Here is a 135,799-nt window from a genome sequence, read left to right on the forward strand (position 1 = left end):
CCTCAATCCAGAGTCAGATACTAAACTGACTGAGCCACCCCGGTACCCCTCTCTACAGTTAAGGTTGAGGTACATGTTTGGGATCAGACACCCTCTATTTTTTTTCGCTTAATCCAGAACCCCTCACCTCCTCAGGAAGCTTCTCTTGTAACCTTGAAAATCCTCCAGAGCTGGATCACATTCTAGAACATAGTTTTCAAATGTGGTTGTACAGTTCCCCTATCCATGGAGTGGAGGAAAAACAGGGGAGACCGAGAACACCGAGCACCGTGAATGAACACTGCTGAGCTCCTCTAGGTCCCCGGCTTGAATGCAGACGGCCTTGGGGGGCCAGAGTCTACTCGCAGCCCCCGACGTAGCGGCTGAAGACTGGTTCACCATCACATTGCCAAGGGAATGACAGCTTTCAGGGACCTCTCCCCACCTGACATTCACCTTGGACTCTATTTGCAAACAGAGTCCACCTTTCCCCTCAAAGCCAACGTAGTCACACTGCTGCTCCTGACAAGATGAGGTGACAGAGAGTAAGTGTGGGTAGAGGGGACTGTGAACCTGTGCTGGACATCCAGTGTCCTCTGGCCTTGGGGTCAGGAGCCACCCATGATGACAACCAGGAGGCAGGCCTAGGGGAAGTGACCTCGGTCTCGGTCAGGATTCTGAGATCACCCCTGGGATGGAGCAGGGAAGGGGATGGGAGCTCCTATTTCAACCACACCTTGGTATCCTAAGGCCCTGGCTATGGTGAAGAAAAGTGAGTGGGGAGGAAGGTGGTCTGGAAAAGGAGGCTGGAAAATCACTCTTGCAAAGGCTTGTCTCCAACTGCCTCCCAGCTCAGAGTAGAGGTTCATATACACCAGTGTGGGCGAAACAAATGCAGGCTTGAGGTGAAGAAAAGATCCTCAAAGCAGATTCTTTTAGACAAACTGTTTATTGAATTTTACATCACTATGGGGTATCTCTTACTGTAGCTTAGGATTCCAGGAATCAGGGAGGTGGCAAAGTGGCGATGGTGAATTTGGGAATCTGGTCTCCCAAAAGTACCTGCCGTTCTACCCCTGATTCTGCAATGGCTGCCAGGCGGATTACTCCTCCGCTGGAGCCATCCCGTTCCATGGCCAAAGCGAGCGCTGTGAACAAAAGAAGAAATCTACGGTCAGACTCAGACGCTGGCATCGCTATAAGGAATGAGGAATATTGGCCTGGTTTGGACATGAGGGTTGGAGTTCACAGGCCCAAAACCCCAAGTTCTCACCATTAGCAGTGAACTGCAGACACTCCTCCTTGGTCATGCCTTCCCGGTAGGTAGCATCGACATAGCCATATATGTAGGAGCTCCCAGAGCCCCCAATGGCAAAGGACTGCCTTACCATCATACCCCCCATGGGCACCGAGTACACCTGCCGGATGGAAGGAGGACAGAGTCACCAGTTATACCCTCTGCAACACATGTACATACAGCGGTCCATGTGGGATTGGTCTGGGGGGGGCAGTTTTTTAAAAAAAATTATTTATTTGTTTTTTATTTATTTATGATAGTCACACACACACACACAGAGAAAGAGAGAGGCAGAGACATAGGCAAAGGAAGAAGCAGGCTCCATGCACCGGGAGTCCGACGTGGGATTCGATCCCGGGTCTCCAGGATTGCACCCTGGGCCAAAGGCAGGCGCCAAACCGCTGCACCACCCAGGGATCCCTGGGGGGCAGTTAAGAGTAAATGAGGTAGAGACTGGGAAGAAAACCTAAATGGGGCAGCCCGGGTGGCTCAGTGGTTTAGCGCTGCCTTCAGGGCATGATCCTGGGGACTGTGGATCGCATCCCGCATTGGGGGACGCATGGAGCCTGCTTCTCCCTCTGCCTGTGTCTCTGCTTCTCCCTCTCTGTGTCTTTCATGAATAAATAAATAAAGTCTTTTTTTTTTTTAATAAAGTCTTATTAAAAAAAAAGAAAGAAAGAAAAAATAAAACGGAAATGACTGGAGTGGGGAAAGGATCAAAGGCATGGGTCCAGTGCTCTGGTGGGGGTAGGGTTTCTTACCTGCCCTCCCTCTTGGGGGTCCCAGCCCGCAATGATGATTCCTGCCATCAGGTCCTCCCGGTATCGGTAACACATCTCCTTAAAGAGGCTGGCTGCCGTGTGTACCAGTGGAGGCTCATTTAGCTCAATGCTAGGGGGTGAGGAGAGTGACACCAAAGGCAGCATCAGGACCTGGGAGTCAGACCATTCAGCCCCTCAGGTCCCCACTATCGGCACATACTGGCTCCTCCCCTGCCCACAAGTACCTGTGGAAACCAAGCTGATAAGTGACCGCATCGGCTACGGCCTGGGTGTCAGCTGCTGAGCCTGAGCGGCAGCAGAAAATCCGGTCATGAATAGGGGTCAGCTTGTCTGTCACTCGATTGGCAATGTAGGACCTGCAGGATGGCAGGACAGTGAGGGAGCGATCCCCCTTGTCTCCCATCCAGCTTCTACCTACTCCAGGGGCTCTGGAGTCGAAATTCCAGCATTTGCCATTAGCTTCCAGCCAAATTGAAGCTAGATGGATGGCAGACGGCAAACTTTTACAAAAGTTTCACCAGAGGGTGAGTGGGGGCCTGAAAAGTAGTAGGAGCTGGAACACATCCGCAAGTCCAAGGAGGGGAGAACCCTCCCTTCCCACAGGGGGCTGTGCAGGGTAAGGATGGACTGCTAGGCGAAGAAGGAAGGGAAAGACGGGGTGACCTGCCGATTTGCGTCCAGAGCTCACCCAGTGGTTGTTCTGGAGTCGGCTCCCAGAACCACGCCCCCTTCAAATTGCACGGCCATGATGGTGGTCTGGGAGAAAGGAGAAAGGGGTGACGGTGGGCCCCTTCCCATTTTCCAGCACACACCCCTCCAATGACCCCTTAATGCAGCCCCCGGCGCACGCTATCCAATCTCCTGGGGGACCCCCAACACCCCAAGAATACCACAACGCCCATCCTCAAATCCCCAGGGGCCCCTCCCGGCCTTAAACCCTCGTCCCGCAAGGCCCAGGATTCCGCGCTCCCGCCTCCCTCCCACCTCCCGCCCCTAAGGTACCACACTCGTCTCCAGCATCCTCAGGATACGTCGTCGCTGCTCCCGCACATCAGACCTTCTCCCCCGCCCCCGTCCTCCAGCTCTCCAACCCTCTCAGACCTCCGCCTTCCCTCGCCTCACGCCTTGCGCGCATCTCCTGGACCCCGAGTGCCTCCTCACCCCTGTGGAGACTTCCCGGCTCTCCCAGTCCGGGGTGATGGCCTCGGCACCCCAGGCTGGCGCGGACCCCGCTCCTCGAGCGGTTAGCAAGGTGGCCGCCATCTTCCTCTCCCGGCAGTGCCACAAAGCAACTGTCGTAAAGCGCCCTGTCACTCTCTTCAGTCCCGCGGGGAAGCAGTCTGTGGACGCAGCTAAGTCACGCTTGACGGCGGGAGGAAAAAGTATCGTACAGGTGAGGTTCTTTTGCGACAATGAGCGCTTGATGGCATTGTGGACAGCCTACAAACCGAAAAGTTCCCGGGACCGTGTGCGCGGCCTACGCTTCCAATAGAGCATCGCGGGGCTGACGTAACCTGATGGGAGTTGTAGTTCAGAGTCTGGGGACGCCCTGAGCGTCTCTGAATGCCAATGACTGCGCACCTCTGCTTTCTCTTAGGTGTATACCTAGCTCTGTATGCGAGGCGTACAACTGCTGGGTCGTGTAGGGACTCTATACTTTGCATCTGTACTTTGTATTTTGAGGAAATGATAGTTTTGCATAGCAACTGCCTCGTGGGATGGCCCGCCAACCCGGTGTGCGTGCATGAGCATTCCCATTTCTCCACATCTCACTCATGGTCACTGTGAATTAATTTTAGCCATCCTTGTGGGCGTGAAATGCCATCTTGGATAGCTTCCCCACTCGTTTCCTTAATGATTAGTGAGGTTGAGCATATTTTCATATGCTAATTGACTATTCGTATGTCTTCTTTGGAGAAATATCTATTCAAATCCTTAGCCTATTTTATTTTATTTATTTTAGATTTTATTTATTCATGAGAGACACACAGAGACAGGCAGAGACATAGGCAGGCGGAGAAGCAGGCTCCCTGCAGGGAGCCCGATGCGGGATTCATCCCAGGACCCCAAGATCATGACCTAAGTCAAAGACACTCAACCACTGAGCCACCCAGGTGCCCTATATTATTTTATTTTAAAGTAATCTCTACACTCAAGGCGGGGCTCTGACTCTCGACCTGGAGATCAAGCATCGCATGCTCCAGCGACTGAGCCAGCCAGGCGCCCCAAAATTGGGTTATCTTTTTATTGTTCAATCATAAGTGTTCTTTTTTATATTGTAGATACTAAGCCTTTATCAGACAGGATCTGCAAATATTTTCTCCCATCTATAGATTGTCTTTTCACTTCCTCATACCCCTGGACAACCAGTGGGTCAAAGGAGAAATCACAAGGCAAATATTTTAAGATGAGTGATCATGAAAATAAAACATATCAAGACTTAGAGATGCAGCATAAGCAGTACTCGGATGGAAACTTGTCGCTCTGAAGGCCTATTTTAAAATCCTTAAGATACTATAAAAAGAACAAACTAAAACTTTAAAGAAAAGCAGGAGGAAAGAAATAATAAAGATCAGAGTGGAAATAGATGAAATAGAAGGCGGACAGACAATGGAACCAATTAAAACAGAAGTTGGGGGCGGCCCCAGTGGCTCAGTGGTTTAGTGCAGCCTTCAGCCTAGGGTGTGATCCTGGAGACCTGCCGTCGAGTCCCACGTCATGCTCCATGCACGAAGCCTGCTTCTCCCTCTGCCGGTGTCTCTGCCTCTCTTTCTGTCTCTGTGTCCCTCATGAATAAGTAAATAAAAAAACTTTTTTAAATAAAATAAAACAGAAGTTGGTTCTTTGAAAAGATCAGGAGTATGTTGTTTCTTTTCCACATTATATGTGAATTTCTCAAATCCCTTCCTGTTACTGATTTCTACTTTCGTTTCATTTCAGTTATTGTGACTTCAATCTTTTAAAATTCATTTTTAAAAAAGATTTATTTTTTTGAGGGTGCCTGGGTGAGGTGTCTGCCTTCCGCTCAGGTCATAATCTCAGGGTCCTAGGATTGAGCCCTGCATCGGGCTCCCTGCTCAGTGTGGAGCCTGCTTCTTCCTCTGCCTATGCCCCTTCCCTCTGGATGTGCTCTCTCTCTGTGTCAAAAAAATAAAATCTTTATTAAAAATTGTGAAAAGAGAGAGAGAGAGAGGATCTCAAATAAACTCCCCACTGAGTGCAGAGGCAAACACACAGCTTGATCTCAGGACCCTGAACTGAAATCGAGTCGGATGCTTAACCGAGTGAACCACTGAGGCCTCCCTAATCTTTTAAAATTGAGACTTTCTTGAGGCCTGACCTATGGTCACTCTTGGAGGATATCATGTGCACTTGAGATGAATGTGTATTTTGCTGTTCTTGTGTTAAGCGGTCTTCCTATGAATCTACAATAGTCTTCTAAATACCACATAACACCCTCGTTGAAATGGCTCCTGACCAACTGTCCAGAATCACATTTCCTCTTTACTTTTAAATTTTTTATTGTAGTAAAATATAAATAACATATACCACTTTGCATTTTAACCATTTCTGAAGTCTGATTCAGCAGCATTAAGTACATTTGCATCATTGTGCAATCTCCTTTTTTCTTTTTGACTCTTGGCTCCAGCCATTAGAACCATTTTGAATGTTCATAGATTCATTTAACAAAAAGCTAATGAACGTCTACTAGGTGGCAGGCACTGTTTGAAGCAATGGAGGAACAAAATGGACATAAGTTCTCAGCTCCATGCAGCTTACATTTCTTAATGGAGACAAAACAAAACAAAGAAGTACAATATACAGCATGTTATTACATAGTGACTCATATTAATAAAAAAAAAGTAGAGAAGGGAAACAGGAAGTGTGTGTTTGTGTGTGTGTGTGTGTGTGTGTGTGTGTGTGTGTGTGGAAATTTTAGAAAGAATAACAAGGGAAGGTGTCCCTGAGGAGTCACTTGAGTAAAATCCAGAAGGATATAAGGAGAGAAGTAATTTCTCTATTTGGGGGAAAGCATTCTAGACAGAGGGAAGAGCAAGTACAAAGATCTTGAGGCAGGATAGTGCCTGAGATATTGAATGAAATTCGTAAGAGTTCAACTCAGCTCGTACAGAGTCAGATCATGCAGGACTTTTATGAAGCTTTTCATCATTCTCAGTTGAAAATATGAGCCAGAAAATTTCCTGCTTAAATTAAAAAAAAATTTTTTTTCATCTGAGTGCAATAGGAAGCCACTGGAAGGTTTTGAGCTGGGAAGTGATGTGATAGGATCTATATTTTAAGAGATTACTTTGGCTGTTATTTTGAAAATACGCAATAGGGGAATCAAGTGTGGGGCAGAGAGTCCATTAGGAGACTACTGTAATAATCCAGGCAATAAAGTTGGCTTGGCAAGGGTGATGGCAGCGGAGATCGTGGAAAATGGTGAGATTCTGACAGATTAGATGAGGGTGTGATGCAAGAAAAACAAGTCAGAATGACTACAAAGTTTTTGGCTTAAGGACCTCGAAGAATGGAATGAATGGTCATTTACTGAGTTGGCAAAGACTCCGCGAAGGAAGTATTTGGGGGTGGGGGCGGGAAGGAAAGGGTATGCGCAGCTCAGTCTTGGACATGTTAGGCTTGTTATGTCTAGCAGAAATCCAGGCGAAGGTATCTAATCAGGAGGTGCATGTATAGGATTCTGGGGTGCAGGGGAAAGTGGGCTGGACTCCCAATTTGAGAGCTCTCATCGTGTGACACGGCCATCTGCTTTCATGCTCACTCTCGTGGGCGTGCCCAAGGACGTGTTTTCGTGAACACACGTTATGAGCTGAGCATCTGCTCTGCCTGCTCCGGTGTGAGGCCTGACGCACAGGTGTTAGGCTTGGGTAGCAGACAGGGGAGGGTGCTAGTGATGGGCAGGGACGGGGGACACACGCAGAGGTGCAGGGCTTGGACGTGCCGCACCGGCGGCGTCTATGGAGGCGTCCAGGAAGGAGCCGGCTGGACGCGGCCGGGGGCTCAGGGCGCAGGTCTGGGCGGGAGACTTGGCACGCAGTGGGCAACGGCAGCCTTGGGAGTGGCTGGGAGCGGCCCCGGGGCGGGGGGGGGGGGGATGGCGTGAGTCGCTCGGCTGCCGGGAACAGGGATGACACATCTTCCCACATTCATTGTTTTCTATTTCCCTTAAGCGCCTGCTGTCATCACACAAGACGCCCTAAATCCACCACCGCTCGCTAGGAATGCTCTTTATTCCGCGCGGCACCGCCCCGGGCCCCGCGCCTGCGCAGAGCGGGAGGGGCGGGCCCTCCAGGCGGTGGCGTCACAGGGAGGCGTGGCTTCGGCGGCCCCGCCCCTGGCCCGCCTCCGGGGCAGTGGCGGGCTGGACGCGCGGCACTTGGGGCTCCGGGGGCCTCAGGCCAGCTGCAGCAGGTCGAGTTTGGCCAGCAAGCCTTGCGTGCGGTTGTAGACGTCCCCCAGGGTGCCCGCCGCCCGGGCCAGCGCGGCCCGCGCCTCCCCCTCCCCGGCGCCCGGGCACGCCAGCTCTAGCCAGTGGCCGCGGCCCGGGAAGGCGAGGAAGGCGAGGCGGACGGCCTGACGGGTCAGCCAGGGGTGGTGCGGGGCCAGCGCCGTGCGGTACGCGTCGCTGCACTGCGCGCCGGCGTCCGGCCCGCCCCGCGTCCCGGTGGCCACCCGGTGGAGGCAGAGTTGGGACCAGCGCAGCGCTCGGTGCAGCAGGAGCAGTGTGCGCGAGCCCGAGGAGCCGGCGGGGCCTCGAGGGGCGACCCCGTGCCGCTCCAGCAGGCCAGCCCGCCGCTCCCACGCCGCCATGGCCGCCAGCGACGAGTAGTGCGCCGCCTCCGGGCCGTGCACCCGCGCCTCGAGGGCCATCACTTTGGCAGAGGCCTCGCTCGTGGCGAAGGCGAAGATGGAGCCGAGGGGAGTTAGGAACCTGTGTGTTCGGGGGCAGGCAGAGCGTGGAGAGCGGGCGGGGGAGGCCCCGGGAGGCGGGCCCCGGGGTGGAGGACCCAAGGCCACTCACCTGACTAGCGCCCTCCATCCCGCGAGGTACTGCGGCAACGCCACATCGCCTTCGGGGTGCAGGCTGGCTCGGAACGGCCCTACCACGCGGCCCAGCGCTCCCTCGGGGCCCGCGCACTGAGGCTCTTCCCACTCGGGGGCCTCCGGGGGGCCCGATTGCCGCGGGACCTTGGGGGCAGACACGGGTGGGAGGGGGCGGGAGCAGAACCCCTGGCCTGCGGGGCCTCCTGCGCGGAGCAGCCCGGGCGCGCCCTGTAGACGTGACTCCTAAAGTCGGCCTGGCGTCTCTCCTGCTGCTGACGGGAAAGGGGACACCGGGAGCAGGACCGCCCCCCTCCCCGGATCCTAGACCTGGCCGGGCTCCCCGCGATCCGGGTCCCACCCCCGTCCCCAGCATACCTGGGCCGGCGGTGGGCCCTGGGGGATACACGACTGTGCCCCGGATCTGCAGCCCGGGAGGACCTCTGGGGAGGGGCGAGGCCGAGCAGTGAGGAGGGGGCTCGGGGCGCCCGCGCGGAGCTTCCCGGTTCCTCCCAGGGCAGCCGAGAGCAGGGGACACTCACGCAGGCTCCAGGCACAGACGTAGAGCAGCAGCAGCAGGAGGACCGCGAGGGGAATCGCGTGGCGGAACCAGCACCGGGAGACAAGCGGCAGCAGCGCGACCCCAGTGCCTGCTGCTGACGCCATCGCCCCTCACCGGCCCCCAGCCAGCCCTTGTCCCTCCGTCTCCTCGGGAGAAGCCCGAGGTACGCTGAGGTGCTAAGGGTTAATTAATAATTAACCTACCAAGTCCCCTTCCCCGGCGCCCTTTGCCCCAGAGGGCAGCATCCCAGCGATGAAGGACCGGATGGAGAGGATTTGGGGGGATTCACGGAATGGAGAGGATTGGGGGGGGGGATTCAGCACCAACCACACATCTCTGCGTTTGCCTTCCGTGTAGGGCCAGGTTGTAGGAAGAAGGAAGAGAGGCCCCGAGAACCAGTTTCCCCACTGAGCAATGGTGGGGGCCTGACATTAATTCTGGGCTTGAATTCTGGCCACTGTAAACTGAGGACAATAATAGGTACTTTGTCGATCTCATCTGAGGATTAAATGATAACGTATGTGCCAACACTGTAAATGCAAAAGTTTACCACAATTGCTCCATAAATCTTAACGTGTTAGGTTCAAACATAGGGCACCTGGGATTCCAGGAAGCGCCCACTTCTAAATTCACCCTTCTGTGTTCAAGGGACCTATCTCCATCTGGATGCTTTAGACTTTAGGCTTTATTTATTTGTTTTTATTCACGAGAGAGGCAGAGACATAGGCAGAGGGAGAAGCAGGACTCCATCCGGGTACTCCAGGATCATGCCCTGAGCCGAAAGCAGATGTGCCCAACCCCCGAGTCACCCAGGCATCCCTACTTTAGGCTTTGAATGTTTATATTTTTTGTGGCTTCATTTTTTTTTTTAACTCCAGATTGCTTCTGGTTCTTCAGTTATTCATCTCGTGTGTGTGTGTGTGTGTGTGTGTGTTTTAAAGAATCTCTTTGCCTGATGTGGGGCTTGAACTCATGACCCCCAGATCAAGAGTTGCATATTCTGGGCAAGCATGCCACCCACATTATTCTTCAAACCAAACCTTATGAACTATTTTTGCATCCATGCCCTGTACTAGTTCTCAAGAAGACAAAAGAGCCCTCACAGCTCAAGGTCCATTGGAAAATGTATCATCTGTTTCCCCCACGTTGATGTGGGCTCCCATGAAGACAGGAGAGTGTGAAGAGTAGGCAAATCGGTTCGCCCCTTGACAAATTCAGGTCTTTTTTTTCCCTTCCCAAATTAGGATTCCACCTGGTGGTCATAGCTAGGAAAACATTCAGGGAAAGGACATGGAAGTGATGGAAGAAACAGCATCTTTTGCTCTTAGGCGTTCTCCATCCCCTCCCTGTAAACTTCCTAGAATTGTTTCTGTGTATATTTTCTTTTCCGGGGAAGGGGTACCCCAGATTCTCTGGGAGTCAGGGCCCCAATTACTAAGAAGATGCTTTCTACCTCCCCCAGTTCCTGGATTCTTGTCCCATCTCTCCCTCTAACGCTCTTTCAAATTCTGGAGTCCTTGAGGTTGCTTCTGACCAATCCTGTCCATCACTTCTCTCCCTGGACTTTAGCTCCCGCTTCCTAGTGTGGGAGCGGTTCCAGGCTTGTTGACCTCAACCATAGGCAAGTCGCTTGCCATTTCTAAACCCCAGTCCCATCATCTGTGGAATAGAAAGCGGAGTCTGCAGGGTTCCTGGAATGGATTAGTTTCGGGTGTCACTTAATCCAGGAGGCCCTTCCGTAATCAGAGTCTTCCGACGCAGTGGTGCTATAAATGCACACAAGGAGCTCAGCTCACCGAGACCACAGGATGGAGAGGGGGGCCGCAGCCAAGCTGCTGTTGCTGGTGCTGCTGTGGGGCACCTGCTGCGGACCTGCACAAGCTGACCACCTGAGCGAGTACACGTCGGTCATCGAGGTGACCAATGGGGGACCTTGGGGTGACTGGGCCTGGCCGGAGATGTGTCCTGATGGATTCTTCGCCAGCGGGTTCTCGCTCAAGGTAGGGGCTCAGGCATAGGTCTTGGAGTGGGGAGGAGACGCAGGACCCTGTGCACGCGTGCACAGGAACAGAGGATGGCAGTCTTTTCACGGGTCCTTACCCCTCCGTTCCCCCCGCCCCGCCCTGCCAGGAAGAGCCCCCCCAAGGCATTTCCAGAGATGACACTGCTTTGAACGGGATCCGACTGCACTGCTCACGGGGGAACGCGGAGCGCAACACGCAGGTGGTGGAGTCCCAGTCTGGAAGGTGTGGGGCCAGGGCCAAGGACCCCAGAGGATGTGGATAAGCCCCTTCCTCTCTGTTACACACACACCCTCCTAGCTAACAGGCTAAAAGGTCAGGGCTGCGGGGCAGTTGAGACCTCCGAGGAGTGGGTGGGAGTCCTCTCCCCTGCACCTTGCTGGAGGTCAGGTGAGGAAACCCACCCCCCTACCCCCGTGGTGCAGCCTCCCGCTGAGAAGCCCCCAGGGCGAGTCGGGATGGAGGTGCTGATGGAGGGGCGGGGTAGGGGACTTCAGACGCTGTGCTTCTCCCCTTGCCCTGTAGGTGGGGCTCATGGAGTGAGCCCCTGTGGTGCCCTGGCGGTGGCTTTCTGGTGGCTTTCTCGCTGAGCGTGGAGGCGCGCCAGACCCTCGGGGACAACACGGCTGCCAACAACGTACGCTTCCGCTGCTCCGACAGCACGGAGCTGGAGAGGCCCGGCCTGGCCTGGGGAGACTTTGGGAAATGGAGTAAGCCCTGCCCCAAAGGCGTGTGCGGTCTGCAGACCAAGGTGGAGCCGCCGATGGGCCTCCAGGATGACACCGCCCTCAACGACGTGCGCTTCTTTTGCTGCCGCAGTTAAGGAGGTCGCCCGCCCCCGCCAGTCCCACCGCGCTCGCTCGCTATTATAGCTTCTCTGTCTCTGCTGTGGTCTCGCTTGTTTTAGGGGTAGGAAGCTGCTGCGTCTCCTTGTCTTCCTCTTAGCCCGACATTGGGTCAGGCCTAAATTCGGGTTTGGGCTCAGGAGGCCAGGCAGGCCCCTGAAAGTCACCGACTCTTCACCCAGAAAAGTGCCCTTGAGGGCAGCCTAGGTGGCTCAGCAGTTTGGCGCCTGCCTTCTGCCCAGGGCGTGATCCTGGAGACACAGGATTGAGTCCTGCCTAGGGCTCCCTGCATGGAGCCTACTTCTCCCTCTGCCTGTGTCTCTGCCTCTGTCGGTCTCTCATTAATAAATAAAAATCTTAAAAAAAAAAAAAGTGCCCTTGAACACAATTTTGTGTCTGACGGTGGTGTCTGCAGACATATTGTCCTCGTTAAGAGCTCAGGGTCTTTCCTTTCTGAACCACCAGTGACCTCAGGTTGAGAAATGTCTACCAAATTAGGAGCCAGCAACATTAGAACACCCTAAGCTTTCATTTTCTAGAGTTTAGGCTAATTTGTCTTTTTCACCGTTTCCTTTTCTTTCCTACAAAAGTTAAAGAATGGCTCTTCTGGGGCAGCTGGGGGGCTCCCATGGTTACACATCTGCCTTCAGCTCAGGTTACATCTCTGGGTCCTGGGATCAAGCCCCACAACAGGCTCCTGGCTTAGTGAAGAGCCTGCTTCTCCCTCTCTCCCTGCTCCTGCTCTTTCTCTCTATCTGTTTCAAATTAATAAATAAAAAGTATTTTTTTAAAAAATGAAAGTGGCTTTTTCACGTACGGATTTCTGCCTGGGACCTTTGTCCTTGCTGGTCTCCACCTGTAACCCCCCAGCTACCTGGATGGCTTGTCCATTCACCAGACTTTGGCTCTGATTTCACTTTCTTGTACTTTATTTTATTTTAAAGTCCCTCCATCAGCCAATACCTATCCCATCACCAGCGTGTTTTTTTAAAAAGTGAAGTAATCTATTGGCTGTCAAAAAAATGTGTACCCATCTTACATTGTTAAATTCTTTGGGCGTATGGAACTTGCCTGTCTTGTTTAGCACTGTATGTGAGCGCATTTTAACAGGCCAATAACTACTTGTTAAGGACACTTGCGGTGGGGGGGGGTGTCCCAAACAGGAGCACCCGGAGGCCCTATGTGGCTAGAGGCCTTGGGGCCCTCCATGCACAGAGGGCATCATCTGAGACCCGAACAGAGAGTTCAAAAGTTTATTCCAGGTTCAGGTGGGCCAGTCGGGCATCCAGGAGGGAGCACAACGTCAGTGGAACTTCATTGAGGGGTGCCCTGCGGAAAAGAGAAAGTGAGGACGCAGCCAGGGAGCAAGGGGGTTTTGCTCCAGCTCCACCCCCACCGTGCCCCACCTCTTTCTTCCTGCAATCGCCGCAGAAGACACCGAGGGTGGCGTTCACCAGCTGTATCCCGCACAGCACGACCTCCAGACACGAGGCGGCCACCAGCAGCGAGAAGAGAGTCACATTCCAAGAGACCACGCCCGGTGGCTCCACGCACAAGTCCCACAAAGTACGGTTGAGAAGGTAAGAGCCTCTGCGGGGTGGGGGTAAGGGGGGCAGGGTCACGTGAGAGGGTGTGCCCTCCCTGCAGCCCCGTGCAGGTGTTCAGGGAGGTTTGCTTATGTGGCCCACGTGGTGGAGGCCCTGGCGCAGGTGCATCCCCCCCACCGCAGGTTGGGCATCCAGGTGGGAAAGGTGGGGAGGAGAGGGGCAAGCGAAGCCTTACTCGGTGTCTTTGAAGTGATATTCCCAGTGGCCGTTCATTAAGCAATTGGGTCCGATTCGGAGCCCAGCTCCCGACACTGCCAGGCAGTAGATGGCACCCAGCACCCCGAAGGCCGAGGAGAAGATGGAGCGCAGCATCTGGATGTGCCATGGAAGGAGAAGTGAGCAGGCCGCCCTTCCCGCGCATGCACCTTACCTCGAGGGCCTCCCGGCGCATGCAAAATACATCTCCCTGAGCATCTGGGGAGCTCAGTCCGTTAAGCATCTGCTTTCGACTGGGGTCATGGTCGTGGGGTCCTGGGGTCGAGCTCCCAGTGGTGCTTCCTGCTCAGCGAGGAGCCCACTTCTCCCTCTCCATCTGCCCCCTTTCGTGCTCCCGTGCTCTCTCTCTCTCTCTCTCAAATAAATGAATAAAATCTTAAAACAAAACAAAACAAAACACCCTCCCTGCAAACCCGGGGGCTGGGCTTTAGCTGCTCCTGGAGCCAGAGGCTGCGGAGGTCAGAGGTTGTAGCGCCCCTCTGTACGCCCAGTGAGGCCAAGTGCAGGGGCGCAGCTGGGACTCTGAGGAGGAGGAGCTCCCACAGCTGGCGGGGGACCGTGGCCACAGGTGTGGCTCTGCGAAGATCCATGCGGAGGGTCTTCCCAATCCCGCCCTCGTGTGAATCTTACCCTGCAGCGATTTCCGCAGCAGCCCACACCGCAGCAGCCCTTGCCCCCTGCGCGAACCGCCGAGATGCCGGGACATAGCACCTGTAGAGGAGGATCAGTATGACAGCCAGCGCCCGCCCCCCCACCGCCGCTCCCCACATCCTCCACACCTTACTGCAGGGGCGTCGGGGGGCCGCTAGTCTCCCCCTGGAGCTGCCTGGGATGCCATCAGCCCTTTGGACTGTAGGAAGGCCTTATCTCCCTGACTCCTGGAGCACGCTTCCCTCCCGCCTTTACTTATATCATCATTTACGTGCCTACTTATCTGCAGCCTCCAAGAGGGTAGGGCCCAATGTCACGATATCCTCCATAGATCTTGGCGCCTGGTAGGTGCCCAGCTGAACCGTAGTCAGAGGGCCTGGGGTCAATTAATGCCAACCCTGTGCTCACTTCACACTCTAGGGATGGCCTCATCTCTCTGGGTCTTCAAGACCCACCTCACAGGGCTGTTCTCAGGATTTAATGAAATGCCAGATCAACCTCAGGTCAAGACTGGCTCAGTACATGCTCAATAACAATAAATTTCCGTGGCAGAAAGGAATAGTGGTGTTGGAGTGTCTGGTGAGCTGGGATTATGTGGAGCGGATGGGGAGAATGTTGGTGAATGCCCTGATGGGCAGTGCAGGGACCCCCAACCTATAATCTTGGTCCTTTTTTTAAAAAAAAATTATTTATTTATTCATGAGAGACACAGAGAAGCAGAGACACAGGCTGGCTCCATGTGGGGAGCCCACAATGGGGCTCGATGCCAGGACCCTGGGATCACGCCTTGAGCCTAAAGCATATGCTCAACCACTGAGTCCCCCAGGTGCCCCTCAAGTTTTCCTTTAATGATTCTTGAACCTGTCTGGACGATCAATCCCCCACCACCTCCCAGAAGGATGACATTCTCCCCACCTTTCTGCGAAATGTCTGAATCTCTTGCTCCCGTGCTGCTGCACACTCCATCCTACGTTGCTACCACCAGAGTGAACTTAGCTTTCAACTGGTCTCTTCTCTGCCCAAATCCTTCAGGATCTCCTCAGGGAGTAGCCCATCAAGTCTGAATTCTAGGAGGGGGCACCTGGGGGGCTGAGTTGGTTGAGACTCGATTCTTGGTTTCGGCTCAAGTCATGATCCCAGCCAGGGTCATGGGATCGAGCCCCACGTCCAGTTCCTTCCTCAGCGCTGAGTCTGCTTGAGATTCTCCCTCTACTTCTCCTGTGTCCCTCCCCCCACTCTTGCACACGCTGTCTCTCTTTCTAAAATAATAAATAAATAAAATATTTAAAAGAGAAAAAGAAGGACGCCTGGGTGGCTCAATGGTTGCCTTCGGCTCAGGTCGTCCTGGGATTGAGTCCCCCATCGGGCTCCCCGCAGGTGGCCTGATATCTCCCTCTGCCTGTCTCCCTGAGTCTCTCAGGAATAAATAAATAAAATCTTAAAAAGAGAAAGAGAGAGATTGAGCTTGGGGAAGGCGTTCGAGGCTGCTTACTTTGGCTCTGGCCTTATCTTGTTGCACCACACCAGGCTCTTTGCCTATTGCCCATCTCTGGAATTCCACAGCTGTCTTGATCTTTGCCTCTCTGTGCCTTGTGTGGCACACGGTGTACCAGGCATCATTTCGTTCCTCTCTACGGGTGGGGCCGAGGGTTTAATTCTGTCATCTCATTCCTCGTGACATCATAGAAACACCTGCCAAAGTGAGTAGAGTTCTTCCAGATACTCCCTGTCTGCTCTTCCATGTCTCCCAGCAGAACCAGTGGTGGACCTCTGGGTGGGATGCCTAACTGGGAAGCCCACAGATCCAAAGACACCTAGAATTGCTTTTGGGGTTTACCAATTTCCATTGACCTACCTCTTTGAGATTTCTATTTTCTTAGCCAAAGTGTTTAGTTCCTTTTTTAAAAAAAGATTTTTATTTATTTATTCATGAGAGACACAGGCAGAGGGAGAAGCAGGCTCCCTGCGAGGATCCAAGGCAGCCACTCAACCGCTGAGCCACCCAGGCATCCCAAGTGTTCGATTCCTATTGTTCTCCAAGCTCCTCTGACTCACTCTGTGCCAAGAGAAGGGTCACTGTAAGCGCAGAAGGAGACACTGAGTTTGTAGCTCGAGTCTGCTTCCTTGGCCCCTGGCCCACGCTCAGCCACTCAGCTCTCCTGGCCAACCACAGTTGTCTCCCATCACCTGCTCACCTCTACCCTTACTCTGCACACCAGCTGGTGGGACCCAAACCCAGAAGTGTCTGGAGCAACTAAAATGTTCCTGTTTTGCTGATGTGCGAAGGAAACCGGTATAAGAACTTCAGAAAACTCGGGGATCCCTGGGTGGCTCAGTGGTTGAGCGTCTGCCTTCGTCTGCCTTTGGCCCAGGGCGTGATCCTGGAGTCCCGGGATTGAGTTCTACATCGAGCTTCCCGCATGGAGCCGCTTCTCCCTCTGCCTGTGTCTCTGCCTCTCTCTCTGAATGAATAAATAAATAAATCTTTAAAAAAAAGAAAAAAAAGATTTTATTTATTTATTCATGCGAGACACACACACACACAGAGAGAGAGAGAGAGAGAGAGAGAGAGAGAGAGGCAGAGACGCAAGCAGAGGGAGGAGCAGGCTCCATTCAGGGAGCCCGATGTGGGACTCCCATCTTGGGTCTCCAGGATCACACCCTGGGCTGCAGGCGGTGCTAAACCGCTGCGTCACCGGAGCTGCCCAATAAATAAAATCTTTAAAGAAAAAGAAAGAACTTCAGAAAACCCTTTGGCAATATCCACGAGCACTGAATGCCTTGCATGCACCTTAAGAATCAGCCATTTCGGGAATCCCTGGGTGGCTCAGGGTTTTAGCACCTGCCTTTGGCCCAGGGTGTGATCCTGGGGTCCTGGGATTGAGTCCCGCATTGGGCTCCCTGCATGGAGCCTGCTTCTCTCTCTGCCTGTGTGTCTGCCTCTCTCTCCTCTGTGTCTTTCATGAATAAATAAATAAAATCTTAAAAAAAAAAAAGAAAGGAATCAGCCATTTCACTCCTAAGTATCCATCCAACAGTCATGCAAACAGAAGTTCACCTAAAAACATCTGTGGGAACGTCCATAGCACCATTATTTGCAATAAACCCAAGTTGGGGCCTATGCAAACACCCATCAATGGTAGGATGTTTAAATTAATTGCAGTGTATGCACACCCTGGAATGCACAAGAAATAACAGACTACACCTCTGCATAATGACATGGATGAACCTCACACACATATGTTGAACTGGAGAAGCCAGACACAAAATTGCTACCCTGCAGGATTCCATTCATATAAAGCGCTGAACGGGCAAGACTAGCCCATGGGGTTAGAAATCAGGGTGGTGGGGACTCTGGTGGGGGTCGTGCCTGGCATGGGAGGCACGTCTGGGATTCTGGTAATGAGCTCTGTCTTGGTCTGAGTGCTGGGTGCATGGGGGGGTCCGCTTTGTAAAAATCTGCTAGGCTGTCTGCTAAGGATCTGGGCGCTCGTCCGTATGATTTTAAAAAAAGTTCAGGGGATCCCTGGGTAGCTCAGCGATTTAGCGTCTGCCTTTGGCCCAGGGCGCGATCCTGGAACCCCGGGATTGGGTCCCACGTCGGGCTACCGGCGTGGAGCCTGCTTCTCCTTCTTTTTTTTTTTTTTTTAATTTTTATCTATTTATGATAGTCACACAGAGAGAGAGACAGAGACATAGGCAGAGGGAGAAGCAAGCTCCATGCACCGGGAGCCCGATGTGGGATTCGATTCCGGGTCTCCAGGATCGCACCCTGGGCCAAAGGCAGGCGCCAAACCGCTGCGCCACCCAGGGATCCCCCTGCTTCTCCTTCTGCCTGTGTCTCTGCCTCTCTCTCTCTCTCTGTCTATCATAAATAAATAAATAAATCTTAAACAAACAAACAAACAAACAAAGTTCAAAAGCTGGCAGCCTGATTGGCTCAGCGGTTTAGCACCGTCTTCAGCCCAGGGCGTGATCCTGGAGACTTGGGTTCGAGTCCTACATTGGGCTCCTTGCATGGTGCCTGGTTCTCCCTCTGCCTGTGTCTCTGCCTCTCTCTCTCTCTCTCTCTCTCTCTCTCTCTGTGTGTCTCTCATGAATAAAGAAATAAAATCTTTTTTAAAAAAGTTCAAAAGCTCAAAACAAGGGAAAAGGTCCTTCTATAGTTTCTTGTTGTGCTTTTTTTATTTTTTTTATTTTTTTTTTATTTATTTGAGACACAGAGAGAGGGAGCACCAACAGGGGGAGAAGCATACTCCCCGTGGAGCAGGGAGCCCGATGCAGAACTCAATCCCAGGACACTGGGATCATGACCTGAGCAGAAGGCAGATGCTTCCCTGACTGAGTCCCCCGCCCCGGGGGGCACCTTTCCTGTTGCAGTTATAATAAATCCCCATTCTTCACAAGGGTCTACATGCTCTGGCCTGTGCCTGCCTCAGGGCTCATCTCATTAAACCCCCACTGCCCCGGCTGCCCACACGATCCTCAGATGTGCCAGCTTAGGCTGTGTACTTGCCAGCCACCCGCCCACCCTCGGCTGTGGTGTAGCTTCCTTCGTTTTGTCTTGTGGGGTCCAGTTCAGATGTCACCTCACTGAGGCCTTCCTTGAAGATGCTGTAAACAGGGGCGCCTGGCCAGCTCGGTGGGTACAGCACTCCACTTTTGGTCCTGGGGTTATGACTTTGAGCTCCATGTGTGGCATAGAGTTCACTTAAAAAAAAAATTAAAAGTATATTCTTGGGGTGCCTGGGTGGCTCAGTCGGTTAAGCGTGTGCCTCTTGATTTGGGCTCAGGTCGTGATCTCAGGGTTATGGGACTGAGCCCCACGTTGGGGTGGGAGTGGGGGTGGTGTGCTTAGGATTCTCCCTCTCCATCTCCCCCTGTCCCTCCCCTGGCCCCTCCCCTCCTCTCTTTGGGAAAAAGTTTTAAAATTTTCAAAAATGTATACTCTTGGGGTGCCTGGGTGACTCAGTGGTTGAGCATCTCCCTTCCACTCAGGGCGTGATCCCAGGGTCCTGGGATTGAGTCCCATGTCTGGCAACCTGAAGGGATCTGCTTCTCCCTCTGCCTGTGTCTCTGCCTCTCACTCTGTGTGTCTCTCAGGAATAAAAAATAAAATCTGAAAAAAAAAAATTCTCTTGCCTAAAAATGAAATTCAAAGGGATAGAAAGTGATGTTTAAGAAAAAGAAAGAAAGAAAATGCTATGAACACTGCCCCCCCTCACCCCACGCCCACCCCCCTTGCCCTAGGAAGGAGCTCTTTGCCATCGCACCTGCTTGGTCTCCTGGGGGAGGGGAGGGCCTGTCTTGCCTGAAATCATCTTACTCCTTTGTGTTCTGCTCACAGGTTATTAACCGAGTGCCTGTCAAGTATAGGACTGGGCAGCCACGGGGCTTGCATTCACACTCTCTGGATGCTGTATGTGTCCTAGGGGGAGTGCCAGCTCCAGGGAGAGCAGGGCCATGGCCCTAGTCCCCGCGGTGCCTAAGGGACTCTGCGAACACAGGCGAGAAAGTCTCCTTAAGAGCAGCTGGGGCGTGGAGGTGGGAAGAGAGGGGCCAGGAATGTCCTGGGTAGGGATGCCGGCAGGGCAGCGTTGGGGGGTATCCCCTGAGGCAGGCCGGTTAGACCGTTAGACCGTGAGGAGGTATGGGTGGCCAGGGCTGGAGAAGGGGCACAGTGTGGCGCTGAGTGAGGGTGCAGGGAGGACAGTCACTGTGTCCAAAGAGGCCCAGGGGAGCCCTGCCTGGGAAGTTTCACCCGTGAGCCCTCTGAGGAGTGAGGAGCCAAGCTGGGGACATCCCATGGCCGTGTTAACCTACCCTGAAGTTCCCCCAAATGTCAGGGTGGGGATGAAGAGGTCTCTGAGGTGTGTGTCCCCCCCACCAACCCCACTCCTGACAGATCTGAGTCTCCAGGAAGTGGGGGGCAAGGGGCACCCTCCCCACCATGCACACCTGAGCTCTGAGTCGAGGCAGCCCCAGGATGGAGGGGGGCATCCAGAAGTGTGAACAGAGAGTGGAGGGACGACGGGGAGGCGGAACAGGCAGGATGAACAGAGCTGTGATCCTGTTCCTGGCTCCAGGTGCTCACACCCAGCCTCCATGCCCGTTATCATCCAGCCCTGATCACCACCCACAGGGCCAGCTGTTCCCTCTGGCCTTCGAGGGAGAGGGAGGGATGCGCTATAGCATCTGCTGCCCACCGCACCCGCCCCTGCCCCCACAGGGCAGGGAGGGACAGGGAGTGGGGGCCCCTTCCTTCCTTCCTTCCTTCCTTCCTTCCTTCCTTCCTTCCTTCCTTCCTTCCTCCCCTTTACCCTTGGATGTTTGGATGTTCAGCTCAGGCCTCCCCCAGGACTGGGCCTCCCCCAGGACTCACAGGCCCTCGGTGTCTGAGGGCGGTGGGAGGACCCAGGTCCCTCCAGACTGCCATCCCCACCCCCCACCCCACCCCACTCGAGCTCAGGACCCCGCAGTGGGGCGCCCACCCGCTCACCATCAGGCCCCCGCCAACGAAGCCAGCCATGAGCCACACTTGCAAACTGAGGTTGCTGACGTTAGTCCAGTTGGTCTTGCCCTGAGGCACCAGCAGGAGGGCATTGGCCACCATGCAGACCAGGGACAGGGGGATGAGGGAGAGCCCCACGAAGCGGGAGCACTTCCCAGTGCACATGGTGAGGCAGCCACCCCTACGAGTCCTGAGTGAAAGTGAGCCCGGATCTGGGTCCAGAAGAAAAACAAGCCTGGAGCAAGGTACAAAGGTTGGAGAGGAGTGGCAGCATCAGGCAGGGAGAGATAAGGGAGAGACAGGCAGGAACACCGCAAAGAGGAGGTGGAGGGGCCGCTGCCCTCGAGCTGGGGGGGTGGGGGGTAGAGGCGAGGAGCTTGACACGCAGGAAGTGGCCTGAGGTTGGGGTGCTCTTTCTCCCTTCCTGCTGCACCTGCACCTGCCCCTGCGGCCATCCCCCAAGGGCCGCTCGCCTGCTTTGTGCCTCAGCCGAGCCTGACGCCTGTAAGTCCCCGTTGCCTCGCGGGCACCAGAGCTGTAGTGACTCCCCTTCCCTGGTGGCAGGTGGTGGGGACAACCTGGGCCTGTGTGAGGAGCAGTTAGTGAGCTGGGGTGCCCTGTCCTTCCCAGGGGTCCCAGGCCGAGGGGCTCTTCTGGAAGGAAACTAAAAGGATGGTGGCAAACCCTCATTGTGCTCTCATTTCTTCTGTCATTACTGGTTTAAAGATCCCTCCTCCTGGGGCGCCCAGGGTGAGGTTCAGTGGGTGAAGCATCTGCCTTCGGCTCAGGTCGTGATCCCAGGGTCCTGGGATCAAGTTGTGTGTCAAGCTCCCTGCTCAGTGGGGAGCCGGCTTCTCCCCTACTTAATGCTCTCTCTCTTTCTCTCAAATAAATAAATACAATCTTAAACAATAATCAATAAATAAAAACAAAAAGCCCTCCTCTGCTGAGGCCACTGCCTGTCTCTCAGCAAGGAGGCCTGACTGATGAGAACATGCTGCCCCTGCGGCTTCAGTGTGTGATTCGGTGACGGCCACAGGACCTGGGTCAGTCCTGTGAGAATCAATTCCTGGCTTGGGTCATGGTCAGCCTGCGGTCAAAGAAGCTCTGGTTCCGTTGGGGATGGCTGAAGTTCCTGGTGGCAGAGCCTTGCCATGAGGGAGTGCCTGCAGGAGAGCCAAGCCCCCAAGAGGAAGAGCAAAGACCGGGAGGGGTCTAGACGGTGTGGCTGGCACCATCGGAGCTGACAGATCCAGCCACGCCTGAAGCCTGATCAATCCTCCAAGGTTCTGTCTTCCAGCAAACCAGTTGGAGGGGCGCTTCTGTTGATGGCGGCGTGGAGAGTCCTTTCCGATACAGAGAGGGATTCACGAAGTCCTCACTGTGCACAGGGCCCAGGGTTGGAGACGGTGGGGCCCCCCTCTGAGTCAGAGGTGGGCCTAGGTGCCAGGATGAAGGTGAAGGCCCTTGTAGGGTGCAGAGGCCAGGGGGTGGTGTGCAGCCAGGGACACCAGCAGCCCCCTGAAACCATGGTGGAAATGCTGACAGTGGAGAAGTCCTTTCACTCAAGAATGAAGAATCGGGGAGGCCTCCCCCCATTGACAACACAGCTGGATTCAGCACCGCCTACAAGGGCTTTGCCACTGGAACCAGAGGATGCCTGGAACAGGACATTTCTCTGAACCTCCCGGAACTCTGTGGTGCAGGACCTGTGGACGATAATTGTGATTATTGTGACAACTGGTATTCAGTTTTGCCGAACGCTTTAAAAACACTCCCATGTTGTTTCTGATGTGTCTTTTCATTGATTTTTCTGTCTCTTTTCGTTAATTTATTTTTTAAATTTTTATTTTATTTATTTATTTTTTTACACTCTCGTTTTATTTTTTTTAAGATTATTTATTTATTTATTCATGAGAGCCACAGAGAGAGAGAGAGAGAGAGAGAGACAGACAGACACAGACACAGGTAGAGGGAGAAGCAGGCTCCAATGCAGGGAGCCCAACGTGGGACTAGATCCTAGGTCTTCAGGATCTGGCCCTGGGCTAAAGGCAGTGTTAAACTGCTAAGCCACCCGGGCGGCCCCTTCTCTCGTGTTTTATTTTATTTTTATTTAAAAAAATTTTTTTTTTTATTTATCTACAATAGTCACACAGAGAGAGGGGCAGAGACATAGGCAGAGGGAGAAGCAGGCTCCATGCATTGGGAACCTGATGTGGGTGGGATTCGATCCCGGGTCTCTAGGATCGCACCCTGGGCCAAAGGCAGGTGCCAAACTGCTGCGCCACCCAGGGATTCCTTCTCTCGTGTTTTAGAAGGTGGATCCTAAATCCTGTGAGCTTTGCAGGAGTGTGCTTTCACTTGTCACCTGTCTCCTTCTGAGAAGCCTTGGGCTGCCTTCCATCCCTGCAAGGCCCTCCGAGGGGGTTCGGTGCAGACAGTTTCCCATGCTGGGCTTTATAGCTCACAGAAGAAGTGATGGTCACTGTCAGAGCGACGTCAGGTCCCACTGATGGCCCCGAGAGGAGACTCAACCCCATCCCGGTGGGCAGAGCGGGATGCAGAGTCTGAGTGGTGCTGTTGCGTTTTAGGCGAGTAAAGAGACAAAGAAGTATGTGTGGGGTGGCCACAGGTGTTCCTTATGTTGCATTTATACAATTGGATGTGCCTGAAATAATGAGGGGGTACCTGGCTGAGGCAGCCTGGGGAGCACACAACTCTTGGTCTCAGGGTTGTGAGTTTAAGCTCCATGCTGGCTCAGAGGTTACTAAAAAATAATAATAATAAACTTTAGGGGTGCCCAGGTGGCTCAGTCAGTTGAGTGTCTGACTCTTGTGTTTCAGCTCAGGTTGTGATCTCACAGGTCATGAGATCGAGCCCCGCATTGTGTTCCATACTCAGTAGGGAATCTGCTTGAGATCCTCTCCTTCTGCCCCTCGGCCTACTTGGGCTCTTTCTCTCTCTCAAATAAATAAATAAAATCTTTACAAAATAATAAACTAAAAAATAATCAACTAAAAAAATAAACATTAAAATTTTTAATTATAAACTTAAAAGCACAATTATTTAAAAAATAATACACTTTAGAAAAAAACAGGGCAGCCTGGGTGGCTCAGCAGTTAGCACTGCCTTCAGCCCAAGGCCTGATCCTGGGGACCCGGGATCAAGTCCTACGTCAGGCTCCTTGCATGGAGCCTGCTTCTCCCTCTGCCTTTGTCTCTGCCTCTCTCTCTGTGCATCTCTCATGAATAAATAAATAAAATATTTTTTAAAAAAATAATTAATTAAAAAAAACAAAAAAAAATCATAGGGATTTGGAAAGTTTTCTGCAAACCGAGAGAAAGGGCTCATCATCCTGAAGATGGAGAGAAGGAAACGCATGCTGGAGAAATAGGGACAGTAGGATTTGGGTGGGATCTTCAGGAAGATTTTCACTAGAATCTCCTGGAAGTAGGAGCAGAGGATTGTAAGAAAGGAAGAAAGGGCCATCATGTGTTTGGGGGAGAAAAAGGAAGAATTGCACAGAACCTCAAAATGCACAGAGGGGAATCGGGGAGAATGGGGCTGCCAGAGAGCCGAGGGTGAGAGAAGAGTGTAGGGGGATGAGCCCCAGAAATCCCTCATAGGCAGGAAAGGTCTAAAGGTTGGGAGAAAGGAGCAGCCATGGGGAAGAGGGTGGAACTGTGATGCCACATAACGAGTCAGGTGGCCGAGATGCCATGGTTCATAGTCTGCGGTGGGCGCTCCTGCCTCTGCTGGTTGAAAGGCACACCATATCCCAGGTAAAATGTCAAAAGCAAACTGAACTTAGATTCCTCCTGAAGAGCCGTATCATTGCAAGATACGTCTATGCAGAAGTAAAGGTCACATAGAGAGGAACAAAAGTCGGTCCAGCTCTGAGATTTCTCTGTGGCATTCAGAGCAGCGTCTATGGTTCTGACAGCCAAACAAACAAACAAACAAACAAAAAAACAAAAAACCCAACCCTCCCCAAAAAACCCCACCCCAAAACCAAAAAACCAAAAACAAGCACCATATCCTGATTATTATTATTTTTTAAGATTTTATTTATTTATTCATAGAGACATAGAGAGAGGCAGAGAGAGAAGCAGGCCCCATGCAGGGAACCCGATGCGGGACCCAATCCCGGGTCTAAACCGCTGCGCCACCGGGGCTGCCCTATATCCCGATTATTGTATGAGTATCTGAGGTGTTTTTTCGCATGTGTAAAGGGCAAAAGAATCACATTTCTGAGAATGCTTGGGTTTGAAATACCACGGTGTCTCTCTTCTTCTCCTTTTAAAAATCTTTCTAAAAATATTTTATGTCACCAAGAGATGTAGTGAAGGAAAAAGCCCCAAATGGGGAAGTCTAGACATAACTCTAATTTTTGTAAATTTAGTCATGAAATTGAACGTCAGTTTCAAAATCAAAAGCCTTGTTTTTTTTTTTTTTTAAAGAGTCTATTCATTTATTTGAGAGAGAGAGAGAGAGAGCATGAGCAGGGCTGACAAGCAGAGGGAGAGGGAGACACAGACTCCTCCGCTGAACAGGGAGCCCAATGTGGGGCTGGATCCTGGGACCCTGAGATCATGACCTGAGCCAAAGGCAGGCGCTTAATGGTCTGAACACTCAGGCGCCCAAAAAAGCCTTTTAAAGAGAAATTCTAAAAATTACTCTGACAGTAGTAAAAACGTCCATTGTTTATTGTCTACTCTGTCCAGAGTTCTATTTTGAGGAAATAAATATGAAGTAACAGAAAACCCAACTCTACTGAAGTCAGAAGGGAATTTATTAGTTCAGGTAATCAAAACGTCCAAAGGTGGAACTAATTTTCAAGCATGATTCATAGAGAAGTAATTGATAGGCTGGACTTCATTAATGTGAGAATCTTGTGGTCTGCAGGAGACACCGCCAGGAGAATGAGAAGATAAAGCCATGGATTGGGAGAAAATATTTGTAGAAGACACATCTGAGGGGCACCTGGGTGGCTCAATGGTTGAGCATCTGCCTTCAGCTCAGGGTGTGACCCCGGGGTCCTGGGATCGAGTTCCGCATCGGGCTCCCCATGGGGAGCCTGCTTCTCCCATTGCCTGTGTCTTTGCCTCTCTCTCTGTGTTTCTCATGAACAAATAAATAAAATCTTTAAAAAATAAAAAATGAAAACCAGACTTCTTTTCTGGACCAGTTTTAGGGTCACTAAATTGAGTGGAAAGTATAGAGTGTTGCCATACACCTCCAGGGCCTCCCCCACTGTTTATACTATCCACAGCAGAGTGATACACGTGTTACAATCAGCGAACCCACAAAACCTGTCATTATCACCCCAGGTTGTAGTTCACTGCGGGGTTTACTCTAGAGTTTTGACATATGTGAATTGTGACATGGATCCGCCGTGAGAGCGTCACACAAGATAATTTCGCTGCCCCAAATACCCATTCTTCTCAGTCCATCCATCCCTCTCCCCTCCCCTGACCCCCCAGCACACATGGCCCTTTTTACAGCCCCAGGGTCTTACCTTTTCCAATCCATCCTAGGGCTGGAGTCACGGAGCGCGTGGCCTTTTCAGTTTGGCTTCTTTCGCATAGCATCACGCAGATCAGTCTCACGTGCATATTTTTTGTGGGTTGAAAGCTCATTTCTTTTTAGTCCTAAACAATTGTCTGGATGGACCATGGCTTATTTATCCACGCACTTGCTACGGGGCATCCTGGGTGCCACCGAATTTTGGCCACCCATGAACCTCCACGTGCTTGGACCTATGTTTTCTTTCTTTCTTTTTCTTTCTATTTTTTTTAAAGATTTTATTTATTTATTCATAGAGAAACACACACACACACACAGAGGCAGAGACACAGGCAGAGGGAGAAGCAGGCTCCCTATGGGGAGCCTGATGTGGGACTCGATCCCGGGACTCCAGGATCGCACCCTGGGCCAAAGGCAGGCACTAAACTACGCTGAGCCACCCAGGGTCTCAATTCTATTTATTTTTAAGGAGACCATTTCAGTGGTGTCCTGAGCACAGATTGTCGAGGGGAAGATGCATGCAGCGAGACCAGGTGTCAGGAGGCTGTCACAGTCCAGGTAAGAAATGACACAGTGCATGAGTACATATTTTCTGTATTCTACACTGTATTCTTACAAGAAAGTAAGAGAACACATGATTAAGAAAACCGTAAGAAAAATACGCTCTGTACTGTATTTATTGAAAAAAAAAAACGCGTATAAATGGGGCTGTGTAGATGTTTGTATCTTCATTTCGGGGTCACTCCTGGCTCAGTGCCGTCTGAGGGGGGTTGGATCCCATCCCAATTGGGGGCCACCGAGCAGTGGGAAGAGCTGCCAGCAGGTGGCAGCCCAGCTGGGAAGGCAGGACACTCAGGACCCTCCTGGGGGTCCCCTCTGGCTGGTTGTTCGGGGCCACATACTCATCCACAGGGGCCACCCTAACAAAATACCCCGGATTTGAGGGCTTCAACAGCAGAAATTTACTCTCACTGCTCTGGAGGTCCGAAGGCCGGCGTCGAGAGGGGTCAGCAGGGCTGGTTTCCTCTGAGTCTTCTTCTTCTGGGGTCCTTCTCCCGTGTCTTCGAGTGATCTTTCCTCTGTACGTGTCTGTGTCCAAATTCCCTCTTTTTACAAGTACATCAGTCACTGTGGATGAGTGACCTCTATCTTGGGTAAAAACCCCACCTCTGGATACGGCCACGTTTTGAGGTCCTGGGGGCTGGGACTTTCACATGCGACTTTTCAGGAGTCGCAGTTGGGCCCTCACAGGTGTGAAAACCTTCCTGCCAACTGTGAGGCTGCATTCGAAATAATAATGGCCACATGCATCTGAATTTTATCAACATTATCTGGGGAGGGCAGGAAGACAATATGTTTAATTTCTTGATTTTGTAATTGGGGAGACTCATGGAGCATTATTTTATTCTTAACTTCGCACCAAGAGATATAAGTTAAAAATGCTCTTAAGGGGACACCTGGGGGGCTCAGTGGGTTGAGTGTCTGTCTTTGGCTCAGGTCATGATCTCAGGGTCCTAGGATCGAGCCCCATTGTGGGCTCCCTGTTCAGCAGGGAACCTGCTTCTCCCTCTCCCTCTGCCCCTCTCCTTGCTCATGCTCTCTCTCTCTCTCTCTATCTCTCTCAAATAAATAAATAAAATCTTTAAAAAACGCTTTTAAAATTTTAAAGGAAAACATTAGAGAAACACGAAATGGGGTGTGCGCCTTCCAGAGCACCGGAAGAGATGGAAGCAAAGCAAACTCAATTCACGGAAAAGATAAAGCACAGGGGAAAAACAGAAAGCATAAAACAAGGTCACTCGTTATGTGAAACACATAGGTCAAAACAATCCCTGTAAGTATTCTTTTTTTAAAGATTTTATTTACTCATTCATGAGAGACAGAGAGAGAGAGAGACAGAGACACAGGCAGAGGGAAAAGCAGGATCCATGCAGGGAGCTCGATGTGGGACTTTATCCCAGGACCTCAGGACCACACACTGGGTGGGCTGAAGGCAGGCGCTAAACCACTGAGCCACCCAGGGATCTCCTCCCTGTAAGTATTTTAAACTCCTCCATAAAAAAGAAAATTAATATTTTCATATGGAACTAATTGGCCAAATTGTGTTAGTGGCGTTGGCCTGGGGGAGGGGCAGGGTGATGGGACACGAGAGGGGAAGGGGACTCACTCTTTGCCTTCCATGAAAAGGCTCTTTTTCTACCTTTTGGATTTTTATTACTGTGTTGTTACTTCAAAATAACAAATGCATAACAGAATGGCTTTTTTTTTTTTTAAGATTTTGTTTATTTATTCATGAGAGACACAGAAAGGCAGAGAGACACAGGCAGAAGGAGAAGGAGGCTCCCTGGGAAGCCTGATGTGGGACTCGATCCCAGGACCCCGGGGTCATGCCCTGACCCTGAGCCGAAGGCAGACACTCAACCACTGAGCTCCCCAAGCGTCCCTGTGTAACAAAATTAAACCATATTGTACAGATAGTGTTTTATCAAAGGGTCTCTTTAAGTCGGGATGGGGCATATTCACAATTATTATGTCATAGCCCTAAGGCTTCAGGCACAGGTCATATTATAGGAAACATATAAAGACATATACAGCCAAAATAGTTAGAGATGACCTGGGAAGCTGTCAGAAATATAATAGGATGGGGAATTGTGGGTGTAACTCAGCAGCCTTTAGTGGAGAAAGTAGGAAAAAGATACGCAAAGGTACAAAGGTATTGAGGATCTAAGTGATAATAGGGTTGATTTATTAATTAGCCACTCATTCGACAAATATTTATTGAATGTGTATGATGTGCCCCAGGCCTGCTGCCGGATCCTGAGAAGATAGCAGCAAACCTCGAGGCTTCATCCCGGAGCTTGTATGCAGCTGATATTTATTGACCTTTGTATCTCATAAATGGAGACCACACCCTCTTCAATGGCAATGAATCAGTAACAAATATGGATCAAATATTAGGCTCTGAAAGAAATACCAAGTTCCTCAAACCTGAAATCGTACTGGCCACATTCTCCTATCCACAGTGCAAGAAACCTGAAACTCCCAAATGTTTAAGTAACAAAACCCAGGCCTTTAAGAACCCCAAAACAGGGGCCTGGGGGCTCAGTGGGTGAAGCATCTGCCTTCGGCTCAGGTCATGATCCTGGGGTCCTGGGATTGAGCTCCCACATTGGGCTCCCTGCTTAGTGGGAAGCCTGCTTCTCCCTCTCCCTCTGCCCCTGCTCATCTGCTCTCTCCTCTCTATCATTCACTCTATCTTATATAAATAAATAAACTCTTAAAAATAAGAACCCCCAAACGGTCCTAAATACTTTTAAAAAGTTGTTTACTATTATTGTTATTATTATTATTATTATTATTATTATTATTTTAGTAATCTCTACATACAACACAGTGCTCAAACAACGACTCCGAGATCAAGAGTCGCTCACTCTTCTGACTGAGCCAGCCAGGTGCCCCCTTACCGAGTCCTAAATAATTTTTTGTTCAATGAGGAAATCCCAATTGTAAACTCAGATGATTATAAACAGACAGTGAGCATAGGTCATGGCAAAACATGAAGCACAAATACCACCCTATTGAGCACTTAGGGTTGGTCAGGGTTGGGGCCACAGACGTGTCATAGTTTGTCTTGTACAACCCTCATGGGGGGCACGGCAGGGCACCCCCATTGTAAGGCAGGCACTCTGCAAGGGTTGGCGGAATGAGTGTGAATGGCTCAGAGAGACCAAGTAACTTGCTTGAGACCCCACAGCTGGGACTGGTACTTAGTTAGGCCTGGCACACTCTAGTTCTCATACTTGCCACTGTCGAGTGGTCTCGCCACCAGCACTGGTGAAGCTTGTGGAGGGGAAGAGCCAAGGGGCGAGCTGGCTTCATCCAAGGCCAGCTTTTTTTTTTTTAAAAGATTTTATTTATTTATTCCTGAGAGAGACACACACACACAGAGGCAGAGACACAGGCAGAGGGAGAAGCAGGCTTCCTGCGGGGAGCCTGATGTGGGACTCGATCCCAGGACCCCGGGATCACACTCTGAGCCAAAGGCAGACACCCAACCACTGAGCCACCCAGGCATCCTAGAATCTGCAACTTTTCAGCATCACATAAACTGTGGAACTAATTGGACTAGAACCTTCCAGTGACTTCTCCATGTCTTCCTGGCCTCCCTCCAAGCCTGTGACTTTCAGATGTTTTGACCGTGGTCTACGGTAAGGGATACTATAGATGCAGCGCGCGCGCACACACACACGTTTACAAACATATATGGTAGATATAAGTGAACCAATTGTCTCACAAAATAGTACTGACTGTTATGACATGTGATATCCCTAATATTTTTAATCTATTCTATTTCACTGAAAAAAGAATGTTTAGGGCCATCTGGGTGGCTCAGTAGTTGAGCATCTGCCTTCGGCTCAGGGCGTGACCCTGGGGTCCTGGGATGGAGTCCTGATTCAGGCTCCCTGCTCAACAGGGGGTCTGCTTCTCTCTCTGGTCCCCCCCCCACACTCGTGATCTCTCTCTCTCAAATAAATAAGATAAAATCTTAAAAAAAAAAAGAGAGAGAGAGAAATAAACTCTTGCCCTAACCAGAGGTCAGAGTACTTACTTTCTACCAAGAGCCTGTTAGCGGATATATTTCAGGCTTTGCAGGGCCGTATGGTTTGTGTTATGAGCACACTATTCAGAACCCTGCTGTTTGTATCATGAAAGTAGCTACAGACAATACATAAATAAACAGCTGTGGGCCAATTTCAGTGTAAATTTATGGACACCACCATTTGAATTTCATGTCATTCTTGCATCACAACATCTTCTCCTTTTGGTCTTGGCTTGCTGTGCTGGGCAAAACAGAAAACAGGTGGTGGGCTGGTTTTGGCTGGAGGCCACAGTGTATTGACCCCTCCTCGGGGCAGACTGTAAGTCTGTTTTCCCCCCATCACATCTTGAAAGTACTACCCAGAGCCTCACTGGCATCCAAGCAATAGTTCGTAAGTGAATTATTAGAGATAGCAGTTTGTAAATTAAACATTCTTCTTACACAAGTGCTGCATCCTCATAGCAGCCAAACGAGCAACCCCACTAGACCAAGTGAGCACGCGAATCCTCAAGTGTGCCTGCGGCTCACAGATAACCATATCCTTTCCTACTTTGAATGAGGCAGATGCCAGGAATTCAGGGAAACGTTATTTTCTGGCTAAGGGAGTGGTAAAAAGTGCTATTTCCCCTTAATTCGCGGGGGACCTGGGCTTCCCTTTTATGGCCTTGGGGTCTTAGGAGGCTCCTCCGGTGGGGGTGGGGGCCAGTCCCTCCTTATCAAGGAGTCAAGGAGCTTCTCCTTTCCTAAGGAAGTGATGTGTAGGCTGAAGAGGCGTCATTGGTGGTTGAGCAAGAAAATGGGGAAGTTTCATGATGAGAGAGAACAGCGTCTGTTTGGAGGCATCTGGCTGGAGGGTAGAAAGGAGGTGGAAAGTAGCATGAGACCAGCCCCCGTGGCCGAGGCCAGCACAGGCCACCGCAGAAGGGCCTGCCCAGCGATAGGTAACCACCGGCTTACAGGAACCAAGGAAGATAAACGAGGACATTCGGGGAAAAAACATCCCCAGGAAGCCTTGGCCAGATCCAGAATGAGGAAGATGCTACAAGAGGAAGATGCCATTTGTCATCCAATCAGGGGCATGACAACAAAAAAAGAAAGAAAAGGGAGGAAATTCTATCACAGAATAAAAAACAAAAAAACCCTGAAGGGACACAGTGGCCAAAGCCAAGTTAGGACCTTGTTTATTCCTTGAAATAAATCAGCTGTAAAAGCCGTCATTGAGATTATCAAAGAAATTGGACTGTGAACTGGGTATTTTATTTATTTACTTCCTAATTTTGTTGGACACGATATTAGCATGGTGGTTACCTTTTTTACGAGCCCTTAATAGTCATAGACGCACAGGAGGGAGACGCCCAACATTCCGCTATGTACTCTTTCTTTCTTTTCTTAATTTTATTTATGATAGTCACACAGAGAGAGAGAGAGAAGCAGAGACACAGGCAGAGGGAGAAGCAGGCTCCATGCACCGGGAGCCCGACGTGGGATTCGATCCCGGGTCTCCAGGATCGCACCCTGGGCCAAAGGCAGGCGCCAAACCGCTGCGCCACCCAGGGATCCCCTGCTATGTGCTCTTGAACCCTCCGGAAAAAAGCTGTGGGTGTGATCTTGTGACACAATAATATGTATTTGCTCTTTGTCCCCGTTCTGGGCAGTGCTTCTCAACATTTTGGAATTTCCCGCGTGATATGGGAGAGAAGAAGGTCTTAGGTTATTCACATCAGGCTTTTTCCACTGAGTGTGTGCTAATGAGGTGACTCTTGGTGGCCTCTGGATGGCTTCAGGGTTATTCCCTAAGAATAACATCCTGGGGATCCCTGGGTGGTGCAGCGGTTTGGCGCCTGCCTTTGGCCCAGGGCGCGATCCTGGAGACCCGGGATCGAATCCCACGTCAGGCTCCCGGTGCATGGAGCCTGCTTCTCCCTCTGCCTGTGTCTCTGCCTCTCTCTCTCTCTCTCTCTCTCTGTATGACTATCATAAATAAATAATAAAAAATAAATAAATAAAATAAAACAGGGATGAGTCTTTTAAAAAAAAAAAAAAAAAAAAAAGAATAACATCCTGTGTGGCTGGATTGTTGTTGTTTAAGAGGGAGCTGTGGGTCCTTCCTCAACTCAGACACGCTCTCCGACCCTGCAGCGTTTAACGCCAAGGATGTTGCCCTTAAATTAGTCGCTCTTACCGTCTTTTTTTTTCTTTAAGATTTTATTTATTTATTCATGAGAGACACAGACAGAGAGGCAGAGACACAGGCAGAGGGAGAAGCAGGCTCCCCGTGGGGAGACCGATGTGGGACTCGATTCTGGAACCCCAAGATCACACCCTGAGCCCAAGGCATACGCTCAACCGCTAAGCCTCTAGGCGTCCCCAGAATTCCTTTTAAATTTTACGTTTCGGGCAGCCCCCGTGGCGCAGCGGTTTAGCGCCGCCTGCAGCCCGGGGTGTGATCCTGGAGACCTGGGATCGACTCCCACGTCGGGCTCCCTGCATGGAGCCTGCTTCTCCCTCTGCCTCTCTCTCTCTGTATCTCTCATGAATAAATAAATAAAATCTCTAAAAAAAATAAATTTTAAATTTCATTTTAGCTATTAGGGACCATAACCAAGGGATGGGATGTTTTCCCCTTTTTTCTTATTAGTTTGCATTTCCTTGCACAGCCAGGGGACCAGCTCCCTGGGAGTTGGGTCCGGTTCTGAATTCCATGGGTGACTTTAGCTTTGGTAAGTGGGTTAAGTGCGAGGTACCTCTGCTGTTCACACCAGGAGTGACCATGGGCCGCCCAGAAAGGAAAGGTCCCTCATTCTCTACCCTTCCTCCTGTCTCTTCCCAAACCACATCTTTGTGTGAGCCAAGGTCAGCATAGACACTTCTGACCCATACTTTATCTGTTATTATTCTGAGCACTTCTGACACCAAAGGTGTGTGTATGTGTGTATGTGTGTGTGTGTGTGTGTGTGTGTGTGTATTTCCCCACACCAACAGGTGCTCCAACTGGCCAGATACTTGGGTGGAGTGGTGGGAGGATGGGGGGATGGGCTGGGAAATTGGTTTGCCAGTGGAGCTTTTCACTCTGTGTCCTACTCTCTACAACTCTGGCACCGAGTCCCTGGAGGGAGCTTAATCCCCCCAGGGCCACCCCCACTTCAGAAGCCAGTCATGAGCCCCGGGGCCTCCCGTACTTCTGACCAACTGACTATAAATTGAGGCTTCCCACAATCCCCTCCTCAGGTTCAATAATTTGCCAGAACAGCTCATGGGACTCGGGAAAACAGTTTCCTATTACTGATTGATTACAAGCGGTGCAACTCAGGGACAGGCAGATGGAAGAGATGCACGTGGCAAAGGCATGAGGGGTAGTTAGGGGGAGTCCTCATACCATCTGGCCGTACCCCCCAAGCACTACCTCAGTAGGCTCCCCAGCACAGCATGCTCTGAACCCCATTGGTTAGGGGTTTTTGTGGAGGTTCTGTTATGTATGAGTGATTGATTAAATCCTGGTGATTAACTTGGTCACCAGCTCCCCTGGCCCCTCTCCAGGGGCTGCTGGGTGGGGTGAGGGTTCCAGCATTCTACTCATACCATTACTAGCCAACAGCCCCTATCATCAAGTTAAATAGGGATCCACCTAGGGTGACCTCACTGGCATCAACTCAGATAAGGTTGGAAGGGCTTATGATTAATAACCCAAGACACTCTCCCATCATCCTTTTCACTAAGGAGATTCTTCTATTTGAGAAAGAGAGAGAGAGAAAGAGAAAGAGCATGAACAAGAAGATGGGCAGAGCGAGAGGGAGAAACAGACTCCCCTTGATGTGGGACTTGATGCCAGGACCCTGGGATCACACCCTGAGCCAAAGGCAGATACTCAACCAGGGAGCCACCCAGGTGCCCCGAAATAGTTTTAGATTCGTAGTCAAGTTACACAGTATGCCCATATACCCTTCCCCCAACTTCTTCTAACGCTGCATCTTTATCAAAACGAAGACATTAACATCAACACAATACCGTCAGCTAAACTCTGTAGATTTTATTTGGATTCCTCCAAGTTTTTCCACGAATGTCCTTTTCCTGCCCCAGGATCCAATCCAGGAGACCACCTCATAGGTGTCCTGTCTCCAGAGCCCTTCTAGTCTGTCACAATTTCTTGGTCTTTTTTTGCCTTCTGTGACTTTGACACTTCAGAAGAAGCACCGTAGACTGTCCCACAGTAGGGACTTATCGGATGTGTCCTCACGATCACACCAAGGTTATGGATTTGGGGGAAGAATACAAGGGTGACGGCTTTCTCATCACCACGCATCAGAGAGTGCATCATGTCAACGTGACTTAATCTCATTAACCTTGATCCTTTGGGTAAGGTGGTGTCTGCCAAGTTTCTCCACTGCTTTTCCGTTTCTAGACTTAGCTGAGTCACTTATGCCCAACCCATACTCGGGATTTTAAGAGTGGAACAAAGTAACCCGAGGGATTTAGGCAGGACGGCAATGTGGTAGAAGGAATTCTCTGCCTGAAATGGAGAGTGGGCAGTGAGAGTGGACATGAACTGGCGGATCCAAGGGACTTGAGCAGCATGACTCAGCAGAAGTATGAGAAAGGAGAGGTGTAAGGTGGAGACAAGGATGGCCCACGGTTGGGTGGCTTGGGGCCTTCCGTGGCCCCCTAAATCATGGTTTGTGCATCCCTAGGAGCTTGTGTGCATCCTCTGCCCCGGAAGGAGAAGCCTCTCTCTGCCTCTGGGTCTTGCTTTGCCTTGGCGTGGGTCTATGAGGGTTACTGGGGCCTCCAGTTCTTATTTTTAAAGTTTTTATTTACTTATTTGACAGAGAGAGAGAGAGAGAGAGAGCGCGCGCGCGCGCGCGCTCACAAGCAGGCTGAGCCAGGAGCCGGAGGCGGGGCTCCATCCCAGGACCCCTGGTTTCATGACCTGAGCCACCCAGGCTGCCCTACTGAGGCCTAGGATGACTTACACACATGCACCAGGAGTTTAGGGTCATCAGAGAGGGTCATAGCTGCACGGAAGACAGGGGACAGCCGGGGAGGGGCTGACAGGAGCTGGAGGAAAATGAGTCAGCCCCAAATCCTCCTCTCCGCTCCACATTTATTTATTTATTTTTAAATTTATTTTTATTTATTTATGATAGTCACAGAGAGAGAGAGAGAGAGAGAGGCAGAGACACAGGCGGAGGGAGAAGCAGGCTCCATGCACCGGGAGCCCAACGTGGGATTCGATCCCAGGTCTCCAGGATCGCGCCCTGGGCCAAAGGCAGGCGCCAAACCGCTGCGCCACCCAGGGATCCCTCCGCTCCACATTTAATGACCCGGGTACGGGCGTATAACCAGAGGGCTCGTGACTCAGTGGTTTCAAACAAGTACTTTTATTTACCTCTGCGAGTTCCGCCAACCCGCCTCCCCCTGGCCCTGCGCGTTTCAGTTCTTCCTCCGAGGGCGTGCTGGGGAGGGCTGGGCGGCCACCCTGGGCCCTCACCTGCGCCGGCGGGACCCCCGCCCGGGTTTCTTTTCCCCGCGGCGCCGGCGGGCGGGGGCGGGGGGCGCGGCGGGGGTCGGGGCCGGGGGCGCGGGGCCGGGCGCTGGGCGGGCTCCGCTGCCCTGCGAGGGCTTGTACACCAGGTGGAAGATGAAGGCGTTGCAGTACCTGAGGAGGCGGGGCGTCGTCAGGGGCGGGGCCTGGGGCGGGGTCTGGGGGCGGGGCTCGGCGGGGGCCGGCCGGCCGGCCCGGGCCCGGGAGCTGGATCCCGTCGGCTGTGGTCCGCGCGTTCGAGGCCCACGGAGGGGGGTAAGGGGTCGCCGGAGTGAGGGGGCTACCCGGAGGGCGGAGGACCCCGCGCGGGCCCCGGGCCTTACCAGGGCATGCGGTTGTCGGCCGCTCGGAGGCGAAAAGGGGAGCGGAAGGGGTTGGGCCGCGGGGGGCTGGTGCCCCCGCCCGTGGCCACCGCCATGGTCTGGTCGTCCATCACACAGCCGTACTCGCTGCTCTCGGTGAAGAAGGCCGGCACTCGGAGGGACTGCAGCGGGCGGGGCCTCTGACTCTCCGCCCAGCCCCTCCCCAGGCGCCAGGGGCGCAGACAGACACACCGGGTCTGGGGGGCCCCGGGGCACGCCCCGGGTCTGGAGCAGAGGATAGGATGAAGGGGGCAAAGCAGGTGGTTCAGGGCAGGAGGGGGGAACGGGTCCCTTTTGGGCCATCCCCCACCTGCAGCCGGGGAAGCGAGCTCAGCCAAGTGTCCTTGAGACCGAAGCCGGAGTTAAATCCTGCAGACAGAGGGGGAGTGGACAGAAGGTCGCCGGTGGCCTTGTCCCAGTCCCCACACTCCTACCCCCAACTCTTACCGATGACTAGGTCAGGCTTGGGCCCCTGGAGCAGGTGGTAGGGTCTTGCAGACACCTTGATCTGCAGGTCCCTGCGGCCCGCCTTCTCCTTAGTCCCGGAGCTGAGCCGCGCAGACACTCCGGAACCAGGACGGACAGAAACCTCTGGGCCATCCTGGGAAGCCAGGAGCAGAGCGGAGAGATGGCTGGAAGTTAGGGGACTGGGCCATGCCGAAGGCAAGACAGGTGAGAGCAGGAGGTAGAAGGGCAGCCCCCAGCCCTCACCCTTTGCAGGGTAAAATGCTGCTGGTCACTGTCAAGGGGCAGGCCGTCACCCACAAACTGCAGCTCCAGGGCCATGTGCGGGAGCAAGACCAGGAGCTCCTGAAGGACAGAGAGGACAGCTCAGGTCCCCCCTCCACATGTCCATCTCCACACCCAAGTGCCACTTCTGTCCTGGAGGGACTTACCCAAAACACCATGACTAGATCAAACTCCTTCCCGGCCTCCACCACGTGGATTTTTAGTGACTGCTTGTTCTGGATGTTGAGCTCAGGGACTGGGTGAGAAGCTGGCCACTTAAGAAGAGGGCCTCCCCTCCTTCCTCTTATCCCTCTGTGGCCCCCCGCCCATCTCCCGCCACTATGTCCCCAGCACATCTCCCCCTGCTCTGCTCTCCTTACAGGACTGGGGCACCAGGTGGGTGATGACGTAGTACACGGTCAATGGGTAGGTGAGAAGCACAGCCATGGGGGAGTCCAAGCTGAGGCCTCTCCACGTGTAGTAATCCTGCCACGAGCCTGGGGAGAGTGGGTTACTAGGGGACTGAGCGGGTCTGGATCTCAGCCCTGTCCTGTCTAATAGCATCCCTTCTTCACAGCCATTCAGACTGCTGGCCCTCCAGCCCTGTCTGCTAGCTCCTGAAGGGCCCCTCCAGCTTACCAAAGAGGCCCCTGGGTGGATCTGGGGGCACAGGAGGCATGAGGGCAGGCCCATCCCCCTGGAGAAGCTGATAGGGATCTCCTGAAAGGATGAAAGAAGAGGATCATGGTATCAGGGAGGCCCCTACCCGGCCCAACCCCCTCTTCCTCCCAAAGGAGCTGTATTCCCTGGAGCTACAGCAAGAGGAATGGGAGGTTCCCTGTGGATGGGGCTTTTGGACGGGGTGGGCAGGGGTGACTTCTTTGAGAACTGGGGCAAGGCCTGAAATGGCTCTGGTGGTGGTGGTGGTAGAGTTGGGTGTATAGGGTGGAGGTGTGACCTAGGACCCAGACAACTGTTTTCTCCCTCATCCTTCTCTCTAGGCTGAGGGGCCCATGCCTGAAGAGAGGCCCCACAAACCACTGAGAAGAAGGCTGAGGGCTGGCGTGCTGGCCTGGGGGTGCCTGGGGGTGCCAGGGCCTGGAATCAGCATGCTGAGCTGGGTCCAGTAGCCACGAGTGAGGCCCCGTGAGGCCAGAAAGGCCTCCTTGTTGAAGCTTTCACTGGTCACCTCTGGGGAAGGAGGAAGGGAGGGTTTGAGGAGGGTCTGGGGGCTAGGACCCCAGATACAGATCATCTCAGTTTCTCTCATGGCCCCTGGGTCTGAACCTGATTCTAGGCCTGGAGAGAATGAATATTTCTGAGTGTCTACAGTGTATCGGGCACTGAGCCCACAGAATCTTTGTAACAATTCACGATTTGTTTCTGGTCACCAGTTCCTGGTGCAGCTGGGCAGCAAGTGCCTGCATCCCTGCTCCCGCACCCCCTGGGCTCTTTCAGGGGCGCAGACATGCACTTCTCAGCTCCAGATCCGGTGTGCAGCCCCAGGACTTGGGCCCCCAGCCCTAAATCCCCAGCATCCAGGCATTACACCTGGGATCCAGCCCCAGACATGTCTCCTGCAGGCCCAGAACCTGGCCTGCAGCCCCCAACACCTGGTTTCACTTTCTCCCCCATTCCCATCTCCTGTGGTACCTGCAGTGTAGGTAAAAGGCAGGGTTGCCAGTTCTCCAGCCCGCTCCATGAAGGCTGCAAGCCTTGGACACCAAAATTGATGGCTCACATCATCTGGGCATCGCCGCCAGTCGGCCCGGAGACAGGCCTCTCCACAGTACAAGACGGCACTACACTGGGGGCTGGGGTCACAGGGATGGTGGGCACCCAGGATTAATCTCTGTAGGTCTTCTGTCTGTTATTTGTCTGCCCCGCCACTGCCCATGTATCGTTCAGTCTGTTTTTCTCTATACTCTGCTCCTAACAGCTTGCTTTCTTCCTCCTTTGACTCCTAGGTCTCTAACACCTGTCTGGTAGCCCCACCCCACCCCACCCACCTTCGCTGGCCAGTTTTCTCAGCTTGCCCTGACTGTTGGGGTCTCCTTCCTTCTCCCCCCACCACCTCTCAGGCAGCTCACCAAGGTGTCAGCTTCACTTCAAAGCTGTGCCTGTGACAAACATGGCAGGTTTGAGCCCGGAGGGAGGCAAATGTGAAGCCCGGCCGGGGACCCCACGTCCGCATAGGTGTCTTGGCTAACTTCACTCCCAGCCTTGGGACCAGACTCTCCAACTCTCTGAATGGGGGTGGAGGCAGTGTCGGTCTGGTGGGCTCTGGAATTCAGACCCCTAGGTGTCCCCAACCTCAGATACCAGATTTTCTGTACCGATGCAGTTGGGCGTCTCCCACAGTAAGCTGTCGGGGCTTTCGAGGGTCTCCGGAGCCCATGGGGCAGGCCATGCTGTGGCAGAGGAGGGCATAGGCACGAGGGGCCAGGTTCTCTGTCCCTGAGCCCTTGCCTGCACTCCCCTGGGTTCCATCCATTAGCAGGTCAATGCCCAAGATGGTGCCATGTTCATCCGTCACCAATAAGAGGCAGGAAAGGTGCAGGGGGGCAGCCTCTGGGGAAGGAAAGTCAGAGGTGGGGAGTGGCAAAGATTGGCAGAGTCAAAGGTATGATAATCATGCCTACAGGAGTTAAGCGGGTCAACTAAATGAACAGAGGGGACCGGGTAGAGAGGGGATGCCTCATGGAAAGAGGACACTTGCTACACTGTGCTGCCACCTGCGGCCACACAGAAGTGTTGGCCTGCTGCTGGAACTTGAAAGTTTTCCTTTGACTTCTGGAATCTTTTTTTTCTTTCATTGTATAAATGTTGGCTCAAAGTTTGAAAAACAAAAACCACTGTGAGTCAATGAAAACACCTTTTTGGAACAGCTTGGCCAGCAGGCCATCCACTGGGGACTCCTGGCCGGGCTGCATGGTAGAGGAGGTCTTCCAAAGGGGAGAATGTCTAGGCAGGGGTCAGACAGGGCAGCCCCAGGATCTTACCGCTTCTCCGCCCCTTCCTCCTGTCAGGGCCCGCTTCTTCCTCAGCCTTGTCCTCTCGGCAGCCTTCCTCACCGCCTCTGCCTCCTGCCTCCTGCTCAGCCTCCTCGGTCTCCCCTGGAGGGTTTGCTTCCTGGGGGGACTCCCTGCTGGTGGGGCCTGGCTCCCCATCCTCCTCCGGATCTACCTTCTCCACACTTGTACCTTCCTCCTCTCTATTCTCTTCCTCTTCCTCCTCCTCCTCTGCTTCCTCCCCTTCCTCCAGGCTGACAAAGCTGACATAGGGGCTTAGGTCTCGCAGGTGCAGTGGGGGCTCGTCTCCCAGGAAGCAGGCAGCCCCCAGGCCTGGTGCAGGGCCCGGCTCTGCCCCTTGCCCCAGGCTGATGCCCACACTACGGTTGGGCAATACATGGAGCACCCAAAGGGCAGGGTCCTGGGGCAGTCTTCTGATCTGAGCCTCCAGCTGGCGCCAGCGGCTCTCAAGGCTGGCCCCCACAGCCCCGCGCTCTGCAGCGAACTTTCGGAACCAGCCAAACAGGAGGGCAGCGAAATCAAGGAACTCATCTCTGTATCCAGACACAAACTCCATGTCTTCAGGGGCACGGGGTCTGGGCCCAGACTAAGCAGAGGAAGGGGTGTATGGTAAGGCAGAGGGTAATGGGGGGGTTCGGGGCTGGGTCACCAAATGGGGAGGGTGTGGGTTTGAGGTTCACTAACGTGGGGCCTCTGGATGAGTGTGAGGAGCTGAGACTACTTTTCAGGGCTCAGGGTGGGAGTTCAGGGTGAGAACTGGGGCCAGGCATGGAAGTGGGCGAGCAGGGTTTCAGATGAGTAGTCAGGAGTGAGATGGTATTTGGGGCTCAGAATCCGAGGCTCAAACCCTCAAGAGTAAGGTCTGAATTGTGGATAGATTTGGAGGGCTAATCCCACGGGGAAGGGTTTGGCCAGCGGGGATTACTTTGGATCCGTCTGCGGGATGTGCGAGGAGGGAACCGGAGAGGGGGCATCCCCTCGCCTTGGACCGGTTCGGCGGGGAGTCCCCGTGGACCCAGTCCCTCCCGGCCGCTCCGCCTCTCCGGTACCTGCAGCCGCCACCACTTTTCGAAGGTAAATACCTCGGGGCTCCGGGGGGATGGGGGTGGGTAGGCGTGACGTCAGGGCCGCGGGAGCCCGCGCCCCCCCCGCCCCCGCCCCCGTCGGGGGCTCACGGACTTTCCCGCGCGGTCCTCACCGGGCATGTGACCCAGTGCCGGCGCCCGGCGGGGAAGCGAAAGCGCCCTGGGAGGTGGCGGCGGCGGAGGGCGGGAGGAGCGCTGGCGGCGGGCGGGCCGCCTGACCTGGGGCGGCTGGGCGGGCATCCCCGAGCGGGGCCGAGCTCGTGTTGCCTTTGCGCGCTCCTTCCCGGCCGCTCCCTCGGCGCGGGGGCGCGGGGACGGCTCGGGGGCGCGCGGCGCGGGGGCGCGGGGGACGGGGGCACGGGGGCGCGGGGGCGCGAGGCCCCGCCTCCGGGACTTTCCCCGCGGCGGTGGCGGTGGGGGGCGGCTGCCGCGAGGCCCGCAGTACCGACCGCGCTGTCGGTTCGGACGGTGGGAGCTCGGGAGGAGGGCGCCGCCAGCTCGCGCCGCACCGCCCACCCTCGCACCCCGACGGCCGCGGCTGCCCGGCGTCGCGGCGGGCCCGGGAGGGAGGAGCTGGACGCCGCGCTGCGGTCCGGCCTGGCCCCCGACATGGGGGCCGGGCCCCTCGTGCTGCTTGCCGCGCTGGCGCTGCTGCCTCGGCCAGGTTCGTCCAGGGCCCCAGTCGGGGAGTGGAATGGGGGACCGGGGCGCCAAGGGCCGCGGGGTAGTGTGGAGCAGGGGGCGGAGCCGGGGTCCCCCCGGGGTAGGGGACAGGCTGGGGGAGCCCGGGTCCGGGCGTGTGTGTGGGAGCGCCCTGTGGGTCTGGGGGGTCAGATCCGGGATCCGAGGAGGAGGCGCGGTGACGCTGGGGAGCCCCTCGAGCTGGGATCTGGCGCTGACCGCCGGTACCCTTGCCAGGCGATGGCAACGAGGGCAGCGTCACTGGCAGTTGTTACTGCGACAAAGCGATTTCTTCCGGCTCCCCTCCGACGGCGGAGCTCATGGCCCATCTCCGAAAACATCTGCGAGTCTATCAGCGCTGTAATTCCTATGTCAGGTGAGCTCACGGAGCACCGGGAGGGCGGTGCTGCTGGGGCCTCCAGGACCTCACTGGTTCACCCGGAGCTCCTGGGGGCACCTGGCCCCCTCTCGGGGTTACCTTCCCCCTAATTCTCCATGTCCTTGTTTCCCTGTCCCAACCACCTGGGAATTCCCCAGTCTGGGCAGAAAGGGCCCTGCTTGCTTTTGGCAGTGACTTCAGGTCTTTGGAATGAGGAAAGAGTTAAAATCCCAAGTCTTCCTTCTTAGGTTTCAGCTACGAATGCGGAGCGTGTGTGGTGGCAGCAAGGATCCGTGGGTTCAACAGTTGATGAGCTGCTTGGATCGCAAAGGTACTGGCTTTCCCTCTCCTGCCTGAGGTCTGTCTCCAGAGCAGGGGCCCCCTCCCAATGACACCTGGCATTCCTCTTGTAGCTGGTGCCAGCCAAAGCCCCTTAGGTCCCTGTTGGCCCCATGTCATTCACCATCACTGTCATGATTTTGGCCAATTCATCCTGTTACCTGTGCTCTTATTTCCTTAATATTTTTCGTGAAACCAAGGCACCGCTTTTGTTTTCTGGTGTTTGACTATGGTGATCTAAAGACATACACAAAAGTTGAAAGACCAGTGCAGTGAACATCTGTAGGCCCACCACCTAGATTCCACGCTTTTTGGCTTTTTAATGTTTATATTTTATGTAATGTGTGTAGTAGGCAGAGAACACAGCAAATGCGTGTGTTTTACAATATCAAGTTTATAGCACGCTGACTATATTTGTTTTAGTTCATGCCCATCTATGTTTCTATCCATCATCAATCCACCTTCTTTTTTTTAAAAAAAGATTTTATTTATTTGAGAGAGAGAGAAGAGTGCATGAGAAGGGGGAAGAGCAGAGGGAGGGGGGGAAGTAGTAGACTCACTGCTGAGCAGGGAGCCCGATGTGGGGCTGGATCCCAGAACCCTCAGATCAGGGCGCCCCCACCTTATTTTCTGATGTATTTCCAAATTAGTTGCAGGCTCGACCATACTTAATCCTCACACATCTCAGGCTGTGTATTGTTAAGTAGAAATCAGCACTTTATTGTTGATTTTTCTCTTTTGAGGTAAAATTCACGTACAGTGAAACGAGTTAAGTTCTTATGTGTACACAAGCCGGTTTTAGAAAAACTTAACTAGCAGCTTGTCCTAAGCAATAACATCTGTGAAGCCACAGATTTGAGGCACCGGCTGTATTTTTCTCCTAAAATAAATACACAAACGTTAAAACACAAAATGTTCTAACGCGTTGCAGCTGAAGTTGTCTTGTCGGAGCATCCCTCGTGTGCATACGGTTCCGTGGGCCTGCCTACAGGATTGCACTCCATCCTTCTAGCTACCGTGGCCCTCGGTACTAAAATCCTGCTTTATAGCTGAAAGCAAAGTGTCTCAGGGAGTGGGGTCAAGAGACAAGGGACAAGGTTGTGCATGAGACTGCTCGGAAGCAGAGCCAGCTCTGGACACAAGCCTATCCCAACACTTCCCTGTCAAATTCGGCTTACTTCCTTTTCCACCCCCTACCCCTGTGTCTGCCTTCCTTTTCAGGGCCTTAAGCTGTACCTAGATTCACTACCCTTCAACTACTTTTTCACTTTGTATCCTCAGCTCTTTTTTTTTTTTTTTTTGAATATTTTATTTATTTATTCATGAGAAACAGAGAGAGGCAGAGACACAGGCAGAGGGAGAAGCAAGCTCCATGAAGGGAGCCTGATGTGGGACTTGATCCCTGGACTTCAGCATCACGCCCTGGGCTGGGCCCAAGGCAGGTGCTAAACCACTGAGCCACCCAGGGATCCCCTGTATCCTCAGCTCTTAGCTCTGATTCCTTACTTCTTGTCTCTCCAGAATGTGGCTCTGCTGATTCCAGAAGTTTGGCCCCCCAGGGGCAGTTACCTCCCCTCAGCACCCAGGTTCCTGAGCCCACAGAAAGGGCGCCTTTAGACATGGGCTCCCCTGCTCAGACATACCTGCCACCCGCCTGGCGGTCTACATACCTGCCAACTGCCTTGCAGTCCACCAGGCAGCCCGCGCTTCCAGCAGGGACACTATCTTTGGACAAAAAGCTCACCCATACCAGTGAAATCGCTACATCTACTGTGGGCCACAGTCTTGGGACTGGGTCTGAGGCTGGGGAGAGCCAGAAGCAGCAGATTAAAAGAGTGGAGCCTACGGCTGGGACATCAGCCATGGTGCCTGTGCTGTCCCTCCTGGGCATCATTTTCATTCTCACCGGAGTCCTCCTATATGTTCTTTGCAAGAGGAGGGAGCAGTCACTGCAGCACCCTCCAGGTGAGCTGGGCCTCTAGGCCCCTCTCCCCCAGGGACCATAGCCTCCTTGGCAGGGATCCTGCCCCCAATAGCTCCCAAGTGTCTGGAAACCTACCCCAGGCAGACAAATATGAAGGCGGTCTGCACCGTGGGCCATAGGCAATGAGATAAGAGTCAGTTAGAGACATTTACAGAATAGGGAAGGAGGGAGGGAAGCCATGTCAGGCCCAGGGACCTGTCCTTGACCTTCAAAGCTGGGCAGGGCTTGGAGCAACATCAGGATAGCAGCTAGGGTAGGCTAGTGGGAGATGAACTAGAGGAGGACGGTGGGGGCCATTCATTTCACAAATCTGTATTGAGCACCTAATGTCCTAAGTCCTATGGTTAATGTTTTGGGGTCTAATTCCTCAGTTCAAGCTATTCCCTCAGCTTTCCTTAATCTCAGAGCTGGTATATTAATTTCCATATCTTTTTCAGATCTGCAGCTTCATTACACACCCGTGGCATCAGACTCCAATGTGTGAGCTAAGAGCGGAAGCCTGTGAGGGTACACATTGTGATTTATTCAGTCCTGTATAATATAGAATAATCTCTGGCACTTAATAGGCACTCTGTAGCTATCTGATGTTTAATATACAAATAACCAGGGATCCCTGGGTGGCGCAGCGGTTTGGCGCCTGCCTTTGGCCCAGGGCGCGATCCTGGAGATCCGGGATCGAGTCCCACGTCGGGCTCCCGGTGCATGGAGCCTGCTTCTCCCTCTGCCTGTGTCTCTGCCTCTGTCTCTCTCACTGTGTTCCTATCATAAATAAATAAAAATTTTAAAAAAAAAAAAATACAAATAACCAGCCACTGCCCTCTTGTGGAGCTTTCCTGGTTTTTTATTTTCTATGCTATCCTGTAAAGTCTATCTTTTAATGTAATACCTTAGAGAAATTCTTTATGTGCGTTTTATTACTAAAGATTATTTTTATAATTATTGGCTCTTTTTTCTGCAGACATTGCCCTCATGCCCTTGCCCCTTACCATGGTTCCTGGCTTCAGCTTCTCTGCTGAGGATCCCACTGCCCCCTAGTCCCAGTCTCTCATCACACACCAGCTGTTCCTCCCCAGCCTCAGGCCTCTCCTGCTTCCTCCTTCCACCCCCACAGTGCGGAGGGTGGGGGGGGGTGCTTCCCACCCTTCCTCCTCAGCAGGTGCCATGCACTTGGGTTTTATTTCCTCAATCCCTGTCCATATCACCCACATATGTTCCAGTGAGAATCTGAGCTCCTTGCTTTCATTGCTGTTGTTTTTATTATTAAAGCCCCTAGTTCTTGTTTTGTCTCTTTCAATGAAGAAGAACGTGCCTCCATTGGTCCAGTCTGAAGAAGCCTGGGGTAGGGACATGAAGGGTTTGAGGAAGTAAGTGTGGTGTCTGAATCTCCCCTCTGCCTGAACTTGTCAGCAGTTTTGTGGTGGGCAGAGCACCCTGCTGGAGGGGCCAGGGCATCACTGTGGGCAGGCCTGGTCTCACAAGATTCTCTGTTCCCACTTTCTGCCACTCAGCCCTTGCATACTCAGTCCAGTAGGGCACATGTGTGGCAGCCCCTACTGCCCACTGTACAGGTCTCCAGGTTTTGTCCAGAGTGCCGGTGGTGGTCTCCAAGTTCTTGGAGACCTAGTTTTCCAGCATCTGCTCACAGGTTCGGGCCACATCACTGAGCTTGAGGCGAGCATAGTCCACTCGCTTCAGGGCCATCTGACAGTCCTTTCTGGAAGAGTAGCTGGAGCCCTCGTGGGGCTGCCCTGTGGCCACCTACAGGATATTCAGATGCGTCAGTGAGGCACCCCTTCCCTTCCCCATCTCCCCAGCCAAGTAGTGGCTTTCCCGTCTCATTTCTTCCCCGGGTGTGAAGCCTTTAAGGCTGGGGAGGTGGCTGGCTGACCTAGAGTAAATCACTTCACTTGTTAACCTCATCTATCAAGTGTGGGCAATAGTAACTACTTCCTAGACTTGTTGCAATCTCTGACACATTGTAAAAACTTAATGCAGGGTGGTTGCTGTTATAAAAAAAGACTCCAGAACCCTCTGAACCTTGTCCTTTTTCTTAGGGCGTTGCCACTTCAGGGCCCCAAGGTCAGGTCAAGTGTCTTGAGTGCAGACTCTTGTGGCTTTGCTATGGTTCACAGGTTCTTTCCCAGGGCTTCCCTGTCCAGCAGCTCACGTAGCGCTTACCAGTGAATTGGGCAGGGCCACCTTTAAGTATTTCCTTCAGGAAGGAGAAGCTGGGTTTGGAAGGGTCACCCAGTCCCGAGTCTCGGCTGGCTGGCTGGCTGGCTGGGAGGGGTGTGGGATGGGGGGGATGGGATAGAGGGTGGGGTCTGGGGTGCCTGCGATGTCGGCGGCCAGGGCTGGGGCGGAGAGCGGGAGGGGGCCAGCACCCCACCTCGTACACACCTGGGTGAGGTAGCGGATCTGAGCCGACAGCTCCGCCTCCACGTGCTGCACAGACGCCGTGAAGGCCGCCGCCTGCCGGTCCAGGAGCCGCTCGTTGGTCTTCTCCTTGGACAGCTCGAGGATCACGGTCCCTGCGGGGGAGGAGACAGGGCCGGCGCTAGCCCGAGCGGGCCGTGCTGCCTGCCCCCCCCCACCGCGGCCACCTGGGGGAGTCCCTCTGGGGGGGGGGGCCCTCTCATCCCTGTTGAGGGGCGGCGGCAGGCACAGGTGCAGCCCTGCCCCGCCTCGCTCCCCGCCGCCAGCCGTCGCGTCCCGAACCTGCGTTCTGCAGAATGGCGCCGATTTCCCGTTCGATGTCCTCCAGGGCGCGGAGCCTCTCGTTCGCCAGGCTGTAGGTAGCCATCGTCGCTCGGTGAGCCCTCCACGGGCTTTTCTCCTCGGCGAGACGCGACGCGGGAGCCCGGAAATGGCTGTCGGTGTGCCCCTGCGCAGGGCGTGCTCGGGCTGCGACTACAATTCCCAGGATGCTCGGCGCGGCCTCGCCTGGCGGGGGGCGGGGGGACTACAAACTCCCAGGGTGTCGTGCGCACTCCCCGGTTTGCGCCGCCACCGCCACCGCCACCGCCACCTAGCGACCAACTGTGGTAAGAGGCGGTCGTGAAGCCTGGCTTCCCCGCCCGAGGTCCCTCAGCCGGCCGGCTTCGCGACATTCCCGGAGCGGGGGTGGCGGGTGGGGGGGCGTCTGTATTTGGTTTCTTCTACGAGAAGCGCCCGCGCGGCTGCTGGTGCTGGGGGATGATGGTGGGAGCTCTGGGATGCTCTGCTTGCCCGGCCCGCTCTGCCGTCCGTCGGGGCCTGGGGAGGCCTGACCCGGTGAGTGTCGCCTTGTTCATCGCCCCAGCGATTCCCCCCGCGGGCGGGAGCCCCGCTGACACCCAGGCTTTGCAGCTTGTTCACAGGAGCTGGCTCCTTTCAGCCTTCCCCCTTTCCCTTTCTTGTTGCCTGGTACAGGTGGGGTCTGGGGCTGCGGGATGAATGGGATGGACTGTCACGTGACAGCGAGGTGGCCCTCCGGGAGCCCAGAGAGAGGATTGGAGCGGGGTGGAGGGGGTAAGCGTTGCTGGAGACGAGCTTAGGGATCATCAGGTGGACGAGAGGCTGCAGTGGAAGAGGGGGTCGGCCCCAGCGGGTGCATGGTGCTGAGGAAGGGGGTGCCTGGTGCAGCGCCGGTGCAGCCAGGGAGCCAGTTTGACGGGAGCCGCCAGTGCAATGTGGCAGCGGCTTGATGGAGTTGGAGCCAGATGAGCAAGGGGCTTCCCAGCTAAGTCATTTGGACTTTGCTCCCGAAGCCCTTGGGAACCCTTGAAGGATCTTCATAACAAGAAGTGTGTTATGGCCAGGTGTACCTTTGGCGGGGGAGGGGGACAGCCTCTGGAAGATTGGGAATGAAGCTAGTTGGCTCAGGGATAGCAGATGAATGGAGACTTTGAGTTCAGTGTGAGGGACCTCGCATGGAACTTCACTCCTTTTTAAAATCCTAATAAAATAACAGCAAGGGAATTTTTATTAAGGGGTCAGAGAGAGAGAGGAATTTAAAAAAAATATTTTATTTATTTATCTATGAGAGACACAGAAAGAGAGGCAGAGACACACAGGCAGAGGGAGGAAAAGCAGGCCCCCTGCAAGGAGCCTGATGTGGGACTCCATCTCCAGTCCTGGGATCACAACCTGAGCCAAAGGCAGATGGTCAACCACTGAGCAACCCAGGTGTTCCAGGGATAGGAATTAATAGCAAAATTAAGTAGAAGCTGGAAGGCACAGGGAAAGTGGTGACTGATTTAGCAGTGAAGTGGTCATTAAGCCAGCAGTGGAGAAAGCTTCAAAGCAACATGATTTACTCTTAAATTAGTGGCATCGTGTACAACTGGGATGTAGGTGATACTAAAATGAGGATTATTTGAAATAGATACCCCTTCCCCAGATTTTCTTGTACAGATATCTCTGTACAACCACTCAGCTCCAACCCATCAAATACTGGAGGGTTTTTTTTGTTGTTGTTGTTGAAGGTGGAAAACAGGGCCTTTGGCATGGAAGGCCCTCCCCACCTGCCCCTGCCTCACTGGGCACAGTTGTATTGAAAACAGAGATTAGGGGTACCTGGCTGGCCCAGTCAGAAGGGCATGTGACTCTTGATCTCCGGGTAGTGAGTTCAAGCCCCATGTTGGGTGTAGAGATTACTTAAATTAATTAAAAAAAAAAAAAAAAGCTTAGAACTAAAACGAGAAAATAGGGATTAAATGAAAGTTTATTTACTAAGTTGTTCTAATCTGGAATTCTATATCCCAGTGCTGCTAGGATGAAGGCTAAAAATGCAACGATTCAATAACATAGAACTTAATTTTTTTTCCCCAAAAAACAGCCCAGCGTGGGTAGTTCAGCATGTTCCACAGGTCATACGAAGATCAAGGCTAAAAGTGCAGCTTTGCCAGCCTGTAGGGTCTTGTACTCAAGAGTGTAGTCTGCAGGCCAGCAGCATTGACATTACCTAGAAGCTCACTAGAACTACAGAGTCGCAAGCCCCAAGCACATCTTCTTAATCAGTATCTGTGTTTGAAGATCCTCAGGTGATCTGTCTGCACAGTGAAATCTGAAGACCGCTGCTCTGGGGCAGTGCTGTCCGTCCTGTCAAAACTGGGTTGCTACCATCCCTGGGTCAGAGGCAGGCGGCGGCAAGGACGAAGAGGAAATGTGGAAGAGGCTCACCTGGCTCAGGTGACCAGGAAGTGGCCCAGATAATTTCTTTTTTTTTTTTTTTTTTAAGATTTTATTTATTTATTCATGAGAGACACAGAAGAGAGAGGCAGAGATGTAGGCAGAGGGAGAAGCAGGCTCCAAGCAGGAAGCCTGATGTGGGACTTGATCCTGAGACTGCAAGATCACACCCTGAGCCAAAGGCAGGTGCTCAACCACTGAGCCACCCAGGTGTCCCCCAGATAATTTCTATTCTCATTCCATGGAAGGAAACAGTCATATGGTCTCACACAACTTTGGGGTTCCAGGAAACCCAGTCTTTACCTAGGTGGCCAGCTCCTGGTCTTGTGCTGTGGAAGAAGAGATTTTAGGGGAGACGTGGACTCTCACAACAGCTAAGATGGAGGTGGAATAAAGACATTTTGATACGTACAGAGGCCTCAGATTTCTCTCTCAAGTTCCCTTTCTCAGGAGGTTACTAGGAGTAGACCTAGAAGAGGAAGATGTAGGATCCAGAATCTGAGTCAGGCCTTCAACACTGCAAGGGGCGAATGAGAGAACACCGGGTGAAGGCCGCGCCAGTGTGGCAGGCAGGAGGAGCACCCAGTTCAGAATGGGGTGGTTCTAGAAGGCTTCTGGAGAAATTGCTTCACAGAGACGTAAGTGATGAACATCTGTTTCGTTTTGAGGGTATAGAGAGGATATATAGACTTTCAGAGAAGAGTACAGGGCAGAATTAGTGAGCAACTCAGGGAATAAGCAGATTCCTAAAATGACAGCTATTCAGGGAAGATGGCCTTGTGCAAGAGGTCATCCACATACCGCGTGACAACTGGATATGTCATGTGTAGGCAGCAAAGTGCAAATATTGAATATTGACCTCACCCCCATTGATACAACTTTCTTGGGAGCATGGGATGCTGGGGCAGGATGGTGCATGTTCCACTGTGGCGGAGAGGGGCAGAAGGGACTCAGTCTTCAGCTTGAATGGTGGGGCGCTGGGGATGCTTAGAACAAAAATCTGGAACATCATTGTTCAGGGGCATGGAGGTAAATACCAGAAGAAGCATCCGAAGGAGGTGAAAATGGTTGCCTCTACGGAGAAGTGAGCTGGAGAGGGATAGACTATAGGCCTTGTGACTGTACCTGGCTCCTTCAACTCTGTGCGTAGACAACTCTGAAATGGTGAAACGGTGGAGAAGAAATGGATAGAGATTTACTTCATGAGGAAGAGGCCAGAGAGTGGAGGAGTGTCTTCTGTTTGGTTTCCTTCCTTCCTTGGACAGAAGAGACTTGTGTGGGTTTCACATGCTGTGGAGGAAGAACCAGTAGAGAGAAGGAGGTAGAGGTCAAAGTCGGGGGCGTGGTTTGATGAATTGAGGTCTCAGAGGAGGTAGGAGGGGAGAGGTCTGAGCCGAGGTGGAGGAGGGAGCTCTGAACAGGAGAAGGCGGCTTGGCCTTGGTTGTAGAGAACCCAGATCCATGCAGGTGTTTGTACATCACCATCCCTGGCAGCCTGATCTCTGTGAGGCTCAGAAGTCACCGTGAGTGTGAGGAAGGTTGGGAATATGTAGTGAGGGAGGTGACCAGGAGCCTAGGGAGGGACAGAGGCTCATTGGGGAATCAAGGGCCCAGCTGACTGTATGTTGGCAGTGGCCCCAAACGCGTCCCCAAGCGCCCAGCACGGGGTTGGCACCTCAGATGTATCAAGAAGTATTTCTTGAGTGAACTAATGTGTGCTATGTGCAGTTGCATTCTGTGATTTTAGTCTGGCGGCACTCGCTAGCCCTGTGCTGGAGTGGCGTGGGCTGGGGGCGGTGGGACGGAGCCTGGGCTGGGGGTTGACAGCAGGTGTTTGTCAGGAGGAGCAGTTGAGCTAGCGGATGGGGTTGCATTGGGTAGGGCCGGCTCCAAGTTCAGTCTGGAAGGAAAAAGAAGCGCCAGATTGCGAGGGAACAGAAGGGCCAAGAGCTTGGAGAAAAGAAATACCCCAAGAAGCCGTTAAAAGAGTGATTTTGATTGTCTACCTTAAAACTTAAAAAGTGAATTATGAAAAATATCAGGAGCAGAGGCACCTGGGTCGATTAAGCGTCTCCCTTTGGCCCAGGTCATGATCCAGGGGTCTTGGAATCAAGTCCTGCATTGGACTCCCTGCTCAGTGGGGAGCCTGCTCCTCCCTCTGCTCTTCCCCCCACTTGTGCATCCTCTCTCAAATAAATAAAATCTTAAAAAAAAACTTTGAAAAAAGTGACTGTGATTGTGTACCTTAAAGTTTAAAAAGTGAATTATTAAAAATATCAGAAACGGGGCACCTGGGTCGGTTAAGCATCTGCCTTCAGCTCAGGTGATGATCCCCGGGTCCTGGGATCAAGTCCTACGTCAGGCTCCCTGTTTAGTGGGGATCTGCTTCTCCCTCTCCCTCTACCCTCCCCCTGCTTGTGTGCTCACTCTCTCTTTCAAATAAATAAATAGTCTTTAAAAAAATATCAAGAGCAAAATGCTTTGCAACTAGAGGTGATGGCTTAGCAACATTGTGGACGTATTAAATGCCATTAAACTACTAAACTGTACAGTTTAAAATGGTTAATTTTATGTTATGTGAATTTTACCTCCATATTAAACCAAAAAAAAAAAGCACCCAAAAATATGAACCTAGAAACAAATTCAAAAGACAATGACAAACCAGGAAAAATATTTGCAAAATATATGACAAAGAGCTCATTTCTTTAGTGTATAAAGAGCCCTGAGAGTACATTTAAAAAAAAGGTACCCCGATAAATCAGGTTTTTTTTAAAGATTTATTTATTAAAAAAAAACAAAAAAGAAAAACAAAAAAAATTATTTATTCATGAGAGACACACAGAGAGAGGCAGAGACTCAGACAGAGGGAGAAGCAGGCTCCCTGTGGGGAGCCCGATGTGGGACTCAATCCCAGGACCCCAGGATCATGATCTGAGCCAAAGGCACGATCTTAGCCAAAGTGCTCAACCACTGAGCCACCCAGGTGTCCCTCCTTTTTTCTTTTTTTTTTGATAAATCAAGTTTTATTTTCACTTATAATCAAATGCAAATTAAAACTCAGATGATACCATATTTCACCTACTTGATTGGCAGGATCCTAAAGATTCTGTCTCACTGTCTGACCCAGCAAGTCTGCTTGTAAGAGCTTGTCCTATAGACCCAGCTCACGTGTGCAAAAAAGACCTATCTTGGGGGATCCTTATTGTACTGGTGCCTGCATTCATGGAAGAGCGGACCTCCTTCACTTCGTGTGTGTCGGCAGGAGACTAGTAAAAATAAATGACATCCAGGGACCCCTGGGTGGCTCAGCGGGTGAGCATCTGCCTTTGGCTCAGGGCATGACCCCAGGGTCCTGGGATCGAGTCCCTCATCGGGCTCCCCACAGGGAGCCTGCTTCTCCCTCTGTCTGTGTCTCTGCATCTCTCTCTCTGCGTCTCTCATGAATAAATAAATAAAATCTTTATTTTTTTTAAATTTTTATTTATTTATGATAGGAACACAGTGAGAGAGAGAGGCAGAGACACAGGCAGAGGGAGAAGCAGGCTCCATGCACCGGGAGCCTGACGTGGGATTCGATCCCGGCTCTCCAGGATCGCATCCTGGGCCAAAGGCAGGCGCCAAACCGCTGCGCCACCCAGGGATCCCAATAAAATCTTTAAAACAAACAATATCTTTGGGAGACTACTCCAGGGACTGCTGATAGTGGTTGCCTCTGGGAATGACAAATGGGAGGCAGGAGGGAGCCTTCTTTTCACTGTTTATTGTAGCAGTTTGGATTTCTTTCTTCATGCCCTGTGCATGTTTGACCTTCATAAAAACGTTAAAAGCATAAAAAGCTAAAAAAAAAAAAGACATTGTTTCTCAAGTTGTGTGCTAATTTGAGGTGCAGACTGGTGGATTTTCCTGACCCTGGGGGATCGGAAGGAGGTAGAGCTTGGGCTGTGCATCTTTATGGTGTCTCCCTGAGGGTTCACCCAAAGCAGTGCTGAGCTCCAGGGGCTGGGAGTGCAGAGGTCAGGGAGCAGGCTCATGGGAATTACTGCAATGCTGGCAGTGCCCAGAATGTTCCAACCTGTGCCCGTCTCCCGGTTCTCTGTGCAAAGGGTGCTCCCTCCCTCTGGGGAGATCCTTCCCAAACCCCAGGCTTGGTCAGAGCTCTCCAGTAGGTCGTGCATTCTCATTGCTCCTGCATGTCCCCTCTGGAGCATGGATCCTGTAATTAAGTCACTAGAGAAAGGTGGTGAATGGTGGCTTTGGTCACCACCACATATCCCTCTGCTGCGCCTGGCACATCACAGGGACTCGGCAGCGAGGCTGTTGGCAGAGTGGCTGAATGAGCCTTACGAGAATCAGGAGAGAAAGGCTGGAAGGTGGGAGAGGGGGTGGGTTGGGGGGGTGAGCAGGGCAGTGGGGTGTCGCTCACCCCCTTGGCCCAGCCTGGGGTTTTGGGAGTGCCTGAGGAATGTCAGGGGAGGGTGGTAGGGTGTTGCTTCTGGGACTTGCTCTCAGTGGTGTGACTCCCCGGGGCTGCCCAGAGCCTGGGCTGCTGCTGTGTTTTTTTTTTTTTTTTTTTTTTTTTACTATTTCATTTATTTAAGAGAGAAGGAGAGCAGGAGAGCACAAGTGCTGAAGAGGGAGAAGCAGGCTGCCCATCCAGTGGGGAGCCCGATGTGATCCCAGGACCCTGGCTCATGACCTGAGCCAACGGCAGCTGTTTCACAGACTGAGCGCCCCCAGGTGCCCCAAGCCTTGGCTTCCATGGCAGAAACGATGACACCAGGCCCCACAGGATGTCACGCGGGTTCCATCCAGTAAGCCCTGGGATCGGGTGGCCGCAGCATCCATAAGGCACTGTGGACACAGGTACACAGCCATGGCAGGTCACCACCGGGTCGCATGTGTCTGCCCTGCCCAGCTCCCAGGGACAGTGCTGTGCCTTCCTGTTTCCCCTGCAAACGCACACGGGGACGTGGTGGCTTTAGCAGGCCACACCCTGGAGCGTGGACAGGGCGAACTCCATTTCCGGGTTCCCCTAGACCACACAGACAGCCCGTGCGTTGGGATACCAACGGCCAGCCTATGGGCCCGGTGGCCCAGTGTCCTTCCCCCTGCCGGGCCCTCAGCCCCAAGGGAATAGCCGCAGATGAGCAACTGTCCGCTCCTCAAGCATCGCACAGGAGACATGGATGCGCGTGCCTATTCCAAGGTTTATTTTCTTCTTTATGCTCAGAAACAAAGAAGTGGCCTTGCCCCCCCAGAAGGGTGTCCTCTGGAAGGGAAGGGAAGCTGTTGCTGTGACGGTGCACGTGGGGCTTCCTTCTCCCCACCTTCCCTCCTGTCTCTTTCGCAGCCCCCTCCACAAACATAGGTGTGAACACAGCCTGCCACCCACTGGGGGGGGGGTTGGTTAGTTGGGGAGGCACAGCTGGAGTTGAAAAAGTAATGCCCACGTTCCACGGAGGTGGGTCCAGTGCATGTCTGGGGGCGGCTGGGGGGTGGGGAGGCTGCCGCGTGGAGGGAGGGCAGAGGCGGGGACCCCCCTCTCCCAGCAGCACCTGAGCCCTCCTCCTAGCAGAACTGGTCCTCGTAGTCCTCATCCTTCATCCCCTTCAGCCGAAGCCGGGCAAAGTCCTCGAACACGATATCATCGTCTGTGGCGTAGCTTGACATTGGGCGGACAGGAGGGAATAAGTGAGGGCTCCAGAACCCCTCTGGGCGCCCTGCGCCCCTCCCGGAGCCAGGGTGGGTCAGCAGCCTGGCTGAGTGCGGGGGCAAGAAGGGACAGGACAAGCAGCCTCCTGAGGGATGCTAATGGTCTGGATCTGGTGCCCCGGGGCGGGGGGGGGTGGGGAGAGGGGGGTGAGGGCAGGTGTGAGGGCTGAGGGGAGTCCATGTCCAGAGCTCAAAGGTCACAAAGCGTGTGTGGGGGGGAGTCTCTTACTTGGTATCAAATTCAATGAGGTTGGTGTCCACAGGGGCATCTGTGTCAGGAGCAGCTGAGGTGAGGAGAGAGAAGGGGTGGGTGGGTGCTGGAAGGACCAGCTGTGCTCCCCCAGCTGGGGGGATGCTCCTCTGGCTGGGGGTGGGGGGGCGCCGTGCTTACCTGTCTGGGGCCTGGGGAGGGTGATGTGGTCGTGGGGCTTGGGGTGCATAAGGACAAACGGCAGCTCCACAGAGACATCCCTGGGGGGGGATAGCATGAAGGGCCAACACTCCCACGCCCCGGGCAGGCCACCACACCCCCCACAGTTCCCCCACCACACTTACCCGCCGCGAGACACCACCAGCTTCACCTTGACCCTGTAGGACACCAGGATACCCAGCACCTCCTTGTTGGCCCCCTCCTTCACACTGCAATCAGGGGAGGAGCTAGACCGCAGCCCACTGCCTGTACCCTCACCCACCCTTGAGGGCTCCTGCCAGGTTCTGGGTGGCTGACCCTTGACCCCCGACCCCCAACCCCAGTGCTCCAGCCAGCAGCGCAGACTATGCTGTTCTCCCGGCCGAGCACCCCAGTGCACCCCTCTCCGCAGGACCAGCTTGTGGCTTCTCATGTCTCATAAAAGCAGACATCCTTGTGACCCCAGGGCCCTGCACCGTCTTGCTTTCAACTCCCCCAGCCACACCCCCTGCTGCTTCCTGGAGGTTGGGCCTCCGCGTGGGCCTCGGGCCTGCTGTATGCACTCTACTGTGTGCACTGTGCATGATGGCGCCGGTGGGGGTGGGGGGGGGCCCAGGCCTGACACTCCTGCCCACACAGGCACACTGGCACCATGCCTCCTCCACTTGGCTGGGCCTGGGCCACCTCTAAGTCTCTGTGCTTGCAGATCCCTCTGCCCACAACGAGCTTTCCTTGTGTCCACGTGACCTACTTACTCTGGGTCCCCACTCAGAATTCATGCCTCCCCCAGCCACTTTATTTACAGTGGCTGCACCCTTCCCGCTCCCTGCCCCCTACTATCTCCCATCTCTAACCTGCTGCTTCTCAGCACTTGTCCCTTATCTGTCTTCCCTGCCTAGAAGCTCCACCTGCTCTGTTCCCCGATCAAGCCCCGGCACCCAGGACACAGCCTGACACGCAGCCGGCCCTGAAGGGGCATGTGTGCCCTAGGCTGCAGGGGGGGGAACGCCCCAAACCCCACCCACACCCCTGCCCCCACCCAGCCTGGTCTCACATGGTGCTGGAGGCCAAGTTGGTGTCTTCATGCTTGAGCTTCCCGTCCAGGGCAAGACCGCGCTTCTCCCGGTTGTCACTGAGCAGCGGGGTGATGGTGTACACCTTGCAGAACGTGGAACTGGGTGACACCTGGTCACTGGGGGGTGGGGGCAAGAGAACGGGGCTCTGGGAGGGGCCAGATGCCCACCCCCAGCGGCTTCTCCACTACCACCCACCCTTTTGTGTTTGGGCTGCAGGTATGAGGAGTAGGATGTGCTCAGAGCCACCTGCTGATGGAGAAAATGCCCTTCCTTGTAGGTAGAGTGGGTTCATTCCATCCTCACCCCATCACCCCATCACCCCCCACCCCTGCCTATGGTCCTGCCCTAAGGTGGGGCCCTGGCCATCCTGCTACTCACTCTTGTTCGATCTGAGCCACAGGACACTTATACTGGGCAGTGCTGAAGAGGCAGATGTCAGCGTACTGTCTCACTGTAGGGTGAGGGGGTGGTGAAGCAGCCGTGCAGGAAGCTCAGGCTGCTGCCCCACTGGGACACCCCCCCCACCCCGGGCTGCATCTTATTCTGGGGTGTGTCTCTGGGGCCAACATGACCAGGAGCCGCATGGGCACCCCCAAAACCCCCCTCAATTCCCCTTCTGTCACCCCGCTTACCGGAGACTTTGATTTTCTTGATGGTCTTGGTGGAGTTGTTGGTGACGTGGACGTTGACGTTGAGGGGCTCCCCGTGGTAGTACAGCTTTTGAGGGGAGGGGTCCAATTAGTGCTGTCTGCTGGCACCAGCCTCATGATCAGCATTCCTCCCGCCTGCCCCACACACAGACACCCAGGGTCCTGGCAGCCAGCTTCAGGCCTCGGCCAGGGGGCTGTGCGCGCTGCAGCACTTGTGCCACCCTCCTGCACCCCACCTCTTTGTCCAGGGAAGCCTCTAGATGCAGGGACCGGTCAGACATGAGGAAGTGGCGTGTGGTTTCTGCTGATGGCTGGGGGCCGGGTTTCTCCGGGGCAAATTGCACCTTTCGGATCACCAGCCGCACAGAGTTCCTGGGGGTGGGGAGGAGGGGAGGGAGGGGCCAGTCCTTAGATACCCAGACCCCCACTGCTGGTCTGATGGAGGGGCAGGGGTGCCTGGGGCTCCGGGGAGCGGGGAGGGAAGGGTCAGACCACAGGGGAGCTCACATCCCCTCACCTTTTGTGGCTTTTCTCTTCTAGAGATTTGGCACAGAAGGCTCGGATCTCAAAGTCTACTCCACAGGCCTGGGAGGGAGAAAAGGTCACATCTTACACAAGGCTCCTGACACCACCACACCCTTCCTTCCCTCTTCCCTCGCCTTGGCCTCCGGGGTGGGGGTGGGGGACTCTTGCCCCATTGCAGTCTGGTGTGAGGCACACAGGGCTGGGGGCTCCGTCCTCTGCCCCTGCCCCCGACACCCAGTCTACTGGGCAGGGCACTGTTCCTGTCTGTGCAAGGTCACCCCCGGCCCCGGGGTCCAGGATCCCCTGTCCTGCCCAGGCTGCTTCCCAACAGCCCCCTCCTGGGGCACCCCCAGCTCCCGCTGGGCCCTGTGCTGTCCCGAGCCCTCAGAGCCATCCCTGCCCTACCTTCCCCGTGTCCTCTGGGCCTGGCTGCAGGGTGACAGAGCAGGGCAGGTTCTGGGGTATCTGTGGCAGAGGCAAGGGGAGGCTTCAGTTCTTCCCAAGAGCCCCCCCACCAAAATTTCTCCCAATCCCAACTAAGAGTCTGGAAAAGGAGGCGGGGGGTGGGGTGGGAGAGGAAGAAGGAAGGGGGGACCCCAGGGAGGATGCAGAGACAAGGGTGCTGGGTGACCCTGAAGTGACAGGGCAGGTCCTCACTGTGACAGGTGCCCACCCCCCAAGCTCAGCCCTAGACCCCTTGCCCTGCACAGGGTGAGGGGCATCCTCACTGTGAAGAAAAATGGGTGGGCATGCTGGCCCAGCTTCCTCAGCAGCCGGTCCTGCAGGCGAGTGGGGGGCTGGGGTGGGTTGGGCCCAGGGGGGAAGGCCTGGTAGGTGGCAATGTACAGGTCTTTGCGGAAGGACAGGCCCAGCACATCCAGGTCCTCGCGGCCATAGCGGAAGGCGCAGGTGAGGGTCACAAACACTAAGAGGGAGGGCAAGGGGGGGGCGGTCAGGACCCCTAGCCCCAGCCCCCCGGCCCCTAGCAGCATCAAAGCCTAAACCCACTTCCCCTTCTGTCCCTGCCCTCCGTGTCCCTGGGGTCGGCTCTCCATGTCTGGGATTGGCCCTCCATGTTCCCTGGGTCGTGTCAGTGCCAGCCCACCCCACCTCCCCAGGCCCCCTCCACCTGGCCAGTACCTTTGCGATCCTTCAAGTAGTCTGGGTCCACGAGCACCACGCCATCTGGGAGGGGGACACATGAGTTCGTTTCCTGCCAGGGCCTCCCCACCATCCCTGGGCCCAGGAGCCTCTCCCCCTCCCAGGGCACCTGCTGCTGCTTTCTGGGCACACTTACCCACAGGATCTACTTTGTCCAGGTGATCCACAAAGTCCCGCTTGCCCAAGTACACAGTGAGCTAAGGGTACAGAGGGGCACAGGGAAGATAGGGTGGGAGGTTGGGGGGCATCAGAGCCCTTCAGGGTGCCCGCCCTGCCCCTAGTCCTTCCAGGCTGAAGTATCCTTGGGGTCTCCTCCCAGTGGGCTCAGAAGGGCAGAATAGTGGAGTTTCCCAGGGTCCCCAACCTTGAAGCTCTTCACACCTCTGCCCATAAGTCAGGCAAGTGTGAAGTGTGTATGAGTGGTGGGGCGGGGTAGTGGTGGGACAGGCCACAGGCAGGTCAGCTAGAGAGTAGGGTATGGCCTTGCTGGCTCCCCTCCAGGGGCTCTGGGAGACGCAGGCCATAGCCTGGGGAGCTGCTGACCCTTCCCAGCCCTGGGAAAGCTGGCTCCTCAGAGGGGTACAGCCTAGGGCTCCTGGCTCCTCCTCCTGCATCTTGCTGAGGGACACAGACCTTCCCCACCCAGCCCCGTGGCTGGCTCAGGTTGAGCAGCCTTTGTGGCAAGGGGCTTCAGGAGGGAAGGAAGTCAGCTCTTAGCTGTCACAGGAAGTGGGGAGCCAGGGGTTGGGGATTGGCTAGGGGCAGGCTGGGCCTTGCAGGGGCCCAGAGAGGAAAAGCAGCCTGGGAGACTCACCTTGCAGTTAGGGCTTGACTTCTTGAAGACCCTAACAAAACAGAAAGGGAAACCCCACTGCGTCCCTCAGACTCGGCAGGGACCCCCACACCGGGGACCCCCGTGCTGCCCTGAATGGCAGGGCTCACCCAGGGTTCTGTCTGTAGCCTGTGGGGCCTTGCCAGCCCTACCCCTCCCACTTCTTCCCAGAGGAAGGACACCACAGGTCCTCAATATTCCCAACACAGCAAGGGCACCCCTGCCCCCTGGCCCCGTTCCACCCTTACTAGCTCCCTTCCTCCTACAGCAATGGCAGGAACCACCCAGGCTCTTCTCTTCTCAGAGTGCAACCCCCCTCCCCACCCCGCCCAGGGGGCCTGAATGGGCAGGTTGTAGGAGTGTCTGTCTCAGACCTGGCCCTGCTTCCTTCTTCTCTGGTCTCCAGCTCCAAAGACGGTCTCCAGCTCCAAAGATGGCTGGAGTACCCAGAAGGGCAATGGCACTGCTTTTGCCCCTAAAATGGTTTCTACTTGTAGGCACCACTTACATGTGACTCCATTAACCTCCAACTGTCCCCATCCCTGATCCCAGTGGCCTCAGAGCCTCCTTGTCTTTGAAGGCTGAGCTCAGATATCACCTCCTTTAGAAAGCAAATCCAGCCTGGACCCTGGTTACTCCTTTTTTGGGGGGAGGAAGGGGTGTTCCTGTTAAACTGCCTCGTGTTTTCCTGGTGGTGTGACAGCATGCACAGGCTGTGAGCTGTGGATCATCTGAACATCTGCCTCACTAGGTAGACGATGTTTCATTGGAAGCTTTATTCAGTTAAGCACCCCCAGCACGCTGCCTGGGGGCGGGCTGCCACTGACACTGACATGCAACCAGACGATAGAGATGATGACATTGGCTGGCATTTGTTGGGTGAATGCCCCGTGCTCAGCACTGTTTCAAGAGCTTTGTGTGTATTATCTCATTTAATATCCTTAGCGACCCAATGACAGAGGTCCCAATGTTCCTAGTTTCCAGGTGAGGGAACCAAGGCATGGAGGACTGAAGGATTGAGCCTAAGACCCCAGAGGGTGTAAATGGTGGGACTCAGATGACCAGAGGCAATGTGGCTCTGAGCCCATGCTCTTTATCGCTAAAACTTCATATTCTCCTGTCTCTGCAATCGGCATTAAACTTGTTTAATTGCCAGAGCTCCCTGCCCCCACTCCCTGCCCCAACACCCAGCCCTGGAGCTGAAACAATCTTAGCTTGGGCTCTACCCACTGCTGAGAGGGTAGGCAAGTGTCTGGCGACCCCTATGTTCTGGCCACCTGCAGGTCGGACCTTCCCCATCCCAATCCGCTATACCTCAGTGGCCATCACTGGGCAGAGTCCTCGGATAGTAGACAGTGAGGTCCTGCCAACTAGGCCATCCTTCCTCCAGCACCCCCCCACTGCTCCCCACCAGTTCTGCTCTAACAACCTCACTTGCTGCTTCTTCCCAGAAGGCCAGGCTGTCCAAAGGTCATGAGGCAAAGGGTATGGGGGTCCCCAGGTATCCCGACCTAATGAAGCAGAGTAAACGTTGGTAATGATGGCAGCTACAATGAGCACCACCTTTTGTCCCAAGCTGGGGGCGGACAGCTATGGCTTCATCCAGCTCTCTTTCCCTGTTGCTTCTAGTTTTCCTTTTTTCCCAGGGTTTCTCCTATTAGGAAGAAAGCCACTGGACTATAGTTTTGGGGTAACTGCCCCGGAGCAGCTGCAGGGTGACCTGCCCTTAGCCTCAGCTGGCCAAGGAGGCAGAGTGTGGGGGTGCCCAGAGGTGCCTAGTGAGGGGGCTGGAAGCAGCAGACGTTCTCTCCATTTCCTGTGGCCCAGAATTAGATGGGGGTGGCAGGAATTATGCCAAGTCAGCAGTACCCCTCTGGTCCATCCATCCTCCTCCCTGAACCACATAACGGAAATTGGGGGCCTCCCTCAACTCAGCAACTTCCCCTTTCTTGGGGGTGTTATAAGCCCTAATCCAGGCCAGCAGTCCTGCCTCTGATCATCTCTTTCTGATATGACTCGACTTGAGGCTCAGAAACCTGGGTTCTCCTATTCTATGGGTGGGGAGCGGGGGGGGGGGGGTGATAGGATAATGTTTTGCAGAAAAAGAGGCGTCTGGGGACCAGGGCCCAGTTCCTGATCCCTTCTGGATAGAGGCATAGTGCCCCAATCTTTTCCTCCTTTGCTCCTGCTCCCCAGGGACTCAGGCATTCACCCACTATCCCCCTGGGGGTGTTGGCCCACAACAGGAAGTGGATTTTGCTAGAGACCAAAAAAGAGAACTCAGGGTATCAGTGGAAGGAAGGAGCCTCGATTGCACAGAAAACATCCGGGGAGTGGATGGCGTGCCCAGGGCAGATACTGTCTCCCCTCACCTCGGGGAAGAGGGGTAAGGCCCCGAATGGAGGTGGGGGATCGTCATGCACTCTGCTCCCCCAAGATGAAGCTGTTGCTCCTAGCAACCTGGGGGAAGGCAGAAGTTTGGAAGCAGAGCCACCTGGCCCTTGGGACAGCCCGACCGCCTGTGGGGTATTGGCCAGGAGGCTCTCCGGCAGCTCGGCACGAGTCTAGGGGGGGATCCCCTCCCAGCATCCAGCCTTCCCATACCCGACCCCTCGGGGCGGCCACCTGCTCCTCCTTCCTCCGCCCCTGCATCGCAGCCTACACCGGAGAACCCGGTCATCCGGCCCCCACATCCCTGCGGGAACCCAGACGCCGCTTTCCTGCTCCCCTCCAGCCCTCGCCGTCTGCAAGGGCCCCACATGCGTCCTCCTCATTATCCTCGAGGACCGACGCGCGCGGCCCCAGATGGCTGTCCCCCCGGGGACCCGGCCCCCCGGTCCTCTCCCCCGGTGTCCTCGTCCCAGGACCGCCCCGGCCCCCGCCCCGCGCCGCCGCCCACGTCCCGCCGCGGGGCCCCACCTCCCTTACCTGGTGCCCGGTTTCTCCCCCATGGTGCGCGCGCCCGCCCGGTTCGCGGCTGCTCGCAGCCTCCCCGCCTGCCGCCGGGTGCCTGCTCCTCCCCGCGCCACTGCGCACGCGCGCCCTCCGCGCTCGCTCCCTCCTCCGCCCCTTGAGCCCCCTCCGATCCGGGGGAACCGGGGCCCGATGCGTCAGCCCCGACCGCGCGCGCCGCGCCGACTGGCTCCGCCCCCGTGCCCGCCCCGCCGCGGCCTCGCCCCGCGCTCCCAAGGGGTCCCTCCGGCGCGCGCGGTCCCCGGTGCCCGCTCTGCCCGCCCATCTCTCCGCCCCTCCGCGCCCCCGGCGGGAACCGATTGGGCTTCCCGGAACCGAGGTGCCCGCCCGCCGGGAGGCGAGGGCCCGGTGATTGGCTCCCTGCGGCCAGGGCGCCTCGGGGGTCCCCTCCCCTTTGTTTGCTTTCTCGGAGGCGGTGGGGGCTACGCGGGCAGTGGAAGCGGAGGAAGGAGCCCCGGCGCGGTGTGGGGAGAAGGATGCGGAGATGCACACGTGGGGGAGGAGCCCCAGCTGCGTGATGCTCGCTCCGGCGCGCGCGCCGCTCACCTCAGGGCTCTCAGCCTCTGTCGGCTCCTCCGTCCGCTTCCTTACTGTGGTGTGTCAGCTCCCTCTGCTGTCTGTCCCACATCTGCAGGGTTGCTTGCCTGGGTTCTCTGACTACCCATCTCTTCCATCTGCTCTCATCACAGCCTGCATCCGTCCATGCATGCATGCATGCATCCGTCCATCCATGCATCTGTCCATGCACCTATGCTCCCTTCCATGCATGCATCCGTCCATGTATCCATGCCCATTTCGTGTTAGTCACTGTTCTGGGCAATAGCGACACAGACACGAATTCTCAGGGCCCCTACTTTCTAGGACACTTTGGGAGACACATAAAACAGGTCTTATGATCCCAAGAATACTAAAGTGGAGGTATAACCCAGAAGGCAAAGCAACTACCAGCGCTTAACTGGGGCAAGGGCGCAGTCCAGAAGAGGAGACATTTGAGGACAATATTTCTAAGGGTGGCCAGAGGTTGAGAAAAGGTATTGCAAAGCCAGAGAAAGGCAAGTCGCATCCTCTTCCGAAGAGTTTGTGGGGTTCCACCGCAGGAGAGGTGAGGTGGAGAGGGAGACTGGAACAGGGTGTGAAGGATTCCGCATAGCAGGTGAAGGGACAAGGTCTTCTGCAGAGCAGGATGTGTGGATCCAGTTAAAGAATGGCACGGTGAGATTTCTCCTTCAGGAGGATAATCCTGGGCAATGTGGACGGAGGAGAGAGTGGGGCAAGGCTGTCGAGGCTAAAACTAAAGAGGAGAAGAGAGGCCAGGGGAAGGAGCCATTTCTAGGGCAGAGTGGATGGGATGGGGAGAGGATGATGGGTGCCTGACATTTCTGGACTTAAGGAGCTAAAGTATTTCTCCTTCTTGCACGTCTTTTCCCATCCTCCCCGTCTTTCCCACCCAAATGAACTAACTTCACATTTATCCCCCCACTGTTCCATTTGCCAAAAAATGACAGTCTCTGGGATAATCTTTAACGTTCAAACAGAGGCAGTTCTGTCACCACCTCTTAAGCTCACCCTTCATCCCTTTTAACCTTTTGATCATGCATTTCTTTTAGACTCATGAATCACGATGTCAAAGGGTCATGACCAGAAGGTAATGAGATACACCTTGCTACATATCTAATGTGATTTTGGAACTGAAAGGTAGTGATCTGTGTGGCATGAATGCTATGTGTTAAAAGAAGCTAATATAAAGACAATTTTAGGAAGATGTTGAAGAAGGCTAGAAAGAATGAAAGAGGTACACCAAATACTAGGTGGGAAAAACCATCATTATAAAGATGTCGTTTCAGGCACCTGGGGGCTCAGTTGGTTAAGCATCTGCCTTCGGCTCAGGTCATGATCTCAGAGTCCCGGGATCAAGTCCTACATTGGGCTCCCTAGTCCACTGGGAGCCTGCTTCTCCCTCTCCCTCTGCCTGTTGCTTCCCCTGTGTGCACATTCTCTCTCTCTGTCAAATAAATAAGTAAATAAATAAATAAATAAAATCTTTAAAACAAATTAAGATGTTATTTCTCTGCAAATTGTCTATAATTTTAGCACTATATCAAAGTAGCAATGGGAGGCTGGTCCAAGGTACTAGGTTATCTCAAGTGATAGTTCACAGTTACAGATCGAACTCCTTTCTACTCTTTCCCCCATCCTCACTACTGCACCTGACTAATCCTTAAAAATAAATAACAATGGGACTTTTTTTGGGGAGAGGAATTTGATTCTAACCAATCAGAAGAATCAACTTACAAGGAAAGCCAGAAAAATTCTGATAAATAAGAATAAAGCAGGCATTTGTCTTAACTGATAATTTATGTTACACTAATTAAAATTATGTTATTGGTGCGATAATACTAGATAGAGCAGTGAAATAGGGAGTCCAGATATAGACTCACAGGATAGCATTTCAAGTCAATGAAGGTAGAATGGCATATTCACTAAATCGGGATGAGACAGCTGGCTATTCATTTGGGAGAAAAAAGTTATGTTTCCATATCTCATGCCTTAAAATAAATTCCAGATGGGTTAAGGATCTAAACGCATGGAATACAATGATAAAAGCATTAGAAAAAAAACAGGAAAATATTTTTATAATCCTGGAGGTTAGGAAAAGCTTCCTAAGACATCAAATGCCAAGGTTTGCACTTTAGAGTATTTACCATGTGCCAAACATTGCTCCGGGAACTTTACAAATATCAATTTATTCTATGCATTAAGGTTTTATGATTATCCCCACTTTTTTTTTTTTTAAGATTTTTTAATTTATTTATGAAAGACACAGAGAGAGAGGCAGAGACACAGGCAGAGGGAAAAGCAGGCTCCATGCAGGGAGCCCGACATGGGCCGAAGGTGGCGCTAAACCGCTGAGCCACTTGGGCTGCCCATAAGGAGCCCTCTTAAAGGATGGCAAGAGGGTATCAATCACAGAGAATAAAAGAATAATGTCTCCAGGCAGAAGCAGCAGCGTATGCAAAGGTTCTGCGGTAGGAATGGGCTTGCTGTTGGATAGAAAGAAGGCTATTTTGGCTCAAGGACAGGGAAAGACAAGGAGCCTGAGAGTACATGTCCAGGTCGGAGAGCTGCCTATTGTCAGATCACCCGGATCCTAGCAGCCAAGGCAAAAAGGTGGGACTTCATTCACATATTTGGAGGCCACTGAAAGGCTTTAAGCGAGTGACAAGAAGTGACTTACACTTGTAAAGACCACTCTGGTTGTTTTGCAGAGAAGGGACGACACAAGGCCAAGAGGGAAGCCATATGAAGAGGCCATTATGAGATGCCAGAAGCGAGAATGCTGGCCAGGACCACAGGGTCATGGGAAACGGAGAAAAAAATAGCCTTACGGGGTTAACGCCTTTAGGGCTTGAAGACGGACTAGACAGAGGGGTAGGCAGAGAGACATAGACAGGGGTGACCCTCAGACTGGACTTTCCTCCAGCTCAAATGATCAGATCATCCCTGTGCACCGAGGTATGCAGAGCGCGGTGCTGGAGGTCAGTCCATGTTCTGTGATCCAGTGGAGCAGCCGCAGGCGTGCAGCATGCACGCACCGCGCGGGCTGCAGCTTCCAAGAGGAGCGCGGAGTCGCGGCGGTGCACAGGCCGGAGCAGCGCCCGCCCCCGTCCCACGTGCCCGCGGGTGTGTGCACAGCCCCGGCGGGAGAGACGGCCCCGCGCCGGGGGAGAGCTGGGGAGCACAGGCCGGGCTGTCCGGGCCGAGCAGCCGGTCTCCACGAAAGCACCGCCCGAAGCGCGGACGCGAGACCGACCCCGCCACCGCGGGCGCCTTTTGTCCGGCCCACGTGGTGCACCGCCCGCCCGCGCATGCTCCCTCCCGCCCGCGCCCGGAGCCCCGCCTCCCGCCTCCCAGTGCGCAGGGCCGAGGCCCCCTCCTCACGCCCCCTCCCCAGCAGGCGCCCGTCGCGGTGCGTTTGCGTCATCGCGCCACGCCGCTGCCGGAGCCCGGGTGAAGATGGCGGCAGCCGTTCTGAGTGGGCCCTCGGCGGGCTCCGCGGCCGGGGTTCCTGGCGGGGCCGGGGGTCTGTCGGCGGTGGGCTCGGGCCCGCGTCTCCGCCTGCTGCTGCTGGAGAGCGTGTCCGGGTTGCTGCAGCCGCGCGCGGGGAGCGCCGTGGCGCCCGTGCATCCCCCGGTGCGCTCGGCCCCGCACTTGCCCGGGCTCATGTGCCTCCTGCGGCTGCATGGGACGGTGGGCGGGGCCCAGGTGAGTGCGGCCGGTGTGCCCTGGGCCGTGCGGGGAGGGCGGGGGTGGGGTCGTGGGGCGGGGAGAGCTGGGGCTTCCCCCGGACCCCGTGTGGGTCTGGACCCCATTCATCGCGCGGGCGGAAACCCAGGGCGGGGGTGGGGGTGCTAGTTGCTCCGCCGCCAGGCTCTTGGTAGTCACGCAGGAGTGGGTTCGAGTCCAGGCCCCGCCGCTCCCTGGGTGGACGGTCCCCCCGCCCCTCCCCCACCTCGCGTGTCCACTGTGGGGATTGTTTCGACTGAGTGGATGGACGTAGGCGACAACTACTGGCTGAGCTGTTACCGAGGCTCATCCCTGGGGCGCTCCGCTCACGATTGCGATGGCGGTGAGCGCGATGTCTTGAAACACTGAGAATCGCGCCGTAGGGACGCCAGTCCTGACCGGGAGGATTGCAGAGGTCTTCTTGAGGCACTGGAGATGAAGCTGAGACACTCCCGCCCCTCCTCGCCCCCACTTTCTCTGGGCGGGTGAGGGTTGGCTAGGGAGGGAAACGGGACAAGCTCATGTGAGAAGGGTCTGTGGTAGGAAGGAACTGACAAGAGGGGCATTGCGTGTGGGGCTCAGACGTGGCGAGGCTGCTGGGGTGGGCGCGCCGTGCACCGTCATGCACGACTTCGTAGACTGGCTTAGGAGGGGCCGTTTGGGTTATATGCTGGGAGAAGAATCCAGCATCCCTTCAGTTGTGCAAACTAGAAACCCAGATGTCATCTTTATTTTTATTTATTTATTTATTTATTTATTTATTTATTTATTTATTTATTTATTTATTTATTTTTAGAGATGCTGTTTATTTAGTTAGCGGGCAGTGGGGAGGGGCAGAGGGAGAGGGATAGGAAGAAGCAGACTCCCCACTGAGCAGGGAGCCCGATGTAGGACTTGATCCCAGGACCCTGGGATCATGACCTGAGCTGAAGGCAGATGCTCAACCTACTGAGCCACTGGGCTCTCCTCAGATGTCATCCTAAACATGTTCTTGCTCTCGTATGCCCTGTTGATTTTATCGTCCATGTAGCTTTCAGATCTGCCTGCCCCTTTCCATATCCTTCCCCTCCCCCCCTCCCCCGCTCCCAGGGGAAATCACTGATTGTAAGAACACATGGCCAGTGCCACATTATGTTGTCTAAGGGTGGGTACTCTTGTAATAGCTCCTCTCTGCTTCCTCTCCTAACCCTCCCCCCGGCGGTCCCCCCCCCCAATTTTACCCATCCTTCAGTATCCATATACATGAGATCTTTGTCCAGTCCTTGTTACCGGGACCTTCCCAGTGCTGTGCTTCCTTCCGGGAAGAGGGTTGTCCCAACCTGCTGGGCGATTCTCTGGTCTTAGCCCCAGATTTATCAGGGACAGTGTCATGGTTGATACTGACATTACTTCTCACTATTGAGGGTGATGGAATGGTACCTCTGCTATCTCAGCCCATTTTGGGGAGCGGGAGCTGATTATGCATTTTTTTTTTCCTAATCCTCCTCTCAATGCACATGGGTTTAGGTATTTCTGAAGTACTGTCTATTCTGCCCGTACTGGTGTGGTTTCTCTCATCCCTTTCAAGTTTTCCCTCTTTCCTCAAGGCAAGCTCATGAACTTAATGTCTTAGTTTTTTCCTTCAAGTGCCTAAGCCTAGTAGAATTCTGAGCAAAGCTAAAGGTGATGTGGGAAACTAGACTCCCTCTTTAATATTGCCTGTGCCACATTTTGGGGGCATATCCTTTTTAAAAAATATTTTATTTGTTTATTAGAGAGTGAGAGAGAGCACAGGCAGGGGGGACAGCAGGTGGAGGGAGAGGGAGAAATAGACTTCCTTTTTAGCAGGGAGCTCAATGTGGGGCTCAATCCCACGACTCTGAGATCATGACCTGAGCCAAAGGCAGATGCTCACTGAGCCACCCAGGTGCCCCATCCTCCCTTTTTTCTTGCTAGTGTTTCTCATATTGGATCCTTTGTACATGGTACCGTCTGGAGAGCTTTCTTAGCTTCTCCAAACATTTCATTCAAACACTTGTTGAGTGTCTGTTGTGCATTAGCTATTGTGTCTCGCCTCTAGGCAGACACTAAGGCATAGTCTTTTTTCCCTTGGAGAATTTCTGGGCTAGTGAGATGAGGAATGAAAGTAAGTAAATAGGCTTGGAGCTTATTGGAAACACAAATAGATCCGTTGATTAGGCTGCCTGTTTAGGCTGAATCACCAGCTTGCTTTCCTGCAGGTACTGTAAGCTCTAATTCCACTGTGAGACTGGATCCATTCACAGTTTCTGGCGTGGGCTATAGCAGGTCTCCTGACTTGTCTCCCAGTTCTGGCACAGCAGCTGGAGTAAGCTTTTTAAAGTAAAATTCTATTCCTTTTGCCGTCTTTTAAAAATCCTTCAGTAGCTGGGCTTTCTTGGTTTCAGGCCTTTACACTTACTGTTTTCTGTTTGGGATCCTTCCCTGTACTGCTTCCTTGCTTCTCACAAAAATCTTTTCAGTTCTGTACTTATTTGTTACTGCCTTTGGGAAACCTTTCCAAACCACCTATGATTAGCTGTCCTTCCTTTCTTTCCTTTTTTTTTTTTTTTTTTAACCCTTTAAAGATTTTATTTGACAGAGACTGCACCAGCAGTGGGAGCAGGGGAGGGAGAAGCAGGGCTCCATGATGCTGTGCAGGGCTTGATGTGGGGCTCAATCCCAGGACCCCGAGAGCATGACCTGAGCCGAAGGCAGAAGGCTTCACTGACTGAGCCACCCAGGCGCCCCTCGCTGCCCTTTCTTATACCATATTCAAATGATGTATTTATTTGTTTCAGGTAGATATGTATATATGTACAATCTCCTTCCCTCACACCTATACAGCTAGGCTCTGATTTTTTTTTTTTTTTTAAATAAAAAGTTAACTTCTTTTTTTTTTTTTTTTTTAATTTTATTTATTTATGATAGGCACACAGTGAGAGAGAGAGAAGCAGAGACATAGGCAGAGGGAGAAGCAGGCTCCATGCACCGGGAGCCTGACGTGGGATTCGATCCTGGGTCTCCAGGATCGCGCCCCGGGCCAAAGGCAGGCGCCAAACCGCTGCGCCACCCAGGGATCCCATCTGATTTAAATCTTGGAATTCTCTTTGCCTCTTCTCTGGATTTCCCCCCCATGTTCTGTTTATTACCACATCCCGTGGGCTGTACCTTCAGGACACATCCTGAATTTGATGCTCTGTGTGCCCAGCATCACCACGCAGGTGAAGCAGCAGCACCCATCCCCTGGCTTCCTCCTGGCTGCATCCACCTCCCAGCAAGCGGCTCAAGTGTTGTGGGTGAATTTAAAACAATTTAAGTTAGATAATATCACTTCTCTGCCCAGTTCTCTTTCCTTCATGGCCTTTATCTTATAAAGAGTACAAGTCACCCGTTGCTCACATGACTCTGAGGGCTCTGGCCTTGGGACCTCCCTCTGTGCCTGGGACCTCCCTCGGCCTCTCGCTCCTTCTTCTCTAGGGATGGTTTGCCTCCTTGCTGTTCTTTAGCATATCTGCAGAGTAGTGCAACTCTCACTATGATCAATCTGGCTTATCTTTATTATTAGTATTTTTAAAGTTGTTTTTTTTTTTTTTTTTAAATCATGAAAGAGACACACAGAGAGGGAGAGAGATAGGCAGAGGGAGAAGCAGGCTTCCTGTGGGGAGCCCAATGTGGGACTCGCCCCCAGGGCCCCGGGGTCACACCCTGAGCTGAAGACAGATGCTCAACCACTGAGCCACCCAAACAAGCGCCCTTAAAGAGTTTTTTTTAAAAGATCCTATCCATTTGACAGAGAGAGCACAAGTAGGCAGAGTGGCAGGTGGCTGGAGAAGCGGGCTCCCCGCTGAGCAGGGAGCCTGATGTGGGGGCTCAATCCCAGGACCCTGGGATCATGACCTGAGTGGAAGGCAGACGCTTCACCCACTGAACCCTTCCCCAGGTGCCCTTGTATTTTTTTCATTCACCAGTTGGTGGGTACTCAGATTGTTTCTACGTTGGGGATAATGCCGTGAAGCTCCATGTATGTCCTTGTGAGAATACAGATTTTCAGTTCTCTTGGGCGTGTATTCAGGAGTGGAAGCACTGGGTCGTGTGGTGACCAGATGACCTTTGGGGGAGCTGCCAGACCATTCCGTGGTGGCTGTGCCATCTTACATTCCCATCGACAGGGCATGCAGAGAGGAATGTGTCTTGCTGTCACTGCTCAAATGGCCCTTCGAGGGAGGGCTTTGGTGGCCCTTCCCCATGAAATACAACCTCCCTCCTTTCCTTCGTGAGTTTGCTTTAGTCCACCCCGTGGCACTTAGCACCGTGCAACGTACTGTGTGTTTGGCCCTTTGTTTATTGTCTATCTCCTTTACGTAGAATGCAGGCTCCCTGGCACCTAAAACAATGTCCCATGTGAAGTAGATGCTGAATAAACATTGAATCAGTGGATAAACATTTCCCTTCACGAGAGCAGGGATCTTTTTTATTTTATCCAGCCCTGGGTTCCTTCATTTGACCCCGTGCATAATGTGTTTGTGGGGAGAAGGAGTGATGAGCACGTTTAGGGTGGTCCAGGGGCCATGGGAGGATGTGGCCTCTCGGGGGATGGAGGGCTCCCTCGTGGGAGGGCCGAGGAGGAAACCTGTCCCGGGGCCCCCAGATTGGGAGGGGAGGAGGCTCTGGCTGACTGGGGCTGTATTGGCATCGACTGGAGCTCTCAGGAAGCCATGAACAGGACAAGGAGGGTGTGGGGGTGAAGGAAGAGGGTGACAGGTAAGGTCTGCGTCTGTCCAGTGAGCACGTATGCTATCTGCTCTGTGTGTCGGGCGCTGTCTGGCCGCTGGGATGAGTTGGGCTGTCCTCCAGGTGGCACTAACCTGGTGGGTGGAAGGTGGGCTGAAGGGTCAGGAGGATGGGCCTGGAGGAAAGCCTGAGGCACATGTCAGCTGCTGAAAACAGAGCCTCAGGCCCCACGGGGGGTGTTACTCCAGCAGAGGCTTCAGGGAATGGCCCTTCCTTAGATCCTAGTCCTGACTCGACTCCTTCCCTGTCTTCTCCATCAGAACCTGTCCGCCGTCGGAGCGTTGGTGGGGCTCAGCAATGCGCGGCTTGGTTCCATCAAAACTCGGTGAGTCTTGAAGCCTCTTTTTTCTCCAGGGGGAAGTTTCCTTAAGAAGTGGGCTGTCCCTCTGTCCATCCATCCATGTCAGCACCCCGGGCACTCGAGAGACTTCTTGGTTCAGGGGTTGGACGGTTTTGTTTCCATGGGGTGTGTTGGGGTGAGCCCTTGAGTTGTCCCACTTGGGATCACCCCTTTCCTTGCTGCTCACACCTCACGCCGAGCCCTCCAGGCACTTTGGGCGTTAGAACACACTGAGGATGTGGAGGTAGCCTCTGCTCCCACCCAGGGAGAGTACCAGAGCAGTGTCCAGCTTTCTCTGGAGCGGGGCTGCCACTGTGCCATCACTTGCTGCTCTCTTGTCAGGTTTGAGGGCCTGTGTCTGCTGTCCCTGCTGGTGGGGGAGAGCCCCACGGAGATGTTCCAGCAGCACTGTGTCTCCTGGCTTCGGAGCATTCAGCAGGTCCTCCAGGTAGGGCTTAGGGCTTCTTGCCTTGCCTCCACACCCCAGCTTGTCCTGGATGTTCCAGACATGGAGTTCTGAGGACAGGGTCATGAGAGGCCACGTCCTGACCACAGGGAACGTGAGCTTCAGATGCAAACACTGTTTTAAACTTCTTGATATTTTTATCCTGAGGATTATTTGACCTTTCTCATACTGCAACCACTGACTGATTTCACTTCCTTGCTAGCTTTTTCGAACAAGCAACATGTCAAAAGTTCCTTTTTCCAGGTGCTTATATTATCTTTTTTGCCATTTCTTTCTTTTTCTTTTAACGTTTTCATTTTTTTTTTTTTTTAACTCTTAAATCCTCTGGTGACCTCCCCACTTAGTTCTTCAGCAAGAATGTCCTGAGCTATCAGGGGAACAATGGTCAAGGGGCTGTGGACCCTGCTCATATGGTGCCGAGCGCATGGGTTGGGGAACTTTACACGAAGTAAATGTTTGCAGTTAGCAAATTAAAAACAAACAGTTTTATTCAGAAGATACATCACATAAACCATTCCCTAGTGGTTTACTCCAGGTAGCTGGTATTCGTATTTTCAGAAGACATTCAGAGCTGATCAGTGAATCATACTTATGTGGCAGCGGGTTGTATAAAGTTGTTTTCCTTTAGTAGTTTCTTTGTAATAGAGCTGCTGTTTCCGTTTCCCTGCAATTGGAGCATTATAATTATCCATGTTGCTCTTGCAGTTTCTTGTCCTTTATTCACATACGTTAACAGCTCTCAGCCAGTTTTAGTCAGCCTCTGAATTTTTGAGCTACTGAAAACTTTCTCAGATGGTTACACTGAGTAGGTACCCAGGGCCTCAATGTGATCAGAATTCTGTCTATTCAGAAATTCCCTAAATTATGCTGCTGATGGTGAATTATTTTGTGTGTCATCTCCATATGGCTCCTTTTATTTCCCCGTCAAGATAATTGAAGGTAGTTTTCTATCCTGTCTTATTGTTGAAGTGCAGTTGACAACGCAGTGTTTTGTTAGCGTCAGGTGTCCAGCATCTCCAGGGTTCAGTGGGTCCAGCTTGGGGATGCAGATAGGTAATGTTTTAGGCTTTGCAAACCATGTATGGTTTCTGTTGCATTTTGTTTCTTTTTTTTTATTTTCCAACCTTTTAAAAATATAAACCTAATTTCTAGCTTGTGGGCCATGCAAAAACAGGCACCCACAGACTATACAGTTTGCTGATCAAACTAGTGGAAGAAACTTGGCTTGAATGATTGTACGATGAGGCACCTGGCCCAGCTCAGGCTGTAGAGCGTGTGCCTCGCAACCTGAGTCGTGAGTTCCAGCCCCAGGCTGGGCATGGAGCCTCTTTACAAATAGAATAAGAATGCACAGTGAGTTTGAGATGCCCTGCAGCCAGTATTGTGAAGGTAAAGGACACTGTTCTCAGAACATGTCCCAGAGAATGGGAGCCATGCTGGGCTGTTGTGGGCAGTTTCATGAGCAGAGCCGGTGGTTCAGGCTTTTCAGGGTAGATTGGGCTAAGGACGTGTTCTTAGTGTGCAAAAGCCCTGAGAGGAGTTTGCCCCATTCGGAGAATTATAAGCAAGCTGTTGTGGCTAGGTGGGGTTAATGAGATGTGACTGGAGGGGGAGGGCAGAGGTGGGGACCAAACCATGTGTGGTGTGTGAAGGAGCTTGGTTTTTATTCTTGGAACGCAGAATTCATGGAAGGTGGCTCTTTTTTTGTTTTTGTTTTTGTTTTTAAAGATTTTCTTGATTTATTTATTCATAAGAGGCACAGAGAGAAGGGCAGAGACACTGGCAGAAGGAGAAGCAGGCTCCCCGCGGGAAGCCGGATGAGGGACTTGATTCCAGGACCCCAGGATCACGACCTGAGCCAAAGGCAGATGCTTAACTGCTGAGCCACTCAGGTGTCTCTTCTTTGAAGATTTTAATCATTCACTTGAGAATGAGTGCTTAAGCAGGGGATCCGCAGGGAGAGAGCTAAGGTGGGGTTCCAGACTGGGCGGGGACCCTTGCCTGTCCCTGGGCTTCCGGGGTGTGTGTGTGTGTGTGTGTGTGTGTGTGTGTGTGTGTGAGACAGTGGCCTCGGTGGGGGAGGTGTGAGTGGAGGGGCCCGCCCCTCCACTGACTGCACATGGATGCGGTGGGGATCCTGGGCAGTTTCTTACTTTCTTGCTCGTTTCATCACCACACGGCCTCTGGTCCAGTAGGAGGTATGTGCCGACTGTTTTCTGTAGTACATGGCGATTTTCCAGGGACCTCGGATTTCTAAGTCCGAATCGTATTTTTCTCCGTGAGTCCAGGGTGTGTCTGACGTGGGCAGAGGTCAGCTTGGTGACCTGGGCAGTTGCATTGTGGCTGAGGCTTTTTCAGGGTGAGAAGTGCTGTTCTGCATTCCTCCAGGGGCCATGGCACGGGAGCATCAGGGGCTTGACATCCTCTGAGTAGTCAGATAGTCATATCTGAAAGGCATGGCTTTGTTTCTTTCCTTTCTGAACAGATTTCAGGACACCCAAGTACCTGTGATACTGAGATATAGACACATGTTCTTTGTGTCCACAGACATGCTTCTTTAGGCACCCAGCCTGGCTGGTGCACTTTGCTTAGTGGATTTGTGGGCAGCGGTGACATGAACTGTGGTGTTTCTCAAAAGCCCCATGTGGCTCTGCGTCTTGTGCTGCCTTCTCTCGGTGACTCCAGAGGTGAGATTGGCCTCACAGGTGTTGTTTCAGTCCCAGGACCCGCCCCCCACAATGGAGCTGGCCGTGGCCGTGCTCAGAGACTTGCTCCGGTATGCAGCCCAGCTGCCTACGCTCTTCCGGGACATCTCCATGAATCACCTCCCCGGCCTTCTTACCTCCCTGCTGGGCCTCAGGCCAGAGGTGAGACTCTCCTGGGCCCCCAGTGCTTCCCCTCTGTTGGACTGGGGCAGGGGGAGGGCTGAGGGATGATGGGGGTAGGGGCTCTCCGCCTTGACCTTGGTGCTGTGTCCTCACCCTCTGCTTGGCCCATAGTGTGAGCTGTCGGCGCTGGAGGGAATGAAGGCCTGCATGACCTACTTTCCTCGGGCTTGTGGGTCTCTCAAGGTAAGTGTTCACAGGATCTCCTCCTCCTGGTGGGGGCGGGGGCCTTGGTAGCTGTCTTACCTCTGACCCCGTGGGCGCCCCCCCCCCCCAGCAGCCCTCTGCTGAGCGCACAGCCACCTGTTTGCGTGGGTGTGATAGTGTCACCTTGTTGTAGCACTTACATGCACCCTCACTTCATGCTCACCAATAAATAAAAGGACTTACCTGAGATCGGTGAAGGTTGGAACCTATGTGCAATGCCAAAGCTTGGGCTTTTAACCCAGGACCCCTTCCCTTTCTGCCCGTTTACCTGCTGTCCTTGTCCTGCTTTACTCTGTTTCTAAAGCTCTCGTAGTTTCCTCCAGGAAGCCTTCTTGACTTACTTCTTCCCTGTCAGTGTGTATTCCTGACTAGACTCTGTCCGTCATAACCCGCACAAGGTGGCTGTACCGAGAAGCTGTCTCCAGTTAGCATGGGCAGGGTGCAGGTGGTCAGGCTAGAGGGGAGGTCAGCGAGGGGGGTAGAGCTTCTTGTTCTAGGACGTGTAGTCACAGAGAGCCCTTGGGAACCGGCGCATTGTTGGTGGTGTAACTGGGTGCCAGCGAGGACCTGCGAACCCTGGGGTTCTGTAGGTGATCGTTGCTGTTTGACAGACCGTTGGGCTGGGCTGGGAGCACCGAAGCTGTGGAGGGTGGGAATCTGTGGCGAATCTGTAACCTCTTGTGCGTGCTGGCGACTGTCAGAGCGACGATTTAAAGGGGAGCTTGCCATCCCAGGTGTGTGGAAAGTAGGTCACACAGTTCTGTGATCAAGTCAAGACAGTAGACGAAAGGGAAAGAGAACGAAGGTCAGGAGGGACCCACTGTGCGCCCGGGCACTGAGCCGAGGGTCTCAGACCCGGCATCTCACGTTATTGTCACAGGGGTTCTGGGGACTTGATGTCAGTGAACTAAGGAGGACACAGGCCCAGAGCAGCGTCACTCCCTTCACCCCAGCTCATGGACCCAGTGGTTCTAAAGCCACGACGTGGCCTGGATCTGTTTGCCCCTCAAGCCTGTGTTCCTCCCACTAAACTGGACTCCCTAGAATCTCTTAAGAATGTAGCCTGGATGAGCCGAAGGGCTACCACACGGATGCCACGCAGATGCCATGCGGATGTCACACGGTTGTCGCACAGATGCTGGTTCTGATTGCTTGTCTTTGGCCAGAGGAGCGAGAGCCAGACATGGAGTCCCACGGGCGGGCGTGCTGGGACCTGGGAGCCATGTCTGCGGGGACTTGAGTGGTGGGTCCCGCAGATACTAGAACAGCCTGGAGTGCACGCTGTTCCTTGGTGGACATGGGGTCGGGTCCTTGTTGGTCTGTGTAGTCACTGGAATATGCAAACGACAGGTAGTAGAACCTTCAGGTTCAGGGCAAGGTTTTGTCAAGGAGGCCATTGGAACAACTCAGATTTTACTCCAGTTGAGTAAGGGTATGGTTTTTTTTTTTTTTTTTTTTTTTTTTTTTTTTTTTTTAAGGGTATGGTTTTAAGTGCAGTGTTTAAGTTTTAGTACGTTTAGTAGAATCCACTGTTTTTCTCAAACCAGTGAGCTACTGGGGCTACACAGACTGCATCTCTGTCCCTGAGCCATCTGTGGTCAGAGGAAGAGGTCTTCCTGCAGGGCTCTGCGTTGGCTCAGGTCCCCGTGGACTTCTCTGTATCTGCCCATACTCCCCAGTCCCTGCCTGTGAGGCACAGGGGGAAATGGTGTCACAGCCTGGGCAGGACTTGGAGAGTTGAGGACACTGAGGTGCCCAGTAGGCGCTGAGGGGAATCCATCTGAGTCACTGCCTCTGCCCAGACTGGGGCTTCGTGAAGTTTGGGCCAGAATTTTGAGGGCCCTTCCAAGGCTGACAGCAGGACTTGGAGGTGTTGGTGCAGGGCACACATGCCTTTTCCTTGCTGAGAATAGAGCATCCTCTGGAGGGCTTCGCTCCGTCCGCTGCTTGGGCTTTGTCGGCTGCCAGCATGTTGGTGCAAATCCGTATAGGCTCTGGGGTGGCGCGGATCTGGTGGATTGTGCAGCCGGGACTGAGGAAACTGCTAGGTGTCACCTGCAGTGTCTGTGTGGCTTGTCCCTGAAGCTTCGGGGCAGTGGTGGTCTTCCTCCTCTCGAATGATGTGCTGCAGAGCTCCAGGGCTATGAAGTCCGTCCTGCAGAGGCTCCACCCTTGCCGAGTGGACGAGGAACTCCACGGAGCAAGACGGCGGGTCGTGCTCTGTGGCCATGTGGGTGTGCATGTGTTTGCATGCATGAGCCCTTGCTTTGGGGTGCCTTGTGGGGCCCTGGGGGCAGACCTGTGCTCCGGGCCGTGCTCAAGTTTGCGCTGCAGACTTCGGGGAGCAGGAGCAGAGGGGGACCCTGTACTTGGGCCTTAGGCGGCTCTCTAGGAGATGTCTTCCTCAGGGAAGCAGGTGATCAGGACACCTGTGGGCCGCGACTGTTTTTGGGTTGAGGTGTTCCGAACACTTGCACATTGGACTTGAAAGTGCCCTCCTGGTCCTCTGGGGAGTGGTCCCCCCCTTGCACCCTGGGATTGGCTAGAGTGGCACTTGGCTGGGGGGGTCAGCGATCCTCAAGGGTGATGTGGGAAACCCCACGCATTTCCCCCCACAGGGCAGGTGGGAGGGAGGCCCGGGAGCTTCTCTGGAAGCACCTGTCATGGGCCTGATGCCTCGGCCTATGGTCCCTCTGCGAGTTCACCCCTGCATGTGAGATGCCTCCACGAGTCAGTGCTTTCTGGGCTGGGACTGCAGAGGCCTCTGTGTGCTCCTGACGGTGCGGGTCCCCACCCTCAGCCCTGCTTTGCCGCCCACCCTGCCTCCCACCCAGAAGCACCCCCTCTGGCTCACTTCCCACGTCCCTTGATGCACTCCTACATCCCCTGGAGTTGGGGTCCTGTCTGCTCTTCTTTTGCCTCTCCTTCAGCTTTCTGACATGCGTCAGTCCAACGGGCTCCTTCCTAGAGTGCTTTTGGGTCCACAAAATGAGATTGCAAGGGAAACTGATGCTGCTTGCAGTGTATGTTCAAACGGTTGTGGTGGAGCTGCACATGCTCCATGGTAACACAGCAGGCGACAAGGTTGTGTGTGCAGTGGCTCCTGGAGTTTCAGGTCGGTGCTGTGTGAGGCCCATGCTTCGGGATGCCTGTTAAAACTAATGAGTTGCAAACATGTGGTTTCTCCCGGTGGCTGGCAGGGAGGCTGGCACTATTGCTGTGGTCTCTGTCCTCGTTTATAGTCCAGAGAAACATCATGTTTCCCTTCCAGGTTAGTGAAGCACTAGAACCGTTTCTTTCCCTGCCATGTTCACGGGCCCCTCTCATTCTAGCCCCACATGACTCGTGGCTCCGCCAAGTGTGTGTTTGCCCGTGGACAGGCTGGTGCTCTGATCTGTGGTGACCTGGTCCTGCCCTCGCATCCCTGTCTGGTGCCTCACTTCCTGCTCAGACCTTCGGCCCTTCGAAGCTGGCCGGGTTGCAATGAGGGATGGTTGCTGCTTTCCAGTGCTCTGTCCTCCTGGCTGCAGGGAGAGGACTGTTATTTTGCAGAAGTGGGCAGGAGGGAGTCCAGCGTCTTTGGGGCCGAATGGGGAAGCGGGCTGAGGCTGAGGGCTGGTGGGCAGCCTGCGTGCTCCTGGGCCTGGAGCCCTTTGGGGGCCATGCCTACTGCATCCACAGGAAGAGAAGGGCCACAGCAGCAGAAGCCCGGAGAGCTGGGTTTCTGCTGCTATCCGTGGACAGGGCTGTTCTTCTCTGGCCCCTGAGGCCGACCCACAGCTCCTTCCCCTCTTTTTCCTGACTCAGGGCAAGCTGGCCTCTTTTTTCCTGTCCCGGGTGGATGCCCTGAGCCCTCAACTCCAGCAGGTAAAGGGAAAAGGGAGGTGGAGAGTCTGGGGGTCTGAGCTGGTGCTTCTGTTCTGTGTTTCCACTTCCTCCCGTTTTCATGCGCAAGATCCACACAGCATGACTCCTGCCTCTAGCTCCCATCTGTCCTTCTGCCGCGCTTTCCTTTCTGCTCCCCTTTGAGCTCTCTTTGGTGCGTGGGCACATGGGGCGGGGGGAGCCCAGGGGCTGTACTGGAGTCCTGTCTGACCAGTGGGGACCATTATTCTACAGTTGGCCTGCGAGTGTTACTCCAGGCTGCCGTCTCTAGGGGCCGGCTTCTCCCAGGGTCTGAAGCACACGGAGAGCTGGGAGCAGGAGCTGCACAGCCTGCTGGCCTCTCTGCACAGCCTCCTGGGTGCCCTGTACGAGGGAGCAGAGACAGGTAGGAGCTGGGCCAGCAGGCAGTAGGTGGGAGGGGGTCCTGGGGGGTCCCTTCCCACAAGGAAGAAGAAGGGGGTGGATGAAGGGCCTGGGAGTACCATGTGTCTGTGTTTACATGTAGCCCCTGTGCAGTACGAGGGTCCTGGGGTAGAGGTGCTGCTTACACCCTCAGAGGATGGGGACACCCATGTCCTTCTCCGGCTCCGGCAGCGGTTCTCTGGACTGGCCCGCTGCCTGGGGCTCATGCTCAGGTGTGTGAGTGAGTGCCAAAGGGAGCGGAGGGCCTACGGCAGGGGAGGATGGGCTTAGGGTGTCCTCCTCATTGGGAGGAGCCAGGAGGCTGTGGGGTCACATCAGGGATCCTGCGCTGACGGTCTCTTTGCTTTTCTTCTCTAGCTCTGAGTTTGGGGCTCCCGTGTCCGTCCCCGTGCAGGAAATCCTGGATGTCATCTGCCGGACCCTCAGCATCAGCGCCAAGAACATTGTAAGTGGCACTTGTGCTCTGTTCTCTGCCCCTTCTCAGACCCTTGGGGGGCAGGAGAGCAGTGTGGGAGATACAGGGTCCCCCCCGAGGCTGTCCTGGGGCTCCCTGAGGCTGTCCCAACGCATGTGCCCCTGGGAACAGATTTGCTCATGGTCTTCTGAAGCACGCCTGGCAGATGCTTCCCCAGGGGAGGGGGGACCTGGGGCCTAGCTGGGTTGCTGCCGAGGGGTTCGGCTGTGCTTCCCATCATCCTCCCCAGGGTCCGTGATGGAAGATGGGGTCTGGTCTGGTTGGTTGTCGGGCCATCTGAGCGTATGTGTGTTTGGTCTCACACACCTGCTCCGTGTCCGTCCATGGCTCCCTTTCTTCCCCGTCCCTTATTCCCACTATGTCTTCCTGCAGAGCTTGCTTGGAGATGGTCCCCTGCGGCTGCTGCTTCTGCCGTCCATCCACCTTGATGCCTTGGATCTGCTCTCCGCGCTCATCCTTGCGTGAGTAAGGGGGCAGGGTGGAGTGAAGGGACAAGGATGTGCCAGGAGTGGGGGTCACTGTTCTGTCTTCTCCCCCCAGGTGTCGAGGCCGCCTCTTGCGCTTTGGGGCCTTGATCAGCCGCCTGCTTCCCCAGGTCCTCAATGCCTGGAACCTTGGCAGGGACACCCTCGCTCCAGGCCAGGAGAGGCCTTACAGGTGACTGTGATGGAGGGTGGATTGGGGGCCCTGAGGAGGACCCAGCCTGCAGCACCCCCCTGATGGGCTGCTCCCTGCCTGTCCCGTCCCCCACAGCACTGTGCGGACCAAGGTATATGCTGTGTTGGAGCTGTGGGTGCAGGTGTGTGGGGCCTCGGCCGGAATGCTTCAGGGGGGGTCCTCAGGTGAGGCGCTGCTCTCCCACCTGCTCAGTGATATCTCCCCGCCGGCTGACACTCTGAAGGTGAGTGCTCCTGGCCCAGGACTGTCCTCCAGCAACCCTCGCCGGAGCAGGCCTGCTGCCCCGCCGCCACCGACCTCTGTATCTGTCCCCGTCACTCACATTTCCCTCTGCCACCAGCTGCGCAGCCCGCGGGGGAGCCCGGACGGGGGCCTGCAGACAGGGAAGCCCAGCGCTCCCAAGAAGTTGAAGCTAGATGTTGGGGAGGCCATGGCCCCACCCAGTCACCGGAAAGGAGACAGTAACGCCAACAGTGATGTGTGCACAGCTGCACTGAGAGGTGGGAGCGGCCCCAGGTGTGGTTGAGGGGGAGCCGAGCCCTGGGGCTGGGGAGTGGGGGTCCTGCCTTCAGCGGGGTTCCAGGCCCTTCCGCTGGCTCTGCAGGGTCCTGTTCAGCTTGGCCTGTGTCGTCTGTGTGTTGTATGCGTTTCCTGTGTGTGTGGCAGCTGGGGACAGTGGGGGCTGCCCGGTGGAGCGTCTGTTCTCCCATTGTGGCCGCTTGTGGGGCCTCCTCCGAGGTCAGGAGAATCAGCTCCTGTGCCTGCCTTCCTTTTGGCTCTTCCTGCACTTTCCTTTAGGCTCTTGTGGGTTTCACGGTCTGCCCCCATCCCTGAATCCATAGGGCACATGTACAGTGTGTTCTCTCATCTTGTCTCACATTGGGCCGTGGCTGTGAGCGCCAGAGGTCCCTGTTCCATATGGTGGAGTCCGGGGACTTTCCTGTGTCAGGTGGAGCTGAGGCCCAGCCTGAGGTGTGAGCTCCCAAAGCTCTGTCTGCCTGCCGTTCAGACACTCCTCTCCTTCCCCAGGACTCAGCCGGACCATCCTCATGTGTGGGCCTCTTATCAAGGAGGAGACTCACAGGGTCAGTGGAGATGGGGGCACTGCTCTACGTGGGGGCCGCCGGTCCTGGGGGCATTTGGTCCTGGGAGCTGGTCCTGCAGGAGGGTCTGGTCATCCAGGCGATGTCTCTAGGTGTGCATGCCATGTTCTTTACAGAGGCTGCATGACCTGGTGCTGCCCCTGGTCATGGCGGTCCAGCAGGGCGAGGTCCTAGGCAGCTCCCCGTATACCAGCTCACGCTGCCGCCAGGAGCTCTACCGCCTGCTGCTGGCTCTGCTGCTGGCACCTTCCCCCCGCTGCCCGCCTCCCCTCGCCTGTGCCCTGCAAGCCTTCTCCCTCGGCCAGCGAGAGGACAGCCTCGAGGTAACTGCTCCCTGGGCCTACGCCTACCTCTGGAGTCTGCAGTCCCTCATGTCTGACACTCACACTTGTCCTTGTGTTTGCCCTAGGTGTCGTCATTCTGCTCAGAAGCACTGGTGACCTGTGCTGCCCTGACCCACCCCCGGGTTCCTTCCCTGCGCTCCATGGGCCCCGCCTGCCCCACGCCTGCCCCAGCTCCCCCTCCTGAGGCCCCATCTCCATTCAGGGCCCCTCCCTTCCATCCCCCTGGCCCCATGCCCTCGGCGGGCCCCATGCCCTCCGTGGGCCCCATGCCCTCGGTGGGGCCCATGCCCCCAGCAGGCCCCATGCCCCCAGCAGGCCCCATGGCCCCGACACGCCCTGGACCTCCAGCCACAGCCAACCACTTGGGCCTCTCTGTCCCGGGCCTGGTGTCTGTACCCCCCCGGCTCATCCCCGGCCCTGAGAACCACCGGGCAGGCTCAAATGAGGACCCTGTCCTTGCCCCTAGTGGCACTCCTCCCCCCGCTATCCCTCCAGATGAAACTTTTGGGGGCAGAGTGCCCAGGCCAGCCTTCGTCCACTACGATAAGGAGGAGGCATCTGATGTGGAGATCTCCTTGGAAAGCGACTCTGATGACAGTGTGGTGATCGTGCCCGAGGGGCTGCCGCCCCTGCCACCCCCACCGCCCTCAGGCACCACGCCACCCCCCGTGGCTCCATCTGGGCCACCAGCAGCCTCCCCTCCTGTGCCAGCCAAGGAGGAGCCTGAGGAGCTTCCTGTGGCCCCGGGGCCCCTCCCCCCCCCACCCCCTCCCCCTGTGCCGGGCCCTGTGGCCCTGCCGCCGCCCCAGTTGTTACCCGAGGCGACTCCTGGTGGAGGAGGACCCCCTGCCCTGGAGGAAGACCTGACGGTTATTAACATCAACAGCAGTGATGAGGAGGAGGAGGAGGAGGAGGAGGAGGAGGAAGAGGAGGAGGAGGAGGAGGAAGAGGAGGAGGAGGAAGATTTTGAGGAAGAAGAGGAGGAAGAAGAGTATTTTGAGGAGGAAGAGGAGGAAGAAGAGGAGTTTGAGGAGGAGTTTGAGGAAGAGGAAGGGGAGCTGGAGGAGGAGGATGAGGAGGAGGATGAGGAGGAGGAAGAAGAGCTGGATGAGCTGGAGGAGGTGGCATTTGGTCCAGCAGCAGGGGCAGCAGAGGAAGGCGGGCCTCCACCCCCAAGCCCGCCCCCTGCCCTGCCCCCCGCCCAGTCCCCCAAGATGCAGCCTGAGCCCCAAGGGGAGACGGGGCTGCTGCTGGAGGTGGAGGAGCCGGCAGCGGAGGAAGAGCCCAGGGCCGAGGCCGCCCCCACGCTGGCTCCCGAGGTCCTCCCCCCCCAGGGGGAGGGCCCGCGGGAGGTGGGGAGCCCCCCAGCTGTGCCGCCGCCTCAGGAGCTTATTGAAGAAGAGCCCCCAGCTCCCCCAACTTTGCTGGAAGAGGGGACTGAGAGTGGGGGGGACAAAGGGCCGGTTCCCCAGGAGACACCTGTGTCAGAAGACGTGGAGGCCGAGGTGGAGGCAGAGACGGCAGCCCTGCAGGAGAAGGTGGGGGACAGGGGGCGCAGCTTGGGTGGGAAGGTGGTGTGGGCTGCAGCTGCCAAGCTGTCCCCAGCCTGCCTGTCCTGTGCGTGTGCCTGTTTCCAACCTTACATCTTTGTCTCTGAAAGGAGCAGGATGACACGGCTGCCATGCTGGCTGACTTCATCGATTGTCCCCCTGATGACGACAAGCCACCACCGGCCACAGAGCCTGATTCCTAGTCCTCTCCGGCGCCCCCCCTCCCGGTTTCCAATAAAGTTATGTCCTGGGATAACACCTGCTGCTTCTGCCTTTTGCACAAGTGCGTCCCTGGCCAGAAGCCCTGCCAGCTGCTGGGCTTTACAAGGTACCCATGGCGCTCCCCGTGTGTGTGCATGGCATCCTGGGGTCTCCGTCATCCACAAGGGGATCCGCTCACCTAGGGGTGGCAGACTGTGCACCCTCGCTCTGCAGGCTCAGGCCAGGCTTTCCCCCTGTGGGCTGTCTGCTCTTGCTGGTGCTCCACGTGCCAGGCTGCTTGGGTAGTGAAGACAGCAAGGAAGGCCTTTTGGTGCCACTTATCAGGGTGTGGTCCATGTGCGGGAATGTGTGAGAGGTCAGAGCGCCGCGTGTCCCAGTGAGTGAGGGTGTACTTGCGTGTGCTTATGCGCACACACCGACCCCCTTGGTCCAGGAGCTCAGGCTGGTTGTGATGGAATTTAGAGAAACGTGAAAGATATGGAGGAGCCTGGTTCTTCACCTTTGTGAGATTTGCGCCCTCTTCCAGGGCTGTGCCTTCCAGTGACTGTGTCCACACCTTGCAGGAGCTTGAGAAGCTCACCCGGGCTCTCCTCCCCGCACTGAGATGTGGCTGAGGCCCAACCAGTCTGGTCCCCGTGGACACATTTACCCTCAGCCTTGTCGTGCAGTTTGTGTGTGCGGGGCCCGGGGGTGCGTGTGTGGGGAGGGCGTCGGCGCCGCGGGGTGTTGCACTCTGGCTGCAGTAGTCAAGTGCCTTGGAATTGCAGAAAGGGCAGCACTGTTTCTCAGGTGTGTGTATCCTGAAGGGCCTCTTTAGTGACTTTGGAGCAAGTTTTTGGCAACTTACTTGAGTTTAAAAAAACTTCTCCGCCGACTTGGTATCTTGAGAAACTCCAAACCTGCAGAAAGGCTGGAAGAAGAGTGTGTGACCTTTGGGTAGACTCAACAGTTGCAATCGTTTTTCCTTCTTGGTGTTTATCTCTGTGTAACTGTCATGTTTATTTTTTTATTTTTATGTTTTTTAAATTTTTATTTATTTATTATTTTTTTTTAAATTTTTAAATTTTTATTTATTTATGATAGTCACAGAGAGAGAGAGAGAGGCAGAGACACAGGCGGAGGGAGAAGCAGGCTCCATGCACCGGGAGCCCGATGTGGGATTCGATCCGGGGTCTCCAGGATTGCGCCCTGGGCCAAAGGCAGGCGCCAAACCGCTGCGCCACCCAGGGATCCCGTAAATTTTTATTTATTTATGATAGTCACACACACACACAGAGAGAGAGAGAGAGAGGGGCAGAGACATAGGCAGAGGGAGAAGCAGGCTCCATGCACCGGGAGCCCGACGTGGGATTCGATCCCAGGTCTCCAGGATCGTGCCCTGGGCCAAAGGCAGGCTCTAAACTGCTGCGCCACCCAGGGATTCCCTGCGCCACCCAGGGATCCCCTACTGTCATGTTTAGACATGTGCATTTGTACGTGCACCTGCATCTCTGCCCGTAATCAGCATGTTCGTGCCTGTCCACATTTGTTCTTTTGTGGGATCATGTCAGAGTCCGCTATCTGGCTAGTCCAGGCCAGACCTGGCCTTTCCCCTCTGAATCCTTCAACGTCATCTCCTGAGATTAAGAATGTTTTTCTACACAATCACCGCACCACCATCAAACCTAAGAAAAGCATGTCAGTAATAGTATGTATAGACTGATGTTCAAATTTCCCTACCTATTCTTCAGATGTCTTTAGTAGCTGTTTATCTTACTATTTTTTGATTTGTGTTCAAGAGTTATTTCAGATGCAGAGGGCCCCTTGCGGCTTCAGGACCGCTTTGTGGGGGGAAGGCCCCCTCACAGTGGCTTAGTGGTTGAGCATCTGCCTTCCGCTCAGGGCCTGACCCCAGGGTTCTGGGATCAAGTCCCCCATTGGGCTCCCCGCAGGGAGCCTGCTTCTCCTTCTGCCTGTGTCTCTGCCTCTCTATGTCTCTTGTGAATAAATAAATAAAATCTTAACAACAATAAAAAGGACCACTAGAGGGACAAAGGTGCAGCCTAAATTCTAGAAAGCGTATGTGGATAGAGTTGGCACTGATCCTGAGGAAGCGGCTGGGACAGAAACTGCATGATTGCCTTGTGTTTTGCGTAGATAACACAGCCACATGGTTCAGCACTAAGCAGGGCAAGGGGTTGGTTGGAAAGCCTTCCCGCCCCTGTGTGTCTGCCAGTGTGCAGCGTGGAGGCCTCCGCAGGGAGGCGGTGCCCGAATGACCTGGGCGTTCACACAGACGGTGCGCTGTCACTTAGGATGAGTCCACTTTGCCAAGTCACAGGATTTGCTTGTTGGTCAGACGCTGCACACTGGTGGCCTGGTAGGCCCTGTGCTCTCCTTAGTGTGCATTTTGGAAGTGTTACTCCTAGGTCACAGGACAGGATGGAGGGCCTACAGAGGGAGCGAGGGCGGCCCCCGTTTCCCCCCATGTTTGCCTCTGCTCAGTTAGGGCACAATGTCGAGACCAGCGTTTGGTGCTGGTACCTTGATGGCAGTTTTCATGAGCTGGAGGTAGAACAGTGAACAAATATCAGACCTCTCATCCCCTGTGCCCCCAGTGGGGCTTTGGTTCTAGGTGCTGTGGGGCAGGGGACAGACAGTAATCTGGCACAATGTGAGCTGGTGCTGAGTGCGAGTATGGGGCGGGGGGCAAGGAGAATAGGTGTGTGTGGGTGTGTTCCCAATGCTTGATGGGAATTTTCAGACCATGAAAGTGGAAGGACTTCCGTAAAGCACGCCCACGTGCCTACCATGTGACCGCATCCATGTGCGCATGTGTTTTATAAGTAGGATGGTTGAGGGCGTCTCCCCGAGGAGGTGACACTGAGTAAGGGCCTGAAGGAGGTGACAGAAGGGTCTGCAGGGGGAGTTTCCCAGGCAGTGGTGCAGCAGGAAGGAGGTCTTGATGTGGGGGGAGCATCCTTGGGGTGTGGAAGGGGAGGCTGTGGGGTGGAAAGGCTGGGGTCAGAGGTGGAAGGAGGAAGGCTGGGGCAGGAGCCGGGCAGTGAGGGGGGCAGCCCAGAGGGTTGGGGCAGACCACATTACAGGAGTTTTGGGGGTTTGTTTAATTTTTATTTTAAGTTCAGTTTAACTAACAATATATAGTGTATTATTGGTTTCAGAGGTAGAGGTCAGCGATAATTCATCAGTCTTATATGACTCCTAGTGCTTGTTGCATCACGTGCCCTCCTTCATGCCTATCCCCAGTGGCCCCGTCCCCCCATCACCTCCCTTCCAGGGACCCTCAGTTTGCTTACTATGATTAAGAGTCTTTTTTTTTTTTTTTTTTTGATTAAGAGTCTTTAATGGTTTGTCTCCCTCTCTGACTTCGTCCTGTTTTATTTTTCCCTCTCTTCTGTGATCTCTGTTTTGTTTCTTAAGTTCTGCACATGTGTGAGATCATATGATAATTGTCCTCTGATGGACATATTTTGCTCAGCATAATACTTTCTGGTTCCATCCACATCATTGCAAATGGCAAGATTTCATTCTTTCTGGTGACTGGGTACAATTCCGTTGTGTATTATAGGCACGTAGCATTTATTCATCATCTGTCGATGGACATCGTGGCTCCTCCCACGGTCTGGCTATTGTGGACACGGCTGCTGTGAACACTGGGGTGCAGGTTCCCCTTCAGATCCCTACATCTGTATGTTTGGGGTAAATACCCAGTAGTGCAATGGCTGGATCACAGGGTAGCTCTACTTTCAGCTTTCCAGAGTGGCGGCACCAGCTTGTGTTCCCAGCAGCTATGCATGGGGGCTCCCCTTTGGTAGGAGTTCTGTTTGACCAGCATCTGACCATTCTGGGGAAGTGGCCACCAGGGAGGGTCAGGCGGGGAGCAGCAACGCCAGGCTATGGGGGCGGGCAGCACAGAAGTAGTTGAAATCTGGGTGCTGTTTGAGGGTAGAGTCCACAGAGTTTGCAGGTGATTCTGTATTGGGTCAGAGTCTCCTGGTGCTGCCTGTGGGGGGCATGCACCATCCTGTCTGTAACCGGTCCCTGGCTGATGAATCTCCAGGTCTGTTCCCTAGCTTTTGCTGCCACAAAACAAGGAGGCGGGTACATGTGTACAGATGATGTGTGCACACAAGTATTTGCCAGTGGGATCAATGGCTAGAAACAGTCTCCGAGTCCTCACTTGAAGTGTTGTCTCAGAGTTCGCCCCAGACCTGCCCCCACATGTGCTCTGTGTTGACATTTCTCTTAGGAGAAAGTGTGAGCCTCCATCCAGGGACTCTGGTCTCTGGATTTCCTGTTCTCAGCCACGTCTGCGTGCTGGGCTGGGTAAGCTGTTGTGTCCTAGCTCATATGTCAGGAGGTTTGCCCTGTGGCTCCAAGACTTGCAGTTCCTTCCTGGCAGTTTGTTTCTGTCTTTATCCTCCTTTAGTAGCTCCTGCCATGCTGGAGACAGAGGGAGACAGAGAGTGAGAGAGGATGAGCATGGGGGAGAGGGAGAAGCAGGCTCCCTGTTCCACAGGGACTTGATCCCAGGACCCTGAGATCATGATCTGAGCCGAAGGCAGACAGCCAACCAACTGAACCCCACAGGCACCTCTTCATGGGTTTGTTTGTTCGTTCATTCATTCATTCATTCATTCCTTTATTCATTCATTCATTCATTCATGAGAGAGAGAGAGAGAGGCAGAGACACAGGCAGAGGGAGAAGCAGGTTCAATGCGGGTTCCCCGGGGGGTGATGATCAGGATTATTGTGGAGAAGATTGGGGTATGCTCCAGACATTGTTGAAGATACCTGTAAGCAGCTTGAGTATGTATTACATTTTTTTTTGTTGGTTTGTTTTAAGGATTTTATTTATTTGAGAGAGAGTGAGAGAGAGCGCGCGTGCGTGCACACTATCAGGGAGAAGCAGACTCCTCACTGAGCGGGGAGCTTGATGTGGGACTCGATCCCAGGACCCGGGATCATGACCTGAGCCAAAGGCAAACTCTTCACCGACAGAGCCCCCACCCCCACCCCGGGCGCCCCGTGTATTATGTTTTTGCAGGACACGGAGCTGGAGGGCTAGCATGTACTTGCATGGGGGTGTTTCATAGGGATCAAGAGATGGTTGTCCTTGGGCTCCTGTGTGGCAGAAAAAGTGTGGCTCAGCAGACGGGGTGGTTGCAACTCCAGGAGAGCCTGGCTCTGCAGGTGACTTCAGTCCATGGCTGGAACTGGGGCGGGTGTGGCCCCAAGCAGGAGGTCCGCGGGGTGCCGGAAGGCTGCGCTCAGGAGTTTGGGTTTTGTTCTCCAGGTGACAAGGGTCCCTTTAAAGTTGAGCCTCGTGGAGAGAAGTGACTGGCCCTGTCTTCCATGGGCTTGGCAGGAGGAGAGCTGGAGGCTGAGGGACAGTACAGGAAATGTGCAGTGGTCTAGGTGGAGGGTGGTGAGGGTGACTGTGTGCAGTAGCCGTTGGTGGGGTGGGAGGTCAGGCTGCCCTGACTTCTGGGAATGCCCTTTGGCCTGCTGTCCAGGCCTGGGCTGCCAGGTAGTTGTGAATGCTTCGTTTTCGGGGCCCCTTGCCCAAAGGCTGGCGGGGCCTCGCCGGGGAGCAGCCTCTGAGTTTGCTTTTCCCCAGGAATGGCTGGCTGCCTGGCCCAGGCCATGACCTCCTGTCACTGTCCTTACCGCTTGCTGTTCTCTGGAGGTGGGGCTTTGGTTGAGCTGAGAGCTGGGAACTCTAGATAATCCCCCAAATGGCAGGGCCTGTTGCCAAGAGAGGAGTCATTTGAGGTTTATTAAATGCTTACATTGGAGAAGCAAAATAGCAGGCATTGGGGAAATAACCCATTGTTCGAGATGTTTCTTTAAAGGAATTCACGGTCTGGTAAATACTGGAACGTTGAGTGAGGAGTGCCTGTAAGAGGGCAAGCAGCTGGATGCCTGGGGCTGGAGCTCACGGTCCAGGGCTAGAGAGATTCAGGTGGGCGGGGGCGCCCAGGGATGGACGTGACTGCAGGGAGAGAAGTGGGGAGAGCAGGGAGCCCTGGCGAGGAGCCCTTAACGGAAGGAGAAGAAACCACAGAAGGGTGACATTCCAGAGGATGAGAAGAAATTGAAACAGGAGGGGAAAACCATGCTGTTGGGAAATGTTCAGGGGATTTGTCCACCAGCGGGTTCAGGGCACCCGGTCTCAGAAGGCTGGTGGGGGCCCTGCTACCCGGAGAGGCGTGGAGGAGCAAGGTCCTGCATGGGACCAGGTGGCATAGTGAGGGCCCCTGGCTTTGTACTAGCTCCCTTTCCGCCCAGGAACTGTGACCAACCAGCTGCCCGTGTCCACCTGCCCCTTGGCCACCCAGCTGCCCCTTGTGACCACCCACCTGCCCCTATGTTCACCTGCACCTGTGACCACCCCAGCTGCCCTTTTATCCAACTACCCCTGTGACCACCCAGCAGCCCCTGTGGCCCCCTGTCCCTGAGCTGCTCATGTTTTCACAGTTCCTGTTTGCCAGGGATGGGCGGCCTCTCAGCCTCATGTACGGTCCCCCTTACGACCTCCAGGAAGAGACAGAACTCGCGCTCTGGGCCCTGGCCAGTGCTAACGGTCAGGGCGCTGATCTGTCTTCCAAGGCGTGGGGAATCCTGTCTGACAGTTCCCCTCCTGGCCCCATGTCTCTCCATCAGGCCTACCCTGCTCCCCACCTCACCCCGCTTTGTAGGCTCACCAGCAGCTGCTCCATGCTGTTCGGCGTGACTATTTGCAGTTTGTCTCCTCTCGGTAGAATAGAACATAAGCACCTTGAGAGCAGGTACTGCTGCTGCTGGTCCGTCCACTGCTGAACCTCCAGCCCCACAGCTGTGCTTTGCAGCAGGGGCTCAGTAATGTTTCCTGGAGGAACGAATGACTGGAGTGAGGGACTGGGCAGAGCTGAGGGGGAACCCCTGCGGGGCCCTGGGAAGGGTCTCAACACAGGCCCAGCCCCCCAAGGAGCCCCAAGTAGGAGAGGAGCAGACCTAACCTCCCATGTGATCAGTTCCCTCAGAGGTGGGCGGCCCTGAGCCAGCCCGTGATGTGCATGGAGGAAGGGGACTTAGAGACAGCTCTCGCAGACTGTGGCCAGCCTGCCAATGTCACCAAGCTGTCCTTCCGTAGCCATCGGAATGGGTCAGCCATGTGTGCCCTGCCACATGTGCCCCGCCTGGGGGCTGCCCAGAGGCCAACCCCTCCTCAGAGGCCAAATGGAACAACCCAAGAATGGCCTGGGACTGGTGGGTGCCCCTGGAGCTGCACTGCCCCTGTGCCCTACTGGGGGTCCCCGTGGTCTCCAGCCAGAGTGCCTGGTTCACTCTCCCCTTCCTTCTCTGCCTGCCTGGCCCCGGTGGGAAGTCTATTTTCACGTCCTGGACGAGTCCAGGACCTCCCTGGACCTCCCTGCAACCTGCCCTGTGATTTGCCTGAAGAGTTGCCCACCCACGGCCTTCTCTGCATGGGGGTCGTGTGCGAGGCACTCATCTATGGTCCCTGCGGTCACCGTGGCCCCTAGCAGGGTGCTCGACCCAGAGAGTTACCCGAATGGTAAGTGTGGGGGGAGTTCCAGGGGAAGCCCCTGCCTTACAGTCCTTCAGGGGTCCACACGGTCTCCCTGACCTCAGGGTGTTAGCGTCTTTCCCAGGACATGACCTCTGCTCTGCCCCGTGCCTCCTCGCCTCCCCGATCCCTTCCAGGGTGCTCTGTGCTTTGTCTCTAGCTCCCGGTGGCAGCTCCCATGCTGAAGCCACATTTTTGGGTCCCAGACAGGAAGAATCTAGCCCACGGCCATGCCACCCTGAACGTGTGGGATCCGATCTCATCTGACTGCAGCAGCTAAGCAGGGTTGGGCCTGGTTAGTACTTGGATGGGAGACAGCAAGAACTTAAATGCATTTACACGTGGACCACTCTGGTCCCTGTCACCCAGCCAGGAGGTCCCTTGGTCTCATGAGTCCTGGTCCTCCTGCCATCTGTCTGTCCACCCAGTGAGCCACAAATCACTGATTCTGCAATGTGGGAATGGCCCCATGCTCCGCCAGGCGCTGGGGGTACTAGAGACATGGCTACAGTCCCTCCAAGCAGAGCCCCGAGGGGAGCAGTGCTGGGGTCTTGGGAGGGGGTAGGGGTGGTGGGGAGACAAAGGTACCAGAGGGTTCTGGGGAGCAGTCCCCGCTGTGCCAGCATCTGAGGGGCAGACGTTCGGGGCAGGAGAAGGTGGCGGATTCAAACCCACCCCAGGTGACCCGAGGGAGCCCTTAGAAGCAGGACATTCTGTCTTCACACTTGGATTGTTTGTAGCAAACAAAGCACTTCCATTACAAAGAATTGTTGAAACTTTGTAACTTGAATTTTGAAAAATGTAGAAGCTTTAAGAGTTACGGGTAAGATGCCTTTTTAAAAAATATATTAAGATTTTTATTTTATTTATTAATGAGAGACACAGAGGGAAAGAGAGGCAGAGACACAGGCAGAGGGAGAAGCAGGCTCCATGCAGGGAGCCCGACATGGGACTCGGTCCCAGGTCTCCAGGATTACTCCCCGGGCCGAAGGCAGGCACCAAACCGCTGAGCCACCCAGGGATCCCATAAATAAAATCTTAAAAAAAAAAAAAAAAGAGACCCCATTATTAAGGGAACAGCTTTAGGTCTCAGCTTAGCATTCCGTACGCCAACAGTTTAACTGTCTTTTGGTCTTGAAAGATTCGGAGCGAGAAATATCCAGAATTTCAAACAATAAATGTATTCTCCAGCCGCAAAGAGACAGAAAAGAAGTCAGTAACTGAGCTGTAAATGTACTTCCTAGCCACAAAAAAGAGAAGAAGAGGTCAATAACTGAGGTGTCATTAAGTATTTATTCATTCATCTGCCTATAGGGTCCTGTGTCCTCCAAGGGAGTTTGTGAGACCTTCCTGCTGCAAGGTCTGCCTTCGTTCTTGTCTGCAGGTTTTCTCCTACTTCCTGTTCCGAGCTTCTGCACGTCCCCAAGCTTCTGCATGTCTCTTCCAACCGTCTCTTGTTGCATAATGATTCATCTCTGACCTCAGAGACTGCAAACCCCGATAGTCATTTTCCTCTTATCTTTTGCAGCTCTGGTGCTCGATGGGGCTTGGAGCCACCTCGGAAGCTTCCTCATTTGCCATTTCTGGTGGTTGATAGCTGGCTGCTGACTGGCACCTCGAGTGAGGGTTGTTGGCCAGAGCGTCTACGTGTGGCCCAGATTCTAAGAGCAGGGCTCTCGAGATAACCCAGTATCAGGAAGAGTGTGGCCTTAGGCCTAGTCTTGGAAGTGACAGTGTATCACTTCCATCATATTCTTGTGGTTGAGGCACTCACAGAGGTCCATCAGGTGCACAAGAAGGGGAGCTAGATGCCGCCATTCAGCTAGAAGGGTATCGGTATGAGTGAGGAGCCCGTGGGATGTTACATAGGGTTGTGGAAATGGTTGGAAAAACACGGCCTCTCACAGTCCACCCCCTGAGTGCAAGCCACAGCCCTACCACATGCAAGGTCCTCTCATTCTTTTCCCGGAGGGGCTTCCCATTCGGGAATCAGCTTACAGTCCAGGGTCTTATCTGAGTGTGATGGTCTCAGGTGACTCCTGGATGAGGGCTCAGGTTTACTGCCCTCGAGCTCACCTTGGCTCTTGCCTTTCCTCTTCTAAGGCATCTTTCCTTTTCCACAAATAGCAGCCCGTGTTTGTAGGTGAGTCCTTTTGTCAGGCTGATTCTTGCCTAGAGACGTTTGTGGGTCCAATGTTTTCTGTTTGTACTGTTTCTGTTCTTTTCAGTTCAAGCTTGTGTAATTAAAAAATAATGAAAAACCTTGTGGGTGTCATAAGTATCGATTATAATCCCGTCTAGTAAACAAAGCCCATAGGCAGACCTCTTTGTGATGACCTTTTCTCTAGCTTGGCCTCCTTGCCCTTAAGATTCTTTTTTTTTTTTTTTTTACGATTTTATTTATTTATTCATGATAGACATAGAGAGAGAGAGAGGCAGAGACACAGGCAGAGGGAGAAGCAGGCTCCATGCCGGGAGCCCAATGTGGGACTCCATCCCGTGACTCCAGGATGGCGCCCTGGGCCAAAGGCAGGCACCAAACCGCTGAGCCACCCAGGGATCCCATAAATAAAATCTTTTTAAAAAAAAGAGACCCCATTACTACGGGAACAGCTTTAGGTCTCAGCTTAGCATCCCATACCCCAACAGTTTAACTGTCTTTTGGTCTTGAAAGATTCGGAGCGAGAAATATCCTGAATTTCAAACAATAAATGCATTCTCCAGCCGCAAAGAGACAGAAAAGAAGTCAGTAACTGAGCTGTAAATGTACTTCCTAGCCACAAAAAAGAGAAGAAGAGGTCAATAACTGAGGTGTCATTAAGTATTTATTCATTCATCTGCCTATAGGGTCCTGTGTCCTCCAAGGGAGTTTGTGAGACCTTCCTGCTGCAAGGTCTGCCTTCGTTCTTGTCTGCAGGTTTTCTCCTACTTCCTGTTCCGAGCTTCTGCACGTCCCCAAGCTTCTGCATGTCTCTTCCAACCGTCTCTTGTTGCATAATGATTCATCTCTGACCTCAGAGACTGCAAACCCCGATAGTCATTTTCCTCTTATTTTTTGCAGCTCTGGTGCTCGATGGGGCTTGGAGCCACCTCGGAAGCTTCCTCATTTGCCATTTCTGGTGGTTGATAGCTGGCTGCTGACTGGCACCTCGAGTGAGGGTTGTTGGCCAGAGCGTCTACGTGTGGCCCAGATTCTAAGAGCAGGGCTCTCGAGATAACCCAGTATCAGGAAGAGTGTGGCCTTAGGCCTAGTCTTGGAAGTGACAGTGTATCACTTCCATCATATTCTTGTGGTTGAGGCACTCACAGAGGTCCATCAGGTGCACAAGAAGGGGAGCTAGATGCCGCCATTCAGCTAGAAGGGTATCGGTATGAGTGAGGAGCCCGTGGGATGTTACATAGGGTTGTGGAAATGGTTGGAAAAACACGGCCTCTCACAGTCCACCCCCTGAGTGCAAGCCACAGCCCTACCACATGCAAGGTCCTCTCATTCTTTTCCCGGAGGGGCTTCCCATTCGGGAATCAGCTTACAGTCCAGGGTCTTATCTGAGTGTGATGGTCTCAGGTGACTCCTGGATGAGGGCTCAGGTTTACTGCCCTCGAGCTCACCTTGGCTCTTGCCTTTCCTCTTCTAAGGCATCTTTCCTTTTCCACAAATAGCAGCCCGTGTTTGTAGGTGAGTCCTTTTGTCAGGCTGATTCTTGCCTAGAGACGTTTGTGGGTCCAATGTTTTCTGTTTGTACTGTTTCTGTTCTTTTCAGTTCAAGCTTGTGTAATTAAAAAATAATGAAAAACCTTGTGGGTGTCATAAGTATCGATTATAATCCCGTCTAGTAAACAAAGCCCATAGGCAGACCTCTTTGTGATGACCTTTTCTCTAGCTTGGCCTCCTTGCCCTTAAGATTCTTTTTTTTTTTTTTTTTACGATTTTATTTATTTATTCATGATAGACATAGAGAGAGAGAGAGGCAGAGACACAGGCAGAGGGAGAAGCAGGCTCCATGCCGGGAGCCCAATGTGGGACTCCATCCCGTGACTCCAGGATGGCGCCCTGGGCCAAAGGCAGGCACCAAACCGCTGAGCCACCCAGGGATCCCATAAATAAAATCTTTTTTAAAAAAAAGAGACCCCATTACTACGGGAACAGCTTTAGGTCTCAGCTTAGCATCCCATACCCCAACAGTTTAACTGTCTTTTGGTCTTGAAAGATTCGGAGCGAGAAATATCCTGAATTTCAAACAATAAATGCATTCTCCAGCCGCAAAGAGACAGAAAAGAAGTCAGTAACTGAGCTGTAAATGTACTTCCTAGCCACAAAAAAGAGAAGAAGAGGTCAATAACTGAGGTGTCATTAAGTATTTATTCATTCATCTGCCTATAGGGTCCTGTGTCCTCCAAGGGAGTTTGTGAGACCTTCCTGCTGCAAGGTCTGCCTTCGTTCTTGTCTGCAGGTTTTCTCCTACTTCCTGTTCCGAGCTTCTGCACGTCCCCAAGCTTCTGCATGTCTCTTCCAACCGTCTCTTGTTGCATAATGATTCATCTCTGACCTCAGAGACTGCAAACCCCGATAGTCATTTTCCTCTTATTTTTTTGCAGCTCTGGTGCTCGATGGGGCTTGGAGCCACCTCGGAAGCTTCCTCATTTGCCATTTCTGGTGGTTGATAGCTGGCTGCTGACTGGCACCTCGAGTGAGGGTTGTTGGCCAGAGCGTCTATTGTGTGGCCCAGATTCTAAGAGCAGGGCTCTCGAGATAACCCAGTATCAGGAAGAGTGTGGCCTTAGGCCTAGTCTTGGAAGTGACAGTGTATCACTACCATCATATTCTTGTGGTTGAGGCACTCACAGAGGTCCATCAGGTGCACAAGAAGGGGAGCTAGATGCCGCCATTCAGCTAGAAGGGTATCGGTATGAGTGAGGAGCCCGTGGGATGTTACATAGGGTTGTGGAAATGGTTGGAAAAACACGGCCTCGTGTTTTCACGGACTCGATCCCGTGACTCCAGGATGGTGCCCCAGGCCGAAGGCAGGCGCTAAACCACTGAGCCACCCAGGGATCCCCGCCCTTAAGATTCTTAAAAGCTCTATTATTTTGTTTTATTATTTTATTTTTTTGGTAAAGATTTCATTTATTTATTCGAGAGACAGAGTGAACGAGAGGGCTTGCGCACAAGCAGGAGAAGAGGCAGAGAAGCAGAGTCCCCACTGAGCCAGGACCCTGATGTGGGGCTTGACCCCAGGATCATGACCTGAGCTGAGGGCAGATGCTTCACCAGCTGCGCCCCCCCCCCCCCAAGCCCCTATTACATTTCATCTTTAACTTACCTCTCTCCTTCTGCATTTCACCACAGGCAGCGAGAAGTCAGGTGGTACTTGCAGTAGTTTGTCTAGAGGTCTCCTCACATCACAGAGTATATTAGAGACAGCTCTCACTCTCCAAATTATTGCAGGGGACAGAGTTCCCACTATTACGTAGTGATACTACATGCACGACAAGACTTCCCCTACTCCCGGAAGTCCTTTCTGAAGTTTCTGATGACACTTCCCTGACATTCCTTCATGTCCACCAACAGCCTCCTTGAAGGCTTTAGGCTCCTGCCTAACACCTGGTCCTACAGCCAATGCCACATGTCTTGGGTCTTTGTTTCAACAGAATCCCACTCTTTGTACCAAAATATGTTCTGAAAAAAAATGTTCTGGGTACCTGATGCTCGTAACAAATCACCCCCACACATGGAGACTTAAAATACTGACAATAATGGTTTTGGGGGTTACCTGTGCCAGGTGGCTCTTACTTGGAACCTCTCCCATGGTTAGCGTCAGGCTGTGACTGGACCTGGGATCATCTCGAAGGCTTCCTTACCCATACGGTGATTGAAGCTGATTGTTAGCGGGCCACCAATATGGGGTTTCACCACATGGGTTGTGCTTCCCCATGTGGCTTGGGCTTCCCCACAGCATGGTGGCTGGGTTCCAAAGGGACCAGGGGGGAGGGAGTGCCCGAGAAATTTTTATGATCTAGCCTTGTAAGTCACAGAATAGCATTTCTTTTGTACCCTATTGGCTGAGGCGGTGTCAAGGGTTGACTTGAGCAAGGAGATTGAACAGAATGCATCACTCGGAGGAAAGTCAATGCGGCAGCCATGCTTGGAAACCTAGCCTGTCCTGGCATCCGAGGGACAGTTGTGATTACAGGTACCCTCCTTGCTACAGTCAAAACCAAGGAAGGGGCAGCTGTGTGTCTTGTTCATTTGACATCAAAAGGGCATCACTTTTAGGGGCACCTGAGAGGCTCAGTGGTTGAGCATCTACCTTTGGCTCAGGTTGTGACCCTGGGGTCCTGGGATCGAGTCCTACATCAAGCTCCCCACAGGGAGCCTGCTTCTCCCTCAGGCTGTGTCTGTCTCTCTCTGTGTCTCTCATGAATAAATAAATAAAATCTTTTTTTTTTTTTTAATAAAATCTTTAAAACAAACAAACTCCAAAACCACAGCTCACAGAAGGCGAAGAAGAACCTGATGTCTGAAACTAACCAGCTCAATTGTCTGCTTAAGTCAAAACAAACAAATAAATATCCACATTTTCCAGAGGATTTTCACAGGATGTAGAGTCTCACAATGTCTAGGGAACAATCCAAAGTCCCAGAAAAAGGAGAGAAGAAATGTGGTGCAGAAAAAAATATATTTGAATAATGGATGAAAGCTCCAAATTTAGTGTATGACGAACATTGACAGATTCAAAAAGCTCAGCAAACCCTAAATAGGTTGAACTCAATAAAACCATATCTGGACAACAAACTATTGAAAATCAAAGATGGGAGGTCTAGGGGAGGGGGAAGCTGCTCTTTAAAGTTTCCAGAGAACAAGGACTCAAAGCCACAATTCAAAAGACTGTGGGTTTCTCATTAGAATCTAGCAAAGAAGCCACAAGACTGTTGAAAGAATCCTTTATGTGTTTAAAGGAAAGGACCTATCAACCCAGAATTCTATTTCCAGTGAAAAATCCTTCAGGAATAATGGCAAAATGAAGGCATTTTAATTTATTTATATTTTTAAGGAAATACTTTATTTTTTTAAAAAAGATTTTATTGATTTATTCATGAGAGACACACAGAGAGGCAGAGACGCAGGCAGAGGGAGAAGGAGGCTCCCTGCAGGGAGCCCGATGCTGGACTCGATCAGGACACTGGGATCACGACCCTGAGATTGTGACCTGAGCAGAAACCAAGAGTTGCACATTGGACCGTCTGAGCCACCCAGATGCCCCTAAAAATTTTTATTTTTAAGTCATCTCCACACCCAATGTGGAGCTCAAACTCACGACCCTGAGATCAAGAGTTGCGTGCTTCCCAGCTGAGTCAGCCAGGAGCCCCAGAATGAATACATTTTTAGCTGAAGGAAAATGATGAGAATTTATTGGCATAAGACCTGTTCTAGGGATCCCTGGGTGGCGCAGCGGTTTGGCGCCTGCCTTTGGCCCAGGGCCAATCCTGGAGACCCGGGATCGAATCCCACGTCAGACTCCTGGTGCATGGAGCCTGCTTCTCCCTCTGCCTATGTCTCTGCCTCTCTCTCTCTCTCTGTATGACTATCATAAATAAATAACAAAAAAAAATTTAAAAAGACCTGTTCTACAAGGAAAAGTAATGGAAGTTTCTTAAGGCTGCAGAAAAATGACACTAGAGGGAAACTTATCACTTCAGGAATGCAGGAGGAGCAACAGCAATGGTACATATCTAGGTAGTATATTTAACTGTTTTCTTTGTCTTCAGTTATTTAAAAGATATATTGGTCATTCAAAGCAAAAATTAGTGCATTGACTGGTGGGGGGGTGCATGTATGTAGATGCAGTATATACAAGTATAACATAAAAGGGGATGAAGGGACTCATGTAGTTGTAAGGCTTCGATTTTTACTTCAAGTGGTAAAAATATCAGCTGTAAGTAGGATGTGAAAGGTTAGGGATATCTATCATAATTCCTACGGTAGTTTTCTACTGGTAGAAAAAAAAATAGTGACTATATTAATATCAGAAAAAAACAAGACTTTCTGATAAATACATTTAGTAAAGTTGCAGGGTATAAAATCAATATACAGAAATCTGTTGCATTTCTAGACATGAATAATGAAGCAGCAGAAAGAAATTGAGAAAACAATCCATTTACAACAATAATAAAAATAATAATAAATACAATAATAAATATAACAAAATATATTTTATTATAAATATAATAAATAAAATAATAAAATAGGAATAAACTTAACCAAAGAAATGAAGAGCTGTACTCTGAAAACTGTAAAACACGGATGAAAGAAATTGAATATGACACAAATGGACATACATTCCATGCTCATCGGTTGCAAGAACAAATATTGTTAAAATGTCCATATTACCCAAAACAATCTCCAGATTTAATATAATCCTTATCAATATACCACCAGCATTTTTCAAGGAATTAGAACAAACAATTCTAAAATCTGTATAGGACCATGAAGGACTCTGAATAGCCAAAGCAATCTTGAAAAGGCTAAGCACAGCTAGAGGCATCACAATCCCAGATTTCATGTTATACTACAAAGCTGTAGTGATTTTTTTATGTGGTGATTGGTTTTACCAATAAGCAGAAATCAGCAAAGTAAAAATAAAAAAGAATAAAAAAGAAAAGAAACTCAGAGAAACTAACAGCTGGTTCTTGGAAAAGATCAATAAAATCAATAAACCTGTAGTCAGGACCTAGGAAACAAGAGACAAGTGACAGGTTAGCAATATTGGAACTGATAATAGAGATGTCGCATTGAAATATCAGCTTTGGGGCACCTGGCTGGTTTAGTCCGGGGGGAGCACGTGACTCTTGATCTTGGGATTGTGAGCTCAAGCACCACACTGGGTGTACAGATGACTTTAAAAAAAAAAAATCAATTTTAGGGCACCTGGGTGGCTCAGTTAGTTGAGCATCCAACTCGGTTTCAGTTCAGGTCATGATCTCAGGGTTGTGGGATTGACCCCCACCTCAGGCTCCATGCTCGGCTCAGAGTCTGCTTGGGATTCTTTTTCTCCCCCTCTGCCCTTCCCTATGCAGCATTTTTTCTCTCTAAAATCAATCAGTCAATCAATCAATCAATGTTAAAAAAAAAACAAACCTACTTTGACCGATTCCTCATACCTCATACAAAAGTTAACTCAGGTGAATCACAGCCCTAGATATAAAATATAAACTATGAAACAAGAGAACTTCTAGACATAAGAGAGAGTTTTTTGGCCTTTTGTGAGGCAAAGGCAAGCACGACTCACAAAAGGAAAAGATTGGTAGAGTGTATGTCCTCATAATTAAAACTATAATTAAATAATAAATAACCATAGCTCTGCTAATGGCACTGTAAAGATGAAAAAGCATCCTTGCTTCCTGAGACAGTTCTTGTGGGGAGAAAATATTTGCAAACCAGGCTTCTTATGAAAGACTGGAATCTCAGGGCACCTGGGTGGCTCTGCAGATTGAGTATCTGCCTTTGGCTCAGGTGATGATCCCTGGGTCCTGGGATCGAGCCCTGCATTGGGCTCCCTGCTCAGTGGGGAGCCTGCTTCTCCCTCTGTCCCTCCCTTGCCCCTCCCCATGTTTGTGCTTTCTCTCTTTCTCAAATAAATAAATAAAATCTTTAAAAAATAAGACTGACATCTAGGATATATAACTAACTCTTCAGAATCAGCAATAAAACAAACAGCTCAACAAAACATGGACCACAGTTTAATAGGAACTTCACCAAAAAAGACAAGTATCAGATACAAGGGCATGAAAAGATGCTCAGTAGTATAGTGAGTCATTAGAAGGGTGTAAATGCACAGTAAACTGTGCTGCTGTTGGACAAAACCTGGCACAAACTACTCCATATCCTCCTAGCTGATAACACCAAGTGTTGGTGAGGGTGCAAAGCCACCGGAATTCTCACACCGTGCTAGTGAGAGATGGTCTACCAAAGGACAATGGCTAGCATGACGTAAGAGGATAGAATGTGGCCTACAACCCATGAAGCAACCAGTCCAGGAAGCCAAACCACAACCTCTGAGCAACTGGCCCCAAGACTTGGTCTGTAACTGCCAGCTTCTCTAGGTTTTGCCCTGCTTCCTATTAAACACCAACTGGAGAAAGACAAATGTTCTCCCCTAACCAATCCCATAGGATGCCCCGTTTCTGGTTAGTCTGCCTACAACTTTCTTTCTCGTGCCAGCTGCCTCCCATCCGAAGAGAGCTGGAACTTTCCCTTTCTTTGACCATAAAGCTTCCCAACCACCCCACCTGCCTTTGAGTCTCTGCCAACCACAAATGATGGTGGCCTGCTCTATTGCAATACAGCAAGCGCTGAATAAATAGCCTCTGTTTCTTCTCATCTGGGTGACATTTGTTTCTTCTATGCTGCTGTTGGAAATGCAAAATGGTACCACCACTGTGGAAAACTGGCGGTTTCTTACGAAGTTAAACGTACACTTACCCTATGATCCAGCAATCCCCAAGAGAAGTGAATACTTAATTTTACACAGCAAGGCTCTTTATAACACCTTTATGTATAATTGCCAAAAAAATATGAACAACCAAATGTCCTTCAACTGGACCGTGAAATCTTGTTTCAGCAGAAGGAACAGAGTGGAGGTAGATCAATTTTAAGCATGGCGTAAATGCTTCCTGAAAAAAAAGTCCACTCTCTTAAGGAATGGGATGTCTACAGAGGCTGGGAAATACCGGGTGTTGAGGTCTTTGGCCACATGTTACTTCACCAGAGAATTTCTTAGGCTCAGGAGCTCTAAGTTCACACAATGGTGTGTACACCACTTACTGCTGGGACAGTCAGTTTGAGATTGTGCACCCGCTCCCTCAAGGCAGGCTATATGGCTGATTTCAGGGCAGTTACACAACTTCCCCTTGTCTTTGAAGTGGGTTTCCTAGGACTATAGAGGCTTATGTGGCATAAGCATCAATACTCTGGCATCAGTAACCTAAGATTTGGCAGTAGTGTGTGTGTGTAGGGAGCACTCCCAGCCCAGGACCAACATGGAGCTGGCTACACTGCCTTCATTCAAACTATCCTGAATGGGACCCCAAAAATGTAGCATGGTGGCCAATTAGGGACATCCCTGTCCTTTACATTCCAAGGAAAATTTTCTTATTCTGCCCTCCTCCCAAGTTTCATGGCCTAGAGAAATCCAAAAGGTTCCCCCAAATTTCTGTGGGAGTCCTCAGACTAATAGCCTTGATATACTTGCCTCTAATCCCATCACCCAATGTGGCATCTCTCTGTGGCCTTTCAGTGAACTTAGATGCTAAAGTCAGTTCCTTCACTCAAAGTCACATCCCATCAAGCATTTCACAGAATTTATGCAAAGTCCAGAAGTTTATCGGAAGAACTGCATGATGCAGCGCAGAGCTTTTGGCAATCTCTCTGCCCTCCCAAATCCCTCCACCTTTCTCCGTGACTGTTGGGAGCAATATTTATAACCCCCATATAATATTAAATGACATCGCTGGGCCCCATTCGGATGAAATCATACTTGCCAAATACATTAATATACGTGTTTTTATGGTCCCGGCACTTACTTCCACAGTTTCAGCAGGGCCTACTGTATTTGAGTCTGGGTTTTGGATTTCTGAGTCTCAAAAGCCGGATGCAAAGGGATTGAGAAGGGCTCCCATGCATAGGTGATGGCTGTGGGGGAAAAGTAATGCATGAGAACTGGGAGGGGCCACAGAGAGGAGTAGGGTCAGCATCCAAGGTCCCCTCTGCCCTTAATTTGAGGGCACCATCTCTAGTCACTTGGGGACAGAGGGGGACACACAGAAAGGACCAGTGGTCATCACCTGCATGGAAAAAATTTGCGGGGTGTCCATGCCTGTCCCTTTGATTGAGCTGATGTGCCACTTACTCACTGGGTGCTCAAAAACCCTAGTCAGCCCCTGTCTGAATTATCCCGGGTAGGTGGCCCCTCTTGCAACATCAACATTGTTTATCAATGGCTTTGCTGATAGATCAGTTTTCTAGAAGTGCTTGCATGGACTTGGTGAACTCTGTCTTCCTCAACACTTGGAGTTTCACAGAGAGCTGGTTGGATGGGCAAGGTTTGTGGCTGGGGCTAATAAGGGAGGAACGCCTGAGCGAGGACTAATTTTGTAGATGGTAAGATCCTCATAATGTTTTCTGGCTTACAGAAGCTTATGAATTTGAGGGTTCAGAAATTAAGTATGTGGGCCCTGTTAGTTATTTGTTGCTGCAATACCATTACCTCAAAACTCAGTAGCTTGGAGCAATGAACATTTATTATCTCACACAGTCTCTGAGAGTCTCTGTTGGTTCCAGTTCAGGTCTCTCTGCTGAGTTATAGTCAAGATGTTGGCTCGGGCTGTGGTCATCTGAGGCTTGACCTTGGCTGGTGGAACTGCTTCCTAGATGTCTCCCTCACTCAGCTGTTGGTGGGAGGCCTCAGTTCCTCACTGGCTTGGGGCAGGGGGGTTCAGAACCTTGCCATGAGGACCTTTCCATGGAGTTTCTGGATTTTCCTTATGACATGGCAGCTGACTCTGTCCAGAAAAACAGTTGAAGAGACAGAGAGACAGGGAAGAGAGGGGGAGTGATTGAGAGAGAGCAAGCTGTCTTTCAGGACCTAGCTTCAGGAGTCATATACCATCACGTCCGCCATATTCTGTTGGTTGTGCAGACCAACCCCAATATACTTGGGGAGGGTGTGCGTACCGTGAGGTGTGGATCACTGGCGGCTACTCTCAAGACTGGCTACCACTGGATGCCCTCTAGCCCCCAGTGACACATATTCCTCCCAGATCCACCTCCTCTCCAGGCACCCCAAAGTCTAATCTAAGCATTGATGTGAAGGCCAGAATTTTATCCTCTAAATCAGGCCCTGGGATGGGTAGGGTTTCTCAGGAATGTTTCCTCAAGTATAGCACCTCGAGTGACATTCTTCTCGTTCTGAAGACCTGTGAGCTAAAGAGAAAATCAACTTCAACTGTACTCTGCCCTCACCATGTGATGGTGGCCAGGCAAAGGATAACCTCCATAGATACTGCTATTCCACAAGGTGGGGAGATGGCCTGGGTTTCACCCCTCAAGGTCATAACCACAGCAAAATGTAACCTCAAGTTGTTGCGAATGGCCTCTGGGTTTCTTTGCAACTCTTCAAGCACATTTTTTTTTTTTACTTTTTTTTTCTTTTTAAAGTAAGTTCTGCCCCCAACGTGGGGCTTGAACTCACAACCCTAAGATCAAGAGTTATACGCTCTATGGACTGAGCCTGCCAGGCCCCCCCCAACCTCATTTTTAATTTGTAAGAAAATCATTAGGTTTGTGCCATTTCCACAGATGATGGGCTTCATTCCATTACATTTAGATTTTTCTGAATTGTATGTATAAAAGAAAATTAAATATCAGTTTCAGGGGTTCCCTTTAGGGTTATGCTTGATTATAGTTAGTGCTTTTAAGATAGTATCTTATAGCCTTGGATTTTGTTCAAGATTAAATTGTTGAGATTACAAAAATGACTCATGCTTTTGCAAAAACTTTAAAAAATTCCAAGGGATGAAAAAAATGTAAGTTCCTTCCCCACCTTCTCCTACTCCCTAGTAATAATCATTGCTAATGCTTTGGTGTACACTTATTTTTTTTTTAAATGCTTATTGTTCGACAGGGTTTATGCTCACTGTTGATAGGGTGTCCAAAGTTTGAGGATTTTTTTTTTTTTTGCCTATGGAGAGAACCCTCCTACATGTGTATTTTACTTAATCTCAACTTTATTCAACACAATCTATAAACAAAACACTGAAATATAAATGCTAAATCTGAACGTTGGTTACAAACCTAAATTTCCTTAAACAATGTAAACTGCAGTGACAGATTTAACAATGAAAGGCAGTGATTGAAGACTTATTGTCATTACCTTTACCTCTGTTTTAAATACACCAACATCACAGATTTACTTCATTACTTCATTGCCTCCTACTCATTCTTGTTTTTCTCTGAGAATAAGATACATTCTTAAAGTTGATAAAATAATTCTTTGGTGTTTTCTTGATGATTCCGTATTATTGGAATCTTGTTCCAGTAACTGGAATCCCCCCACCCCAGTCCTGCCCCCCCCACCCCCTACAAAAGGATATTGTCTCAGACCCTCATGTGCACCGAGGGTCTCAGCAGATTGAGCTGGGGCTCTGAGGCTTATCTTCCCCGTAAATGTTAGCTTATTTGATCTATCTTTCCTCCTTGAAATGATGTATGCCTTTAGTTTCATTTGGCCAGACTTACAGAACCCTTGTTCTACCATTACGATGATCCACTGACTTGCTTTGTTAGTATGATTTATAAAAATATGCATGCACTATCAATGTCTTGCAGTGGTTGAGGGGGTACCTAGTGGATTCATCTTCTAGGAGAGGGGAGGGTTGTGTTTGCACATTAAGGCTCCTTTTTGGGACTTTAGCTAATTCAGCATCTCAGGACTCCGTTTCTTCCTGGCTGTGGAGCATGAGCGTGAGAGCTGGTTGACTAGTTGGACCTCCTTCTGCGGGGTTGTCATGGGTAGTCACACGTGCCGATCAGTCCTTTCTGTTCTTGGAATGGCTCCTATTTTTTCCCAAGACTATTTGGCTCACGCACAGTTGTCTGTTTTTATCCTCTTCAATGTACCAGTGGGATGAACATATATCTCTATTCACTATAAACAGAAGTATATGTAGGAGAAGCACATTCATATATAGTGACATTCCCTTTCTTATTAAAACCTATAAAAATGGAGATCCCTGGGTGGCACAGCAGTTTGGCGCCTGCCTTTGGCCCAGGGCGCGATCCTGGAGACCCAGGATCGAATCCCACGTCGGGCTCCCAGTGCATGGAGCCTGCTTCTCCCTCTGCCTGTGTCTCTGCCTCTCTCTTTCTCTCTCTCTCTCTGTGTGTGACTATCATAAATAAAATAAAATAAAAACCTATAAAAATGTCAAAAATCCCAATGTAAGCCCTCTCCTCTGTATTATACTGTTTGGCAACAGTTCATGGTGACTTTTCTCTTTTTAATGTCATTATGCATTTAGGTGTTTCCCAAACTAATTGCAGCAGACCCCCTTGGGTCCCTACTCCCTAATCCATTATCTCTGTTTATTTGCTGGTGGGGCCTACATATATTTGTGTGTCCACCCATCCCTGTGTGGCACAGGGAAATCCTGATAAGGCTGAGGGGATCACGTGGTTCCATCTCCCTTGCCAGCTTGAAGGATTTGGGTTTGGTGCCCAGTTTTGGCCAAAATAGATAAGGAGAGGCTGATGGATGGTTTCTGGGAAAGCTTCCCCCCTACTTTGCTTTTTTTTTTTTTTAACTTGGCATTTTAATTATGTGTATAAATAACAACACGAGAACGAGGAGGTCTAAGGGTGGACATTATCTCTAGGGGAAAGGGTTTCTCATCAGTCCACTTGTAGTATAGCATCACCCGGGATTACAAAGCAGTCTAATACAGTTTTTCCTGAAGAAAAAAGCCAATTTACTACATTCGGTACGGACTTCTCTAAATGGATAAATGTGGTGTCTCTAGATTGGATGGGGGCCCCCAAATGTGGAGTGGAAGCCAGTATGTGGCAGAGGGAATGAATTCATCGGAGGCAGAAGAAAGGAGATAGGAGTTTACTGAATACACCTCGAGGGAGCAGGTGCAGGACAGCAGAGGAGAGGCTGCCTGCGAGGAGGTGGCGGGAGGGGGCTGGTTTGAAGGGGAGAAGGTGAGGAGGTCTGTGGACGGGTGGAATTCTCCCCCTTTTTGGAAACTGTGCCTGGTTGTAAGGAGCCCACTGGTCAGTTAGGGCTTATGGCTCTTTTGAGGTGGGTCCCCTGATGGAGGTGACTGTGTTCAGCCAGGGGGTTGCTCGGGCCCCTGTTTGTGTCCATCATGCAAGCCTGTTTGCATACAAGTGGCCTTGACACTCTCTGCCATTTTTCTGTAGAATTACTGGTTTACTGCATGGAGTTTCCAATATTTACCTGTAACTGATTCAAATGAGCAGAGCATGGAGCATTTTATTTATTTCCAGGTGATTTCCTCACATTTCCTGGCTCCTGAAAGTTCTCCTTCCACAAATCTTCTATGACTGTGGATCCTCGTAAACCCCATTCAAACAATTTCTCCCCCACTGACTTGGACCAATACAATGGCTTATTGAGGATGATGAAAAGAGACAGCTCACCCCATGACCCCAGCTGGATACACCAGCTTCTTCATTTCTGAACCTCTAGCCAAAAGAAGTCCAACAATTTCTCTTGGTGTTACCAAGTCTCAGAGAAAAATCCAGGAGGTACATTTTGGAGATATTCATAGTGGTCTACCCTCATTGAACCAAGCTCTTGGGCTTAGTTTGTGAGTATATTCTCTGACGCCAACCTGTAGATGGCTCACAATAATGTCGGAGATGTGAGATGCTCTCTTCAAGCTGGGTCCTTGGCTCCTCTACACATTTAGATTGACCCCTGGGGAAGAGGAGAGTGAAAGCTCATTAACCTTCACAGAAGTTTTGTGAGGTGAGTCCTTTTCAGGTGATGCACAGTAGGGAATGAGCCTGAGAGCTTGGGACAGGGAAGGCTGGCAAGTGTTCCAAGCGATTGATTTAATTCAGTGGCCTTGATGTACCTCACTCACAAGCTCCTGAGAAGCAGCTCTCCTTTACCTCTTCACCCTCCCCTGCAACCCTAAGCATGACCCTTGCAGGGGTGAGCCACTTGGTGTGGCCAGGGCACCAGCGCTTGTGTTTGGTTGGAGAGGCCTTCCCAGCCGCCTGCTGACATCCATCTGCTCCAGTCCTGCAGGTGGAGACCTGTCCTGCAGGTTTTCTGCCCCAACTCTTATCTGCTTCCCCTTTCCTCCTTCTCCATCCGCGGGGACACGGGGCGCATCCCCGGTCCCCGCCAGGCCCGCCTTCTTGGGCTTGGGCTGAGCTCTGGGGTGCGCGGGGGTTGGTCGGAGACCCGGCAACCACCACACCCTGGACCGCTAGGCTTCAGAGGGGCGGGGTCCTGGGCTCTTTATTGGAGTGTCCAGTCCTCTTCCTCCGCAGACGGCGCGTTCGTCTTCAGGCAGGATGGGTCTCTACCGCATCCGCGTGTCCACCGGGTCCTCGCTGTGCGCGGGCTCCCAAAACCAGGTGCAGCTGTGGCTCGTGGGCCAGCACGGGGAAGCGGAGATCCGGAAGCGCCTGCGGCCAGCGCGGGGCCAGGTGAGCCGCGCGCGGGGCCAGGGGAGCCTCCAGCCCGGACGCCGCGCACAGGGCGCGCTCAGGACGTGTTCCCGCGCCCGGCCTTTCCTTGGACCTGCCGTCGGTCCTCCGGTGCCTTCTATTCTCAAAAGCTGCCGTTTCAAGCCTTCTCCGCGGTTGCTGGGGGTCCGACCTGCGGGCTTTCTCGGCCGCATGGGGTCGAGATGGGGGCGCCGGCGGAGATGAGAACACCGAAAGTCCGACCCGCGTCCCCGGTCCCATCACATCCACCTGAGACTCGCCTCGGCCCCGACACCCCAATTCTCATCGCCTGTCCCGCTCTCTCCAAGCCCCCAGTCCGGCTGCCCCATGGACGCTTCTCGGCCCTCCGCCCGCCCCTAGCGCCCCCCACCCCCGGCGGTAGCTCGCGCCTGCCCTTCTCCTACTCTAACCCGGAATCCGGCGCGGTCTGCTGGGTCTCCTGGCCCCTCGGGTCTCCGCGGCCGAGCTCCGCCTCCCACCCCCACGCCCGCCAGGGCGCCCTTGTACCCGGTCACCTCCACCCACCCTCTCCACCGCCTCGCCGCTTCTGCGCCGCCCTTCCCAGCCCTTCTGCAGCCGAGCGCTTTGTCGCAAACATTCCCACCTTGCAACGGGCCCCGGCGTGGAACCTGTGAGCGGCTTCCGCGTGTTCCCAGGACTCATCCAAGACCCTGGACACGCCAATAAAGAGCCCAGCCTGGGGATCCCTGGGTGGCGCAGCGGTTTGGCGCCTGCTTTTGGCCCAGGACGCGATCCTGGAGACCCGGGATCGAGTCGGGCTCCCGGTGCAAGGAGCCTGCTTCTCCCTCTGCCTGTGTCTCTGCCCCCACCCCCTCTCTGTGTGACTATCATTAAAAAAAAAAAAAAGAGCCCAGCCTGGGGGACGCGGGGGAGGGCGCCGCCGCCGCAGCTGGAGCAGCCGCCTCAGCCCAGCGTCTCACGCGCACCGGTGCGCTCCTTCCGGGCTCGGGGCTTGGCGCAGGCGAGGTCCACAGGGAGGAAATAGAGAAGGAAGGAGTGCACCTCCCCACGTTCCCCCTGAGTCGCCCCGACCCACCTGCCGCGTGCGCGCCCCCTTCTATTTCTGGCTCCCTCCGCACGCCGTTCCCGAAGCTCACGGAAGGGCGTCCAGCCCGAGCCAGGCTCAGTCCAAGGGCCCCTTCCCGCGCGCCCCGCGGACGCTGAGCCCCTTCTGCCGTCGCAGGAGACGGAATTGAAGGTGGACGTGGAGGAGCACCTGGGGCCGCTGCTGTTCGTGAAACTGCAGAAATGGCACTTCCTTCAGGACGACGCCTGGTTCTGCAACTGGATCTCCGTGCAGGGCCCCGGGGCCAGCGGGGAAGAGTTCACGTTCCCGTGCTACCGCTGGGTGGAAGGCAGTGGCATCTTAAGCCTCCCCGAGGGCACCGGTGAGCGCGGGGCTGGAGTGTGAGGAGGCCTGCGGGCGGGGGTGGGGGGTGCGGAGCAGGGCAGGGAGGCAGGGCACCGGGAGCTGGGACCTGGGGCGCCGGGTTAGGGAGAGGGCTGCGCGCGCCCCCCACCCGCCTCCAGCGCCTGGAGGTTGGAGGAGGGAGTGATGCTGAAGGCCCAGGGCCGGCGGGAAGAGAGGGCTGACGAGGCGCCCTCGGCGGGACCCGGGACCAGGAGGGTCTCACGGCCCAAGCTCTCCTCCCTATGTCTAGGCCGGACGGTGGTGGACGACCCTCAAGGCTTGTTCAAGGACTACAGGGAAAAGGAGCTGGAAAAGAAGAGGAAGCTGTACCGGTCAGCGCTACTCCCGACCCCACTCCCGACCCCACCCCGCCCGCGGGGAGCTGTTGACCCCCCCCCCCCGCCCGCGGAGAGCTGTTGACCCCCCCCCCCACTACCAACATCTGCTTTCACTTCTCCCCGGCAGGTGGGGTAACTGGAAGGATGGACTAATCCTGAATGTCGCTGGGGCCACGATCTCTGACCTCCCTGCAGATGAGCGATTTCTGGAAGATAAGAGAATTGATTTTGAGGCTTCGCTGGCGAAGGGGTGAGAACAAGGGGGCTGGATGCCAGGGAGGCCGAAGGGCTGAGGACTGCACAGGGCTGGGCCAGCCTCAGGTGGGTGCCTGTCCTTATGTGTTTGATCCTGAGCATCACTCTCAAACTCTGCTTCTCTTTCCCTGAAGGCTGGCAGACTTAGCCATCAAAGACTCTTTAAATGTCTTCACTTGCTGGAATGATCTGGATGACTTCAACCGAATTTTCTGGTGTGACCAGAGCAAGTTGGCTAGTTAGTACCTCACGCCAGGGCTTCTCCCAGGGCCCTTATCTCGGACCCAACCCAACCCAGGCACCCAGGGCTGGGAGACCAGAGGCGGGGGCCCCTGTGGTAGGCTGGGGTCAACTGGGGATGGTTTGGTGGGGGCGCTCAGATCCCTATGACTGTCACCCCCAGAGAAGGTGCGGGACTCCTGGAAAGAAGACGCCTTGTTTGGGTACCAGTTTCTCAACGGTGCTAACCCCATGATACTGAGGCGCTCCAGGCAGCTGCCGGCACGCCTGAAGTTCCCTCCGGGGATGGAGGAGCTGCAGATCCAGCTGGAGCAGGAGCTCCAGGTACGCACAGAAGAGCCCTAAAGAGGTCATGCACTGAAATGGCAGTGTGGTTAGTGTTTGTGCTTTGGGGTCCACTGTGGGGGCAGCTTCCTGCTGGATGGCAAGAAGGGATTTGGCAGGAGAAATCGGGAGTGACCCCTGAGACATGTGACTCTGTGCCTCCTCCCTGAGTGAGAACAGCGATGGAGGGAGGAAGAGTGGTTGGCAGAGACAGTCACAAGGACAGCAGCCCTTGCCCGCTACCCCCACACAGGGAGGCAGGCTGTTCGAGGCGGACTTTGCGCTGCTGGACGGGATCAAGGCCAATGTCATCTTCTGCAGCCAGCAGTACCTGGCCGCCCCTCTGGTCATGCTGAAACTGCAGCCTGATGGGAAACTCTTGCCCATGGTCATCCAGGTGAGAGGACCCAGGAGTGTTGCTCCCCAGTAGTGCTTGTCCTCCCGCTTAGACCCTCATGCAAATTCACGGAGTCCCCACTCCCTGCAAAGGCCTAAGGCACAGGAAAGGGCCAGGCTGCCGGAGAGACTGGCTGGGTGAGTCTGAAGAGGCTTCAGGGCTGAGGAAGTCACTGAGGACAGAGCAGTCTGGGGATGCCCTTCGGAGGTGATGTGAGCCTTGGAGGAGGCTCGGGACTTAGACCCTCAGGCAGGACCCCACTGAGGTCAGGGTCAGGTGACTCCCCAGGGACTCTCAGGGGCCAGCTGGCCTGGGGTGCTGGGGAGCAGTGTGAGGCAGAGGGGCCACACCCTGCGGGCTGTGGGGGCCCAGCTGGGGTGCAGGAGCACAGGAAGCCAAGGCAGGCTGCTGCGGCGGGCGCCTGTGTTCAGGCGGGGCCCAGGAGGGGGATGCCAGACCCTAGGATTTGGGCAATGGGTTCAGCGACTGTCCAAGGCAGAGGGGCTGGGCTCAGATGTGGGGATCAGCTGTGTGATGCTGAGGAGGATCAAACTGGCCTGGGTTCAGGGAGAGAGGAGGAGGAGAAGGAGTTGGGCAAGTCTCCTGCAGAAGTCAAGAGGAAAGGACAAGTCAAGAGGAAAATCAAGAGCCCAACTTTGAGGTAACAGGGGGACATCCAGATTGTGGCCAGTGACAGTTCAGGACTGTGGGCGGAGCCAGCTGTGTGCAGGCGGTATCACTCCTACTGCAAGCCGAAGGGAAAGTGAGGTCGGAGGAGGCCAGTGGGAAAGCGGAGAGAGAACCATTTCTGCAGAAGGCAGCCAGCTGGGGGCTGCGGGGCAGGAAGCGCAGGCAAGTGTGGGCAGAGCTAAGCCAGCAGGGAGGGAGCCTCAGGGGAGAGGCACGCAGTGTGTGTGTGGGGTATCCCACTCCCTGTCCCTGCTCCAGCTCCAGCTGCCACGTGTGGGATGCCCTCCACCACTGCTTTTCCTGCCCACGGATCCCCCGATGGTCTGGCTCCTGGCCAAGTGCTGGGTCCGTAGTTCTGACTTCCAGATCCACGAGCTGCAGTCTCACCTTCTGCGGGGACACTTGATGGCAGAGGTCATCACCGTGGCCACCATGAGGTGCCTTCCATCCATACACCCCATCTTCAAGGTAGCACCTTACTCGCCTCGCTCCGGCCTGCCCCTTTCTCCAGGCCCCATGGCACCCTCCCTGGGGGGGCTCTCAGGGTGGGGAAAGCCAACCAAGAAAGACACATGAGCCAGGAACAGGAGCACGGCCTGCTGTGCCTTCTGACCGGGGTGGCACGTCCTCCCGGTCACAAAAAGGAGCCATGGTGGGGGGGGAGGGGAGGCAGGGTGAGCAGTCCTACCCGTTTCATGTATAAACCACAGATATCCACCCACTATTATAGGAAGGGTACACACAAACGACTGAGAGTCCAACAAGAGAGGATCATACAAATAGCAAAAAGTATTTTTTCAGCCAGTTTTGAAGAATCCTAAAGTAGTAACACATAGGCTATCAAGAGGGACTCAGGACAACACTGGCAGCCGGTTCATTGTGGACGATTAACACAGACTGTCCACCCATTCACTTGTTTTCTTGGGGGTGCATCTCACGGGGCATGAACCATTTTGGATGCCAGTGAGAGGCAAGACAGGCAAGGTCCTGAAAATGGGGATTTTCATTTCCATTAAGGGCTAGCAGACAATACAGACTGTATGGGAACCTATGAACTGTGATAAGTACAATGTGGAGAACCAGAGCAGGGTGGGTAGGCCCGGTGGTCAGGAAAGGCTCATTTGATCAAAGGTCCTGTGGCAGGAACAAGGCTGAGATGTTTGAGGGACAGAAAGAAGGTGAGTAGAATGGACAAAGGGAAAAAAGAATAAAATCTTGGGGAAAAAAAAAGGCAATAAAAAACCCAGTAGATTCAGAATGGACAAAGGGGAGAGGGTAGGAGATGATGTTCCGGAGGCAGGCAGGTTAGGCCATGCATTCTCAAGTGGGGGGCTGTTATGCCCCCCAGATGGGTGAAAGTGCTTCTGGGGAGGCAAAAAACTTACTATTTTTATGTATAAAACACATATATGCATATAGTACATAACAGATACAGTATATCTAGCATTAAAATTTCTTTTTTAAAAAAAGATTTTATTTATTTATTAATGAGAGACACAGACAGAGAGGCAGAGACACAGGCAGAGGGAGAAGCAGGCTCCCTGCGGGGAGCCTGACGCGGGACTCGATCCCAGGACCCCAGGGTCACACCCTGAGCTGAAGGCAGGCACTAAACTGCTGAGCCACCCAGGGATCCCTAGCATGAAAATTTCATAGGGGGAGAAATTTTATGTAATTTTGTCTATGTATGTATCATGTATCCATATAGAAATATTATCTCCATATCATGTATCAATATATAAATACTATATATATATATACACACACACAGCTTCTCATCCCCCATCTGCGCTACACCTTGGAAATTAACGTTCGGGCCAGGACGGGGCTCATCTCTGACAAAGGCGTTTTCGACCAGGTAGGAGGAAGGCAGGGGCATTCTGGAGCCCACTCTCCCCTTGGCTCTGGGTTCCACACCCCCCCCACCCTAGGGCTGGCTGATTTGCTTGACACCACCTGGCCCTTGCTCCTCAGGTGGTGAGCACAGGTGGCGGAGGCCACGTGGAGCTGCTCCAGCGATCCAGAGCCTTCCTAACCTACCGCTCCTTCTGTCCCCCCACTGACCTGGCTGACCGGGGGCTCCTGGGAGTCGAGTCTTCCTTCTATGCGCAGGATGCTCTGCGGCTTTGGGAAATCCTCTACAGGTGAGGAGGGGCGAGGCAGGGCTGGGTGGGGAGGACTCAGGACAGCCTGTGTCTCGGCTGGGGGGCTGGGGCCCCTGACCCAGGCAGGTGAGGGGGGAGGAGCCCCGGGCCGGAGGCTCCTGGCAAGCTACAGCCCTCCTGACCCCGACCCTGGGGCGCAGCTACGTGAAGGGCATCGTGTATCTCCACTACAAGACGAACGAGGCTGTGAGAGATGATCTGGAGCTGCAGACTTGGTGTCGAGAGATCACTGAGGTCGGGTTGCGGGGGGCTCAGGACCAAGGTAAGGCTAGCCCCTGCCTGGGACCTCCAACGCCACATAGTTCCCTTGGGAACCTCCCCAGAATCCTATTTCTGTGGAATCTTCCAGAAGCATTTCCAACCCAGTGAAAATGCCCAAAGGCCCTCCCAGATTCCTTTTGGACCAGCTAGAGACAAGTCCCATCGTATGCCCTGGGAACCCCTCTAGGTCCCAGCTGCTTCAAGACCCATGGCTGTTTGTAAATGTTTAACAGCCAGCTCCCTGGGGCGGGAGCGGGGGGGGGGGGGGGGGGGGGGCGCGTAGGGGGGGCGGTGGGAGAGGGGAGCCCTGATTTGTAGCATTTGCCCATTTTCATGCTGTGAATATTTCCACTGTGGTTACCAACGTGATGGTAGCCAGCTTGCTAAACACCTGACAGGTAATGGGCCAGCAGGAGCCACAACAGGACCCCACTGGGTGGGACCCTCCCAGCAGATCCCCCCACCCCCATTCCAACCCAGCTTGCCATCAGCGCCCAGGGACCCTGAGAGGACGAGTGCCCTTCCTCACCCCTGTGGTCTCCCCTCCCTGCCCTGTGTCTGAGCTGTGCTTCTGTTCCTCCCCTGAACCCCCTGCAGGGTTTCCCAACTCCTTACAGTCTCGGGACCAGATGTGTCACTTTCTCACCATGTGTATATTCACCTGTACTGGCCAGCACTCGTCCACCCACCTGGGCCAGGTATGGACCATGGTGGGCAGCTGGGAGTTTGCACCTGGAGTGGTGCAGGGGGCTGTGTGCAGGTGGGCTGAGGGGCTTCTGTGCTTAGCAGGCACTGACTCTAGACATCTGCCCCTCCCTCCCTAGCTGGACTGGTACACTTGGGTCCCTAACGCACCCTGCACCATGCGGCTGCCACCTCCTACCACCAAGGACGTGACACTGGAGACAGTTATGGCAACACTGCCCAACTGCCATCAGGCCTCACTGCAGATGTCCATCACCTGGCAGCTGGGCCGCCGCCAGCCTGTGATGGTGCTGGCAGAGGGGCGCCCCTGGGGGCCGGGAGGGGCGGGCAGGTGAGGGAGGCAGCGCACCCTCCACGCTGAGTGCGGGTCACAGGCTCTCAGCTGCCTTCCTCTCTCCACCAGGTGGCTCTGGGTCAGCACCAGGAGGAGTATTTTTCAGGCCCTGGACCCAAGGATGTGCTGAAGAGGTTCAGGGAGGAGCTGGCTGTTTTGGAGAAGGAAATCGAGACCCGGAATGCAAAGCTGGACATGCCCTACCAGTACCTGCAGCCCAGCCTGGTGGAAAACAGTGTGGCCATCTGAGTGCTGCCTTCTGCGGAGCCGCGCCCACCCCCAGCGCTTCCAGTCCCCCCCGCAGCCCCAGCCCCCCCCACCAAGGGTCACCTTTCCATGGTCTGTGCCCTTGGCAGACACTTTTATTCTAGACAGGCCCCCTAAGGGCCTCTTCCCGCTGCCTCCCTCATCCTTTGGGTCTCCCCTGGGGCAGGGAAGAGCCAGGTTCCAAGAGCAGGAAGAGGGTGTCCCTACCTATTGCTCCACACCTTTTATGAGCCACATATGATTTTGAACCTAATTTGATTTAATGGCAATGAACAGAGATTTTAGACAACAAAAGGAAAGAAGTTAGAGCAAACTGTTCTAAAGCAAATATTGGCCAGGGGCACCCGGGTGGGTCAGTCTGTTGAGTGTCTGCCTTGGGTTGGGGTCATGATCCCAGGGTCCTAGGATCTATCGAGTCCCACATTGGGCTTGCTGCTCAGAGGGGGCATCTGCTTCCCCCCTGCCTCTGCCTGTTGCTCCCTCTGCTTGTGCTCTCTGCGATCTTTCAAATAAAAAAATTTAAAAAATATGTATGAACACCTTTCTAACTGGACAGACTTTATTACAGATCCTGAAGCCAGACACAGTAAAAAGCAAACCATTCACAGCAATTCTCAAGATTTTTGTCTCATGGCTCACTTAGAAGATGATAAATGGAAGAAAACTGGGGGGGGGGTGTCCATGTCTATAACCATTTGTAGTTCCTCTGTCAGAAAGCTCCAAAGTAAAATAAGAAACTAGAAAAATACTTTAAAAACCCTCATTATTGGGCTGCCCGGGTGGTTCAGTGGTTTGGCACTGCTTTCGGCCCAGGGCCTGATCCTGAAGACCCGGGATCATGTCCCATGTCGGGCTCCCTGCATGGAGCCTGCTTCTCCCTCTGCCTGTGTCTCTGCCTCTCTCTCAATCTCTCTCTCTCTCTCTCTCTCTCTCTCTGTCTGTCTCTCATGAATTAATAAATAAAATCTTTAGAAAAACCCCTCATTATTGTAATGAGTGACAACAAAAGAATCAATAAGATCCAGCTTCTGTATCTGATGAAAACTTTGGAAAAATAAGCTTAGACATTTTTTGTTAATATGACCATCTGTGGGTATTTATTTTTTGTAGATATTTTATTTTTAAAGATTTTTATTTATTCATGAGAGACACACAGAGAGAGGCACAGAGAGGAGTTCAATGCTGGGATCTGGGGGGAGAGTATGGCCTGGTCTGGGCACCAGACAGGAACATTGCAGCTGAGGAGGCTGTGCAGTGGGGCAGTGGGAGCAACTGGGGCTAGAAGACAGGTGAAGGTGGTGCCAGGAAATTAGTCTTGACCTTTAGGAAACAGTTATTGAAGGATTCTAGGTAATGATGTGACAGGGTCCTGGTCCTGGGGGTCAAACCCAGAGGCACCCCTTCTCTTTGGAGACCATGCCCCCTTTTCTTGGGGATCACCCCCTTTCACTATCATCATTGGTTCCTCGTCAGATACTTTCATTCTGACAGGTTTCCCCCTTACTCCCTTACAGAGAACACTTCAAATCCCATTGCTTTCTGGAAATAACTCTTTTTTTAAAAGTAAGCTAGAGGCCCAATATGGGGCTTGAAATCAGAACCCCAAGATCAAGAATTGCATGGTCTGCCAACCGCACTAGGCAGGAGTCCCTGCCACTGTTTTGGTTTTGTTTTTGTTTTTTTTCAAACAGGCTGGTGGTGGAGAGAAAAGCAAGACACATGGTTTGAATGTTCTCTAAGACACAAAATCATGCCCCTTCAGGTCCAGTGAAGTCACAGAATAAAAAGTAAGGTCATAGTGACTTTTAGGTAGATGTCAAATATCCGGTTCATATGGTAATTCCATGTTTAGTGTTCCTCAGAGCTGCCACCTTACCCTCAAAAAGAGGCAGTACTGATGCCAGGGACTTACTCAGTATGGACATAAATAAGATGTCAGAACTAGAGTTCAGAATAATGGTTAAATGATACTAGCAGGGGGGACACCTGGGTGGCTCGGTGGTTGAGCATCTGCCTTTGGCTCAGGTCGTGATCCTGGGGTCCTGGCTTTGAATCCCACATTGGGCTCCTTGCAGGGAGTCTGCTTCTCCCTCTGCCTGTGTCTCTGCCTCTCTCTGTGCTTCTCATGAATAAATAAACACAATCTTTTAAAAAGAGATACTAGCAGGCCTTGAAAAAGGCATAGAAGACACTAGAGAATCCCTTTCTGGAGAAATAAAAGAACTGAAATCTAATCAAGTGGAAATAAAAAAGGCTATTAATGAGATGCAAAAATAAATGGAGGCTCTAACTGCTAGTATAAATGAGGCAGAAGGAGAATTAGTGATCCGGAAGACAATATGATGGAGAATAAAGGAGCTGAGAAAAAGAGAGATAGACAACTAGTGGATCATGAGGGGAGAATTTGAGAGATAAGTCATCCACAAAGCAACACAATATTACTATAGTTGGGATTTCAGAAGAAGAAAAAAGAGAGAAGGGGGCAGAATTGAAGCAAATTATAGCCGAGAACTTCCCTAATCTGGGGAAGGAAATAGGCATCCAAATCCAGGAGGCATAGAGAACCCTCCTCAAAATTAATTAAAATAGGTCAATACCCCAACAAACAATAGTGAAGCTTACAAATCTCAGAGACAAAGAGAAAATCCTGAAAGCAGGTTGGGACAAGAGATCCATAACCTATAAGGGTAGACACATCAGCCTGTCAGGAGACCTGTCCACAGAGACCTGGCAGGCCAGAAAAGACTGGCATGATATATTCAGAGTGCTAAGTGAGAAAAATACATAGCCAAGAATACTTTATCCAGCTAGGAGGTCATTCAAAATAGAAGGATAGACAAAAAGCTTCCAGAAGAAACAGAAACTTAAAGAATTTGTGATCACCAAGCCAGCCCTAAAAGAAATATTAAAAGAGACGCTTTAAGTGAAGAGAGAGTCCAAAAAGTAACATAGACCAGAAAGGAACAGAGACAATATACAGAAACAGTGACTTTACTGGTAGTACAATGGCACTAAATTCATATTTTTTGATAGTTATTCTTAATGTAAATGGGCTAAATGCTCCAATCAAAAGACACGGGGTATCAGATTGGATGAAAAAGCAAGACCCATCAATATGCTGTCTGCAAGAGGCTCATTTTAGACCCAAAGACACCGCCAGATTGAAAGTAAGCAGATGGAAAACCATTTACCATGCTAATGATATCAAGAGAAAGCTGGGGTGGTGATCCTTGTATCAAATTAGATTTTAAACCAAAAACTGTAATAAGAGATGAGGAAGGACACTATATCATAAATAAAAGGGTCTATCCAACAAGAAGATCTAACAATTGTAAATATCTATGCCTCTAACATGGGAGCAGCCAGTTATATAAGCCAATGAATAACAAAATTAAAGAAACACATCGATAATAACAACAATGGAAGGGGACTTTAACACCCCACTCACTGCAATGGACAGATTATCTAAGCAGAAGATCAATAAGGAAACAAGGGCTTTGAATGACACACTGCACCAGATGGACTTCATAGATATATTCAGAACATTCCATCCTAAAGTAACAGAATACACATTCCTTTCTTTTTTTTTTAATTTTTTTTAAATTTTTATTTATTTATGATAGTCACACAGAGAGAGAGAGAGAGGCAGAGACACAGGCAGAGGGAGAAGCAGGCTCCATGCAGGGAGCCTGACGTGGGATTCGATCCCGGGTCTCCAGGATCGCGCCCTGGGCCAAAGGCAGGCGCCAAACCGCTGCGCCACCCAGGGATCCCTACACATTCCTTTCACGTGGACATGGAACATTCTCCAGAATAAGATCACATACTGGGTCACAAATCAGGTCTCAGCCAGTACTAAAAGACTGAGGTCATTCCCTGCATAGTTTCAGACCACAATGCTTTGAAACTGGAACTCAATCACAAGAGGAAATTTGGAAAGAACTCAAGTACATGGAGGCTAAAGAGAATCTACTAAAGAATGAACAAGACAACCAGGAAATTAGGGGATCCCTGGGTGGCTCAGTGATTTAGTGCCTGCCTTCGGCCCAGGGCGTGATCCTGGAATCCCGGGATCGAGTCCCACATCAGGCTCCCTGCATGGAGCCTGCTTCTCCCTCTGCCTGTGTCTCTTCCTCTCTCTCTCTCTCAGTCTGTGTCTCTCATGAATAAATAACAAAACCCCCAGGAAATTAAAGAAGAATTTAAAAAATTCATGGAAACAAAGAAAATGAAAGCACAACTGATCTTCCTCTTATCTACATTTCTTACATATAATGGTTTTATCCTATATTTTGATATATTTTTTCAAAGTTTTCTTGGATAATCTTAAATGTCTTGTCTTTCATGTAATCTTTATAATCAGTTTATAGGTAGTCCTTTCAAATCCCGGGACTCCTGGGTGCCTCAGTGGTGGAGCATCTGCCTTTCTCTCAGGTAGTGATCCTGGGGTCCTGGGATCGAGTTCTGCAATGGGCTCCCCGCAGGGAGCCTGCTTCTCCCTCTGCCTGTGTCTCTGCCTCTGTGTGTGTGTGATGAATAAATAAATAAAATATTTTTAAAATCCTTCCAAATCTTTGCTGTAGCAACTTTATGCCAATTATTGATATGTAGATGTAAAATATTACATGCTTTGTATTTTATTTGCTAATGACCCTATTCTATCTTCTTTTCCTCCCTATTATAAATTCTGGGCATCTCAGGGCAGATTTCCTAATGGAATTTCACTGCTTGGCCTTGAAACTCTAGGTTCTTCTAACTACCAGTGCAAGAACTCTCTGCAAGATAAGAGAAAATGTTGCATCTTCCCCTACAACTGCAGAGAAAAGTAGGTGGCATTCTGTCTGGTGAAGCTATTCTTATAGACTCTCCTCAGTTAAATAGTCTTGTAAATCACCAGAACTTAGATATTTTTGCTACCTGTGAAAGTATTCCACAACTTCTAAGAAGTCTGTCATTCTGATTGGCCCATTTTGATTAATAATGTATTGTTCTACAAACATTTTTAATGGACATTTATGTTTTTAAAAAAGTATAAATACTTGTGAACTGCTTTTGTTTATGCAGAAAGGATCTTTGGCACTTCCTCCTCCTCCATGCATAAAACAACAATTCTTCTAAATTTTTTTCAATTCTTCTAGATTAAAAAAAAAAGATTTATGTATTTATTTGAGATAGATAGAGAGAGAGAGCTCACAGAGGGAGAGGGAGAAGCAGACTCCCCGCTGAGCAGGGAGCCCAATTCGGGGCTGGATCCCAGGACCCTGGGATCATGACCTGAGCCTAAGGCAGAGACTTAACCAACTGAGCCATACAGGTGCCCCTATAATTCTTTTAGGTTTTTTATTTCAGCAAAGATTTAAAATTTTTCATCTTATCTAAATAAACCAATGGTGCTGTGATGCAATTTTGATGAACTGAACACAAAGTGGTGCCCTGGGGACAACATGAGCCGATGCACTAGCCAAGGAAAGCAAGTGAAGTTTAACTGTTGGTAGTCTACTGTGGAGTCTCTTGGCTTCTACCCACCATCTCCAACCAGTGGAAACAATGCTGAAGTGCTATCTTGCTTAGAAAATCAATGGGGACATTGCATATTAGGGTAGATTATAGTTATGATGAAGAGACCCCAAATATGCAGTGGGTAAGATAGGATCGCATTTCTCCTCATTGTACCAATCAGGCTGTCATTTTGAGTGAGTTAAGGAGTCTACTACTCAATTCAAGAGTCCAGTTTTCTTCATCTTGTTTTTCTTCCATTCCATAGGATATGATACTCCATGTGATTGAGGTTGGGTTGTAACCAGTAGGAATGAGGGAGAGAATATGACAGCATATTCTCTGTTGACGACAGTAAATAAAGCTGTATTACACACTTGAAATTTGCTAAGATTTAATCTTAATGGTTCTCCTTTTAAAAGAAGGTAACTGCCTGACTTTGACCACATCAACATTTTTTCCAGATAAGTCTCCTGAGGCAAGGAAAATAATAGCAAAAATAAACTATTGGGACCACATCAAAATAAAAAGCTTCTGCACAGCAAAGGAAACAACAAAGCTAAAAGGCAACCCATAGACTAGGAGAAGATATTTGCAAATGACATAGCTGATAAAGGGCTGGTCTCTAAAATCTATAAAGAACTGATACAACTCAACATCTCCCAACACAAATAATCCAATTAAAAATGGGCGGAAGACATGAACAGACATTTCTCCAGAGAAGACGTCCACTTGGCCAATGGACACATGAAACGATGCTCAACATCACTCATCATCAGGGAAATGCAAATCAAAGCCACAATGGGATATCACCTCACACTTGTCAGAATGGCTAAAATCAAAACCAGAAGAAACAGCAAGTGTTGGTGAGGATGTGGAGAGAAAGGAACCCTCTTGCACTGTTAGAAGGAATGCAAACTGGTGCAGCCACTGTGGAAAACATATGGAGGTTCCTCAAAAAGTTAAAAATAGAACTACCCTACTACCTAGCAATTATACTTCTGGGTATCAACCCAAGAAATACAAAAACAGTAATTCAAAGGGATACATGCACCCTATGTTTGCTGCAGCATTATCTACAATAGGTAAATTATGGGAGTAGCCCAAATGTTCATCAATAGATGAATGGATAAAAAAAGAAGTGGTATATAAATATAATGGAATATTATTCAGCTGTAAAGAAGTGTAAAATCTTGCCATTTGTAAGACATGGATGGATCTAGAGAGTGCAATACCAAGTGAAATAAGTCAGTCAGGGAAAGACAAACACTATATGAGCAAAGGGGAAAAAAGAGAGAGGGAGGCAAACCAAGAACCAGACTCTTAACGATTGAGAAGAAACTGACAGTCATTAGAATGGGTTAAACAGGGATCCCTGGGTGGCTCAGTGGTTGAGCATCTGCCCTCGGCTCAGGTCATGATTCTGGGGTCCTGGGATGGAGTCCCACATCGGTCTGCAAGGAACCTTCCTCTCTCTGTGTCTATGTCTCTGCCTCTCTCTCTGTGTCTCTCATGAATAAATAAATAAAAGCTTTAAAAAAATAGAATGGGTTAAACAGGTGTCGGGGATTAAGGAGGGCACTTGTGATGAGCACCAGGTGTTGTATGGATGTGTTGAATCACTATTATTGTATGCCTAAGGCTAACATTACACTGCATGTCAACTACCCTGGAATTAAAATAAAAATTTAAAAAACCCATTTCTGGGGATCTCTGGGTGGCTCAGTGGTAGCGCTGCCTTTGGCCCAGGGCGTGATCCTGGAGTCCCGGGAATCTAGTCCCACGTCAGGCTCCCTGCATGGAGCCTGCTTCTCCCTCTGCCTGTGTCTCTGCATCTCTCTCTCTCTCTCTCTCTCTTTCTCTTTGAGTCTCTCATGAATAAATAAATAACATCTTTAAAAAAATTTAAAAACCCATTTCTAATGGGAAAAAAATAAAATACAAACAGGTAACTGGGAGACAATGGATATGTTCATTAGCTACATTATGGAATCACTTTTACCATGTGTACCTGTATCAAAACACTGCATTGTGCACTTTAAACATATACAATGTTTGTCAGTTATGCCTCAGTAAAGTAGGGAGAAGAAAAAGAAAGAGAATATTGAGGAGATGGGGTCTAATCTTGAGATGTTCCCCCGGGGATTAGCTGACATTGCACCTGCTTGCATTTGGTGGGAGAGGACTAAGTCACGTGACCATACCAAACTGCACAGGAGGCTGGAAACTTCAGGTAGTTGGCTAGCCAGGAGGTAGGCTGCACTGCGAGTTGGATTGAATAAGGATAGACAGGACACTGCGGACAGGTGGCGACCGACATCGCACCTTGGAAAGGGCAAGAATTAGGTCTGCTGTCTTGCTGTTTTCTGTTGTCGTGGATCATTGTTTCTAATGTTTTTCTTTTGACAGATGGCATTGGGTGTGTGTCCGTGGAATACAGGTGACGTTTGATCCGTGAATCAGTAGCAGAGCTCAGAGGAAGAATTGCCTTTCTTGGAAAGAGTGTTTCTAGATCCAAAAGTTGGGTTTCCTTTGTTTGGGAACATTAAGACTCAACTGAGTGAGTTTTCTTGAGATGCTACTGGACCAGGCATAGAGTATGTAGTCTCCAAGACGGAAAGCGGGAACCTGAAAAAATGGCCTTTTCTCAAAATAGTTGCCTTCTAGGAGTATAGATAGAGGTGAAGTTTTGGGTCAGAGCTGTGCTTTCTATTCTGAATGCATGTGTTTTCCCCCTTTCTTTCCGTAAAGTAAGACATTCCACACAGTCTGCACTTGTGGAATTTATTTCTCACATTGTTTGAATATGAGATATTATGACTCAAGATATAGCCTCGAGTCAAAATCCATGTGAATTGAGGATTAAGAAGTGAAAATTGCGGGAAAATTCAACAACTCTAGTGGACGCTAGATTTTCTGGTGTTAAAACAGTATGTTTGCCAAAGTTGTCAATTCCCCAAGGATTGGTACTATATAGACTCCGTGAATAAGAAAAAGATAACTTCCTTCAGGAAGTTATTTCCTTTAAATAGAAGCATTAGAAAATAAATATAATAAAATTCTTAAAATTAAAGAGCTTCTGTTTTGTTTAATTATAAGAAATTAATAAGTGCCTATAAAAACCTAAAATAAGAAATCCCAGAGTGGCCAGGCTGTGAGAAAATAGAAATAAAGCCAAAATTGACAACGTTTTAAATATGACAGTCTTCTAAGAAAGATTCTCTTTAGGCTAGAAGTAAGAGACATACTGTCAGAAAAAAATGACATCTTAAAACTTCTCAGTCCTTGGAAAGAGAGCCAAGTCATTAATCACATTTATTACCTTCCACAAATACATTGACCCTGTTGGTTACATTAGTCTCAGAGGGATAAAATCTTATGGCTTTTGTGTTGTAAAAGCATATTTTTAAGTGAAAAATATTAATCAAATGATAAAATATTTAGTGAAAAGAATAATATTTCACACTGATGAGAAAAAATAAAATCCACATGTTAACTGCGCAGAACAACTGTAATCAAAATTTTAATCAGTATTCTTATTTAAACACATTTTTTCTATCTCTCAAGTTTCTGAATGAGTAGAAGGAACACTTTTACTCATCCCTGCTGAGTGGTAAGCCAAAGGAAAAAAAATGTGTGAGTTTCTATCACACCAACTATTAGCAGTCATAAAAAGCTTTAAAGAACACTTTTTTTTAAAAAAAAAAGATTGTATTTATTTATTCATGAGAGACACAGAGAGAGGCAGAGACACAGGCAGAGGGAGACGCAGGGTCCCTGTGGGGACCCCGATGCGAGACTTGATCCTAGGACCCTGGGTTCATGACTTGAGCTGAAGGCAGACGCTCAACCCCTTAGCCCCTCAGGTGTCTTAAGAACACTCTATATGGAGATTTTTATTTATGTATTTATTTACTCATTAAAAATTTGTAAAAATGTAAGTATAGTTGACACAATGTTACATTACCTGCAGGTGTATAGCACAGCGATTTGACATCTCTATGTGTTATGCTGTGCTCACTGCAGGGGTAGCTACCGCCTGTCACCACACTGAGCTATTACAGTATGTGGACTAGATTCCATAAGGAGTCTTTTTATTCTTATAACTGACTCCGTAACTGGAAGCCTGGACCTCCTGTTCCCCTTCGCCCATCTTACCCACCCTTCACCTTCACCCCACTTTCCTTTTCCTTAGGCCATCATCGCTTTGTTCTCTGTATTTATAGGTCTGATTCTACTTTTTGTTTATTCCTTTGTTTTCTTAGATTCCATATATGAGTGGAAGCATATGGTATTTGAGTTTCTCAGTCTGACTCACTTCACTCAGCATTATATTCTTTAGATCCATTCATGTTGTCCCAATGGCAGGAGCTCATCCTTTTTTTTTATGCTGAGCAATGTTGATATATGTGTGTGTGTATATATTTATATATATAAATATTATATATATTATATATTTATAAATATACACACACACACATATATCACATCTTCTTTTTTTTAGAAAGATTTTATTTATTTATTTATTCTTGAGAGACCCAGAGAGAGAGGCAGGGACACAGGCAGAGGGAGAAGCAGGCTCCCTGTGGGGAGCCTGATGCTGAACTCGATCCCAGGACCCCGAGGTCACGCCCTGAGCCAAAGGTAGAGGTTCAACCACTGAGCCCCCCAGGCAGTTTAATATGCAAACTTTCTCTTTTGGAACCGGATTTCATGTTTAGACGTCTTGTACACCTAATTGTTTGCTGTACCTGAGCATGCACACCATTGCATGCTGGGATCCCCATTCTCACTCCCGGCTCAGAGGAGGAGTGGGGCTCCAGGGGGGCATTGTTTGCTTTTCTTGCAGGAGGATCTTCCCCCGGTGATGGTGATGTCACCATCTCCCAGGTCTAAGCTCGGGGGGTGGGGGGGGTGGGGGGTGGGTGGCGAGGGGGGCGGGTAGTTTCTCCAGGATGATGAATCCCTTTCCTGGATGAACTTTGGAATTTCCCCTGATGGGATAGTCAGAAAATAAAATTCTATGAACTACCACCTCACCCCCCGCTGCCTGTCTCTGCCTCTCTCTCTGTGTCTCTCATGAATAAATAAATAAAATATTTTTTAAAAATGAAAGAACTGGGGAGCTGCACTACACATCCCTTTTTCAGACTTTCCCTCGGTCACCCCACTGCCTGTGGGGTGAAAGCTCTGCACTTACCCCTGCTCAGTGTTCACCTGACTGAACCAGTGCCTTGGCTTTGGAGCTGTGGAGCAGTTCGCAGCCTGCACGGAGCCTGCACGGCGTCCGCTCCAGGGAGGGCCAGCGGGAGATGCTTCAGAGGAAGTTTGGGGCGGTTTCCAAGTTTTATATAATTTTCCCGGATAACCCATCCCAATGCTCGTTTCTTCGTCAATACCCTCAGTCCTCTGTGATGGGACTTGATAATATGCATCCAACTAACTCTGATTCTGCACCCCACAGACTCTCTAGCCTTTTTTTTTTTTGAAGGCAACTCAGGAGTTAGAAAAGAAGACAAATTCTTTTAGAAGTGGTCATGAAATGTGTTTTACTCTGTGTTGAAAACCGGGATATAGACCCAGTGAGGTCTTTTTGCCTTCAAAGCCCTGGGAGTAGATTTCAGAGCTGAGGTTTATTTACAACATGACAGAATGTGAAAGCTCAGGGAACACCTATCTTTTCTTTTTCTTTTCTTTTCTCTTCTCTTTTTTCCTTTCCTTTTCTCTTCTTTTATTAATTTAATTTTAACTCCAGTGAGTTAATGCACAGTGTAACATTAGTTTCAAGTGTACAATACAGTGATCCAAACATTCTATACATCACTCAGTGCTCCTCACAAGTGCCCTCCTTCATCCATCACTCCATCCCCTCCCCTTCAGTTCGTTCTCTAGAGTTAAGAGTTGGCTTCTTGATTTGCCTCTCTTCTTTATCCATTGCTTGTTTGTTTTGTTTCTTAAATTCCCCATATGAGTGAAATCATGCGGTGTTTGTCTTTCTCTGACTGACTTATTTCACTTAGCACTGTGCCCTCTAGCTCCACCCAGATTGTTGCAAATGGCAAGATTTCATTCTTTTTGATGGCTGAGTCATATTCCATTGTATATATACAGCACATCTTCTTTATCCGTTCATCAGTTGATGGACACTTGGGCTGTTTCCCTATTTTGGCTGTTGTTGATAATGTTGCAGAAACACCCATATTTTAAAGGATAGGTCAGAAGGGGAAATGAGCAAAGGGGACAAGGGACACAACAGAAAGAGAAGACTAAGGAAGGGAGGTGTCTGAAAGCCCTGGGTGGGTGTCAGAGTGCAGTAAACCTTGTGCATTATTAAATATTCTATGCAAAAAACATCTACTCAATAGGCAAGAATTAAGCAAAGAAAACCTTTCTGATTTAACTAGTTTGCTGTGCGCGCTTTGAATTGTTTTAACTTAAAAACATCAGATGAGCTCAGAGGGGCTCAGAGGACATGAGCAGAGCTCACACAGTGTTGGCTGCAAGTCACAGACATACCTCCACCCACCCACAGGGCCCCCTCACCGACCCGACCCTCCCTCGGGGGAGCAGGAGACCCGAGGCTCACTCTCTAGAGAAGGTGGGCTCTGGGCTCACCGACACCTGTGGGTAGCTGAGGATGGGAGGAGATGTAGTCCTAAAAACAGGGGATTGCATGAAAATCTAAAGGATGACCTCTGAGGTCTCCCCATTTCTTTCTCACACCAAATGCTGGTGGCCAACAGCCTCTTCCCCAGAAATTCCTATCAGATGAGTCTGATCGTCTTGAGGCAAGTACGGACAGCTGGGTTCTCCTAAGGACAGAGGAGGCTGGCAGCTGGCAGCTGGCAGCGGCAGGGAGGTCTGCCCTAGGGCGGGCCTCCCCCAGGCCCCAGGAGCTTCCCACCCTCTCCTCAGCCGCCCACTTTCTGGAAGGACCTCCCGCAGGAAACCAGTCTCTGCTCTTCCTCCCTCCCTGACCGCTCCGCCTGGGCCTTCTTTGCTAACACCCACTTGTGTCTAACTCGGGCCGGAGTACTGGTGGAGGTTGGGTCCCCGGGGAAGCCGGCACAGCAGGGGACGGCACGCTGTTGACACCAGCCCCCGAGAGGCCCTGAGGGACCAGGATGGACACACAAGAAGACCCGCGGTGATGCTGATGGCGCAGGGAGGCCGGGGGGCGGAGCGGGGGGGCTGGTCCTTCAAGCTTCTCTGAACACCTGCAAAGTTTGCCCTCCCACATTGACCCTGGTCTGATGTGGGTTAGGTCTGCTCCACGTGGGGAGGGTTTCTGGGCAGCGTGTCAGCCCTGCGGGGGCAGGTGGGGGACGCACGGCAGCTCCGCTCGGAGCACCGCCGCTCGAGCCCTGGGTCTCCTGCTCTCACCCCCTCGCGACCTCGTGCACGCAGGTGTGAAATATCACCTGTCTACTGAGACTCCCAGAATGCGCCTTCAGCGTGGCCCCACCCCTGGGCTCCAAGTCAGAAGCTGTGACTTCCCTTAAAATATCGTCGCCTGTGACGTCACAGCGTCTCACACCTCCGCTCCCCCCTCCCCAGTGCGCCGGCTCTGGGGGGAGAGCACCCCGGCCCTGGAGGCTCCCAGGAACGCCCCTCCGGGTCTCCTCCTGTCAGCCAGGCCTGTCTGCTCCCCCTGCGGCCCGGAGCCTCTGGGCCCCTGCTCAAGACCGCCTCGTGCAAGCCTGGAGCTCCGCCTGCGCTGTGGACAGCATCTCAGGAGCCCCGACTTCTGTTCCCATCTCGCTCCCCTCTCCGCAGGCTGTCAACCACCGCTGCCCCCCACTCTGCTCCTGGGGCGCCTCTCCGTCAGCGTCAGCGCCCAGCGCCTTCCCCCTGATTCCGAGTGAAAAGTGAGGACCCCGTGGTTCTCCCCACGGCCCGACCCATCGGGCGCCCCATTTCCTCTCTGAACTCATGCTCTGCCTCGCTTTCCATGGCTCACTCAGCTCTAGCTACAGGGCTTCTTTTCTCTTCCTCAAACATGCCAGGCACGCTCTCACTTTAGGATTTTTTTTAAACCCTTTACTTGCTGTTCTCTCAACAGCAAATGCTTTCCTTCTAGAAGTATCCATGGCTCACACTCCCTTAAGGATTTTCCTTAGAGGTCGCCTTCTTAGCCGGGGCTTCCCTGGACACCTGTAACCCTCCTCCGCCACTGCCACACCTGCTCTTCTATTCCTCCATGGCACTCAGCAGTTTTGGGGGGCATATTATGTGCTTTACTTATTTACCTATTGTTTGTCTTCTTGTACTAAAATCTCTGGGCTCTGTGAGGCTGAAATTTTTCCTTCTTTATGTTTTGTTGACAGATTTATCCTCAGTAGTGGGGTGCCAAGGATGCTGTTCAAATTTGGGGCTCCTGTTGGCGTTTAAAATGTATACATCTAGGGATCCCTGGGTGGCGCAGCGGTTTGGCGACTGCCTTTGGCTCAGGGCGCGATCCTGGAGACTCAGGATCGAATCCCATGTTGGGCTCCCAGTGCATGGAGCCTGCTTCTCCCTCTGCCTATGTCTCTGCCTCTTCTCTCTCTCTGTGTGTGTGACTATCGTAAATAAATTAAAAAAAATTAAAATGTATACATCTAAAGCACTGTAAGAATGGTGAAATGTGGGCGCCCAGGGGGCTCGGTGGGGGAGCGTCTGCCTTCGGCTAAGGACGTGACCCTGGGGTCCTGGGATGAGTCCCACATCGGGCTCCCCACAAGGAGCCTGCTTCTCCCTCTGCCTGTGTCTCTGCCTCTCTATGTGTCTCTCGTGAATAAATAAATAAAATCTCTAAAAAACAAAAAAGAATGGTGAAATGCATACCTACATTTTTGGCAAGAAAAAAATTTACTACATGTGTGATATATTTGACAGACTTTGAAAACCATCTGTAAAATTAGAGCTTGATCTTTTGCTACTTGCCTTAAAACTTAAACCGCCATAAAAACAATGACTGCTGTTTATGAGTGCATGGCTTTACTGGAAACTTCATCTCATAGAGGAGGGCAGCTGTGAGAAAATAACCCATTCCATGTGTCAGCTTTGCTGAGTATGTCACTTTGCTGAGTTCTCAGAGCTTGGAACAGTGCTTGGCACAGACAGCATGCCCAGTATTTGTTGGGTGGAAGGATGAGTTGGGGAGCAGGAGATCTTTCAGAGGAGAGAGGAAGTGGATTTCCCAGATAGTGAAGAATTCACAAATGATAAGTGTGCAGCTGGTCCAGCGGGATGAGAGCCCAGTGGCAGGAGGAGCACGGAGGGCTCCTATAGAAATGATACCAATCAGAAAATGAACTGCCAGCTTAACTTGTGTGTCTAGAAGTATAGGGAAGACATTTACCATCTTAATAAGAGTTTGGAGATGAATTAATGATAAGCATATAGGAAACTAAGTCAATGAAAAAATTTGGGCTATTATTAATTCCTAGAAAACATTTTTTTTTTTTTGTAAGAAAAAAATACAAGAGCACCTGGCTTGGTCGGCTAAGCATCCAGCTCTTGATTTTGACTCAGGTCATGATTTCAGGGTCGTGAGAGTCCTGTGGAAAATATTCCACACTGTCTCCTGTGAAAATAACCCCAAGCCTCTAGAAAAAAATTTTTTTCAGTGAGGATGATAATAGCGATAATGTTTTTCTCTGACAGGAGTATTCATATTACCACCCTTGTTTTCATCCAACTAGAAACATCTACACATTTTATATCTTCATCCAGAAAAGGATCAGTCTGGCTTTCCTTTCTCCCCCATTCATGAAGAAAAATATAACAGGGGTGCCTCGATGGCTCAGTTGGTGAAGCGTCTGCTTTCCGCTCAGGTCATGATCTCAGGATCCTGGGATCGAGTCCCGCATTGGGCTCCCTGCTCAGCGGGGAGTCTGCTTCTCCCTCTCCCTATGCAGTTCCCCTTGCTCATGCTCCCTCTCTCTCAAATAAAAAGTAAAATCTTTGAAAAAGAAAAAAGAAAAGGAAAATAATGACTCTTCTTGATTTCTTATTTAAGCAAAGAGCATGGAAGTCTTGCTTCATTAAAATTAAGAAAGAAAGGGTGCCATTATGTGGTTTGGCTGAACTGAGCAGAAAGTGGTGGATTGAAGGCTGTACCCACACCACAGCCAACCTGAGGCCTTGAAAGAAAAGTAAGATTAGCCTCTGTTCTGCACTGAAAGTTTGTGTCTCCCCCAAATTGGTATGTTGATACCCTCATCCCCAGTGTGATAGTGTTTAGCATGGGGTGTTTTGGAGGTCATTAGGTCATGGGGCTGGAGGCACCATGAATGGGGTTAGTGTCCTTGTAAGAAGAAGCAAGGGAGAGCCTGCTTCCTCTCCTCCACCCTCCGCCACGTGTAGGAACAATGGCATGATGACCAAGTGACGACCTGGAAGAGGGCTCCCACCGGGCACCGGACCTTGGAGGAATGGCCCCTGTTGGGTCCTGGTGAGGCCTGCCCACTCCACCATCTGTCTAACCAACGGTTAACGATGCCGCTGAAGAGCTACCATGTGAAAACATCTACAGCTATGAGTATTGATCAGGGTGGGTTGAGATCAATAGCTCCAGGAAATAGAACTTTATTTCTCTCTAAAGGAACAGCCCAGGGCAGGTGCTCCAGGTAACCTGGAAGCTCTACTCCATAGATCAAGGGCCTGGGTTTTGCAGCCGGGGGGTTTTATTTCCTGATCAAAGCTGAGTTGTGGTCAGCAGGCAGTGGAACACCATCTGGTCTTAGGGTGTGCCACTGGAGGCATGAGAATGGCCAGGCCACCTGCAAGGTCCAGCTCCCCTATAATTTCATCATTCCTCAGTCTTGAGGGATTGGGTGACCTCCACTCTCCTACTTCCTTCTGAAAAAGGGTACTGTGTTGAGGATTTGGGGAATGAAACAACCCTGGCACTTGGCTTGACATGTGCAGTCTGTATGACTCAAACCTTAGCTGCCTCTTTGGTTCTTCTGGGGAAGCATGGAAAAGCACATTCTTAAAAAATTACATGTCCAACTAATGAGATGCAGAGTACAAATAACCCAAACCTTAGCATTCCTTGTGACATTGATCTAATCCCTTGAAGAATCCTGGAAAAGAGTCCAGTAAACCAATCAGTTCCTGCAGGCATCTCTGGGGAAATCTGCCACAGCCAACTGGCTTGCTTTCTGATTTTAACTAAATGAATTTTCACTTCTGGAGAACTGTTGATATAAACATAGTAAATTGTGTTAGTAAGGACAATGCACTCCACCCTGTTCTGCAAGAAAATAGTCCCAAACAATTAAATTATCAAACACTACTTCGGCTAATGAACTTCTTTCCTTTTGTGGCACAACAAGGCCAAGAGTAGTTTCTGTGGGCCACAGCTTCATGAGTGGTTTCTGCCACTCCTTGGAAAGGGAGAAAATTATTTTTGCTTTCTGCTAGGTTTTTCTTCTCTTCTGTTTGTTATATATTTTTGCTGGATGACACAGGGTATGTATTCATGAAATACAGATGACATTTATCTATGAGCTGAGGCAAGTGGATTTTTTCTCTTTTAGAAAATTGCAGCCCCTATGAATGAGTTTTATACTTTGCTGCTGGACTGTTGTGGGGTCTTGAATCTCAAAGAAGGAGAATCAGTGACCTAAGAAGGCTTCTTGTTCTCGATGACAGGAGCCTATCATCTTCTGAGTCCAGCTGAAGCTCAGGGCTGAGTTGTGTTTTTTGATTGCATACATTTTCCCCCTTCTTATCCTTGGAAGAAAAGAGATTGTATAAATACCCAAAGTTGCTCATCTCAATTCAATAGTTTTTTCCCATTGTTCATATAAGGAATGTTTCCCCTGCATGAAAACCTATATTAATTGAGAGATGAATGATGGAGTATTGTTGATAATTCTGGGATTCTAACGGACTCTGGTTTTTCTGATGATGAAGAAATACATTTGAGGAAGCTGTATGTTCTTTAGTTTTTAAAAATATTTATTTATTTATTTTAGAGAGAGAGAGAGAGAGCATGTGCAAGCAAGTGCATGTGAGTCGGGGAAGGACAAAGAGAGAGAGAATCTCAAGCAAACTCTCCACTGAATGTGGAGCCTGACTGGATGATCCATCCCAAGACCCTGAGATCATGACCTGAGCTGAACCAAGACTGGGACGATCACCAGACTGAGCTACCCTGGTGTCCCTAAGCTGTATGTTCTTTAAAAAGTACTGGCATAAAAAAAAAAAAGTATTGGCATAGGGACATCTGGGTGGCTCAGTGGTTGGGTGTCTTCAGTGGTTGGGTGTCTCCAAACTGCCTTCAGTTTGGAGCATGATGCTGGTACAGAGATTGAGGCCCACATCGGGCTCTCTATGGGGAGCCTACTTCTCCCTCTGCCTATATCTTGGCTCTCTCTCTGTGTCTGTCATTAATAATAATAATAATAATAATAATAATAATAAAGAACTGGCACAATATTAGCAAACCAAATCTAACAATACATTAAAAAAATCATTCACTACAGTCAATTGGGATTTATTCCTGGGATGCAGGAGTGGTTCAGTCTTCACAAATCAACCAATGTGATGCATCATATCAATGAGAGAAAAAAATGGGAACTGTAAGAACATTTCAATAGATACAGAAAAAGCATTCAACAAAGTATATCACCCCTTCATGATAAAAATGCTCAATAACTGGGCGTTGTATGTAAATGATGAATCACTAGAGTCTACTCCTGAAACTAATATTACACTATATGTTAACTAATTGGAATTTTTTTAACTAATTAGAATTTAAATAAAAATTTGGAGAGAAAAATCCAGATTAAGCAGACTGCAAAGCAAGACGAAAGTGAATATCAGCAGAAAGAGCTGGAGAAAGTCTATAATTCCATCATTACCAATATGTAACAGAGTGCAGGAGGTGTGCCAGGAGGAATGTCTGAGGGCTTCCCTCATGGTGGAGCTCTTCCATCTGGTAGTGCTTCCTCTGGGTCCACCATTGAAGATGTTCATTAAGCCTGCCTGAGCATAGATTTAGCATTGTTCCACAAAACATCAGATGACTCAAATTTGTAGTAAATTCCATGGCATTTTAAAAGTTGAGCTTCTATAGTAAATAACTGGGCATTCTTAATACTTGAATGTGGAAT

At 52.1% G+C, this 135,799-nt stretch overlaps 10 protein-coding genes and 1 pseudogene across 17 annotated transcripts; 4 read left to right on the plus strand and 7 right to left on the minus strand.

Annotated features, from left to right (window-relative positions):
- Positions 1-909: 909 nt before the first annotated feature.
- PSMB6 (proteasome 20S subunit beta 6) lies at positions 910-3,381 on the minus strand. 2 transcript variants are annotated; one of them, XM_041772122.1, is made up of 6 exons: positions 3,220-3,377; positions 2,747-2,814; positions 2,283-2,414; positions 2,038-2,167; positions 1,253-1,397; positions 910-1,127 (listed from the first exon to the last, which is right to left on the minus strand). In XM_041772122.1, exons 1-6 carry the CDS (start codon positions 3,319-3,321, stop codon positions 985-987), a joined length of 720 nt encoding a protein of 239 aa, XP_041628056.1. In that variant the 5' UTR covers positions 3,322-3,377; the 3' UTR covers positions 910-984. The 2 variants fall into 2 exon arrangements, with proteins under 2 accessions (XP_041628056.1, XP_041628057.1); XM_041772123.1 differs by having other exon boundaries at positions 936-1,147; positions 3,220-3,381.
- VMO1 (vitelline membrane outer layer 1 homolog) lies at positions 3,378-12,605 on the plus strand. 3 transcript variants are annotated; one of them, XM_041772125.1, is made up of 4 exons: positions 3,378-3,451; positions 10,445-10,683; positions 10,814-10,929; positions 11,230-12,605. In XM_041772125.1, exons 2-4 carry the CDS (start codon positions 10,456-10,458, stop codon positions 11,525-11,527), a joined length of 642 nt encoding a protein of 213 aa, XP_041628059.1. In that variant the 5' UTR covers positions 3,378-3,451; positions 10,445-10,455; the 3' UTR covers positions 11,528-12,605. The 3 variants fall into 3 exon arrangements, with proteins under 3 accessions (XP_041628059.1, XP_041628061.1, XP_041628058.1); XM_041772127.1 differs by having other exon boundaries at positions 3,401-3,451; positions 10,411-10,683; XM_041772124.1 differs by lacking the exon at positions 3,378-3,451 and adding an exon at positions 8,712-8,846.
- Positions 5,554-8,805, minus strand: GLTPD2 (glycolipid transfer protein domain containing 2). The gene is made up of 4 exons (XM_041772121.1): positions 8,664-8,805; positions 8,500-8,564; positions 8,102-8,268; positions 5,554-8,011 (listed from the first exon to the last, which is right to left on the minus strand). The coding sequence occupies exons 1-4, from the start codon at positions 8,785-8,787 to the stop codon at positions 7,474-7,476; spliced, it is 894 nt and encodes a 297-aa protein (XP_041628055.1). The 5' UTR covers positions 8,788-8,805; the 3' UTR covers positions 5,554-7,473.
- A 183-nt stretch (positions 12,606-12,788) lies between the features above and the next one.
- Positions 12,789-20,752, minus strand: TM4SF5 (transmembrane 4 L six family member 5). The gene is made up of 5 exons (XM_041772128.1): positions 20,523-20,752; positions 14,003-14,083; positions 13,332-13,468; positions 12,956-13,139; positions 12,789-12,878 (listed from the first exon to the last, which is right to left on the minus strand). Exons 1-5 carry the CDS (start codon positions 20,697-20,699, stop codon positions 12,864-12,866), a joined length of 594 nt encoding a protein of 197 aa, XP_041628062.1. The 5' UTR covers positions 20,700-20,752; the 3' UTR covers positions 12,789-12,863.
- A 15,232-nt stretch (positions 20,753-35,984) lies between these two features.
- ZMYND15 (zinc finger MYND-type containing 15) lies at positions 35,985-41,307 on the minus strand. Its single transcript, XM_041772086.1, has 13 exons — positions 40,293-41,307; positions 39,627-39,861; positions 39,381-39,536; positions 38,944-39,104; positions 38,329-38,481; positions 37,930-38,010; positions 37,671-37,787; positions 37,458-37,546; positions 37,273-37,371; positions 37,009-37,162; positions 36,872-36,930; positions 36,523-36,683; positions 35,985-36,313 (listed from the first exon to the last, which is right to left on the minus strand). The coding sequence occupies exons 1-13, from the start codon at positions 40,876-40,878 to the stop codon at positions 36,142-36,144; spliced, it is 2,223 nt and encodes a 740-aa protein (XP_041628020.1). The 5' UTR covers positions 40,879-41,307; the 3' UTR covers positions 35,985-36,141.
- CXCL16 (C-X-C motif chemokine ligand 16) lies at positions 41,189-46,069 on the plus strand (the record flags this gene model as incomplete). The annotated part of the gene is made up of 6 exons (XM_041773008.1): positions 41,189-42,071; positions 42,326-42,464; positions 42,716-42,798; positions 44,328-44,771; positions 45,228-45,297; positions 45,749-46,069. Coding segments are annotated over 5 exons (1,596 nt in total), but the record flags the coding sequence as incomplete, so codon positions are not given.
- Positions 45,293-47,708, minus strand: MED11 (mediator complex subunit 11). 2 transcript variants are annotated; one of them, XM_041772087.1, is made up of 3 exons: positions 47,509-47,708; positions 47,191-47,321; positions 45,293-45,549 (listed from the first exon to the last, which is right to left on the minus strand). In XM_041772087.1, exons 1-3 carry the CDS (start codon positions 47,591-47,593, stop codon positions 45,379-45,381), a joined length of 387 nt encoding a protein of 128 aa, XP_041628021.1. In that variant the 5' UTR covers positions 47,594-47,708; the 3' UTR covers positions 45,293-45,378. The 2 variants fall into 2 exon arrangements, with proteins under 2 accessions (XP_041628021.1, XP_041628022.1); XM_041772088.1 differs by lacking the exon at positions 45,293-45,549 and adding an exon at positions 46,021-46,548 and having other exon boundaries at positions 47,509-47,702.
- A 6,878-nt stretch (positions 47,709-54,586) lies between these two features.
- On the minus strand, positions 54,587-63,408 carry ARRB2 (arrestin beta 2). Of its 2 annotated transcripts, XM_041773140.1 has the most exons (16): positions 63,256-63,408; positions 60,310-60,340; positions 59,632-59,692; positions 59,475-59,519; positions 59,063-59,259; positions 58,740-58,799; positions 58,327-58,394; positions 58,046-58,181; positions 57,792-57,876; positions 57,538-57,610; positions 57,138-57,275; positions 56,230-56,313; positions 56,066-56,145; positions 55,904-55,958; positions 55,518-55,624; positions 54,587-54,813 (listed from the first exon to the last, which is right to left on the minus strand). In XM_041773140.1, exons 1-15 carry the CDS (start codon positions 63,276-63,278, stop codon positions 55,531-55,533), a joined length of 1,230 nt encoding a protein of 409 aa, XP_041629074.1. In that variant the 5' UTR covers positions 63,279-63,408; the 3' UTR covers positions 54,587-54,813; positions 55,518-55,530. The 2 variants fall into 2 exon arrangements, with proteins under 2 accessions (XP_041629074.1, XP_041629073.1); XM_041773139.1 differs by lacking the exon at positions 54,587-54,813 and having other exon boundaries at positions 55,150-55,624; positions 63,256-63,407.
- Positions 63,409-67,277: 3,869 nt separating this feature from the next.
- Positions 67,278-84,989, plus strand: PELP1 (proline, glutamate and leucine rich protein 1). Its single transcript, XM_041772043.1, has 17 exons — positions 67,278-67,563; positions 72,636-72,700; positions 73,058-73,163; positions 75,899-76,048; positions 76,181-76,252; positions 80,081-80,140; positions 80,393-80,543; positions 80,664-80,793; positions 80,939-81,026; positions 81,429-81,517; positions 81,597-81,713; positions 81,810-81,957; positions 82,075-82,234; positions 82,764-82,819; positions 82,954-83,160; positions 83,247-84,719; positions 84,842-84,989. The coding sequence occupies exons 1-17, from the start codon at positions 67,315-67,317 to the stop codon at positions 84,932-84,934; spliced, it is 3,414 nt and encodes a 1,137-aa protein (XP_041627977.1). The 5' UTR covers positions 67,278-67,314; the 3' UTR covers positions 84,935-84,989.
- On the plus strand, positions 84,933-117,723 carry LOC121500376 (polyunsaturated fatty acid lipoxygenase ALOX15). Of its 3 annotated transcripts, XM_041772044.1 has the most exons (15): positions 108,948-109,073; positions 109,626-109,765; positions 110,991-111,195; positions 111,469-111,550; positions 111,684-111,806; positions 111,946-112,049; positions 112,215-112,375; positions 112,629-112,772; positions 113,721-113,930; positions 115,234-115,320; positions 115,437-115,606; positions 115,768-115,889; positions 116,486-116,586; positions 116,713-116,880; positions 116,997-117,723. In XM_041772044.1, the coding sequence occupies exons 2-15, from the start codon at positions 109,631-109,633 to the stop codon at positions 117,174-117,176; spliced, it is 1,992 nt and encodes a 663-aa protein (XP_041627978.1). In that variant the 5' UTR covers positions 108,948-109,073; positions 109,626-109,630; the 3' UTR covers positions 117,177-117,723. The 3 variants fall into 3 exon arrangements, with proteins under 3 accessions (XP_041627980.1, XP_041627978.1, XP_041627979.1); XM_041772046.1 differs by lacking the exons at positions 116,486-116,586; positions 116,713-116,880; positions 116,997-117,723 and adding exons at positions 84,933-85,059; positions 108,590-108,850 and having other exon boundaries at positions 108,943-109,073; positions 115,768-116,477; XM_041772045.1 differs by lacking the exon at positions 108,948-109,073 and having other exon boundaries at positions 109,136-109,765.
- Positions 108,516-109,249, minus strand: LOC121500909 (annotated as a pseudogene).
- Positions 117,724-135,799: the final 18,076 nt, after the last annotated feature.

This window comes from Vulpes lagopus, chromosome 10 (assembly GCF_018345385.1).
Source record: "Vulpes lagopus strain Blue_001 chromosome 10, ASM1834538v1, whole genome shotgun sequence".
Taxonomy (NCBI): Eukaryota; Metazoa; Chordata; class Mammalia; order Carnivora; family Canidae; genus Vulpes; species Vulpes lagopus.

Excerpts from the sequence above, each read along its gene's own strand:
- ZMYND15 (XM_041772086.1), bottom strand. The coding sequence starts at position 40,878 with ATGGAGTTTGTGTCTGGATACAGAGATGAGTTCCTTGATTTCGCTGCC. Across the intron at positions 37,372-37,457 it reads ATCTAGTCATGGTGTTTTGG|GAGCTCCTGGTCTTGCTCCC; the intron begins GTAAGTCCCTCC and ends TCTGTCCTTCAG. Across the intron at positions 37,163-37,272 it reads AGCATTTTACCCTGCAAAGG|GATGGCCCAGAGGTTTCTGT; the intron begins GTGAGGGCTGGG and ends CTGGCTTCCCAG.
- LOC121500376 (XM_041772044.1), top strand. The coding sequence starts at position 109,631 with ATGGGTCTCTACCGCATCCGCGTGTCCACCGGGTCCTCGCTGTGCGCG. Across the intron at positions 113,931-115,233 it reads CCATACACCCCATCTTCAAG|CTTCTCATCCCCCATCTGCG; the intron begins GTAGCACCTTAC and ends ACACACACACAG. Across the intron at positions 115,321-115,436 it reads ACAAAGGCGTTTTCGACCAG|GTGGTGAGCACAGGTGGCGG; the intron begins GTAGGAGGAAGG and ends CTTGCTCCTCAG.
- ARRB2 (XM_041773140.1), bottom strand. The coding sequence starts at position 63,278 with ATGGGGGAGAAACCGGGCACCAG. Across the intron at positions 58,800-59,062 it reads CCCACCCATTTTTCTTCACA|ATACCCCAGAACCTGCCCTG; the intron begins GTGAGGATGCCC and ends CCTCTGCCACAG. Across the intron at positions 56,314-57,137 it reads AACTTGGCCTCCAGCACCAT|TGTGAAGGAGGGGGCCAACA; the intron begins GTGAGACCAGGC and ends CCCTGATTGCAG.
- PSMB6 (XM_041772122.1), bottom strand. The coding sequence starts at position 3,321 with ATGGCGGCCACCTTGCTAACCGCTCGAGGAGCGGGGTCCGCGCCAGCC. Across the intron at positions 2,415-2,746 it reads GACTCCAGAACAACCACTGG|GTCCTACATTGCCAATCGAG; the intron begins GTGAGCTCTGGA and ends GCCATCCTGCAG. Across the intron at positions 1,128-1,252 it reads TCTGCAGTTCACTGCTAATG|CGCTCGCTTTGGCCATGGAA; the intron begins GTGAGAACTTGG and ends TTTTGTTCACAG.
- MED11 (XM_041772087.1), bottom strand. The coding sequence starts at position 47,593 with ATGGCTACCTACAGCCTGGCGAACGAGAGGCTCCGCGCCCTGGAGGAC. Across the intron at positions 47,322-47,508 it reads CGCCATTCTGCAGAACGCAG|GGACCGTGATCCTCGAGCTG; the intron begins GTTCGGGACGCG and ends CCTCCCCCGCAG. Across the intron at positions 45,550-47,190 it reads AGATCCGCTACCTCACCCAG|GAACACAGTGAGAGAGACAG; the intron begins GTGTGTACGAGG and ends TATTTATGATAG.
- TM4SF5 (XM_041772128.1), bottom strand. The coding sequence starts at position 20,699 with ATGTGCACTGGGAAGTGCTCCCGCTTCGTGGGGCTCTCCCTCATCCCC. Across the intron at positions 13,469-14,002 it reads GCTGCGGAAATCGCTGCAGG|ATGCTGCGCTCCATCTTCTC; the intron begins GTAAGATTCACA and ends TGGCACATCCAG. Across the intron at positions 13,140-13,331 it reads TATCACTTCAAAGACACCGA|AGGCTCTTACCTTCTCAACC; the intron begins GTAAGGCTTCGC and ends CCCACCCCGCAG.
- GLTPD2 (XM_041772121.1), bottom strand. The coding sequence starts at position 8,787 with ATGGCGTCAGCAGCAGGCACTGGGGTCGCGCTGCTGCCGCTTGTCTCC. Across the intron at positions 8,565-8,663 it reads CGTCTGTGCCTGGAGCCTGC|AGGTCCTCCCGGGCTGCAGA; the intron begins GTGAGTGTCCCC and ends GCCCCTCCCCAG. Across the intron at positions 8,269-8,499 it reads AGGGCCCACCGCCGGCCCAG|GTCCCGCGGCAATCGGGCCC; the intron begins GTATGCTGGGGA and ends TCTGCCCCCAAG.
- VMO1 (XM_041772125.1), top strand. The coding sequence starts at position 10,456 with ATGCACACAAGGAGCTCAGCTCACCGAGACCACAGGATGGAGAGGGGG. Across the intron at positions 10,684-10,813 it reads CCAGCGGGTTCTCGCTCAAG|GAAGAGCCCCCCCAAGGCAT; the intron begins GTAGGGGCTCAG and ends CCGCCCTGCCAG. Across the intron at positions 10,930-11,229 it reads GTGGAGTCCCAGTCTGGAAG|GTGGGGCTCATGGAGTGAGC; the intron begins GTGTGGGGCCAG and ends CTTGCCCTGTAG.
- PELP1 (XM_041772043.1), top strand. The coding sequence starts at position 67,315 with ATGGCGGCAGCCGTTCTGAGTGGGCCCTCGGCGGGCTCCGCGGCCGGG. Across the intron at positions 73,164-75,898 it reads GCATTCAGCAGGTCCTCCAG|TCCCAGGACCCGCCCCCCAC; the intron begins GTAGGGCTTAGG and ends GTGTTGTTTCAG. Across the intron at positions 81,027-81,428 it reads GCATCAGCGCCAAGAACATT|AGCTTGCTTGGAGATGGTCC; the intron begins GTAAGTGGCACT and ends GTCTTCCTGCAG.